Raw genomic sequence first — 144,179 nt, 5'->3', positions numbered from 1 at the left:
ATAGAAATAAAAAAAAAATACCGGTAAGTTTTACGTGCCCTCATCTAGTATATCTCATCTTCAGCTGGTGGAAAAATCGAATGCAATGTGCCCATGTATGAGTTAGAGTGCTACAATGCTTTCGTATTTTTGAAAAAAAAAAATGTCTTAAAAGTTTTTGAAGCATTGTTAATTACTGAGAAGGCTAACAAATCGATCGATTCTTGTGTACTTTAAACAGCTGTGTACAACGATGCATCGTGAGAAATTTGAATTTCAGCAGAAATGTTGTTCATTTCTCGAAATTTTATGTGTTAAACGAATGTACGTTTATAATTTTCCAATTTTTTGCATAATGATTTATCGTTTTGTGTGTTTCTTCAAAGAACAAACATACGTTTATATTAAAAAAATCATTCCAATCAACCGCAACATTGAAACACCCTAACGGTTTATCTGCGTGTGGAATTAACAGACCATGAGAGGGTTTTTTTTTGTTTTACTCGCAATGTGGAATCGAAAAGATAATGACCTTAATTTAACATTTTAGCATTTGCTGGGTTGGAAGAAACGTAGTTTAGTTTAGACGTTTCATGAGCAAACCGAAATTTTGAGCGAAACAGACTTAATAATAAACTAACACGTTGATTTCAAACAACTTTCAGACTAAATTTTCGAAGTTTAGCTGATATTTTCATAAGTTTGTTCAAGTAACTACCGTAAATGGATACCTACCATATATTTCGGTGGATTAATTTGGAAACACATTTTTTTTATGATATTCAAGTTTCATTGAAGTTGGGCGGGGTCTGTGTGCTATTTTTCTAAGACCAAATTTCGAAGAAATTGTCCATTGTTGTAAAAAAATTATTGAGAGAGCATTAATAGGTTGTTTGTTAACCCTCTACTGCATAAACTTGAATCCGTTAAGAAAATAAATTTTTGTGAATGGGAATAACTTTATTGACTTCTTCTAACTAAGCAATTTAACCAAAAAATAAAACAATATATATATTTTTTTCAACACTTTTCATTATTTAAATAGGGTAAGAAATTAGATTTTTTTTAATGGCTTAATGATTCTTTAATGCATTAAAATTGTTTGGAATCTTTACCAGTAAAAAAAAAGTAAAAAAAATACACCAATGGCATAAGTTACGGTGGTGTCTCTAAGAGTCTATTTTTCGAAAATTAGTCAAAATCATGATAAAACACTTGTCTTACCCTTAGCGTTATTCTAACTCCATGTGTCAAAACCATCAATAAAACCCCATGAATGCTCTTTACTCTAGATTTTCCTGATTAAATTCATGTTAAACAATGATTTTTAATGCAAATAAACCATTCTGAACATTTAAACACTCTACAATCAATAACTAAGTCGTCTGAATACTATTTCTGGCCTTGGTGCAATCAGCGATGAGAAGTTTAATTAAATTTTTCATATTTAAAAATGATCACTCTATTTGCGACATTACAACTCTTTTCTCTCAATTTGTATCACTTTGATGTCTTCAACCAAGTTGTAGCCAGGAATTTTTCCTATAAAATTAAGGTTTTGACATATGGAGTTAGAATAACACTAAAGGTAAGACAAGTGTTTTAACAGTTATAATTGGTTATAAGTATAATTTTGTCTTTGAGAAAAAAAAACATTAAGAAGGTTAAAAAACTTAAAAAAACTAAAATGTTTTAGTCCCTCCAATGGATTTTGTGCAAAAATAAGCGATGCTTTATATCATGAGTGGCTAAGATATTCACAAATATTACTTTATTTTTAAGCTAAATAGCGTACAGCAGAAACTGAATTTCTTTATGAAAATATCGCATCATTGATCCGCCTGTGGGCGCTTTATGTACATTGAAGGAAAAAAATGTTTGCATAAATTCAGGGGTCTTTGGGTTTCTTAGCCATATGGCCCGCGGGCCAAATTAATTTTGAATATCAAAGACAAAGTTTTTCTTGTTTCGAAGTACTATTTAAAAGCGCCCATAGGCGGATCCATGCTGCGAAATTTTCATAAAGACATGTAGTTTCTGCTGCCCGCTAGCTTTAAAATAAGGCAATTTTGGTAAAAATGTTGACAACCATGCTTTGAAATTTCAATTCTTTTGCACCCAAAATAATCTGCACGTAGCTGCTACGTAAAAAACTACATTATTTTTATCCAATTGATTTTCACGTAACTTGTACGAATAAAATAAGTAAACGCTTCCCTAATAGAAATTTTGGCTTGGTGAACGTCATGTACAACTTACGTGAATTTTTAACGAGTTCAACGCGATGTGATGATGAAAGCTGCGTGAAATGTGTTTAGTAAAGGAAAGATATTTTAATCCTTCTTATTATTTTTTCGTTTTCAATTACGGTAAATGAAAATGAAAACAATTTAAATTTTATCGTAAATAAAATTTATTTTAACTCGTCACATCGTCACACACATTCACTCTGTCACTAAACTTTATTTGCTTTCCGGGATCTCTTGCTGAAGAGTTTTGTAGCATCCTGTGAAAACTGAAAAATTATTAATAAAAAATAAATTTATTAAAATAATCAATGGTTTACCTTGTAAGGATGATGTGCTTGTTTTCTGTTGCCATATTGGTTCCGGTTATTGCCTGGCTGGGCGGAACCGGGCCAGACGAAATTCCATCCGAAGCCGTTTGACTGCATTCACCACCGCCATGTCCGTAATCTTCCAGACTGGAATCGGCTTCCAATCATGCTACTTCTTTTGTTTAGATTTCTCTCCTAGAAAAAATTAGGATCCAATCGATCCAATTACAATTAAATGTACCTGAATTCGCCAGCCAGCTACGAAAAGCCCACATCCGATTGTCGATACTGCTCGTCCTCCAGGCTCTTTACAACTTACAACTTTACAACTCGCGTACAACTTACGTGAATTTCAAGTGAGTTCAACGCGATGTGATGATGGAAGCTGTGTTAAGTATTGAATCTTTTCTAATAATATTTTTTCGTCTCTACTTTCGGTAATAAAAAATAAATATAAATTTAATTTTATCGCAAACATAATTTATACAAACTACCGTCACTGTTCATACACGTAGACTGTCACTTTATTAAATTGTCATTAGAAAAATCAATTCCGGGACCTCTTGTTATGTGGAATCCTGTGGAAACGGAAAATTTTTTTAAATAAAAATGAAAGTACCTAATTGATGAATAATGCACCTTGTGCGTTATTCCATTGACACTTGAAATATACCTCCAACACCTACGAAATCTTCTTAACTGGAATCGTCTCCTCGATGCCGACGGCTCCTTCTCACGGTCTTTCCTTTTCTACTCCGCGGAGCTTCCAGAAGCTTTCTCCGAAGCTGGAAACAAACACAAATCTCAGCTTAGAATGAATTAATTTCCGACGGGGAAATCAATATACACTTACCTTCACGCTGCCGACGCTCGGATTTGCATTGCTTGTTATAGGGCCCCGCAGGATGACAAGTGTGGTCTACTGGTCGACTTCCGACGACAGTAAAAAAAAAGAAGTAAGCTGACTGACAAAAAGTCCCTTTTCGAATAAGAATTTATTACCAATATCATCCACTTGGAATTTACGTGAAGTTCGTGTGTAAATCATGTGAAAGTAAAATCGCTTTTACCAGGGCATCCTTGATACTCTTTGATTACACAAAACTCACGTAGAATCGATAGGATGCAACAAAATCTAAATTTACGTGAAAAATCCCGTAGAAAAAATTTCAAAATTATTTTGGGTGTACCAATTCCATTTTCTTATAAGAATTTATTACTACACCCATGAAAAAACTGCAAAAAACTGATTCCAATTCATCCACTTAGATTTTACGTGAAATTCATGTGTCAGTTGTATAGAAAAACAGTAGCTACTACAAAGCACACGTAGAATCGATGTGATGCATCAAAAGCTCAATTTACGTGAAAAATCCCGTATATTTAATTTCTTTATTATTTTGGGTGTGCGGCTTAGTGTCGACAATGTTGTCAATTATGAATTTGAAACTATTAGCACCTCTTAGGCCGGAACAAATATGAAATTCTTCTTTTGTCGCCCCAACTCAACTTGATAAATTCTTCGAAAATTCAGTTGAAAGAGCGAAAGTTTAACTGTAGAAAACGAAAATTGTATCTTCTTCTGAATAAGAAATTTTCTCAAATTATCAATATAAAACAGCTCGATTAATTTATTTTGAAGGATGTCGATTGTATGCAAGTTTGTTGCAAATAAGCTTTTGTTCAATTGGTTCCAATTTATTGAAAATTTGGATGATTTTTAACCATCTCCCATTTCGTGATATTCCAACTCCAAGTGAAACAAGAATTTCACATTTTTTCTGCTCTCAAATGGAAAATATTCTGACATTACCAGAAAAAAAACAGAAATGAAAAATATTAAATATTCAATTTAAGGAATTATGTTGATCGCGCAATGGCGTGAGACGGAATATTTTGTTAATAAAAAAAATGGGAACAAGAAATGTTTTTATGAAAATTTTGATTCCCTCCCTCCTTCCTGTGAGAAGTTCAGAAGGGGATCTTATCGAGAAAATGGCACCAAGTTTTTCATTGAATCATTCGAGAACTAACCAGCGAATGGGTTCAAATTTGGCTTGGAAGAATATTTGGGTACCAAAAATACTATTATAATCAGTGTCCGATTTTAATATCGATTCTTACGAATCTTATTTCAGAGATTCACTCAGACACGTTTTTTGCTTACAAAAATAGATGACTAACTTATTTTGTTTGTTTTGACAAGTGTTGCACAAAATAACAAACGTTGCCATAGAAAGTTAATTTATTTTTTATATCTACAGAGTAACCAAATACAATTATTATGTTATTTTATTTTAATTGAATTTCATTCATTTTTTGCATATCCTTTATCTCATCTCAACATTCCTTCTCACCTCTATTCTCAATAGAAACTGTTAGTTTACCGACTTATGTTTTTCTTTTGAACAAAACTTTATTTTTCAAATATCCATTTTCTCAATTATATAATTCTACATTAGAAATAATTGCCGCCGACCGTGGCCTAGAGGATAGCGTTCAAGTCTGCCAAGCCAGAGGTCATGAGATCGAATCCCGGTCACGGCATACATAGTACACTTTCTGTGGGTCGGTGGTTTAAGCATTTATAAGATGCTAGCTATCTTATCCTTGAAAGATGTACGCCTCAGAATTAAGTAAATTAGATCTCTTCAAAGAGACATGAAGTTTCACTGAGATCTTATACATATGTGTGTGTTCGTTTAAAAAAAAAACAATCAGCAGAAGCTGGCCTAAAATCTGCGCTTCCTAAGCCAATCCGTTATTTTCCACCGGAAATTCAAATCAAAACAAACAACCAGCAGCAGCCTTAATAATCTTTGCTTCCTAAGCCAATTCCGTCTTTATCCACTAGAAGGCCAAATCAGAACAAACAATCAGCAGCAGCAGCCTTCTAAATCTGCGCTTCTTGAGCCAATTCTGTCATTGTCTACTAGTAGGCCAAGTCACAACAAATAATCAGCAACAGCTTAAAAGTCTGCGCTTCCTAAATTAATCCGTCTTTTTCCAGGGACCGCATCAGAAATAATTTCGTTCGAAGCAGCAATCTCGAAAATCTGCGCTCCCGGAGCCAATTCGTCTTTCTACCGTAGGCCTAATTGAAGAAAAAAAAAATGTTCGTATCAGCAGCCTTAAAAATCTGCGCTCCCTGTGCCAATCCTTCTTTTTACCGGAGGCCGAATCAGAAACAGATTTTTCATAGCAGCAGCTTTGACAATCTGCGCCTTCTGTCCTTATTCTACCAAACACGCCATTGTCGTGATTCTTGATTCGTGATTTAACCGGATCAAGTAACAAATATAAAGTGCGGTGATTAATCTCTTCATTGATCAGTTGATGTATATGTGGCATTTTGACTGGAAATATACGAACACAATATTCATTTGCTCGATTCGGGACGTTCTGCGCAAAGAGTGGCGTAAACGAATCATGAAAAATCACTCAGAATAAACTTTAATACGACTGACAATAATTCCAAATAAAACAGTTTGATCATGGTAGCTCATGCAAAAGTTTGGTGATTAAAACTCAAGAATAGCAACCAGTCAATATATTGTTTACGTTTGGATATACATTAGTGCGGTGAAAATAGTTTTTTAAGATTAAAAACTGTGATTGAGATTGGAGAAAACACTGGCGGAACGAGCTTACCTGCAGAACCTGATCAAAAGGATCGAGATGACTACAAGATGGTGATTTGCTGAATGCCAAGAATTTTCATCCTAAACCTGTTGTTGGACCGAAGGAGTCGTTAACTTTTGAGGAATTACCATGAATATGGAGGAGCTGCGGCGTGAAAATGGGATGGGATTTTGGGGGCGGTCGGACTGCTCCAAAAACATCACCCACCGGCCGTGGTGGAATTGCGACCGACATAGTCTGAGCTGCAGCTACCCTCAAGAGGAACCTTCAAGGCTTCCAGTTGCTTCTAGCGTTATGAAGCAAAAAAAATAGAATTGGTAATTTTTTCGACGTATTTTTGAAAGTGCTCCTTTCAATATATTTTGTATAGTTTCAGCCTGTCGGAATTTCCACGTTGAAAATATTCCCACGTCGAGGAGCAGCAGACTAGTGCTACTATTACTGACCATTCACCTAAGGCTATGGGAACGAATACGCCAGTATTGTGTGGCAGCCATACTACAATGTACATAAAAACAGAATAGAACGAGTCCAAAAACGATTTCTGAGATACGCCCTAAGGAACCTTGGTTGGCAGGACGAAATGCCGGAATATCGAGCCTTATGTATGCTGGTAGGATTGGATGCACTGGAAAATCGTAGGAAATCAATCGACGTGTTGTTTTTTAAAGATCTTAACACTGGAATTTGTGCCGTGAATGATAGCAACAAACTACTCAAGTAACAAACCAACAACTTTTCAATTGAGGAGATTGGAATATCAGATTCAATCATATTACAAAATCCTGTTTTGTGTTGAAATAGATTTGAATTAAATTCAGTTTATCGGTTTGTAAAATACTTTTCTTTACTTAAATTTGTAAATAATTTTAAATGGTTTTTACAAGCGCTTGTGCGAATTAAATTGTTGGAGTTCCATCGATTGATTTTCGTTGATCTGCAGTGAAAACATCAAAAATAATTCTCAGACTAAGTTAATACTGGAAATACTGGTCGCGTTTAGCGTAACTTTCTGGCTGGACTCGGTTTGGCAAACTCGGAAATCACCAGGGAAAATTGCATGTATGTATATAAAAAGTGCCATCATCAGTCTATATGTGAGTTTTTCAGGTATCCTTCAAATTTTCCTGGAAGTCACTTACAAATGATTCCCGACTACAAGAATCGTCCTTCATTTATTGGAATCAACTGTCTACATCAATTCTAAAAAAAGTACGAAAATGTTAAATTTCGAAGAATTAGATATCATGAGGAACAACATACCGATTCTACTTAGAAAACGATTAATATCTTTTAAAATCCTTCCGCATTTCAAGATTAATCGAAGTCCATTTTCCGCCTATGTATGATAAGCTTCGATCAGGGACCGGAAATACTAATAAACCTTCCGATTTTTTTACCAACTTTTCACACTTTTTTCACAATTCCAAATAGGATTTTTGGTTTTAAAGGAATTTTCGGTCGACAAGGAATTGTAAACAAACATTACACAATAAACAGGGCTACCATGATGAAAAATTGTGATTTCCAAAAAAAGTGAAGCAGAGCTATCTGGTGGCGACATTGCCTAGCTTCTTAGCTAGTTTTGCGAAGAATGAAAATAGAGTGTCCCGTCTGTTTGTCTGTGGCCATAGTGTAATTCACTTGACCGGTCACTTAAGTGAATTCACTTGACCCATCACTTAAAATTCAAATGAAATTACGTATGGCGAGAATTTACTACAGATGTCACTTATTTTTTTAGTGAAAATTATTTTGGGTGTAGACGATGGATTTATCACGTTCAACGTGATAAAAAAAAAGACAATTTATTCAAACTGCTTTGAATAGTGACACTTTTTAACAGAATATCTTTAATTTCTTGGACCATTTTGCCCTGTTCTTTTTACTTAGATGTTGAACGAATATATCTATCAAAATCCCGATTCACCCCATTTTACGGTACTGGAAGTCCCTCCCGATGTGTTCAATTACAGTTCCAACTCTTGTCAACGTCTGTCTGAAAGCGGCGACTGCGAAAAAATACTATTTGCGAAATACCATCACGTAGGGCAAACCTAACTTTGCCAGAATGAAAGCCAAAACGGCCAAAACAATCCATACCACCACGTGCGTTGATACATTTGCATGGGGTCGATGAATCTTAATTTCTTCCGCACCAGGGCAATTTCGTACCCAGGTATCTATATGAAAATAATAAAACGAAACCGAACGGCTTCATCACCGCGTCGTGATGTATGAGATGGTTCCGGCCGGAGATTAGTGTCGTTTACCTCCGGAATTGAGCATGTGCTCTGCTCTGGCCTCTGGCGCTGGCTAATCGGAAAACGCAATCCACAGTCCAGTTGCACAGCGCAAATGAAAGTTACCATCACTTGGGGGGGAAATGTGGTCATACGGTCAGAGTTTTTGTGCGTCCGACGAACGCATCAATGCAGAAAATATGAGAAACTTTCTTTCGGGCAACGCCAACTATCGTTTGGGATTGGTCGGGGGTACATATTCCGATGTTGGACGATTTAATCCATCTTCTTTTCTGTGGGTACTCCATTAGCGGTCTATCAGCAGGTGTGCTAGGCGTGAAAGCTTAATTTGATATTTTCAGATGCGTGAGGCGAACAAGAAATGGTTTCGTCAGATGGTTATTTGATCTAATAAAATTGGTTAAATGTTGCCCGTCATTATACCAATTGGGTTTAAAGTAGAGCTTCAGCTGGGGTGGGCGGACAAAACCGGAACCCGAGTTTTTGGTTGTCTAATTTTATTGTTGCCCAATTGACAATAATCGTGTCATAATTATCATAAATTATGATAAAAAAAAACACGGAAGGATACCGTGCTGAATTCAATTAAAGGTACTAAATTGATGTGCGAATGTGCTTCATAACTTTTACAAAGCTATCGGGCTATCATACAAATTTGGGGAGAGTTTATGGGTCACATTTGTATGCTTTTCTTTAACTTTTTAGGAACTTTTGAAAAAAAAAATTTACAGTAGTAAACTTTTCTACGTTTCTAACAGTAAAGGGTTAACTGCGTTAACGTAGCTTTTGTCTTCCTCAACTGCCCGAAAATGCAAACTAAATGTACCGATTCTCACCCCGTAGAAAAGGATATAGAGAATCGATATGACAAGTAGTGCGCGATAGCTGATGGACTTCACGTGATACAAACAATTGTTGCTAGGAAGTTCAGCACTATTGCTATGCACACGAGGAAATTCCATCCCGTATTACGTGTTGGAATAAACTGTTACTAGTTTCGGCAGGATTTTTAATCGAGCTTCGTCAAAATTAAGCAATTTCCCTGTGCCACGCAGAGCTACTATCCCGAGCGCGAAAATTGCACTTTAAGGAAGCATGATTGCCCACAAACTGTGATCTAGAATTTGATGGCGTTTGCATGACTTATTGAAATTTTATAAAAAAAATCGTTTTCCGTTTTAAAGAACAAGAAAAAACTTTTATCCTTAGCATAAACGCTGAAAGTTGTGGGCAGTGTTCCGAAAATCAATCAAAACAAACACTCAGGATGCGTTTCCTGTTGGAAACATTCTGATTGTATAATGGGATAGCGCCTCTCGCAACTGCTTCGCCTGGCTGGTATGCAATCTCGATCAGCGCTCCTATCAGCTATGCAAACCGAGTCGCATCATTCAGAATCATCGGTTTTGCAAACATCGCATATCGGAGATGAGTGAGATACAAACTGATCCATTCTGAATGTAGCTCACTCAGTATCTGCCTGAATTATATGAAATTCAAAATTATTTTTTGCAGGACGAGAAAAATCAAACAGTTGGGCGGGACACCATAAATTCTCAGTAGTTTTAACGTGACGGACGACAGTTTAATAAAGAACTTGTAAAAATTGAAAAACACGGCGAAAGTTAACATCTTTCCCTCACAAACACAACTACAATTTGATTTTGATCATACTGATGTTAAAAAACGTTATAATAACAAATAAATTTATTAATTTGCTATATATCAAATCAAACAAAATACGCTAATGATCGGCTTCATGTATCACTCACTCACTGCCTGATCCATTCACTCCTGATCGAAGACCAACAAGATTCGCCATATGCATTGCGCATTGGTGAGATTCTAATTTGATGATGGTGCTGCACTGTTTTGACAGCAAGCATCGTGCGAGGTGATCTGTATTTTAGCGATGAATTGAACGATCGATGATCGGGTAGGTCCAGTAGCAATCAATAACGAAACCCGACCGCTGTACGTTCAGGTGGGAAGTGCAATCAGAAACATTCATTGAAAATGAGTGATTTTCGGAACACTGGTTGTGGGCGCTTGAAATTATCCAAGTTCATTTATTTTATAAAGTTAAATAAAGTCATCATACATATACTACGCACGTAGGTTAAAGACCTATGTGAAAATCAATTGCATATATTTTGTTTATTACGAGGTCTTTCAATTTAAGAAACACGTAGTGATTAAAAAAATAATGTAATAATCAGATCTAAGTCTAAATAGAAATCATTTGCAATACATTCAAACAAGTGTTCAAGCTGTTGTAGCTCTGGTAATCAAATATATATTGTAGATATTTTATTTAATAGATAGATAGTAGTTACTAGACCAATTCCAAGTTGAAAAACTTTTGAAAAATAGCTGTTTTATATTTTGAACCACGTATAGTGATAAAACTCAATTTTCGAAAACAATTCTTCATGATAGAGATCAAAGTGTTAGAAATATGACATGCTTTCACATAATGACATTTAATGCTTTATCCACCAAACAATCATCTCCATTAACAATTTTATGTGTATTTACGATGCCCACATATGAAAGATTCATCGAATTCGTTCATTCATTGATGCGCTAACCCATTGACCAAGATAAGTGATTCACTTTGGGACCCCCGATCTCTCGGCGCACTGACCTCGTCATCTGCCCGGCACTAGGTCATAAATTTACACTTTGCATTCATAAATACAAACGAAATTACAACCCAATAAAACTCTCCTGTGAGTGATGCAGCAGTTAGTGTTAGTTTTCACAACTCGGGTCCATCGACCTGAAAACCCAAAGCAGCAAGCAAGCAACAGGTAAAAACAACATTAAGCTACTTAGCCGTATTTTTTACGGTTTCTCGCACTCAAAGTTTTCTATCCGAGATTTGGCAACAGCCAGCCTTACTCACCAGCAAGTCAAACAAAGTACTTGAAATCCTACAGGTAGCCCCGAGAAGCCACTACGTATCACTCGAAAAGGTTTCTCAGGTACAAATCATATCTCCTTTTGAGCATTGTCTGCTGGTTTACGCGTCATTCCCAATGTCATGCTGGTGTTTTTTATTTTTCCGACTTGGGTCAGAGATTTTCTTTTCTATTTTATTACACCCGAATGGTGTAAACAAACCGTTATTGAATGTCGTATATATAAAACACGTGACATTTTCCTTTGGTTTGAGGACAGAGACAATTTTGGCACTTTTATTTTTTGAAAAGCCTTAATGTGTGTTTTTGTTTCAAAGTAGGTAAATGACACTGTTGCAATGATTCACGTTGTATGAATGGGAACTCTTGAGTGTCTTTTATTCTTTCTTAAACGATAGTTCATTTAAAACCGATTTTTTATGTTGCAAACGTTGACTTAACGAGGATTGGTCAGTAATGTTCATGTTTTTCTACTTATTTCTCTTCCATCGAAGTTGTGCCGCCACATGGAAACCTAAACATGTGCCCATACCCCTACATGGATCAAGGTCAAAAGAGCATACGCGCCACAGTCAGTCGTCGTGCGAATGAGAGCAATTTCATGCTCTCAAGAAAATGAGACGCTTGTAAAACTTTCTGCTGTACGGTTACTCGGTACAGTATAAGCTCAATTTCAGGAAATGACAATTTAATTTATTAATAGATATATGTATCCTAAAACATGAATAAAATATCCTTTAAATGATACTTATGTATATTTTACATAATTTTATTATTAAAAATACACAGAACAGATAATCTAAAATGTCGGCTAAGGATGTTTGTAAAAAAATATTAGATCTAAAGAACTAACAACAACCAAGAAATGAAGTTCTGTATGTAATGCGTGCATCAAAAGCTCAAATAAGCTGAGTAAAGGTTGCCAAAAAAACTTAAATACCGTTAACTGAGGCAACGGTTGTACTCCATTCACCCGAAAACCATTGCCCAGAATGAAAAATCCCCAGAATCCCAATCGCCAGAAAGAACCATTCCCCAGAATTTTTTTCCCCAGACGAACCATTCCCCAGAAAAATTTTCGCAGAATGTACCATTTCCAGAAAAAATTCTTGGAAATGGTCCATTCTGGGAAAAAAAATTTCTGGTAAATGGTGCATTCTGGGGAATTTTTTTCTGGGAAATGGTTCATTCTGGGGTTTGATTTCGGGTATTTGTCATTCTGGGAAAAATTCATTCTGGGCAATGGTTTTCGGGTAAATGGGATACAATCGAGGCAACATGCAACACTTTTCAACTTCAATGGCTTCTAAAATCTTAATACTTACAGATAATCATACCTCTTGTATATCAAAAGTTTTAAGGTTGATGGGACACCAAATTGACGTAGTCAGAAAAAATATTTGTTTTACCAGTTATTTTTAAATTTACAAAAACATGCGATTCTCATCCTACTAAGATAAAGGGGTAAGTTGCAACAAACTTTGTAATTAATGAAAAATCAAATGAAAACGTTTGAAAATTTATAGTTTTTGATACATTTGTGATGTCATAACGCATAAAGTACCAATTGCAGTAACTTTTGGTTTTGTTCGAATTAAATTTTACATTTTTTCTGTCAAAAATGTTTTTAAGAAAAAAGTGTTAATCTGCTGCATACATTTAGGGGTAAACAATACTACAAAATATTCTATTATCTTAAATCATGTAAATAAATCTTAGGATGGACGAAATTTTAATGTTAACAAACGCATATTGCAATACAATCATATCCCAGCATATGGAAACGCGATTTATAAGATTTAGTTCTAATTCGCATTTTGTTGCATTCTGCCCCAGACAGCTAACTGAATTATAAAAATATTTATTTAAAAATTTTGAAGATGGTCTGAGAAATATTTTAAACCAACAGTGTTGGTATTGGATAATGAAAGCAATATAAAGTTTGTAGGTGATATAATCAAGCCAATCTGTCATACTAGGTAAAGTTTTATACGGCATCGAAAAAAGTAAAAATTTGTACATCTATTGCTCGATTTTTTAAATTTGTTATGAGAATCAAAAACTTTAAAAAACTCTTTCACGATGTTAAAAAATTTGTTATCATAAATTTGTTATCATTCAATGATAACTTTATTACAGTATACTGAAATAAAAATGGAATGAGTGTTTTGGTATACAAATGTTGCATCTAACCCTGCTTTTGCATGATGCCCCGTTTGACGGTACATTTCAAATATTTTAAAGATTAGAATAAGGTTTTGATGTGGAATTTATGTGACAGAGTCTCCGATTTCCAATGCACTATACAGGACAAAAAATAGTCAGGGTGTCTAGAGAAACTTTTTTCTTTTTGAAGATTTGTGCAAAAAAAAACAAGAGTCAAATTTTCAAGTTTTCTACATTAGTTTTTTATTCAGAACTTAAAATTTTACTGTTTTGAGCGAAAATGTGCACAGATTCCTTCAAATAAAAAAAGTAATATTAAAAATAACTTCAAATTTTTGATAAAAAATGATGTTGATTAAAAAATGATGTTGATTAAAAAAATTCTTGCATAATTGTTAAATTTAGAAGAAATTTCCAAAATAAGCTATAAAAATTATCTTAAATAAACTTTGAATTAACGGGAAACACTGTAGCAAATAACCAAGATCTCAGTAATAAAGGTGTATTCTCTATAATAATTTCTATTGAAGACAGAATGTCGTTTTAAGTCGAGTGAAAAAAGTTATATATTAATCATTCAACCATATATTCCCCCCCCCCCCCCCCCTGACAATTTATTTGAATTTTGATGTGTTTCCATCAAAAAATGCTTTTTTTTTCAATCAATTCAGAATTTCCAGTTTAAATAGTGCTTTAAGCAAATAGCATGTTTTTTAAATCACCGTAGGTTGTCGCAGCTTTAAACCGCACAGACCGCTAAAAAGGGAATCAGATTTTCTCAAACACTCAGTATTGTTTTTTCAATTCTTAATGAATTATTTTCTACCACGTAAAGCCTCGTCATATTTTTGGAACCTATAAACACCGAGTAAGAAAGTCAGTTTTAATGTTTTACCAAGCAGCTACAATATATTGTAGAATGATTAAATAGTAACATTCTTCACTCAACTTAAAATAAAACTACATTCTGTCTTCAATAGAAATGATCATCGAGAATATACACCTTTACTACCCTACTCTTGTTAATTTGCTACAGGGTTTCCATTTTCTTTTAGAGCTATATAATTTTTATTGATAACATTTAATTTTATTCGACATCTAACATTTTTGCCAAAAGTTATGATTAATTTTTTTTTCTGAAATTTTTTGTAATTATTGTTATTTTTTAAAGGAATTTTAACATAGGAAAAATTTATAGCGAAATCTTGAAATTGTTCTCGAGTATTTTGTTCGCAAATCTTCAAAATAATATGCCCCCGGTATAGCAAATTTTCAGAGATGCCATTTTTCTTTTTGAAGGTAAAAACAGACTCCATGCAACGTTTTCATACTTCTTGAACCAAAATTTTTTATTCGTTGAAAAATTCTCAGAAGCTTAGTTTTTTTTACAAATAACTTTTGTTCTACGAAAAACTTTACAAATGAGGGACATTTTTTTACAATTTAAAAAAAACATAAGCATAGGGGCTAAAGAATTTATAATTCAGCATTTCGATTGTAGTTTTCACACACTCCAACCATTATTTCCTCAATTCTGACAACTAACTCAAAGCAATATTTTTATATAACTTTATTTAAATGGTTCCACAAATAACAGATATTTCAACTTGTATGGAATTGTGCAAAGAAACTAGGTTTTGTAACATAGTGGATTCGATGGTAAATGATTCAAAGATGAAATCGGAATAAAATGATTTCTATCAGGTTTAAAGAAACGAGTCCGGCTGGAATTTCATTTTTCAACCATCCCCGATTCCATTATTTTAAAAAAAACCTAGATTCACGTTCATTTTCACGTGAAGTGTAAATGGGCCTTAACTTAGGACTTTTTCAAAAAATCATTTAAATTTTTTAGATTGAAAAATACCTAGATCAAGGATGTCTGAGGCCACCAAATTGAAGATTTTTCGAAAAATAGGTCCATTTGCTGAATTCTCATATTTTTAAACATCTCTTATTTTTAGCTTTTGACAACTGCTAGTAAAACAGTTTTCATTTGTATGGAATGTTAGGTAAACATATTTTAAAACGTTCTGCGCAAAAAGTAAAATTCTGGTTGGTATTGATTATATGCCAATTTTAGTGGACCTCGTCTGAAGGCCTGGTTGGGCACTAGAGGTGTAGATACTTGACAATAAAAACTAAAAAGAGTTCGGTTTTTTAGATACTACACAGAAAAAGAAAACGAAAAACAGTTATAAACAGTTTCAAACGGTTATCACGGACCTAGGATTTTTTTAAACATTTTTTAAAGGAGTTTAACCCATTAGGGTCATTATTCTTCGATGAGAAAAATATTTATCATTATTATTAGTTGTGAATCTTGGAATTCCAAATATCTTAAGTAAATATCTATTTTTAGGTCTGCAAAAAAGCACATCTTGGACGGAAGCTTGAATAGGTTTTCAACATTAGATACATACAGTACCGTTCATAACTGTATAGAAATGGGAAGCTCGCAAACTGCCACTTCGAATTTGAACTTCCAGAACTTATTACTCTGATGATATTTTTTATCCAATTTTCTGCGTAAGATAGCTTTCTTAAATTTGTGTGGCCTGAGATATAGTAAATGTATGTATGTATGTATGATCCATCCAACGACCCCCTGAGCTGGCAGGTATGTTATGCAAAAGAACCAATTTTAATCCATTTGATTAATATTGTTCAATCGCGGGTGCTGGTGGTGTTAGCTCTATTAAAATTCCAGAAACCCATTTCAGAATGGCAACTGCACATTCCGAAGTAACTTTCCTTGTCAATAAGCCCCGCCTTATCATAGCCGCATGACCAAATGGGTCATGTAGTTATGATTAGACTTTCCATCTTTTATTGTTGACCTATCCAGGTACTTCATATATGTAATTGCTTAATTATATAAACTTAGCACCCTAATATGTCCAATAAAAGATGGACGTGTATTTAGTTTATGATTGATTCATTTGTGATTTTTTCATATGTATAATGGATGGAGTATAGCAGAAGCTTCTCCTTAATAAACGCTTATGGAAATATAAATAAGTGCATTACCTGTTGGTTGACCTGAAAGTTAAAAATTTGATTATTATTGCACCCCGGTTGAAAAAAAAATTAAGTTTGATTGAAACTGAACCGTTACGTTAAGATCCTCGTAAAAATTTATGGAACACATTATTTCACATTTAAGATTCACATTTTAATTTAAAAAGATAGTTATTTAAACCGATAACTAATTGTTGAAACATAAATTTTATAATGTTTGATTTTTCTATTGAACTTTTTTTTTATTTAAACACTGTCAAATCAAACCTTGCGATGGTAATAGAATTTGATTTAAAAAATGTAAATTTTGGAAGAGAATTGGGATTCCTCATTAAAAAAAGGACTTTGAAAACATTTTTATGAACAAATAAACTTATTTTCGATTTAAAATCCTACATATGATAATTATTTATCATTTTTATCATCGCCATTTCAAGTCAAAAAAACTCAACCCAATGCATTCTTTATCAGCACAATCAAATTTGTAATCATTTTCTCTTCCGAGACCATGAAACTGGGAACGCACTATAAAAACCCTCACTACCAACCCATCTCTAATCATCTTCATATTCCACTCGTATCAACAATACCCCACACAAAACGCCTAATACCTTGCCCACCAGTGAAATTTTGTACATTCGAATTTTAGAACAACACAGGAGGCCCTGACTTTGCCCTTTCAGCCCATTCCGTTTCCATACACACATGTACGCATGAGCCCCAGGGCGAAGCCCCACTTCTGCGTGCGATGAATCCCAGCCATCTCCACTTCATGTCAGCAAAAATAAAATCACTGCAAAAAACACAATCACTACCCTCCCAAAGAATCCCCGTCACTTTTTAACAATGGGGCTTATTCTGCGAGGCGAGTGACGTGAAACGACTTGGGTTTTCAGAGGCCCTTATTCTGCGCCTCGAGTGACGTGACGATAGTAGAGTCACCCAAGTCACTCTATTCCAGCAGTCAGTTTAGGTGAGAAACGTCACTTCGGATGAACTTTGTGAGTTCTTACCCTATTCTCGTAGTCACCGTGGGTGAGAATCGTCGCATTCGGGTGACGATTTTAGGTGACAATTGTCGGTACCTTTTCAGGTGGCGACGAGATAGAAATTCAATGAAAAATTTATGAAACAGGGAATAATTTGGCTCTAAAAGTTCAACAACATTAAAGTATGATCATTTAAAAAACAATTATCACGAACAAATCTAGATTCGCTAAACTAATTCGGCGATCGATGAGGATTGTCGGTACCTTTTCAGGTGGTGTCGAAAAAAAAATTTAACAGAACATTTAAATAGTTAATTAAATGATAAAGAATGATAGTTTTAAATATGTAAGTTTTTTTATTTATTGAATTTTTTTTGCAAAATGTAAAAACGTGAAAACACGAACACTTTGAAAATAAAATAATAGTAATTAGTCCGTTTACTTTCACTATTATCATTAGGATTTTTCCTCGAAATATTAAATATTTTGACGGAATGTGGAATTCAAGTGAAGGATACAGGTGAGGTTTACCGGTATCAATAAGGGACAAGTCAGAAAATTTAAACAACAATGAATTTCCTGGGAGGTTATAAAGCAAAATAACCCGTCATATAAAAATCAATTGAATTCGCTTCTTTCATTTGGTTCAATGCTTGATTAATAAAAATCATTTTATTTACTTTGATTAGCCTTTTGTGCACTGGTTGATTAAAGCAGCAGCAGCCGTCAATTGTGCGTTTGTTTCCGCAGGTTCCGGATTCAGGTTTTTCCTCTTGAGGGCACAAAAATGCGCGTTTTTTCTTCTATGTTCCTTGCTGTCACCATATAACCCGTTTGTGGTCTTTCACGCACCGGAATTTTCACTAACAACTTCAAAAATCAGGACGGAAAATTCGAATCGCGAGCAAAAACTAATCAAAACATAACAATTTCTACCATTTTGACAGATGTGTTCATTCGGTCGCTCACCTAGAATGAACCTCTGTCACTTTACTCGGATCGACTCCGGGAATAAGGTGACAAATCTCACGGTGACTCCGAGGTGAGGTGACAATCATCACGTCACGCGCGGCGCAGAATAAGGGCCAGAGTCACCGTATTCCAGCAGGCGAATGCCGTGACTTGGATGAATTTAGGTGACTTGAATGAACACGCATGGACTGTCACCGTATTCTCAGAGGCGAATGGCGTGACTCAAGTCGGCGCCAGGTGACTTTTGAAGTCGTAACCTATTGCGCAGGTGACTCGATAGAAAATAAGGTGGAAAGTCAAAGATACATATGCAAATCGATCGGAATTTTTATTAAATTTCTCAGAAAACATGAATAGTCATTTTTCAGTAGATACTTATTAGAAATACTCAAAATATTAACCCATATTCGAAAAAAAAGTTCTTTCCCAAGATGATAGAAGCAGGAAAATTCGCAACACAATTTCCATTGGTACATTCAATTGAAAAAATATCCAAAGATTTATTATTAATCTGTTTTTATTTAACCATTTTCTTTCATCGTCCTATTTTTTCGCCAAATTAAATAAAAAATCGGATCCGACGATAGAGTAAGGTAATTTTCCAGCATTTTGAGCAAATGCTGGCTCTTTCGATTCCAAAAGTTCCCGGAGGAGAAAATTATCTGGAACATTGTAAAAAGATCTGCACAAACTCCGACCACTGGTTTTTTTTCCATCGTTGTCGATTAGATTCCGGGCCAAACACCGATCACTGGTTGTTTCCATCATCCTCGATTAGATTTCGGGTCACCTCCGCTACCATCTCGCAGATCTTTCGTCGCATGTTAGAAATTTACGATTGCTTCAGCAGAATCTGCTGAAGAACAGCCCCCGCAACAGAACCGTGGCCATGCTTGGACATCCTCTATCATCTGTGGATTCTGGATACCCCTCAGCAGTTGTGTTAACTTTCTTCGCTTCGTCTGAGGCCTCATGTAGACGGGTGTTAGTCGTTTTCCGATCCTATGTTCACATCTTTTCCAAATCAAGTCGAGCCGTGGAAACTTTTTTTTGTTTACGTAGTTGTTGACAGTTAGATGTATTCATCTTTTAATATGCAAATGAACACAGTGGCAAAAACCGATGAAATGTAAAGGTAGGTGAAGCTTATATTTATGTTTGAAGTTAATGGTAAGCAAAACAGACAGTAAAAGTTACTCTTTTGTTAATTAGACTGCTTAAACTAATTGCAAACAAAAAATAAAATACTCAGGAAACAAATTAAAATGCGTTTAAACTCAAAATTTAAAAAAAACTGTGCAAAATTTTGAATGAAATTGATCTGATTTGCATAACCTGAGTATGTACGAACGTTGGGCAATAGTCATGTCGGATGAATTTTAGTGAACTGGCAATCCATTAAAATAACTTGATTTTCAGGTACAACATTATTGTTTATGCATATGTTTAGAAGTTAAAAAAATTAGCAACTTTTTATAAAAAAAAGTCATTCAAATAGTATGATCAATTCTTTCAAAAAAAAGGTTTATCGAATTATTTACCTTAATAAAAATTATAAAAATAGACTGCTTGTTATCAAGCTCAGTTTTACATCAAATTCAATAAAACTGCAACTTTTACACGATTTGATTGGTTCAATTTAGTGAAAAAAACCAGTTTCAACTTATTTTGGATCAAAAGTTCAAATTTTTATTCGAATTTAAGCCCTAATTCTAACATAATATATTCAGTACGGGAGAGTGGGGTATCGTGGGCCATGGGGAAACGTGGGCCACTTTTAATATCTCAGATGTGTATTGAGACAAAAATCTCGAAGCAACTGTCATCGTCGCCGCTTTGCGAGAGCATATATTTCTAAATGTTGTTGGCTTCAATACGCATCATATGCTTCTTTTATTTATCAAACTAAAAAAGTTAGAAAATTTTACTTTCATAATTAAAAATACACCCGCCAATTGCATCGTTGGGGAACCTAAAGTTCATAACAAAAATATGCTCATACGCTTATGATCTTAGTTTTGTTTTGATCTTTCACGTGGAAATGGAATTTTTGATGAAACATAAATAAGTCACACAAACGCAACCAATTTGCAAATCATAGTTTGTGGGGAATCGTGGGCCACACATCTTTAACCACCTATATTTTTATGTTTTTATACACATTCTGAACTTAAAATACGTTTTCCCTATCTGTAAAGTTTTCTTATGATAAATGAAGAGTTATGAAAAATATTTTGTCCATCTATATAAGGAATTTTGCCAAAACGTTCGCGAGCCAGGTTTTGGAATCTATTCGATCATACACAGTTCTCTTTTTCATTTCATCATCTGAAATTGCTTTGAAATGACGAAATGAATTATAAAATCACAGTTTTGGGTCAACTCATAAACTTTGGATGTTATTTGGTCAAAGGATGACCCCTTTTCTATCGTCAAATACAAATAAGATATATAAAATTTATAAGACAAACGTAAATATACAATCAAATTTTGGATTTGAAGTTTCAATCCGAATTTGAAATTCTCAAGCTATTTAAATTTTCGATTCTAAATGGAGAATCCGAATAAAGAAAAAAAAAACATTTCGACTTGATTTCGAAACTCATTTAAAAAAAAACACTTTTCAGTATGCATTATATCTAAATCTGAAATTTTGTCACGTACAAAAATACAAATCACACTCTTATTAAAGTCCTACATTGGGTTTGGTTACATAAAAATTGAATGCATTATTTTGAAATTCTTCATGAATGTGACGTCATCCAAGAAATTGAATATCACACTACCTTCTTTGAATGTTCCTTACATGTTTGACAGTTCGCATGGTGAACCCGATGAAACTGGTTCATTGCCTCTGGAACGTCAAAATGAACATCAAGCCACCGAGGCAATGAACTAGTCACCGTGAGTGAGTCGCCTCTCGGAATACCCCGACTAGAGTCACGTGACTACGACTAATGTGACTCCGAGTCACTTCATTCGCGTCGCAGAATAAGGCCCTATATCTCAGGCCACATGGGGGTTTGAACGAACGCTCGTCGCGTATGGCCGCTTTTTTTTTCTTCCGCAGTCGATGTGATGTCATTTATGGTGTTTGATTCGATGGAATACAGATTAAATTCCTATTCAGTAAACCAAGTTGTAGTTATGTGAAATTGGGCCTTATTCTGCGACGCGAATGAAGTGACTCGGAGTCACATTAGTCGTAGTCACGTGACTCTAGTCGGGGTATTCCGAGAGGCGACTCACTCACGGTGACTAGTTCATTGCCTCGGTGGCTTGATGTTCATTTGGACGTTCCAGAGGCAATGAACCAGTTTCATCGGGTTCACCATGCGAACTGTCAAACATGTAAGGAACATTCAAAGAAGGTAGTGTGATATTCAATTTCTTGGATGACGTCACATTCATGAAGAATTTCAAAATAATGCATTCAATTTTTATGTAACCAAACCCAATGTAGGACTTTAATAAGAGTGTGATTTGTATTTTTGTACGTGACAAAATTTCAGATTTAGATATAATGCATACTGAAAAGTGTTTTTTTTTTAAATGAGTTTCGAAATCAAGTCGAAATGTTTTTTTTTTCTTTATTCGGATTCTCCATTTAGAATCGAAAATTTAAATAGCTTGAGAATTTCAAATTCGGATTGAAACTTCAAATCCAAAATTTGATTGTATATTTACGTTTGTCTTATAAATTTTATATATCTTATTTGTATTTGACGATAGAAAAGGGGTCATCCTTTGACCAAATAACATCCAAAGTTTATGAGTTGACCCAAAACTGTGATTTTATAATTCATTTCGTCATTTCAAAGCAATTTCAGATGATGAAATGAAAAAGAGAACTGTGTATGATCGAATAGATTCCAAAACCTGGCTCGCGAACGTTTTGGCAAAATTCCTTATATAGATGGACAAAATATTTTTCATAACTCTTCATTTATCATAAGAAAACTTTACAGATAGGGAAAACGTATTTTAAGTTCAGAATGTGTATAAAAACATAAAAATATAGGTGGTTAAAGATGTGTGGCCCACGATTCCCCACAAACTATGATTTGCAAATTGGTTGCGTTTGTGTGACTTATTTATGTTGCATCAAAAATTCCATTTCCACGTGAAAGATCAAAACAAAACTAAGATCATAAGCGTATGAGCATATTTTTGTTATGAACTTTAGGTTCCCCAACGATGCAATTGGCGGGTGTATTTTTAATTATGAAAGTAAAATTTTCTAACTTTTTTAGTTTGATAAATAAAAGAAGCATATGATGCGTATTGTAGCCAACAACATTTAGAAATATATGCTCTCGCAAAGCGACGACGATGACAGTTGCTTCGAGATTTTTATCTCAATACACATCTGAGATATTAAAAGTGGCCCACGTTTCCCCATGGCCCACGATACCCCACTCTCCCGTACTGAATATATTATGTTAGAATTAGGGCTTAAATTCGAATAAAAATTTGAACTTTTGATCCAAAATAAGTTGAAACTGGTTTTTTTCACTAAATTGAACCAATCAAATCGTGTAAAAGTTGCAGTTTTATTGAATTTGATGTAAAACTGAGCTTGATAACAAGCAGTCTATTTTTATAATTTTTATTAAGGTAAATAATTCGATAAACCTTTTTTTTGAAAGAATTGATCATACTATTTGAATGACTTTTTTTTATAAAAAGTTGCTAATTTTTTGAACTTCTAAACATATGCATAAACAATAATGTTGTACCTGAAAATCAAGTTATTTTAATGGATTGCCAGTTCACTAAAATTCATCCGACATGACTATTGCCCAACGTTCGTACATACTCAGGTTATGCAAATCAGATCAATTTCATTCAAAATTTTGCACAGTTTTTTTTAAATTTTGAGTTTAAACGCATTTTAATTTGTTTCCTGAGTATTTTATTTTTTGTTTGCAATTAGCTTAAGCAGTCTAATTAACAAAAGAGTAACTTTTACTGTCTGTTTTGCTTACCATTAACTTCAAACATAAATATAAGCTTCACCTACCTTTACATTTCATCGGTTTTTGCCACTGTGTTCATTTGCATATTAAAAGATGAATACATCTAACTGTCAACAACTACGTAAACAAAAAAAAGTTTCCACGGCTCGACTTGATTTGGAAAAGATGTGAACATAGGATCGGAAAACGACTAACACCCGTCTACATGAGGCCTCAGACGAAGCGAAGAAAGTTAACACAACTGCTGAGGGGTATCCAGAATCCACAGATGATAGAGGATGTCCAATAGACTAGTTCACTTTTCGGCTTTTTTCGCTGATCACAACGCCACTTACAGGGTTTGATCCTCATTCATTTTCAAGTACTCTGGCCAAATTTGAGCTCATTTGAGTAAGTTTCCAGCGTGCGCTAGGAGTTTTATTGAAAAAAGTCCATTTTTCTGAAAAATTTCCGTAGATGTGTTCTAGCAACCTGTTGTTAATATAAAATGATAATTTTATAGTGCTCGGTGATTGGTATGACAAGCATTCGTATGGACCTGTTTTAGATAATTGACTAAATCAAACCGAGAAAATTTAAAAATTCATAAACTACCAACTTTTACAGAAAATTTACTTACAAGTTGAGAGCTTAAAATCAGTAGTAAATAGAAAAAAAATATTTTCGATATAAACTTTTCATAAAAAGATAGCCTTATTTATAACCTTTGATTTGATGTATAACACTTAATGATCGCAAGAGTGCTAGCAAAGTTATTCAAATATCTATGCAACAAATTTGATTTGATAATATATTTTTCATTCAAGTTTGCTCCACACCAACTTGTGCACAAGAAAGGATATTTTATTCAATCAAGTACCCCATGACGGGGCCAGGAGTTAAAAAAAGCGCGCGCTTTGTTCAAGTTGTAACCAAGTCTTCTTGATGCCACGTTTTGCTGGTTGCATGATGCTAAAACTTGAATGGAGACAACATTATGATTCAAAGAATGTGATGTGAATGTTTGAATATCTTTGCTTGTACTGTTGCGATAATTAAGTGTTATACATCAAATTAAAGGTTATAAATAAGGCTATCTTTTTATGAAAAGTTTATATCGAAAATATTTTTTTTTTCTATTTACTACTGATTTTAAGCTCTTAACTTGTAAGTAAATTTTCTGTAAAAGTTGGTGGTTTATGAATTTTTAATTTTTTTCGGTTTGATTTAGTCAATTATCTAAAACAGGTCCATACGAATGCTTGTCATACCAATCACCGAGCACTATAAAATTATCATTTTATATTAACAACAGCTTGCTAGAACACATCTAAGAAAATTTTCCAGAAAAATGGACTTTTTTCAATAAAACTTCTAGCGCACGCTGGAAACTTACTCAAATGAGCTCAAATTCGGCCAAAGTTCTTGAAAATGAATGAGGATCAAACCCTGTAAGTGGCGTTGTGATCAGCGAAAAAAGCCGAAAAGTGAACTAGTCTAATGTCCAAGCATGGCCACGGTTCTGTTGCGGGGGCTGTTCTTCAGCAGATTCTGCTGAAGCAATCGTAAATTTCTAACATGCGACGAAAGATCTGCGAGATGGTAGCGGAGGTGACCCGAAATCTAATCGAGGATGATGGAAACAACCAGTGATCGGTGTTTGGCCCGGAATCTAATCGACAACGATGGAAAAAAAACCAGTGGTCGGAGTTTGTGCAGATCTTTTTACAATGTTCCAGATAATTTTCTCCTCCGGGAACTTTTGGAATCGAAAGAGCCAGCATTTGCTCAAAATGCTGGAAAATTACCTTACTCTATCGTCGGATCCGATTTTTTATTTAATTTGGCGAAAAAATAGGACGATGAAAGAAAATGGTTAAATAAAAACAGATTAATAATAAATCTTTGGATATTTTTTCAATTGAATGTACCAATGGAAATTGTGTTGCGAATTTTCCTGCTTCTATCATCTTGGGAAAGAACTTTTTTTTCGAATATGGGTTAATATTTTGAGTATTTCTAATAAGTATCTACTGAAAAATGACTATTCATGTTTTCTGAGAAATTTAATAAAAATTCCGATCGATTTGCATATGTATCTTTGACTTTCCACCTTATTTTCTATCGAGTCACCTGCGCAATAGGTTACGACTTCAAAAGTCACCTGGCGCCGACTTGAGTCACGCCATTCGCCTCTGAGAATACGGTGACAGTCCATGCGTGTTCATTCAAGTCACCTAAATTCATCCAAGTCACGGCATTCGCCTGCTGGAATACGGTGACTCTGAAAACCCAAGTCGTTTCACGTCACTCGCCTCGCAGAATAAGGGCCTTATTCTGCGAGGCGAATGAAGTGACTCGGAGTCACATTAGTCGTAGTCACGTGACTACAGTCGGGGTATTCCGAGAGGCGACTCACTCCAGGTGACTAGTTCATTACTCCGGAGCCGAATAGTTCATTTTGACGTTCCAGAGGCGGTGAACCAGTTTCATCTGGTTCACCCTGCAAACTGTCAAACATATAAGGACATTTAAAGAAGGTAGTGTGATATTCAATTTCTTGGATGACGTCACATTCACATACTTTTATTCAACTAGACCAATACGGAATTTCAATTATCTTTGCGATTTGCATTTATTAACTTGTGAAATTTCAGATTTAGATTCAAAATTCATAATCCATACAATTTCTAATTTCAGTATAAATTTTTTGAATTGAGTTTTCAATACTTGAGTCGGAATCCATTCTTTCATTCGGAATCTTAATTTAGAACAAAATACCTAAGAAGCTTCAGAAATTGAATTTCAGAATCTCAAATCTCTCTCTCAGATCTAAAATTTCATTTTATTTTGAAGGTCATTGGCTCAATTAAAATAATTGCGATTAAAGTTTATGTTAATTGAAAATGAAGAACCTGATAAAAAAATATTTTTGATTAAACGTTAAAATGTCCGCTTAGGATTCAGATATGCTTATAGAATCATAATTCAGATTCACTTATTTCAGATTACATAAAGGGGGGGTAGGGTCTAACGGGTAAAAAAAACACCATTTTCATGATTTTTTCTAGAGCTATCGTTCAAACAAATGTATTCAAATTTTTTGCATTATACAAAGCATTGGTAAAAGAACTTTTAGTAATTTTTTCGTAGAAAAAAATTAAAAAATGAGCCGGTGACGGAGCACTTTCGAGGATGCCTTTTAGAAAACAGGATTTGCTGTGGACACTGTATCTCAGCACAGAATCATCTGAAGTCAAAAAATCAGAGCAAAATATTTTTAATTGATATTTTTCTGGACCCCCAACGTTTTTATTTAACTTAAAAAATTTTTTATGAAATTTTTGTGACTGTTTGAAGTAAAAACTACGATTTTTCACGAAAAAATCCGCCATTTTTTATCTGTAAAATCTCCCCAAAGTAAAAAAACAAAAAAAAAACGTTGGGGTCTGGTATTTTATATGTAGAAATTATGTTCCAAATTTGAAAAGAACCGGATAAGTAGTTTTCAAATGACGATGTCCACGGACTTTAAAAATGTGCTTTCGAGAAAAACGCGTTTGAAGTTTCTGCTCTTGCTTTCTTGCAGTATTAGATAGGAGGACAAAAAGGCCTATAATTTCTACAGTTTTGCTTCAATTGACTTGAAAATTTGACACAACATTCTTGAAATGTTTTACAATAAGAAAATAAAAAAATCGATTTTTTGAAAGTGTTAGACCCTATCCCCCCCCCCCCCCCCCTTAAAGACACACAAATCCAGAGGGGAATTATAAGTTATTAAACTCCCAAGCAACCAGAATTCCCTTAAAAAAGTTCCATAGAAGCTTAATCAGCTCTCGTTTGTGTCTGAAGAGAATGCTAATCAGCCCAAAATTTAAGTTCTTAAAGCTTCTTTCAAGTTCGTTTAGGGGGCTGTAGAGAACGCTATTCAGCTTCTAAGAGAATGTCAAGAAACTTCTACGCGCCGAAAAAAAAAATCCAATTGACAGATTGCTCTGACAACCACATGTCAGATTGCTAGGTTGCCGGTCTATCATGGTCTATCTCATTGATTTTAATTATATTGTTTTGATTACTAAAGCTGCTTACACGCCTAGAGAATTGAACCGCTGCTCTCTAGGTTGCAATGAAACTCACCAGCCTCTCGACCAATCGAGCAATAGCTAATTGCCACTGTAATGATTAGTATTTAAACTTAATGTCATTTGAGATGATTGAGTGGGTTGGTCAATAGAAGGTACCTTATTTCGTTCAAAGGACTTTCAGTACACAATATGAATCATAACAAAAATTCGCATCATCAAAAATTTATTCGAATATCTTATTTCACATTTATAAGAAAAATTCGAAAAAATCTTGAATTCCATTTGTAAATATCAGTACAGATACAAACAAAACAAATACCATGACAAGAATTTGACAGACAGTTTTGACATGTCGCTTAGAATTCCCATATAGGTTCTTTAAAACACCTTCAAGTATCTTAATGGTGCGCTTTAGAATGTTACGCGAAAGTTATCGACCTTCTTGAAAAACATTTTTGACATGTCGCTTAGAATTCCCATATAGATTCTTTAAAACACCTTCAAGTATCTTAATGGTGCGCTTTAGAATGTTACGCGAACTTTATCGACCTTCTTGAAAAACATTTTTGACATGTCGCTTAGATTTCCCATATACACAGTAAACGAAAATTACCGAGTTCGGTAATTTTTTTACCGAAATCCTAACATGTGTAAATCGTTAAACTGTTCGGTAATTTTTTCGGTAAAAAATAAACGAACATCGGTAAAACGATTCTTTATTTACCGATGTTCGTTTATTTTTTACCGAAAAAATTACCGAACAGTTTAACGATTTACACATGTTAGGATTTCGGTAAAAAAAATTACCGAACTCGGTAATTTTCGTTTACTGTGTAGGTTCTTTAAAACACCTTCAAGTATCTTAATGGTGCGTTTTGGAATGTAACGCGAACGTTATCGACCTTCTTGAAAGAAGTTCCATTCAAAGCGCTTAGAAGTTCCGTTATCGATAGTTTAACCTTTCAAAGGGCGATGGAAGTTCCTGAGTAACTTTTACGCGACAAGAGTCACCTGAAGTTCCCGTAATACATTTTTTCAGCCAAATGTGAACTTCGGAGTTCGGAGTTAAGTAAACACGCGACTTTTGGTTGCTTGGGCTGTTTTCGAAAAAAAAACGCGTTTCAAAGTTTGCGTTTTATTCTTTTTTCGTATACATTTCGGAATTGAATTGTAATGCAAATCAGTATATCCATCTACAGCGATATTTTAAACATGTAGCCTTGAATGTCAGAAAAACAACTCACCCTTCATTCTATCTAAATATTTTATACATTGAATAAATCACATTATATATAAGAAATAATGAATTATAAATCCTTAAGTAGTGCGATATTTTAGTTATAGTCATAATATGGCGTATTGCTTGAATAAAAAAGACTTTAACTTTTTCGTAAGATTAACATTATTGTTTATATTTGTAAATATTTGATCGACAAAACTATTAAAACGCATTTCTTTGAGAAAAAGAATTGATTTTATCGAATGTTTTAAACTAGATTTATGTATTTTAAAAATTTAAATTCTTTTGAACCGTAAAAATCAATTGAAAACCAAAAACTCATAAGGTTTTAAATCTCAATAGGTTGAAAATTGTATAAGTTGTTATTTTGAACTTAAACCATGGTGCTTTTTCATTTGAAATATATTTGAGAATCAGGTAGCAGTACACTTACTAAAATTAATATGGGATGAATGACAAATGATAAATCTGACGCGCAGCTGACTAAAATTGATCATTGGCTACTAGAAGATTGGATTCCAAATTTCATTCCATTCAAAAATGGATGCGGTACAAATATGTTGCTTGGATAAATTCGGTTTCTTTTTTTATTTGAAAAGTAATGAATTCGATTAAAAATAATTGAACATATAAATAAATACATAGCTGATTTTTTTAAATGTTGGAAAATTTTCAAACTACTAATACATATGCAAAAACAAAAATATCGTACCTGGAAATCAAGTTATTTTCTTGGATTGACAGTTCATCCGAAATGACTTTTGTCCAACAAACGTACAAACTCAGGTGATGCAAATCACATCGATTCCATGCTATAATTTGCACCAGAGTTTTGAAATTTTAAGTGCAAATGCATTTTTACTTGTTTGCTGAGAATTTTATTTTTTGTTTCCATCTAGCTCAAGCACTTTATTCAACAAAAAAAGATATTTTTCTATCTATTTTGGTTCCAATAATTTTAATCGTTGATATATGCTTCACCTCCTTTTATTTTTTATTGGTTGGTGCCGTTGTATTCATTTGCAAGCTGATGGTGTTCATTTGCAAGACGTCAGTTACCAAAAATAAAACCGAGGCTACAAAGAAATTAATTTCTACTGAAAATTGTGCTGCTTAAATTCCTTGAAATGATGCCCTACCAAGTAAAAAACCGGCACACCAGAAGCGAACCTTAGCATCCAATCCTTGGAATCGGATGCAAGCGGAAAAAATTGAGCTTTTCGAGGTGAGTGAAACCACTTGATGATTTTTTTTTGTACTGAAATACTAGACGATTTAAAGTGATAAGAACATTTTTTTTTATATATTTACAGTCTAAATTGCCGAATCTTAATCCATTGAACCGAAGTATGATTCCTGAACCGTGGTCATCGCCCTGGACAGTAGGCGGCGTATTTCCAGTGAATATTTTAGAACAGAAATAGCCAAGGGATATAAAGCATGTGATCAATGAAAACTAAAACAGTTTCGAAAGTTTTTTTTTGTGATTCGATTGTTTTCCCCTATTTTTTTTTGAAAGATTTATTATTGATAGTTATAAAGTTTAAAAAAATTAATAAAATATGTCATCACATTCAACTGGTAAGAACTAAAATAATAAAAATGAAGAAAAAAAACAAACATATAATTTAATAATTTTCTTGGAATTAAGGTTCAGATATAAAATTTGAAATTCGGATTCGAATTTATAATCCGTGTTTAATTTTTATTCTATAATTAAGGATTCAGGTTTTTAAAATACTTTTATGTAAGCCGAGAATTTTCTTCAATTAATGCTTTTTTACAATATAAATTTAGATTCTAGATCAACAATGAAGTATTACTCCAGGACCGAATTAAAAAAAAAACAAATATTGAATTCGAATTTACTATTATCCATAAGCACTTTAAAAAGGTAATTCAAAAGTACGAGAAAAATGTAAGGTGCAAGCTTTGATTATAATTTAACCTAATTTCGAAGAAGATAAACCTTTGTTGTATTTTTTAAACATTTTTCCTCAAAAAATGATTTATTTCAAAGTTAAGTTAAGTAGTTGTTGTTTATTTTGTCGTATTTAAAAATTCTAGTTTTCCAAGTCACCTACGAAATAGGTAACGACTTCAAAAGTCACTTGCCACCGACTTGAGTCACGCCATTCGCCTCTGAGAATACGGTGACAGTAAAAAAAAGTTCATTCAAGTCACCTAAAGTTCATTCAAGTCACAGCATTCGCCTGCTAGAATACGGTGACTCTAAAAAACGAAGTCACTTCACGTCACTCGCCTCGCAGAATAAGCCCCTAAGCCCCATAGTAAATCCCCCAAAATCGGACTTTTTGGACTTGTGAAATTCACACTGCAATTATATTTCATTTAGTTTCTTCCAACAGTGAACTTGTATAGAAAAATCTCTTGATAAGTTATAAACGGTAAGAGTTGACAAAAAAAAAAAAAAAAATAATTGTATAAAATTTTATTTATTTTCCATAGTATAAATTGCTGGATTTTTATTCTCAATATTTTTTTAACGCATAAATTTATACACTACTTTTCTGATTTTTTCAAACGTTATCATGACGGAAAATGTGCAAAAGGATATTACATTATTACATTAAATTAGGTGTTCAGCTCAATAATGAACTGTTCAGAGCCCTATAGTTAACTACATAATAAAAAATTATTTATAAGATTTAAATTTGCTGAGCGCAATCAAGTATCTAATGTAGGAGAACATCCTGTAATGGCAAAAATAGCGGACTGAATTGGAATTGACAGCAACTGATGTTTGAAAACATTCTTCTGTTGCGATACACAAACTCCTTCCGAAATGTTAAAAAATGGCAAAATAATCAAAACTCGTCCATTTTAAAAATCAGATAAGAATTCACGAATGCCACAAAGTGGTAGAGTGTTATGACACTGAACCACCTTGTGGCATTTGTGAATTTTTATCCAACCAAAAAAAAAGAATTCGTAATTTACGAGAAACCAGAACCGGGCAAATTAGGGATTCAGAATAAAAAATCACACAATTTGTCAGCTAGGAAAACTATTTTCGAAAATAAGCATATATCACTTAAAATTTAATATTCTTGTACAATTAAGATGCCCGGAGTTTCCCTTTTCAGACAGACCCAAATTTTAAATGATTTACTATTTTATTTGTTTGAAGGTTTATTACCTCTTAAATTGATTCTTCAAAGGAAGATAATAATTCATCACTTTTAAAAGGGTCGGGATGAATAAGCAATTGAGATTCAAATCCTTTGATTAAAAAAAAATTTACAACACTCCTTTCCATTGAGTAATCAAATTTCAATTTATTTCCAAAAATCCAAATCCATTAAAAGAAATTAAAAACGGAAACATTAATAAAGTGAAATCAAATAAAGATTCCTGATTCAAAGTTTAAATGGAGAAACCAGAAAACAAGTAAGTAATTATTTTTTTTCAAATTAGCCATTATCATAAGAGTTACGAAAAATAGGAGCCCTGAGTAGGAAAACAAAATTCATCACAATTGACGCTGAAAAATTAAATGATAAATAGAAATGTGAAGTACTTTATGAATTTGCTTCCCGAATTCGGAAAAAAACGATTAGAACATTTGCTTATAATCAGGCTATATGTAAAATCATGAAATTAAAAGCTTACAAAACGAGTGTTTAGAAAAAACAATTTTAAAATTTTTAAATCAGTTTTAAGCAAGGTTTAACAAACGAAGTAGTAATATGTGGTAATATTGATCGACACTGAAAAAATATGCGCTAGACACATTCCAGCTCAACGTTGACGACTTATCAAAATCGTCAAAATTGTCAAAATTGTCAAAATTGTCAAAATTGTCAAAATTGTCAAAATTGTCAAAATTGTCAAAATTGTCAAAATTGTCAAAATTGTCAAAATTGTCAAAATTGTAAGAATTGTCAAAATTGTCAAAATTGTCAAAATTGTCCAAATTGTCAAAATTGTCAAAATTGGCAAAATTGTCAAAATTGTCAAAATATTGAAAGTCATCAAAGCTGTCCAAAAAGTTCAGAACCTAAAAGTGTAAAACTGGGAATAAATCTCGTACAACCCCTGTAGTCGAAGTTCAGAAGTGAGAGAGCGAGATAATCCAGCAAAAGTTGCTCACCTTCTTCGGGAACCAGCATGTGCTTTGTTGTGTCCTTCGTCTTCTCACAAACAAGCAGCATGGCGTTTTCCTCCAATGATGTTGGCCTTTTCCCATGATGCTTACACGAACTTTTCCAAGCTCTCCATTTTGAAGCATAGGCAACTCCGAAATTGCGCGCGCTTTATGTTGTGGGTTCAGCGTTTAGTGATTTTTTTTTTGCTTTTTGCCAAATTTGGCTCTTCTCAGTGCGGTTCGTGTGATGCTTGTTGTAAGGCGGCGGGCTTTGTGTCTTTCCATTCAGACAGGTAACTAGTTGTTGGACAACGCTTCCTCGAGCAACATCGTTTTGGTGTTTTGATTTGTGTGGTTTTTTTTGCTCTCGCCACCGGAATAAAAACAGTCCAACCGTTTTGGTCTTTTTTCAACAACCATAATGAGTGATTCGGTCCGGTTGGCGAAGAACCGCGTGGCAGAGCTATAAGTGGGTCTGTGGTGTGTGGCGCCCTCTAGCTTCGATGATTGATTGAGGGCACAGTCAGGTGCTGCTCATTCAGTCGGTGCTGAGTCAGTCAAACGAAATCGTTCTTCGTTCTCGGTGTGGGCTCACGGATTACATAATTGTTTTGTGCTACCGATGCAAAACCAAATTCATTGGATGTAATTAAACCGGCGCGAAGCTCTTCAAAGTTCTGGGTTTGCAAAGTTCTACCAAAGTGAAGTGCTAGTAGAGGTTTGAAATGTTCAGCACGCAGTTATGATGCAGATAGTATGAAGAAAACGGACTGAAGTTTGCTGCCGCCGAGCGTACTCTAAATAAGGCCTTATTGTGGTTCTGCCTTCCATGCGGTAGCGGAAAAAATAGCATACAGAACTTTATCGAGGTGAGTGCACTTTGGCCAGGTGAATCTAGTTCTACTGCTCTTTGAGGTTTACCAAACATACATAAAGGCATATGTTCTCTTGATGGCTGCTGCAGATATACACGGGAATGGATTGCTGTCACGAAAGGTGTTTCGTAACAGTTCCGTTTCCATAGCGCTCTAGAGGAAGCCAACAAATTGGAATTTCAGCCGGAAACCCGGATTCATTCCACCACCGATCGAAAAGAAAACGGCCCATTATTATTATAACGGATCGCCCCACGGTAGCAGCAGCTTAAATTCACGTGTTCCTCTTTCATTCGCTTTGATTCTTTCTGTTGGAAGTTGTGTGGGGGTGTAAGGCGCGATCTATTTTTAGCATCACTAAGCAAGCACTAGTCAGAACACAGAGCTGCTGGAGGAAAAAAAACAACTTAATGTAATCCTAGAAAAGGAAGAAAAACAACCTTTGGGTGGTCGTTGTTGTTATGTAACAGCAACATCACAGAGCAAGTTTGTAGCGCGCAGGGTTGGAAGAGCAAAAGGAAGAAGAACAGGAAGTGGGTATGTAATGAGCAGCGGCATGTTTGAGGGATGCTTCAACTATGTTGACATCGCACTTATGCAAGGGTTGAATGAAGGGTGAAATTATTTTTGTTGCCAATTTATAACCTTCATCATATACTGAAGGTAAACTTATTGTAACTTTTAGCTCTCAAATAAACTAGTAAAATTGTAATGAATTGAATCCAGTTCAATATTTTTTTGTGATAATACAAGGGAACGTCATTTAACGCATTGCATTCTTTGTAAGATTTTGTCTAGCACCTCTAATTGAGGTGATATGGCGTGTGGAAATTAAAAAAATTGATGAGTTCTGAGTAAAATTGATCTTTGATATCATATAAACTAAAAAATGTACATAAAATAGAAAAAAGTTTCACAAATACAACGCATTAAAAAAAATAATTCTACAATTCTTTGAAATTTGAATTGATTAGATTACAACTTTTCTGGCAACGTTCAAGAAAGTCTTTGAATATTTTATATAGAAGATTTAAACTCATTTTACAACTTTTTTGAATTAAACAAAACGATTTAAGATGAGCTTTAAGAGATATAAAATATTCCATATGATTTTTTCAGAATTCAAACTTCTTGGAGAAAGTTGATAATTGAATTAAAACTTTAATTTAAAAAAAAATGGAATGTTCTGTAGTTTTACCGAAATCTGCACTTATCTGTTTAAATTTTTTTTAAATATTTCTAAAATTGTCTGGAAATCAAGAGCCGGTATGAAAAATTAATTGCATATTATATTCAATCGTTCAAAAGTAATTTAAAATTTTCTATTAATTATTCGTACCTCGGAAAAAGAGAAATTTTGTTGCCTTGAGTAATGTTTGAAGAGTCTTTAATAAAACAATAACTGTAGTACAATTTTTAATAATTTTGTTTACCTACCAAAAAAATCCATATTGAAATTTTTAAAAGACACGATAATTTAAATTTCGAGACTTTTCATGTGTATATAAGAAATGTTTATAGCTTAATATTTACACGACATTTTAACTACCCCAGATAACCAGAAGTATTTTATTTTACAGATTATATTGTATACAATGTAATTTAAACTCATTTTCGTAGATCTGCACCTACAATGTGCGGCCCATGCATATTCTTTATCGTATTTGAATACATTGGATGATTTTATTACGACAATACAATCCAAATCAAGAAATTGTGTGCTTATGTACCTATATGGACTCCAAAATAATACGTATATACTGGTTTTGCTGCATTATATACGATATGTTTACACGTATATTTGCACGTATATTTGAGTTGCAAATTCGAAATACCCACCAAATGGTTGTCTAGGACGATGATCAGCCATTATTGACAGATTTGGTGGTGCTATGCATAAAATTACTCGAAATTAAAATTTTTTAAACATGAAATTCGATTTACATTGTCATAAGAACCAGGTGTTAGATCTTAGCAGAAAGAAAATAAGCTCGCAACTTTGCTTGCCACTTGGAGATATATGCTATAAAATCGTGTATAACTGCATTGATTCGTAACAATGTGCATGCAATCGTATACCTATGCAATTTAATTCGCATGTCTGATTTTCGTAAAACGTATTTTCTGGCAATCGTAAAAGAATACAAATAAGTTCAATGAAATCGTTTATGATAATACGACATCGATGATTAGACTCGTATTGAAGGAGGCTTCAAAATGCTGATCTATTTTTAGATCATGGATGACGTGTTCTACGATTTAAAAGATTTTAGTTATAGAAATATACGATTTGCTTTTGGTTTAATGCCTTTGAAGCAAATCCTCAGGAATTTATATATTCCAGATAGCGTCGAGGAACCATTATGAGCTGCAGATCGTATCGTCAGGGGATCAAGTCCAGGTACTAACAATAACTTCATGAACGTTGAAAAAAATCAGCAATAAGCAAATAATAAATTTGTACTTGAATTTGACAGCAAAAAACGAATTTATTTTTATTTTATGAAATTAATTTGCGGTTTTATCGGTGAGAGTTAAAGAGTTGAAATGAAAGACGGATAGAATATCAGAAGAAAATTCTAAGGTGGTGAAAAGAGCGAAGAGCATTTGAAATTGAAGCTTGACCACATACTAAATTCTTTGTCCCATATCAATTAACTGTATTGAAGAAGTAGTACCCAATAGAGAAGGCACTACGTTTTTCAATACAGTTAATTATGGATGGTTCGACCGTCATGTGAATCTAACTTTTGATTCCATTGATAGAACTTTTCAAAAACTTCAGACATGCCAACTGCATATTTCAACAATTATTCTGCATAATTTCAATAAAAAACGTAGCGTAGTTTTTGAGATATTGCAGATATTTCTTCGCGAACTTTGACAGTTTCATGTGCTTGAAAATAACTGCTACCCCTTCCTTTTGCCGTACACACTAAGATTGCAAATTTTACCATCGGGATAATGACTTTCCGAACCACAGGGAAGTTGCTTAAATTGTTCGAAGTTCGTATGGGAATCCTCCCAAATCCCGGGACGCTTCATCTCTCCTGAAATCCGGGACAACATTTTTACAAATGCACAGGAACTCGAACAACCGTCCTGTATCACGGGAATACTTTAGCCACGTTCAGCTGTCAACCGTTTTCTGTCGCGTTTTTCATAGTTTATCCTTTTCTATCATATGCGTGATGTACTGTATAGTTTCTGCTCGTGCGATAAATTAAAAGTTGGCGGGAGTTGCTGAAAGTTTGGCAGGAAGGATATTTTATTGCTATGGATCCACTGACGAATTGGATTAAAACCCGTGTGCATCATCCGGATCAGAACGTGAGTAATTTATAAAGAACTAGCTGATCCCATACGAACTCCGTTTCGCTTACAACTTGGAATATGTCATGAACAGTTTGAATGAAATTCAACCGCCAAGCATTTTCCAGATGTACTTCCGAATTCATTGTTAAGTAATAATTTCAAACATATTGGACGATCACTTTTTATGTCGTCTGCTACTAAATTTGAAATCTAGAATCAATTGACCGTGACAAAAATTCTCGTCAATAAATTTCGATTCAATCATTGCATAACAACGCAATTAATACCAAAAATTTAAACCTCTTTCGGTTGCCTCTTATACAATTTTTGATATCTGAAATCGATAGCCCTTTTCTAAAAACTCCCGTGTGCCAATTTTCAAAGCAATCCATTGCATAGTAACGTGAATATTGCTAAGAACAGTTAAAAATTTTTTAATATGGACGACCCTTTTCGACGATCGCTGGCAAAATATTTGACATCTGAAATCGATTGCTTGTCTCCGAAAACTACCGTGTGCAAATTTTCACCCCAATCCGATGTCAAATAACGACAAAATTGCAAAAATATTGAAAGGTTAATATGGACGACCCCCTTTGCCGGCCCCTTACACCGAATTTATTACCTGAAATCCATTGCTCGTCCCTCAAAACTCTCGTGTACCAATTTTCAACTGAATCCGATATATGATAACGGCAATATCGCATTAATAGTGAATAGTTAATATGGACCACCCCTTTTGCCGACCCCTTCTACAAAATTTGATAACTGGAATCGATTTTCCGTTCCTTAAAATCTCCGTCTGCAAATTTTCATCTCAATACAATGCATAATAACGCCAATATCGTAAAAACATTAAAAAGTTGATATGGATGACCCCTTTGGCCGACCCCTGACCCTGAATTTAATACCTGTAATCGATTGCTCGTTCCTCTAAACACTCATGTGTAAATTTTCATATCAATCCAATGCATAATAACGTCAATATAGTAAAAACACTGAACAGTTCATATGGACGACCCCTTTTGCCGACCCCTGACACGAAATTCAATACCTGGAATCAATTGCTCATCTCTCAAAACCCCTATGTGCAAATTTTTGTCACAATCCGACGAAAACTAACGTCAATATCGCGAAAACAATATTTGTCTTGTATGGACGACCCCCTTTAGAAGGGGTCATCAAAAAATCTGAAAACATTTTTCATCATTCCTGGTCCTAATGAGTATCCATGCCACATTTCAGCTTTCTAGCTCTTAAGATGGCTGAGCCTATAGTGGACAAACAAACAAACAAACAAACAAACCCACAGAAATTGCTTTTTATATATATACTAGCTGATCCCATACGAACTCGTGTGCTAATTTTCATCCCAATCCTATGTCAAATAACGACGATATTGCAAAAATATTGAACGGTTAATATGGACGACCCCTTTTGCCGGCCCCTTATACTGAATTTAATACCCGAAATCCATTGCTCGTCCCTCAAAACTCTCGTGTACCAAATTTCATCTGAATCCTATGTATTAAAACGACAATATCGCATAAACAGCGAATAGCTAATATGGACGACCCCTTTGGTCGACCTTTGTTTTTAATTTGGATAGGTGAAATCAATTTTTTGTCCCTAATAACTCCTATGTGCAAATTTTCATCCCAATCCGATGTATAAAATCGTCAATATCACTAATATATTGAAAATTTGATATGGACGACCCCTTTTGCCGGCCCCTTAAACTGCATTTGATACCTCGAATCGATTGCACGTCACTCAAAACTATCGTGTATCAATTTTCAGCTGAATACGATGTATAATAACGTCAATATCACAAAAACAGCGAACATTTAATATGGACGACCCCTTTGGCTGACCCCTTACATACACCTTGACACCTGAAATCGATTGCTCGTCTTTCAAAACACTCATGCGCAAATTTTCAACACGATCCGACTAAAAGTAACGTCAATATCGCGAAAACAATATTTGTCTTGTATGGACGACCCCCTTCAGAAGGGGTCGTCCGAAAATCTGAAAACATTTTTCATCCTTCCTGGTTCTGATGAGCATCCATGCCAAATTTCAGACCTCTAGCTCTTAAGACGGCTGAGTCTATAGAGGACAAACAAACAAACAAACAAACAAACAAACAAACATACAGAAATTGCTTTTTATATAATACTAGCTGATCCCATACGAACTCCGTTTCGCTTTCTACTTGGAATATGTCATGAACAGTTTGTATGAAAGTCTATAGAGAAGCATTTTCCAGATGCACTTCGGATTCATTGTTATGTGATAATTGCAAAAAAAAATGAGACGATCACTTTTTCTGTTGTCTGCTACTTAATTTGAAATCGGGATCAATTTACCGAGCCAAAAAAACCCCGTGTATAAATTTCGACTCGAACGTTGCATAACAACGCAATTATTGCCAAAAAGTTAAACCCACTTCGGTGGCCTCTTATATAATCTTTGATATCTGAAATTGATTGCCCTTCCCTCAAAACTCTTGTGTGAAAATTTTCAAAGCAGTCCATTGCATAATAACGTCAATATTGCTTAAAATAGAGAAAAATTAATTAATATGGACGACCACTTTCATCGACCCCTGGCAAAACATTTGACATCTGAAATCGATTGTCCATCCCCGAAAACTACCATGTACAAATTTTCATCCCAATCCTATATCAAATAACGAAGATATTGCCAAATTTTTTAAAGGTTAATATGGACGACCCCTTTTGCCGGCCCCTTAAACTAAATTTTGTACATGAAATCCATTACTCGTCCCTCAAAACTCTCGTGTACCAATTTTCATCTGAATCCGATGTATATCAACGATAATATCGCATTAACAGTTAATAGTTAATAAGGACGACCCCTTTGGCCGAACCCTGTTTGTAATTTGGATAAGTGAAATCAGTTGTTTGTCCCTAATAATTCCTATGTGCAAATTTTCATCCCAATCCGATGTGTAAAAACGTCTATATCACTAAGGTATTGAAAAATTGATATGGACGACCCCTTATTGCCGGCCCCTTACACTGAATTTGACACCTTAGATCGATTGCACGTCATTAAAAACTATCGTGTACCAATTTTCATCTCAATACGATGTATAATAACGTCAATATCGCAAAAACAGCAAACATTTAATATGGACGACCCCTTTTGCTGACCCCTTACACAAAATTTGACACCTGAAATCGATTGCTCGTCTTTCAAAACACTCATGTGCAAATTTTTAACACAATCCGACGAAAAGTAACGTCAATATCGCGAAAACAATATTTGTCTTCTATGGACGACCCCCTTCAGAAGGGGTCATCCGAAAATCTGAAAACATTTTTCATCCTTCCTGGTCCTAATGAGCATCCATGCCAAGTTTCAGCTCTCTAGCTCTTAAGACGACTGAGTCTATAGAGGACAAACAAACAAACAAACAAACAAACAAACATACAGAAATTGCTTTTTATATATATAGATATAGATATATATAGATACAATAAAACTTCACACAATACAATAAATCCGGGAAATCTGGCAACCTTATGCTAAATTTGCTTAAAAAATTTAATTATTAAGTCAGTACCCCAGTTCAACTTCATGAGGGCTTCAGAGCCAATGTGGTAGGACATATAGTAGCGTTCGATAGAGAATGAGATCGCGTGAAATCTCGGCTTTGAAAGACTGCAATTTCTCCTCTTGGTTGATGATTTTTCTATCTAACTAACACTTTACAAAATTTGAAGTTTCTACAATGACTGGAAAACAAAAGTAACAGCTATTTCCGTAAAAAGAAAAATTAGAGACTGCATCTCAAAATTCATCAACATCTATTCACACGATGAAAAATGGTGCCGGATTGAAAATGACATGATTACGAGCAATCTATAAATTATTTCTTTTTCCTATTTAGACCAATAATGATGTTACCCAAATAAATAAAAATCGATGCATGAAAAAATCTCTAATTTTCACACCATGACTAGTGTTGTTTTAGAACACTAAAATTATGAATTTGGTATACGATGCAGAATACTTCTAACAGTTTCACAGAAGATAGCGAAGAAACTGAATTTATTCAGATTGTTTTAAAACTGAAAAAATCCAAATCACGTCAATGTGAAATGAAAAACCGCTATATTTTTAATAAGTTTATCGAAACATTTCGCCAATTTTTTCGAACATTTTTTTCAAAAAATTGTGAGAAGGCAGGATACAGTAGAAAATGCCTCTGTTTGTTGATTTTTCATTTGTCTTTAACTTGTCTTCTGAAATGTACATGTTCACATGTTAAACATGAAGGTTAAAGGGCGACAAAAAAATCTGATATTTTGAAACTTAATTTTCCACAAATCGGTAAAATAACTTCATCTTATTGAAAGTTTTGACTACCCAAATAATGTTATGTCTGAAAAAAGATATTAATCCTCATCGTACAAATTTATTGCTGACACGGCGTAGTTTAGGCATCTCGAAAACTAAAACTTTCTTGATTCTAAATAATTCTTTTTTTTATGTATTTTAACTAGGTAGGGTTAGTTTTGAATCATTTATTATGTGGCCATTTTTATGAGGAATTGAAAAAAGGCGTTGGTTTATAGCTTTTTTTTTATTTCTCCTAGAATATGATTTAATTGTTCAACTTCACTTAAACCACAACTTAAAACTTTGCTAACTTATCTTTTATGTAATTTCTTTAAAAATTGACTGAGTCAAATGAAGTTGCATGGCTTCCTAGTGACAATCAATTGGCTGTAATAACCCATGAAAGTGAATCGAATCGAGCCATTATATGTGGTTACCTACCTTTTCACGGTATTGATTAATCTTTGCTTCCAGATCAACTCGGTGACAATAGAGATCAACTATCTGTCATCACAGCAGCTGGCTGATGTAAAATCATGAGGTCTTGCGAAAGATAGCGAAGATAATAAGGGATTGGTTTCGCAAATATGTACAACTGTTTCATTACATATGTTTTGTACGAAAGGGCGCGAGAAAAACAACTTGTAACAATCGGTTGCGGTGAAAGCGTTCAATTCGTTACTTGATTCTGCTGTTGTTTTTTGTCAAATTTGATGGATAGAGAAAAAAACCCAATGGAATGCCAATACGTTAGGGTATCATTTTTTCATGTGCCTTGTGGGTGAGCTTCCTTTTTTTATTGCATTCAACACAATTGGTGTTGATTTGTAGGTATGATATTAGTACTGTAGTTTTGATTTCAGTTCAATGAAATTAGAAAACTCTGTTCCATAAAAAAAAACATTGTACCCAGGGAAAGTTTCCCTGCTTATGTTTTCCATGGTTAGATCAATGTTTTTTAAGGTATTTAATTTTTTTTACAAACTCCAAAACCAAAACTACCGTGAATATTGGAAAACTTTATAACTGAAGATGGGGTTCAAACACGTCAACTAATCTTCTTTTTTTTCGAACATAAAAGATTATCAAAAACAAATCCATTCAATCGGCACCAAAGCTCGCAATATAACTAGGCCTTGCCAGTCTCCGTTTCCTCCTCCCATCACTAACAGCAGCAGCAATTTCGTTCGACCTTCGCAGTTTTCAAATATAAATCGGCCAATCTTTTCCTGCATGCAGTTGTTGCAATTCGAACGAAACGAATGACTCGTGAGGTTGTTGGGGCTTTGTGTTTTTTCTGATTCGGCGTTTTTCTTTTAACGAACATCGACCTCGAAATCAACTGCGATTTTGTACTTCTCAACCGTACCAGGTTCAGCTGAAATTGGTGTCAGAGTTTTTGTTCAATCAGTGTTCAAAATAAACTTAAAATAGCTATCAAACGGTTCGATCTTTATGGATGATTGGAATGAAGGAAAAAGCATTTTAATTAGGCCAGATTCCCTAGCTATGATTTTTCCCATCGAAACGCTTGTCAACAATGGGAGTTATTAAGCAAACACTAGCGACACCATGTCCTCCATAGAAAAGTTTAGATTAGTTAGGGAGCTTTTGGAAAGCTTTTGAAAACGGCCATACATTTATCCTAACTCCGAAACGTCAAAAAATTTACCTGGCAAGGCGGATTGACCTTTGAAAGCTGCATGTTCGATTTCTCACAAATAAACGTTTAAATTTCTTTTATCCCTCAGTGTGAAACAATCACAAAATTGCAGTCTTTCCCATCAATAATGATTAATAATTTAATCCAACAGCAGTTATTCTGCATGCCTTCCACTTTTAATCTTGCCTATCACTTTCGGCCCCGCTCAGTGTCAATGAATTGTATTAAGTACAGCAACTCGCTTTACAGCTTCTGCAAATGGCCTGTAATTGACGGTGCAGCTGATTAGATCAGATGATTTCGGATGATAATACAACCTAGCTTCATCAGAGAAATGGTTGAGGGTTCCATTATGATGAATCAGGTGCTTCCGATGGTAATTTATTCATGGCAACAACAGCAACCATTAAGAGGGTTTTCAAACATCGACCAGCACTCGCAGACCGGAAATTTTCTGACCCGCCATCGTTGTTCGCATTGTGGTTTTATTTTCAACCCGTGATTTTGAGTTTTTTTTAACAGAAAATAAACTTTGGCACACATAAATTCAGTGCTCCAAGAAGATTTTAGCGTAGACAGGTATAATTTATACCGTATAGGATTGTTGTCAGGTAAGAATTCGATCTTTCATTGGACCTAGAACTAAAACTTCTATAAACAGTATGATTTGGAAAATGGATAAACAAATTCATTAAAAATAGAATCTCCAATTAGATGTAAGCATAAAAAAGTAATACAGCTTTTTAACTATTAAAAACACCTAAATTTATGTTATTAATAACTCGCACCTTTGTTGATTTGTTGGTATTGAAACAAAGTTTTGGTGATGTCAAGTTTTAAAATGAAACATCAAAGTCAAAAGTCTCCTATTGTTGGATCCTTTACAAATTTTCCGGGTTGTCCATTGGTTTTCATTTATTCCAGGAAAAATATGTAGTATGGTTCATATTCTTCACAATGAAAGTAATTCCCTTTTTAACTTTGGCTTGGACAGTAAAAACGTGGTTTTTCCTTATTAACATTAGAGTCTCAAAACGCGTCCCACTAATTGCGCTGTCTGATTTACCACTGATTAGGAGGGACATTTCTGAAAACGTTGAAAATTTTATCAGAAAGACTTTTATTGTAAAAAGTGGTATGGTAAGATTCAGGAAGAATAAGAGTACATTGTGTGCATAAGGGTATCTTTATTCTATGCTAGCAAAGCGAATTATTTTCGGCATTTCAGAACTAAAGTAGGCTCTAATTCCAAAGTAAGAGCACTCACCCTATCACACAAACCCAAAAATAATAAATTTTGCTTATAAAATAAATACCTCCAAAACAAATCACAATGAAAGTTTCAAATCAATGATATTTCAAATAAGCCATTGATATTAATTTCAAAATTATGTTTCTTATTCTGAACTAGAAATTTGCTTCAAAATAATTTCCAAGCAGTCTAGTTTCAAAAATTCGAAATAAATATTTCCAAAATACACCTCCTGAAATAAATGTCAGATTAAGTAAAAAATAACCTTTATTAAGGTTGCCAGAATTTTTTCAGCACGTATCCGGGCCGGACAATCCGGGCAATTTTCTAGAAAAAAAACTGGCAAAATCATTTCTAAATCGAAGACCAAAAATCCGGGCAATTTTTGTCAAATCGTATTTAAGGCTTCGAAAAATCCTTTCATGATTTTTTTTTTTGCAAAATATGCTCAAAAAATTTTGTTTGGGTAACCAAATTAAAAAAATTTACAACACAATTTAGTTTTTTTTTATTGATTTGCTAAATAAAGTGAAAAAATCCGGGCATATTTAAATAAAAATCCGGGCAACCGGGCCGGGCCAGACTGTTCCCAAATTTTGTATCAAATATCCGGGCAAACCCGGATAAAACCGGGCAATCTGGCAACCTTAACCATGATTGGTTGTTAGGAAAATTATAATTATTGTTATTTATAATTCATCTCAATTTTAAGAAGAGAAATCACTGTGAATTTGATATTATTTTGCGGCTTTATCGGTGAAGGTTGAAAATGAAAGGCAAATAGAAAATCAGAGAAAAGAAGAAGAAAGAACGGCTTTGAAATTATAGGTTTATGTTTTTAGAACACCGAAAATTCAGAATTAAAAAAAAATAGACAAACTTACCAAAAATATTCCTAAAAATTTAAATAGTATGACTTTAACATTCGGTAAATTTATTTAAAAATTAAAGAAAATTGTACTATAAATTTCGGAAAATTCGTTTGAAAATTAAAATAAAATATGAAGATTAAAAAGACAAGTTTCTTACCATTTAAGAAGGATCTTTTTTTCAATAAACACGTCTCCTGAAGTTTTTTGTCAAATTTAGACTACCACATTTAGTTTTCGTGATATGGTGGTATGTGTCAATCAGAACATTCTGATTTTGTTTATTATACTTCATTCAATTAAGGAATAATATTTTGACGATGATGATACATGATCTTAAAAAGTAAAAAATAACAGTTTTTAAAAATTTGGAAAAATATGAGTGTTTTTAACATTACTGCAGAGAGTTACAAAAATTGATTTCATTTAACAAATTGGTTGAAACCTGCAAAACGATTAGATTTAAGCTTTGAAAAATATTTTAAATTCAATTCGGCTTAAAACTTCTTTGATAATTCGTTAAATAAGGAAAAGCAAAAAATAAAAAAATAGTTATGTTTTTGTTTTAAATTTTCATCAAAAACGTACAGAACCTTATTAAATAATTTTTAACTTATTTTCAAAAGTGATTTCAATGATAAAAGCTAATAAAAATTGCATATTTAGATTCAGGGCACCCAAGTTAATAAAAACACGTTTTAAATTCATTGCACCTCGAAAAATATGGAAATTTTGTGGCCTTAGATAATGTTTCCAAAACCTTTTTAAATGTAGTGTTGAGCTTGAGAAAAACATAGAAAAAATTTAATTGAGGCTGAAATTGGTTTCTTGAAGAATATTTCATATCAGCATAATATTTGTAATGACATAAACGATTTTTTTAAATCGAATTTTTCAGTAATCAAGTAGAGGATATTAGATTTTAAATTTGTTTTGCAGTGGATCATCGTTAGAGGAAAACACCTGTTACATGATGTCCACCTTTTCGGTGAATAAAAGCAGTATTCGATAAAAAAAATCTATATTCTAATGGGCTAAAAACTTTAAAAAGTATGTAGATACAAATGTTCAAAAATGCATTTTCAGTTTTTTTTGTCAAAAGCTGAAAATCAGTCACTGTAGGGGCATAATGGGAACCCCCACTGAGGCAGTATAAGCACCATTAATCGGGGCACGATGAGCATTTTCTGCCGTAGAATCTAGCAGCGAATTCAACTCGATGAAGCCAACTGAAATATAGAGCTACGGCTTGACTTGATTCATCTGACGATTTGGCCTATTCGTAGGGTGTCGGAGAGGCAATCAGAAGACTCGAGTTCGATTCCTGGTCTAGGTGACTTTTTTCATTTACCATTCATGATCGATGCATTTTGCACTAAACGGTGAGTCTTAGATCCATCAAACAAAGCAATAACAAAATAATGAATGTCTATTTGTAGAATACAAACATACATTATGTTTCTGGTGCTTTGTTTGGCGGATAATACTACTATCCGTATAAGGGGGCATCCATTTATTACGTAACGCTCCTAACGAATTGTGACATAGGGGAGGGGGGAGATATGCTCATCGTGACGTAACGATTTTTTTTTCGAAAAATTTAAATTTTATAATAGTTATTTTGATGTGATGCAATTTTTCATGGAAAAGCAAACCAAATTTGTTATCTTCAAAATGATTCTAGCTGGTTTGTATTTTTTCTTTTTCTTTTTCTTCTTCAAACACCAACATGGCTAAAACTCCTGGAAAATTATAATCGTTCGTTTCTCAATTTTTTCTCAATAGTAGATATCTGATACATACAACATGCATTACAGATACTACTACAGCCAGTTTGGAGTTCCTTGCCAAACGCTTTATATGGTTCTATAGAATTCGAATTTGAAGTGATTATGTTCAGTTTGCAAAGTTGAAAACGAAAAAAAAAATACAAAAAAATAGATTGATCTTACCCGATTCTTTCACAGTTTGACGCTTATTCCACAGGTTTTTTTTTAAATATGTCTTTATTCGTACAAATTCATCATTACACTTATATTACATTATTACATTAAATTAGGTGTTCAGTTCAATAATGAACTGTTCATAGCCCTATAGTTTATTAATCACTAAAATTTATTTATTCGACTTAAATTTGCTGAGCACAATCAAGTATTTTTATGTAGAAGAACATCCTGTAGAGTCAAATTTTTTTTTAACTTACAACTAAAAACTATCCTAAAATTAAACTAATTATAGAGAGATCGAATCTATGCGATGGAAGACTGCATCGATTTGCCTCTGAAGTTGGAGATGATTTTGTTGGCCATCTCTTAGATCGATTCAATGCCCGCAATCCGATGAAGATCTTCGGTGCTTTGCCAAGGTGGAAACTGCAAAATCATTTTCAGAACCTTGTCCTGAATCCTCTGGATGGCTTTTTTCCTCGTCGCGCAGCAGCTAGACCAAAACGGAACTGCATACATTATCGCTGGTCGGAACACCTGTTTGTATATGAGCAACTTATTCATTAGGCAAAGTCTGGATTTCCTGTTGAGAGAATAAAGAGATTTAGTATATTTATTACATTTAGATTGAATATCTTCAATGTGATTTTAAAAGCAAGATTCCGATCGAGTGTGAGTCCCAAATACTTCACGTGATCAGACCATTCTAATGAAACCCCATTGAAAGTTATGGAATGATTTTCATTAGGTTTTAAAAAATTTGCTCTTGGCTTATGGCGAAATAAAATAAGTTGAGTTTTGGAAGCGTTAGGATAAATTTTCCACATTTTCAAGTACCGTAAAACGGGGTAACTTTGTTCACCGGGGTAAATTTGACAAACAATAAACTTTCCCGCATTATCATCAATAACTCAGTCTATAGTTTGAATTTTAAAAAAATTGTTTTCTACGTTTGAAAGACTATAAAAGGAGTTTCAAATAGGTAAAATTTGATTTGAATCTGAATTTTTTTTTGTTAGTAAAAAATCAATTTCAAAATCTTAAAATATCTATTTTTTCCAAGGTTCGCAAACAAACAGCTCTCCTGATGATACCAAAAAGCATTTAGAAAGAAACGGGTTGTTTAATGTGAAAGAACAACTTTTGTTCTTTGTATATGAATAGTTATAGTGCTATTTTTATAGTAATTTAATGATAAATTTTTGATATTTAAAAAATTAGGACATTTTCCAAGAGTAAGTCCGTATTGGACAAATGGATAGGAACCTTATCAAATCGTTAACTTTGAAGAAAAAATGAAAATCGAAATAGTGAGAGGGCCTAAGGAAATGTGTGAAGGTAAAATTTCATTTGTATTTTGAAGTTCAAACTATTTAGCAATTATTTTATTTTTTGCTCCTAAATGTAGGCAGCATCATAGTTATTTTTTCGATTATAAATATTTTTAAAATAAAACGTTCAAAATCAAGGTTAAATTGATAAACTAGCATGTGTAAATATTATGAAGGTGTTTTGTATCCTTTATGATCAAGAAAACTCGTTAAAACCGTCAGAATAGTGACTGATCAATGTCACCCCTAAGCATCAAATTCAGAACAGAGACGAAAACGATTCTTAAATCAAATTTAAAGTAGTCTAATAAATTTCTGCATCCATGTTTAACATTCATAGGAGTCCAGTACTAGTTTTAAAAATATAAAACATGCCACATTCCCCTTAACAGAAAAAATAATCGAATAATATTGAAAAAAGTTATCAATATTACCCCGGATTTGGGTAATTCAAAAAGGAATTTAAATTTTGTTGCAATCTACTGCGTACCACCCGTAAATTTCGACCTTTGGCTGAAAGCAAAGTATCATCAGCAAATAATCTTCTACCTTTTCCTTCTGGTACATCAGGAAGGTCAGAAGTAAAAATATTGTATAAAATTGGCCCAAGTATACTACCCTGAGGGACACCAGCTCTAATGGGTGTCCTTTCAGAGCATGAATTTTAATAGCTTACTTGTAAGGTTCGGCTAGCCAAATAATTTTGAATAATTTTGGTAGATATACAGAAAAATCAAATCGAGCTAATTTAGCTACTAAACCTTTGTGCCAACCACGGTCAAAAGCTTTTTCAATATCTAGAAGAGCAATATCAGTTGAATAACCTTCAGATTTGCTAGCGTTAATGTCCATGGCGAAAACCAAATTGTTCATCAGGGAAAATAGAATTCTGATTAATGTGAATCATCATTCTATTCAAAATAACTCTCTCAAATAGTTTACTTAAAGAAGGAAGCAAACTAATTGGTCGATAACTTGAAGGCTCTGAAGCACTTTTTCCAGGTTTCAAAATTGGAGTAACTTTGGCATTTTTCCATTTATTGGGAAAATAGGCCAAGTGAAAACATTTATTGAAGAATTTAACTAAAAAGTTTAAAGTGCTTTCAGGCAACTTTCATTTTTCTAAATTTTTTGAAAATCAATTTAAGTTCATCAATATTTGTCTCACAAGAACTTTCAAACACATTTAGTTTAGAAAGAATATCATAAAATTGGATAAAATTGTATAGGAGCTTACCCATAATTTCTATGCAAATTAGATCAATAATTTTAGGCGTTACAAATTCCAATAAAATCATTTTTAGATTTTTCGTGTTTTGTCTGATTTCTTAAGTTGAAAAAGTTTTTTTTTAAATAAATTCAATAATCTCTTTATGTTAATACTTGGTAATGGAGGAATATCGATCATCATCGTTTCGTGTATTCCTAACTCGATGAAAATCAACCTTCTGTCTAGAAATCTAACCACTTGTTACTTTACATAATGTCTCCGGTTTGTTTCGAATTGGTAACAATCATAATGTCTCGAAAAACTAGAACAACATCACTACACAGCCATTACATTCGTGACAGAAAACAAAAACATGTTCAAGCTCTAAAAAGCTTCTTTGTTTACCTACCTTTGATTGAAGCATTCATCACTGATGATGATGGCTTCTATTATTGTCTCTTAGCCACAGCTCTCATGGCTGAGTCTCGTGGAAAATGCATCAAAAAAACTTCAGTTTTTCTGTTGAAAACCGCGCAGAGTCGTGTTGAAGTCGTTGTTGTTGTACATAACGTATACCGCCTTGCATCACTAAGTCTAGAGCTGGCAGACCAGCATCGGCAGCCACAATTATATGGCATTAAAATCGCGAAAGCACGTGGCCTTCACGCATCCAATCCAATCCATCCTCACCTTTGAGCAAAGAGAGCCATCAGAGCGAACAGCTTAATTGCCAAGCCGAAGCATCAGATAGATAGATTATCTTTGGCCTCCATTCGAGGCACGATATAAAAATATTGTTACACTTTCTACTAAAAAGCATGTTGTTTTGTTTTTTCTCCCCTTCATCTACACAGGTAGTTTGAGCCACCATCGTCGGTTGCAGTTGAAGAGAGATTGAAAAACCAAAACGCCCGAATAGCTGCAGCCGATGACCAGAAGCCACAACCAATGGTGGTGGCCGAGTTTGACGTACAGGTGTCTCTAGTAGTGGGAAACCCATTCCAATACCGGGATAATGTCCGCTTCCAAACCAGTAACGCCACTGGAACACCGGCGAGGGTTCCCGGGCGAAAGCGAAAACACCAGGATTCCGGTGCTGTCGCCGACCCCGTTTCGCCGCTGCCATTCGCTGCGGATGCGCACTAGCCGCAGTTTCCACCATGACTACCAACATTACCGCGAGTGTGACTGTGGTGGTGCTGTTGCTGGTGGCCACCTAATGATGCATCCTTCAGCGAATCTGTCCGGTCCGTCGTCCTCCGGGGTAAAAGTGAAAAATGCCCTTGCCAATGGGCCGAAATCGCTTCACCAGCAGCGCGGCGCCACCATGGAGCCATTCGGATCGACCGACAAGCAAATATCGTCGCCGTCCGCCGGCAAAGATTCTGGCAGTCCTCATCTACCCAATGGAGTAATCGGACATCATTACGGATCCTCGCACAGCAATGACGGTGGCAGTTTCCTGGTGGTGCAGAAACCTTCATCCTCGCAGTCGTCGACCAGGAAAAACAGCCTGCAGAAAAATGAACGGGGAATGGTGAGTGCATTGAATTAAGGTTTTTTTTCGTGTGTGACGAACGATAATTAGGCCAGCTGGTTAGTCGAATTCAAAAGTGCAAAGTGCATCCTTTTTTGACCTAGTTTTTTGATAGTAACTACACTTGGGGTGCATATTCGATTTCTACCACCCACACTTTACGACCATCAACAAGGTGATGTGGTGATTCAGCGCGAGCTTCAACCCTGATCTGTTATTGCGTATGACGTACACGAGATTTACGTCTTTCGTTTGATTGTGAATAGAATTCCATAAACGGAAACACAGTTCCGACACACATTTATATAAGCTTTGGTAAATCAAACCCTTTTATCGGATTCAATTTTCAATTGAAATGATAAGCTTTTTTTCTAAGTTCGACATCAAAAGTGTAATTTCTGTTACTCATTCCGTGTATTTCTGCTATTTTACCGACCAGTGAATATTTTGAACTCTGCTGTGCCAAGTCAAGTCAATAAAAATTAAGAGTTAACTTTACGTTTTGATACGAATGTGAAGTAAGTTTAATGCAAAAGAATGAAGCTCCAGTAACATCGTATTTTGAACCGACGCTCAGACACTTGTACTTGAATTTGAACAGAATCACACATTTTAATATATCTACTGATGTGAATTATAAAAGGGACATTGTGAACAAGTTTTACACCTTTATTAGATTCTCAATTGAATGATTAACGGAATTTCGATGAAGTATAAATTCTAATTGGAAGAATATCCAATGAAAGTAATGAAAATTATTGAAAAGTATTTTTATTCGAGTTAACGATCATTCGGATCAATGCGGTTTCATCTTAAAATCGCTTAAAACTTTCGAAAATTAAAAAAAAATTAATTGGGTGAAACTTTCTGTTGATTAATTTTCGTTGGAACTTGAATTTACGCCTTTCCAAATTTGGGATAATTTTTCTATTCTTGTATAGATAGCGCAGATAGGCTTATCTGAGTTGACCGTGTGTGACAAAATGACCTAATTATTTTCTTCATGTAGGACCGAAGGGCGAAACTTCAAAACCAAAAAAACGGCCGATCAATTTGCAGGCGTAACTGGAGTCGAAAATATCTGAAATTTAGTGAACAAAGTAAAAGTCCTTGATAACCAACGAACAATAAGTTAATATTATGCACATTTCTTGATTTTCTTGAACAAAAAGTGGTCGATTTTTTAAACAGGATTTTATTAGATGTTCCGAAATTTCAAAGGCGTTTTTCTCGTTTCGAACTAACTGCTGGTTCCGCCCCTAGAATTATCAAAATATATCCAATACAAATCGTGACGTCACAACGCTTTTTCTTCTCTTCTATTCAATCAAAACTGAAAGTTTCAGAAAAGTTTCAATATATTACAACCAACAAATCGCTGTTTTGATTTTTTGAATTTTAATATATATTTATTTAAGTGCGATTTAGTTACGTGAGGTCACAATGCGACAGTTTTATGAAACACGGTTCAGCAAAGTGTTGTGACATCACGAAATTTAATGTTCAACTACATGGAATAAATCAAAGTATAAACTTAAAATTTAAAGCTTAATTTACTGAAAAAGCTTAGAACTCAACAAACAACGTGATTTGGTGGTGAAATAGATTCCCAAAATTAAGTGCATTCAATCTAAAAAGACCCATAAAACAAATAAGGTTTGAAACACTGCGCACATCAATTTTATTTGAAATTCATTTGTGCGATCACGTGAATATTATGTAATTTTAAAAAAATCAATACTAGGAAAAAATTGTTCGTAAAAGCGTTTGAATGTGTTTCTTAATCTTTTTAAAATTTAATTGATAAAGAAAGTAAAAATTAATGATAGTTTTAAAAGCCTTCGATCTATTGAAAATTTGTTAATAGACACTAGAGTGCCCAAATCAGCCGACTTATGAAAACCTTGCAAGTTGCAAGCAAAAATTGATCCTAGGCCTAGCACAAAGTCCAAAACTAAATTTGGGAGATCGGAACACGGAAAGAGATGAGCCCGATATTTGTATGGAATTGTGAGAAAATTTTTTTAGAAGAAACATGTAAACCCAGTTTTGCACCATGTTCTTAAGCTTCAATCGGTGAATTTCTTTTCATTATGATGTTTCACGAAGCTTTAGTAGTGGCAAATATTTCATACCAAGGTCCTATTTCGATAAAGGTACGATAGAAAAAGTATTGAGGTTCAAAAATTAGCTTCTGAAGGGTCAGTTAATGAAAATACATGAATGGTCGATAATCGACACTTATAAACCCGTTTTTGAAGCTTAATAACTGTTTTATGATATCTTGATGAATATTGTTAAAATTAACCCTTCGTTTCATAAAGTAACAAATTTGCAACAATTAATGTATGAAAAAAGTGAAAAATATTTAAATATTTAAATTCAATACACTGCCGTCCGAAGCAAGACTGTCCCATTTGACTTTTGGGCCATTTTTACTTTTTTGCTAGAAACACTCTCTTTTAGTGTTAACTTTCGAATAAAAACACAAACAAGTATACTTTGTTCTGAACTTATAAGAAATTTTCATCAAGGTGGTTGTCTCTATGTTGATGTTTCTAGAATTTTCGTGACGCTTAAAAGTAGATACCCTTTTCACCGATTCTAGAGCGTAAACTTGCGGTGATAATTCTCACATTCTCACAGATGGCATTTTTAACATTATCTTGTTATAATTTTATTATATATCTAGATTTTTGACAAAGTTGTGTTGACAAAGTTTTCCTTTGACTTATAACCAATTTCTAAATGTATAATGGAAAAAAAACTTACCGCAGGATATGCAACCTTTTATTAGCGTCAATTTCAATCTTCTCTTTACAAATTTATTAAACTAGTCTTAACCAATCATCATCAGCAAACATCAAAAAGCGAGTTGAGATCCTTTCAAATAAACAAGTTTTTGTTTTGTTCTAAATCCGAATTTTTACAAAGTTATCACTATCAGATATTCAAAGATTTTACTAGGCCGGAACAAATTTCAAATCCTTCTTTTGTCACTCGGAGTTGGAACATCGCGAGGGGGGGATAAACAAAAATTAATTGGAATAAATTGCACGAAAGCTTGTATGAAACAAAATTGCGTACTATATCATTGCAAAAAAACCAAAAAATCGACTTAAATCGAAAAAACAATAAAATCAAGAATATAACAGGTGAAAAAACTTCCATCTTAATATATGTGTTTTTTGGTCTTGCAATCTTTCGGATATACGATTTTTTTTTCTCGAAATTTACAAAAAATACTTTATTTATTTTTCCTTCAGGTTTTTTTGGAAATTTCGAAGGGGGGGGGGGCTGGGGGGCTGACAAAAGAAGAAATTGATATATATATATCCAGCCTTATTGAATTTCAATATCTTCTGTTTTATAATCTATTCCAATTTTAGGAATTCGGATTTTGAATATTTATACAGAATACTCAAATGGATAATTCTATTCCGTTCTTTGCTTCTGTTTAAAATGTTTTTTTATAAGTACAGACTGTACAGAAATGCATATTATCACTAAAAGTTTTTATTATTTCACACCAGATTAATTGAGATTCCGGATTAGATTACATGTTCTGAAAACGATCTGAATTAGAATATTCTTTTATGTATTTATTAGTTTGTATTGTGGAGGTAGTGTTTAGCGCTGGATGACTCACTTTGAAAACTTTTCCCAATGTCGATAAAATTTATAAGACATATTCCCAAAATAACTTCTTTTTAACATTTTTCAACAATTTCATGAAATTTACACTAATAAGCTGATGTAACTCCTTTGCGTAGGAGGAAATTATTGATCGCCCAGAGCTCCTGGCGCCAATTAGCTCATCATTCCCGAAGCTTCGTTTCTCGATTATGTAATGATACAAATAAGTAAATTTCGACTTTTCTCGTAAATGTTTTAATTAAAAAAAAATTTCAATTTCATTTTCAATTCTATTTTGAAATTGTTATAATTTCAAACTATCCTTATGATTGGAATCATCTTTTTATATCTCGCGTGATCTTTCATTACGTCGTATGAAACAAAACGTAAACAAACAGTTTTGTTACGAAAAAATACAAAACCTGACATAAACTACTCACAAGTTCTGTCCATTTAGAATATTTGTTGTCTGGACAACATATTGTATATGTGAAATACAAATTTTAAAGTTGTTTTGATAACTTTTGCAGCAGTTTTCAGTGAATTCTTAAGATGTTTCATGCGACGTAATGAAAGCTCACGGGAGATATATGAAGAGTTGATTTTCTCATGTAGGTATGTGGGCAATTTTGTTCCTGAAATTTAAAAGCTGAATGAATCTTGTACATTTCAACCATCAGGACCTTTTTTTACTCGAAAGAAAACAAACACACAAATTGAACACCATAGCAACTTATACTTTCGCACGCAGAAAAATTTAAGTAGGCTGCAAATGCTTGGTAGAAGATGAAATTTCTATATATTTTTCTACGTATCATTAGAACACGATGAGTAATTTTTGAATGCTAGCTCCATCACTACACTGAAAATAATTTTCACTTAAAATGTAAGTGACGATTGGACTGAATTTTGACCATTCGTCAATTCATGTGAATTTTAAGTGACCGTCAAGTGAATTTCAATTGAGCGGCGAAGTGAATTTCAAGTTGGCAGCAAAGTGAATTTTAAATATATGCTGAGGCCGTTTAAATCATTTAGTAAAGTAAATTTCCTGATGAATTTCGGCATTTCAGATATCAATAAACTCTGTGATTCAAACCAATTATTATTGAAATATAAAAAGGAAAAATAACGGTTTTTTCCAATTAATTTATTGGGTGCTCCGACTTGAAAAACCATCAATTTTTCACTCAAACAGGACATTTTTGTTGCTGTTTTCGGCAAATGGTAATAAATAAATTTAATATTTTTCGAGTATTCACTTGATTTCATGATGCTTACTTTTATTTTTATTGCGCTTAAAAGTTCCCAAAAACTTAACTGAATAGTTTTTAGTGTCTCCAGGACTTGATGATTTGAAAAAGCAGAAATGAAATAAAAATATAATTTAAATTATGGTTATAGTTTATTTATCACAATTTACTTTCTATTACAAACAACTAACATCATTGCAATGCTAAAGATATTTTCATTGAGCTCTGGTATATAATTGTTTTAATACTAAGAAATAACTCTTTTTCTTCGTCTATTAGCACAAACACAACTCGTTTAAGTTTCCCACCCAAACCACAATAAACATATTCCATCCCAACATTGTTGCCATGCGCTATTCGTAGATTCATTTGAATTTTTAGTGATCGGTCAAGTAGGCAGAGAATTAAGTGGACATCCAGTAGAACTCTAGTGCCAGTCACTTAAAAATCAAGTAATGAGGAAGTGAATATTGACTCGCTCACTTTAAATTTAAGTGAGGGGCAAATGAATTGTACATGAGTCACTTGAAAAGAAAAAAATCACTGAATTCTCACTTTTAAGTGAATCTTCAAGTGTATGTAAGTGTGATTCTGGGTTCAGTGTAGGATATAGGCAAGGTGTGCATAAATAGGAGGTGTTACCGTATATCAAATTCCCGATTCAGATATTTTGGCTATTTAGGCTATGCAACTGCGGATCTCATGGAGTTTGTTTACCTACAAACCACAGAAAATCTGAGCAAATAATCTTATGTTTGTAAACAAACTCATTCAGAAGCCTGCTCATTCCTCGCCTACTTACTGTGAAAGTCGGAGAACCTCGTGTTTCAAAAAACCTTGGATATAGGTACCAATCGCGAACTTAGCAGTTAAGACACGATCCTACGGTTGATGGAATTGTGGTGCAGTGTTATATCAGTTTTTCAGTGGAATTTAGACAAACAAAAAAGATGTCAATATTTTGATTTTTTTTTTGTTTTTTTTTTAGATTTTTAACTTTTTTGGTTTATTCATCTCTTAACACAATTCGTAATTCTTATAGATTTGCCTTTGGTTTCAATTTTGAATGCAATTTAAATGCTTCTTCATGCCAATTACGTTTCCTGATGAGTCCTAGAACTCAAAAATTTGTTATCTACATATTTTTTGGGATTTAAAACCAGTCGGTTTAATCATCCCGGCATCGATTATTTTAATAAATATTAAGTAGCTCAGGTATGTTTCAGCATAACTTTTCACCTTGAAGAGGGGGTAGTAAAACATGCGTCATGGCCGATCGAATTTGCTTGTGTTTCAGTTACTGAGAATTTTTTTTTCCTTTAGTATTTAGCTATGGCTAAATGAAATTTCCATTGCTGATAAGCTTGGAAAAGCAGCATTTTAGTCATGAGAAATTTCCACAATGTCGCCCAAGAAACGGTTTGCAATTAACCAGAAAATCATTCCGGTCCCGTTTATCATTTTTTTCCTCCTTATTTCGAAACAATTCTGCTCGTTATTTTTGTCATGTCTTCGTAAGCTGAGAAATGCATGGAAAGCCTCTTCATCCACAAAAACAGCTTTTCTCAGCATTGAATGAGAGTTTGTTGGAAGCCGCTTCTTGGTGGCAAACATGATAGAAAACAAGCTTTCAAGTCACTCACATAAATCCTTATTTTTAGAGTTTCCGCCCCCATTAAATGCCCCCCGTCATCCGCGTGAAATAATGGTGGCTTGCAAAAAGTTTCTCACATAACTTAATCGAAACTTAATTCCAAAGACTGATCAAATGTAACAGTTCAGATTGTCACAATCGAGAGCCATATCGTATATATTTTGTTTTGTTTTGACGGTTGTTATGTGAAGTGGATCAGTTTTGCCCAATTTTCTGGTTTTACTCTCGTTCACTCGCCCGGCCGTTTGCAATTTGCTATATCTTTGTTCGTTTCATCTACGGCTCCAATAGTTTTCGTTTCATAAGCGAAGTTTTAAGGATCATTCGTGTTTTGTGGGATTCTTTTTGGTTTATTTCGCGTAAAATACTAACAGAAAATTTGAAACAAGGAAACATCATTTGGATATAATTTGGAAGACACCTTTCACTCAACATTTTTGTCGAACTGAGTTGCATATTTGCATTTATGCGTGTATGCAGAAAAGCACGTAAACCCCTAAAACACAACCAAAAAAAAGTGCATGTTAAATTTTGGCATAATGCACCAAACTTCCTGCTTGCGTTTTCTGTTAAAGGCGAGCAAAAATCGATAAACGCTGCAAAAAGTCATTCTCTGACAATATTTAGGAATAGATATACCTACCTACATTGTTGTATGTTTAATAGCAGGAGAAAAGTTAGGAGCTGTAGATTAATTTTGATGTAAGCACCTTCAATTTATTGTTCAAATCAAAGCACAAGTATTTTTCCGCTTGTATGTTTTATGGATTTTTCTTTCCATTACAATTTACAAGTATCATCTACCCGCCAATAATTTACATACATATTTTCAAAATAACACGTTGAAATGATGGTTCGATTTTCGATCGGACCACATTAAGCATAGGGCCTGCAAACCACGTGCCATGGATTTTCCCGCCTTGTTAGGTGAGTGATCTACTGATGTATGCAGGTATTTGAAACACCTTCAATTGCCGGTTTCCTCTCAATTGAGCCACCCTCCGGCGCCGAATTCAAAACGAAGTGAACAAAAAAAAAACAAATAATAATCACCAACCGAATGAAAGGCACCTAATAATAGCCAGTGCTGCAATTACAATCAACTGAAATCGTTTAGGTTCCGAGATGGAGAGAGATTTTCTCAGAGAATCGATTACGAATGGTTTGGTCGTTAATAAAGCGCGACGGCTGCCTGATGACGATGATTGTTTAGTGGTTTTTTGAAAGTACTGTTGGTTTACATTTTTTCTTTTATATATTTTACATTACCCCTTTAAAGTTGTTGATCTTCTCAATGGACCTCGGCTGATGGTACCTATTTTCCTTCGCCTGTTTGTTGTTAACATGGTTTCGCTTCGAGATGCAGAAACTTGAATAAATTGCTAATATCGAGTATTTATGTGTACTTACAGTTAGATATAAAAATAAGGGATATAAGTAGGGGTGTCTGTAACAAAATTGTTGATTGGAAGGAAACTTCCAAAATTTTGATAATTGTGCTTGATTACTTTTAACAGAGGATAATTCAAAATGTTTTTCAATTCCAGATTTGAAGAGAAAAACAAAATTAAATCAAGATGAGATATTTTGATTTTCAATTTTTTTCATATCAAAATGAGATATAGCGTCAACAGGGGCAACAGTTCTTTATGCAAAAAAAGTTTTTAGGTTAGTGAGTCATCAAATTGACGTAGTCAGAAAAATTATTGGGTTTTTTTTTCAGTTATATTTAATTCTTAAAAAACATGCGAAAGTGGTAACTTGCAACAAACTTTTTAATTTTAATGAAAAATCCAATGAAAACGTTTGTAATTGTATAATTTTTGATAAATTTTGATGCAATAAAAGCCATTACGCACAAAAACACCAATTGCACTAATTTCTGGTTCTGTTGAAACTAATTTTTACATTTTTCTGAACATAAAGATATTGCATACATTCAGGGGTAAAAAGGATTCTACAGAAAAATCTACTAGCTGCAATCATAAAGTAAATGTTTGGATGAATGTAATTTCAAAGTTGACAAATGCGTGATGCAAAACAATCATATTCATTGCATCTTACCTCAGGCAGGAATTATAAAAATATTGATTTAAAAAAAATGGTGATTGTTCGAAAAAATTTTCTACACCAGCAGCAAGGCCGTGCGAACGGGGGGGGGTTTTAGGGGTTTAACCCCCCCCCCATGGAGATTTTTTCAAAGTAAAATTTTTCAGTTCAAGAAATGAATACTAACGGGAAATTACTTCATCCCAAAAGGTGTTTATAAATAAGTGTTAACAAACATGTCGCAAAATTTTCTCGCCTCCGCACACAGGAGTACGTAGAAGAAAAAGTTGGCCAAAAGTATTTTTTAGTTTTGAAATCAATAAAATAGTTTATTTTGACTTATCAAACGTTTTTAAGATCATTTAAAATATTTTTTACCGTTTCCGTAATTTTTCATTAATTTCTATTAGAAATTTTCTAACATTTATATGACATGATCGATAAGTCCAGGTCAGAAAAGTTGTGAAATTCATAAAAATCTAGATTTTTTTTAATTTGTTTTTGAAAGTTAAATAACATTTGAAAATATTCGAAAAAGAACATTAATTTTACTGAGCTTTAATTTAAAATAAACGAAGCCCTAGGTGACTTTTTTGTGGAAAAAATCCATCAATATTTTTAAACTTCAAACTTAAAAATATCAAAAATGCGCGAGTTTGCGCGAGTTTTTTCTTTTGCACATGATCATTGAAATTATCAATTTTTTAATGATATCAAACATTTTGTCGGGACTTGCTGGGAACATAAACAAAAACACTAATTTGTAAAAAAAAATCAACGTTTAAAACATAAAATAAATAGAAGAATTTTCAAAGCACTGCGTACTGTCTCTATAGTCATCGAATTTGGTCTATTATACTTAAAATTATTATACATCCCTCCATTGAAGTTTTCCATTTCAAATTTTCATTTTTAGTCACTAAAGAAAGTTTTATTCATTGATATGACGTAGTCGCGCTGATTCAACGATTTGTAGAAAAATTCTATCTCATAAAAATACTAAAGTTTCGACAGCTGCAACAGCTTATAAACAAATTAGATGTCAAAAAACTGACCGGTACATGGTGCTAAATTTATTCAAGAATCAAATAAACATAGACATAAAAGTAACCGATGAAATTTAAATTTTGAGTTTTGGCCAGGTTATTGGGTGATATACTCCTGTGTGCTCCGGCGGTTTTTAGTCTTGTATCACTCTAGGCCTAAGACTTTTCATTCTGCAACAGTACATAACATTTACGAATTGAAACTTGTTTTTAACTTTCAATTTCGATTTACTATTTAAAATTTAAACCCTATCTTGTCTTTGAAATTGGTTATTATTAAGAAATGTATCCAAACAAGTTAATGCATTACGTTATTACTAATCATTTTTATAATTATATAACGCTTTTAAACCATAACAAATTTAATGTTGATATGAAATATTCTTCAAGAGATCAACCAATTTCAACATCAACTTGAATTTGTGTTTTTTTTTCTGAATGCTCAACTCGACATTTTAATGTTTTTGATAAATTACACAAGACCACCAAATTCACATTTAAACCAGGTGCAAAAAATTTAAGAGCCAATTTAGTTAAATTATGGTGTCTTGCAACTTTTGAAAATATGTTTAAATTATATAAGAAAATTCCGCATTTTTCTGATAAAACATTGACACATTTCAAACAAATTTAATAAAAAGGTTTTTCTCCCCAAGACCGTAAGTCATTTTGCCTTCTGCGAAAGAAGGCTTATTCTTATGTTTTCCATTTGTTTGCTTTTCCAAATTTTGTAAAATATTAAATATCAAACGAACTTTTAAAGATGTATAAATTTAATTGCACTTGAGTTATTTTTAAACCAAAAATCAAATCGAGTTGCAGATTTCGAAAAGTTCGTTTATTTGAATCTACAATTGAATTCTATAAAAAAAAATAGGTAGACTGAAAGAAATGAAATAAATAAATATTAAAAATTAGACATTAATTTGTTACTAATGGAATCAATTTCTATATTCATAATCTTAAAATATTGTTACTAAAACAACACGACTTTTACGACAAGGCCGATCAATTGAGTTCAAATTTTATTACAATTGAAAAAAAAATTAACCTAGTTATGCTGTATTTTTCCAAAATAAATTTTCCGAATTTAATAGTCAAACTTTTAAGAAAATTTGAACAATTTTTTATAATTTTGTCTTTGTTTTTCTAGTACAAATTTTTGTGTTTCGAAAACATAATCTTCTTGGAAACCCTAAAAATCTAAATTTTCAATAAGAATAACTTTTGTTCTAGCTTTTGTCCATGAAAAGTTCGATAAATGATTCGAAGTAGCAACTTCAAAGCTTAATTTAAATGCGCAAAGTTGACTCAATGACTATTCAAAATCCAGATCGCATAAGCGTTATCACAAAAAAGTTAATGTGGATTCAAGTATTAAGTGATTTTTTTATCTTTTATCTTGTTTATTTAAAATTAAACCATGTTTTAACAGTCAGAAAATCAAAAGAGAATGGATTCTAATGGTCTAATGGAATCATATATAGATTCAGATCATAACAGATAATTTTTATGATTTCAGAAAATTCAACCCTCCAAGACTGCTGACAAGAATTGCCAGCCGTTTTAAAAATTTTAGATGAAGAGATATTTTTTAAAGCAATATTTTGTGTTTTAATTGCGTATTTTCTGTAATTAATTAAAAAAAAAATTTGATTTTTTTATGGGTTTTGATGAAAATGTTGAGTTAACCAGTTCAAATGTTAATATTGAAAGTTAAAATTAAAGAATTAGCGCCACTATAATTGTAGAACGCATAAAATATATATATTTTTTAAATTGATCAAAAAGAAAAATTTCAGAAAAATAATTTTTAAGGGCGGGGATCACCGACCAAATATTTTAACATTTGATGGAAATGAACTGGAAAAAGCTTTACTTTCAGCCCGTGCAAAAATTAACGTTACTGTTTTTTTTTCTTTACTAAACACACCAGGCTTTTTTTTGGTAGTTCAATTTTGAAAACCCCCCCCATGGACGAGTCCTTCGCACGGGCCTGACCAGCAGTGTTGGAATTTCATGATTAAACCAGTAAAAAGTTTGTAGGTGAAATAATTAAGCCAATCCGTCATACTGGGTAAAGTTTTTTACGGCATCGAAAAATGTTAAAATTGGTGGTTTTTTTTAATTTTGAAAGAAAATGAAAAATATTAAAACACCAGCTTAAAATGTAAAAAATATTTTTTTTTGTTTCGATTATAGTCGTTTTACCATCATTCCTATATTATGGCATTCGCGACTTTATCAACGTTGCAGTGGGCGGATCGTCAAGGCCGGATTAAAGGGGGGGCAAAAGGGGCAATTGCCCCGGGCCCCCCGGCTCCGGGGGGCCCCCCGAGGGAAATTTTTTTTTTAACATTACTTTAATTATACTACTACAAATCCATGATAAGAAATCAAAACAAGAAAATCGGAATGAAAACTTGAAATGTAAAAAATTAAGGGCCTCGTGAAACAATATCTAGATTAGTTTTTGTCTTAAAAAAGTTAAGGGGGCCCCTAGAGTAAGCAGTGAAGGAGCTCTTCCACATCAAAATCTTCTGGACAAAACCGTATACGAAAAAAAAATCGAGAAGAATATGAGGCAAAACACCTCAAATTATCATTTTTTATCGAAAAATATCAGTCACGATATTCTGTACAGAACAGGTCAAATAACTTCATTCAAACTTCTTGCACAACAATAATGTTTGTTGTTTCAACAATAACGTTTGTTGTTTTATTTCAGAATTTTACCTGGGCAGTATCCGGGTTAATACCGCGTATTATAATAACTTTTCACCTTTCAATCATTATTATTAAAATTTTCATTGGTTTATAAATTCTAAATCCTTTTCCCTCCCTATTTTTGAAAGTAAACCTTTAAAAAACTGTAGTTGCTTAAATTGGACCAATCGACAGAACAGGGTTTCTTTATTGAATTTCCATCCCAATTTCTGTCTTAGACTCGAAATTTCTATTGGTACATTTTCAACTGATTTAACCAAAATTTTATCACCTACTTAAGTGAATATCCTGAATTAAGCATATCAGTTTCACAATGATCATTCTCAAATTTTCATAAAATCGATCTGATAGTTGAGTTGCTAGTATCATTGAGTGATTTTCTTAATTTAAATATTTCTATGATCTTCTCATCTTTTTCCAGATTCAATTCATTGGGATTTTCAAGTCTTGTGTTGTTTCTTCAGTTACTGAAGTTCAGTTTCATTTTTTTTTGAATTTTGAAAGTTCAGGATCTTTGTTTAAGGTACTAAATTCATTTGGAATCCTTATCTGTTTTTTTTCAATGATAACTGATTGTGTGTTTTAAACATTTGATCTTTATTCTCAATTTTTTTTCAACCGATCCTTTTTGCACTTATACCCCTCTGGTTTTGAGGGCATCGTATGAAACTTTCGTCACATTAAGAATAACAATTTGATAAAAAAAACTTTATCTGATGAGAATCATATTCAAAAACAACTTATGAAAATATTTTTTTTGTGTATCAAGGACATAGAATTGAAATTCACATCTAGTGCAATTTCTGCTTTTGCTCTGATTGTAACTTTGTATCTCTTTTTTTTTTAAATTTAATTCATATTTCGTTTCTCAAAACTTGATTTGAAATTATGATTTAGTTTTAAGACACTGAATTTTGGTTCTGAATATAACGTGATTTTAAGTTTTGAATTCTCAAACTCTTATATCTGTATCTCTCTGGAATGTGGATTTAATTATTTTGTTTATTTTTTTAAATTTTGTTCTCTATGTTTCAAATCTTCATGATACTTCCTAATTGTCACTAGGTAAATTTTTCTCTAATAAGCACAAACCAAACGATCAATGATGATATGAAAATCATTAAAAATATCTATCCGGTTATTTTTTTCAAATTAGAGAATTTTAGTTAGTGATGAAGGTTTAAAAAAATGAGAATATAAATTTTGCATTTTGCAGCTTAAATCAGATTTTTCATTTCTAAGAAACTTCTAAACTCTTCCGCAGTGTTTGCACGTGATTAATCAACAATTTTTATTTGAAGATACCAGAAACTATTTTCTACGCAGACGACATGGCTATTTGAAGATAGCATACTGAACTCATCTCCAGTTTTTTTACAAGTTCAAAAGGTTTTGTATTTTCTGGGAAAGCATTTGAAAAAATAATCCAATTATAGGGGCCCCCCGAGAAAAATTGCCCCGGGCCCCCCGATGGCTTAATCCGGCCCTGCGGATCGTTATTGAAAAACTTATTTGGTACAACTGTGTTCGATGTTTACTCTTGGGATCGAACTCGTGGACATTGGCTCAGGAGACAACAGACTTGCCAACTGAGCAAAATTATTATTCAAAATTCAGATTCAGCTCACGAATGAGTTTAGTTTTTAAAATATCAATATGACGATTTCGTGAAGAAATTCAAATAGCAGGAGATCGTAGACTTATATCTTTAAGATTGTTAGGAGAAACAATTTTGAAATTTAAAAATTTTGAATCACAGCTAATTTGTGTACACAATTCAGCTTAAAATCACAAATTCTTTGAATTTTTTGGAAAGTTTTTAAATGAAAAAAAAATTGATTTTTATTTTCCAAAAATTATCTACAAAATGTTATTTATGAAATCGATTTTCAATGAAAATTAATAGATGATAAAGAAACATTCACTTAAAAGGCTACAAGAAATGCTACATTTTTTTGGTGTATTGAGTAACATTTTAATATTGCAATTTTTTTCAATTTCGAACTAAAATCTAATATTGGATCGAGATTTTCAATTGTCATCGATGGAAAAAAGCATTCAATTTGCTCAAGAGATTGGTAGATTTAGGTTACTTGATATAAGCATAAAATAGATTTTTTTTTCAAATAAATTTTTGGAGTTTTAAAAAAAATATTTTGCCTTAATCAAATAACCCAAATCTCAAAGATTTTTCAGCAAATTCAAAGATTTCAACCATCGATGAATGTAAGTTCCGTATTTTGTTACTGAAAGTTTCATTACACAAATTAAACTTACCACTTTAAAAAAAATTAAGATTTTTTTTAAAGTTACTATTTATTATTTAATATGAAAAACTATTATTGTAGAGGATCTTAAAAATGAATAATCAAACATATAGTACGAAAAAAATGTTTTTTTCAGTTCATGCTTATTTTTTTAAATCATTCATTTGAAACGGCTCAAGCCAATAGGTTTAAGCAACCAAAATTGAATTTGTTTTTCCACTGCTTAAGGGGGGGGGGGGGGGGGGGGTGGGTGGGGTTAGGGTCTAACACTTTCAAAAAATCGATTTTTTTATTTTTTTTATTTTCTTATTGTAAAACATTTCAAGAATGTTGTGTCAAATTTTCAAGTCAATTGAAGCAAAACTGTAGAAATTATAGGCCTTTATCTCCTCCTATCTAATACTGCAAGAAAGCAAGAGCAGAAACTTCAAACGCGTTTTTCTCGAAAGCACATTTTTAAAGTCCGTGGACATCGTCATTTGAAAACTACTTATCCGATTCCGCGCTTGGTGGCCTGGCAACTGGATCTCAAACGTTGAACTTCATCGCCGGTGTCATCAAAAGGCGCTAGAAATCGAGATTCGAGAACGTAAGTGGAGATGGATTGGGCACACGCTGCGAAGAGATGAAAACGAGATTTGCAGAGAGGCGCTTGACTGGAATCCAGATGGGCATCGAAGAAGAGGCAGGCCCAAAAGCTCGTGGCGGCGAAGTCTAGCCGCTGAAATCCGCACAGTTGACGAGAACCTTGGCTGGCAGCAAGTGAAAACGCTGGCTCCGGATCGCCAGCAGTGGAGATCTTTTATCTCAGCCCTATGCGCCGGTCAATCGGCGCTGGACCCTTAGGTAGGTAGGTAGGTATCCGATTCTTTTCAAATTTGGAACATATTTTCTACATATAAAATACCAGACTCCAACGTTTTTCTTTTTTGTTTTTTTTTTACTTTGGGGAGATTTTACAGGTGAAAAACGGCGGATTTTTTCGTGAAAAATCGTAGTTTTTACTTCAAACAGCCACAAAAATTTCATAAAATTTTTATTAAGTTAAATCAAAACGTTGGGGTCCAGAAAAACATCTATTAAAAATATTTTGCTCTGATTTTTTGACTTCAGATGATTCTGTGCTGAGATACAGTGTCCACCGCAAATCCTGTTTTCTAAAAGGCATCCTCGAAAGTGCTCCATCACCGGCTCATTTTTCAATATTTTTCTACGAAAAAAATACTAAATGTTCTTTTAACAATGCTTTGTATTATGCAAAAAATTTGAATACATTTGATTGAACGATAGCCCTAGAAAAATATCGTGAAAATGGTGTTTTTTTATACCCATTAGACCCTACCCCCCCTCCCCCCTTAATCTAAAAGTTATTAACAGATGGAGAAGTCTACAGAATAACATCGATAGCTTTTAAAAAATAGATAGAGTTCTGAAAAATAAGTTAAAGTTCTGGGATTGATTGTGCAAAAATATCATAGAAATAAATCAGTCACTTTTATAATTCAGTTACCAGTCTGGGCTAAAATGCATCAAAATTCAAATCAATTTGATTAATTATGAAAATTCAAATCAAACGTTCACCTTATTAACCTCATTTCCATATGCTGAAATGTGATTGTTTTGCATTACGCGTTTGTTAATTCCAAAATTTCATAATTTCAACTAGTAGAATTTTTCGTAGTATTTTTTACCCCTAAATGTATGCAGAACCCTTATGCTTTTTCTTTAAAAACATTTTTCACAGAAAAGTTGTTAAATTTAATTCGAAAAAAAAACAAAAAATTATGCAAATGGTGCTTTCTGCGTTATGACATCACAAATATATCAAAAACTAGAAATTTACAAACGTTTTCATTTGATTAAAACCAAATTTTTTGCGACTTACCCCTTTTTCTTAGTAGGGTGAAAATCGCATGTTTTTTTTTGTAAATTATAAAGTAACTGGTCACACCAATAATTTTTCTGACTACGTCAGTTTGATGTCCCATCAATCTTAAAACTTTTAAAGTTCAAGTGGTATGATTATCTGTAAACCAAGGTGTGTGTATATATAGGAGGTGTAACGATATGTAAAACTCCCGGTTCAGCCATTTGGATTTGGCTACTGTGGAGTACGTGGAGTTTGTTTACCAACAAAGCCCTCAGCTCGAACAAATTTACCGATGTTTACAAACAAACTGAACCTGAACCTCACCGCGCTCTCCTCGCCCATCCTGTATACACATCTCAGGTGGCGATGGAAATCCCGTGCTAAGTGTTAGTAAAAGTTTTTTTTTGTAAACATCGTAACCATGCCAATTCATGACGTCAGTTGCATTTTCAAACAAACAACCATCATTGCTGTACCAGTGAAAACTAGAGAAAAAAATCATTGCCAACTGCTGTTTACGATTCTCGCCTAGGATACATAAACATCCTGGTAAGTGACGTAGGCTTTGATTACTTTTTTACTTTTTGAATAACGAGTTCTGTAATAGTGTGCGTGTTTGTTCATCACCTTCTTTGTACCACATTGCTCCTCGCCTACTTACTGACAAAGTCGGAGAACCTTGTGATCTAATAACCTTGCTGTGAACATTAAGTTTTTAGAAGCCATTCAAGTTGAAAATTGTTGCTTGATGCCCTAGTTGACGGTACATAGCATTGCTTTATTTACAATTAGTAGTTTACGCGAGTACAAATTTTGAATAGTTTTTCGAGGATTCGAATGATTTATGACCTTGTGAAGAAAAAATCGAAGTGGGCTATCAGTTTTTCAAAATGCCTACAAATTGCTTTTATTTCTAAATTTCTATTTAAATAAAATAATAAACTCATCCATAAAAATTAATGGTTATCTAAATATGAAAACAAAAGAATAAACAATTTCTTTACACTTTTGACCGGCTTTCTAAGCCATGTAGGTACGTTAAAATATTACATTGAAGTGAAGAATACTCTACAAAAAAATTAACGCTGCACTTCTATATCAAGCTCAAAAGTCAAAAAAGTTTTGCAGGCAAAAACAACTGAGAGTTCAAGTAATTCAATTATGTTAATTTTTTAGGAATAGATTTAGTAGTTCGTTAGATAAAAGGTCCAAGATCTAGCGTTCCCACCTTTTCCTCAGGATGGACTTTTGTGTAACTAAAAACACGTCAGGTCTTTGAGTGTCAAGTGAAACATACAAATTTGCTATATCTAGTTCTATTTGCCACTGGTAGTGTTCGAGATATTATGCTGGTTGTTTCACCAACACTTTTCAGTTTAAAGAAAACCAACCTAAAAACGACCATGTTTGTCAACCGGCTGTACGATTTTTGTACCGAGAGTTTTTGAGGTTAATTGTCCCGTCTCATCTGTACATGCTCAGCAAGTTTTTATAAGAAATGTAAAAAACAACTGTATTGAATATAATCATCTGCTTTTTTATTTGTTAGTTATGTTATGGCAGATTATAAATAAAATTAATGTAAAGTGATTGTTATTTTGGAGTAAAACGCCAACAATCGGGTTTGAGAGTGTTAACAGCTGATTTCTGCTAACTAACTACTGATGCTGTTAATTCGTTTTGTAAACTTTCCGTCGGCAAATACTGTTTTTAAACGGTCCACTTATAGTTAAGATGAATTATTCCCGTTTTTTACATAACGACCCACTTTTCTGCTTAGCCCATTTCTGATACTTCAGAAAAAAATGGTCAATGGAGAAACTTTTTTAACAAGAAACAAGGTCTTGTAAAACATCTACTACAGAAAATCCATTTACGGGAAAAGTAAACGCATTCATAGATAACCATGTGTAGATACTTTTCGGGTGCTACAGTTCAACTTCAAACTGAGATCATTGGAGTTATATTCATTTGCTAGTCTGAAGAATTGCACTGAAAAGAAATTCGATCTCGAAATAGGTATCGGGCATCCCTAGCTATCGGAAACACAAACACCTGTCGTTAAATCGACCGTAGCTTAGAAGACACCAACTAGCTATCCAAATATCTATAGGGCTCTTCTCTCACCATGCCGATACAAAAGCTAAAATACCTAAAAACGAAGATAAACACCCACGCCAGACATCCATCCTTCCACCTAAATAGTAGGTAGCTACATGGCATGGAGGAATATGATTTAGATACTCGGCAGCCAACAACACACGGGTGCATTGGTCAGCATAATTTTGCAGCCCTCCTCCCTCGAACGGATTCATCGCGCCTCGATGTGGTTAATCATTTCCAATTTCGCAAGCCCAACGTCCACACATCCGAGGGCCACTCTGTGACCAGCTGGCTTTCCACCGGTCCGGACGTGAATTTTTCCTCGTTTTCGCACGTACCGAAGTCCGAATTATTAGCTTTTCGCGCGGCGCAACCCCAAAAGTACCACTGAATCGGTCATTGTTTGTTGTTGAAGCGTTTTGTGTTTTCGCGTATAGTTTTTTGCTTTTTAAAATTATACGGAAATACTCCGGAATCGGCGACCGTTTAATCACCGCCCAAGTAGCCTGAAGTCGGTAAAGGTCGTTAGCGCGCGGAATTAAGCGATCGAAAGTTTACTGTTTGATATTGTTTGGACGCCTTGGGCCTGAGAACTTTGTGCCCCATCGAGCGTATCTTCGTGTGACCCGGACTCTAACTAACTAGAAGACGAACGCCGCGAGACGGCTGAACCGTTCGCAAATCTGCGACATCTCGGCAGTTGTTGGAAAAGTCTTGCCGAAGCATGTGCTACCGTCAGCAGCCTCCGTGGCCTCGGGAAGCTTCCCAGCAGGGCTGGTAGCGCCATTAGTGCCAAGTGCGTAGAGACGACGGAATTTCAACATTTTTTTTTTATACAACCGATAAGTGCACTATTTCCGTTAAGTGGCAATACTCCGTTGATTTGAGTTGAGTGATATATACACGTTTACCAATCAAACGACTAGCAAACGAAATAAACTGAAACACAAAATCGATTTTATCCTTTTCGAGGCGGGGTGCTAACACATATTATTGAGCACACTTGGCCACTGTATGTGATCGCTGAGTCTAAAGCAGTGAAGAAGAAAACATTCCAATCGATTGGAACCTGTCAGAAGCTAATCAAGATACACACAAAAAAATATCAAACGCGTTGGTGGCAAATCGAGCGGCAGAGGTTGGCGCAATAAAGAGTGAATTACAGTCTAATCCAAAACCACAAACTAACCACTTGCTCCATACAATCATCTAATTCCACTCATTTAACCCAATAGACGCTTTTCGGGAAGGTGTTTGCATTAGTTATACATATAGAAAGGAAACCACATTTGCAAAAGTGATAGTAACAAGTGCAATCAGTGAAAGTTAAAAAAACGCAAACCCTTTTTAAAAGCCAAGAAAAAAAAATTAAACAGAACAAACCTCTCCCACTTTCGAACGCAAAACATAGGAACAGTTTAAACAACCAAACTTCCTATTCGCAGTCGAAAGTCCTTTGCTGTCCCAACGTATTAACAACATCTTCGTTACTCGTACGACTTCTGCTTCCGGAAGTTTTTCTGTAACTGAGTAATTCAGCTCTGCGCGTATTGGTTGACCAGCCGCTTGAGGACCCAGTATTACCAGTACTTAGGGGGTTCAAGGGGTTTCCAACCAGGAAGTTTTTGGTCCCAGGACTATGGAGAAAATCGATCAAAATGAAGGTATGTAAACGGTTGTTTGGGAAAATGGGTTAAGAATAACGTAACTGCAAGCACTCACCCTAGGATTTATCGATCTTAAATCGATCTTTGGAAGAACTCAAATTTTAATTTTTTCTTTAGCCTTGAAAAAAAAGGTTAACAGTTTTAGATTTATTGAATTTTGTTTCCGATTTTTTGAGTTTTGTTCTAGGTGAGTATTAGATCCAATTTTGAGTACCGAGTCAATACCGAACATTAATATCTGTTTGATAGTAAGGAGTGTATTCAAAAAAAATGCAAAACTTTGTTTAGTGAATAACTTTTGATTGCATGCATGTAAATTGATGAAATTGAAAGTTACCTGATAATGTAATGTTTACATGTGCAAATTTTTGTGACGTTCTGTCAAGTGGGTTTTTGAGATAGCGTCCAATGAAGAAATTTTTCGACTTTAATTTTTGGACAATTTATTTTTGGCGCCATTTATAATGCATACTTTAAATCACCTTTTTTTTCAAATCAAGGCTATTTTTGATTACTTTTTCTATTTCCCGAAGCTTCGAAAATGAATAACTCCACATTTTGAATTTGATCCAAGTTAAAACAAATTTAGCCAATTGTCCTCCTTCGGGACAAAAACAACATATTTGACTTTTTATCACTCCACCACCGTTTTTGCGTAATGACACGATTCCAGATCCAACTTAAACAGAGTATAAACTTTGTTCCTATTGGAGAACTTTTCAGAGAAAACGGACGCATTTGGAGGCAGTCTTCTTTGTATTTTTAGCCACTCATCGTGTCAATCGTTATGAAAGACCCAGTAACTTGCAGTTTGCGTTAGCCTTATCAAGTACTAGACATTAAATTTTTCATTTTTTTCCTTGTTTATCTCTGGGAATTACAGTCGAGAATTGGTTACAAAAAGTTTCTGGTTGGAATCCTGCCCGGTGACTACTAAAGATTGCGTTTTGCTGTCCATTACAAAATTGTTAAAAATATTTCCCCACAAGAAGTCCAAATGTTTTGCGCACGATTTGACCACCGTATTTTGTTTTGTTTTTTTTTACCGGTGTGCTGCTTTAATACCTTGTAGAAATGAAATCAGGCCTATTTTTAAGTCAGCTAGACGAACCAGTCAGAAAAAATGACTTTATTTTATCACTTCCTCTATTCATATTTCTGGATTGAGCTTGAAAAAACCTCTGATATTCCCTTCAGTTTATGGAATTTATCATCATCACTTTTATTCAAATTTTAGCTTACTATCCTCTAAAACTTTTTAAACAATTTAACATGTCATTTTTTTCATTGAAACTCCCAATGAACATTTTCTTCATTTTTCTCGATTCTGCCCGAAAATTTTGTCAATGATTTTCAAACCACTTGACAGAAAAAGAATGAAATCGCCTGTGGGACAATAATGAACCTTATTTTCAATCCGGTCCAATTTTTGATCGCGTTCATCGATTTTGATGAAATTCGGCCAGTTACTAAATCACACATTTTTAAATCTTTTGGCCATATTTCAAGTATTTTCAATACAAATTGTCAAAAATACAGCAAATTTTGTGAAGCAATAAAAAAATTCCCTTTTTCACGATAATAACTGTATCTTTTTTCTCGTCATAGTACAGTCTTCAAATTTTGTGGAGTTTTAGCTGGGAAGAAAACCTAAATAGATTTTGTGAAAATTTCATGCAAAAATATCAACCCAGACAGAAATGTCAGCTGGTCGAAGTTGGGAGCGAATCGCTGCTTTACAAACACTTCTGCTGATGAAATGCAGAAGCACTTGGAAGGAAATCATTGACTTCACGTGAAAGTTTAATTTTTCTACTTTGTGTGTTTTCTTCCTATGAGTTTTTTTTATTTGAATTATTGTCATTTTGTGATATTGTTCGGATTTTTTTTAAAAAAGGGCGTATTCAATAAGTTTTTTCAAAAGTAGATCGTACGAAAAAACGATCTGGAATTTAAAGCGGTTAATTTAAAAAAATACAACAAGAATAATGGATAAACCTAAAAAGTTCCATAAAACTCTAATTTTGTTTGGTTTTGTAATTCCTCTTATTCTATTCGCCATCGCTATTTTAACCAGACTTGGAACACGGGTCGCCAGACTTTTGATCCTTCGTCCAGATATTGGTCGAACACAGATTTTGCACTGATTTTAGCTCAGAGTGCACAGATTTTACAGACTTTCAAAATCCAAACCAACCAACAAGTCAAACACGCTAGCCATTAGACTGAACGACGGCCCCTTTTCGTAGTTCAAATTTCATTGAAAATTTGAACATTTTTTTATCCCATAATTATAAACAGTATCACCAGGCTTTTTTAGGCGGTATAGAGTATCAAACTCTAGGCCAAGCTGTCAAAATCATGCATACCATGCTTTTTCGAATAAATATAAGCGCTAGTGGCACAAAACGTTAACATAAAAAAAACCAAAAAAAATGATTTTAATCGATTTTTTAATTCTTTGAATGTTTTAAAGCATCAAACATTTGTCTCAAACAATGTAATGACAGAGACTGGGCTTGACATCAGTTCAAAGTTAGCCCGACACATGGTATCGTGTTTTTAGTTAAACATTTAATTGTACCTGGGCCTCTGAAAATTTTGCTAGCAACTATTTATGTTATTAAAGTTGTCCTAGTTTACGATTTTTTCAAATTTCTTTTACTTCTACCCCAGAAGTGTAAGGTGTCCTGGTTTTGAGAGATACCTTCCTGATTTTTTGAATTGTCCTGAATTGTTCTGATTTCTGAATAATGGTCGGTTAGAAAGTGCCACCCAACTTTCAAAAAAATAGGCGATTCCTACGATAAAATCGGCCTAAACAGGTACATTTTTCCAACAGGGCATTTGCATCGAAAAAATGGTAGGTTCGCCACCTACCGCCGGTATTGTGAACCTGCAAAATTTAACATTAAAAATTAGCCAGAAAATAGTCGAATTTTTATTCCAAGTGTCCTGTCAGCGTGATAAGTGTTTGAAGCGTGTTTTATTTTCGTATTAACTGCAGGAAAGGCAATTTATTTTTTGCCTTTATTGCATAAATTAAGGCGTCTACAGTACCATTATTACGTCTTCATATTAATGCAATTTAAGCAAAATAAGTGGTGTTCTGAAAAATCCAGATTTTTTTTTTCAAAGTGTCCTGATTTTTGACAAAACCACCTGGCATCCCTGCTCTACCCTTCTAATCGTGTTATCAAATTTTAAGTTTTTTAATTAATGAAATCTGCAGTTTTACTGATCTAAAGTAGGAAACATGGAATTTGAGGCAAATTAAGCCCGGAATAAATTTTAAAATTCTTCTTCCTCTCATTCGATCTTTCTGGCAAACCAGAAGGGAGGCATGAATAAAAGTATTTCATCAGAAATTTTACTAATAAAGTATTAGTAGAATTTCAAGCTTAAAAATTTCAAAATCAAATTGTGCAAAATGAGAAATTTAATAAACAATCATACTTTTAAAATTCACTAAAATATCTCGATTTTTTTTCTTTAAACTTTGTGCTATGGAGACGTTTCTACTGAGAGTGATAAAAGAAGAATTTCACATTTGTTCCGGCCAATTCCGAGAAAAAAAAATGTTTCTCCTGAAGGAACATAACTTTCTTCTCCATGAAAAATATTCTGTAGATGGTCCTTAATTTTTGTTCTGTTGAAATCGGAATTCTGTATATCAATTCAAATTCTAAATCTTAATTCAAATTTGAATCAGATTTCTTTATAATTCTTTTAAGTTAGTAGAAAACCCAATTGCGATATTTAAATAAGGGACTTTGAATTTTCAATATCTTATTTTACCGGCTGCAATTCCGAAAATAATTAATTATAAATTTAAAATTTTAATCTAAACTCCCAATTATGAATCAAAATTATGAAGCTGAACATTAGACCGCTGCAAAAAATGACTTTTTGCTCTCATATGTTTTTTCGATGCCTTTTGGGTCACCAAGCATCAGTATAAAATTTGAGATGATTTGATTGATTCCTGAGTTAGCGCAATGCGTTTCAATTTTGTATGGAAGATGAAATTTTTGCACATTAAATTATCCATAAAATTCAAATGAGCTTGAAATAAAGTCGGTCTTTCATTTTTGGTTTTGACTATTCTTAAGCTTCATTTTTTGCTAACATGACAAGCAGCTAAGAATTTCATGGAAAAAGTTATAACCATATCAAAATTTAAAAATTTGAATCCATTGAAAAGTATTTAAAATTGCGGATTTTGCTTGCTCGAGCTATTAATGATAGCATGAAATATTTTTGCAAAGGTTATATAAATTAATAAATTCCCCGGCAATGCAAAACAGTTTTTTGAGATTTTCTATTTCCATCCTACGGTTACACAGCTTGCAAATAAGCAGAAAAAAACGCAAAAATTTAAAAAAAAATATTTTGAAAAATATTTTTTTATAACATCGAATAACTTTTCTGGGGTATAAGTTAGGTTTTTGCTTTGTTCACATGAATAGTACTGCAAGAATCAAGGAATATTTTTCATCCAAAGTGAAATTTTTTGGAACTCTCAGTACATCTCTGGCGATTTTTGAATGAAAAATTTTGTTTTCCCATACAAATTTCCATACAAAATTAAAACTCGTTGCGCTAATTCAGGACTGAATGGATCGCTTCCAAAATTTTTATTGCTATTTCTGGCAGCAAAAACAACCAAAAAAAGTTATGGGAGGCGTAAAAATTTAAGAATTTGAAATTTCCATACAAAGCTGCAGCGGTCTACTGAACATTGTATTGTTTTTTTACATTTTCGGAATGATTGTGAAGAATTTGTGCCCATGATTGTGCCCAAGGTCGAAAAAAAATTTCGGGACAAATTTCAATCATTCTTCTGAAGATTAAACTAAGTAATTGAATGTAGAGGAATCTTTTTTTTGCGACAAATTGTCTCTTCTTGTTGCCCCCATATTTATAATTATACAACGAGAAAATAGTTATGAATTATATATTAGCTTCAACTTCTGAGCTTCATTTTAATTTGAATTTCAATGAAATGAAACATGAAAATAAAATCTAATAATTGAATAAGGTTGCATTGCCTTTATTTTACATTATCTTTTTTATTCGCTCAGATAGAAGAAAGCAAGAACATTGCCGTAAATTAAATATGTGATTTACAATAACATTTCAAGAAATTTCTAACATGTTTTATGGATCAACAGATCATTGGCCTTCCAAAAAGTACCTAATAGGAACTTTGGCCTTTCAGTATTTATTACCAATAAAGATGTAATTAGAAATGAATATTCTAACTTCGAATTCGGGTCTATTCATTCTTGATCTCAACTCACATTTCGTTTCAAAATTTATAAACTTCAAGCTCTCGTATCTCAAGAAAAATACAAATTAGAAGTTATGTGTTTCAAATCTGAAATATTAAGACTGAAAACAAATTTCATTTAACTGTCAATTAAATGTTACCAATTATCAAATAAAATTGAATTACATCTTAGATAAACTATTATCTTATGTTCTCTTTATTGTTTTTTCCACTCCTAAGGAAACATACACGAATTATTAGTTATAGATCAGGTATTAAAATATTCACATGAAATTATATTTTTATATTTTATATAAGAGTACAATTCTTACTCTTACAAATAATAAATAGGAATAGAGTTCAACGCTAATAGAATGTCAGCTTCATGAGGGTATGCAGGAAAACAAAAATCAAATTAAAATATTTTCAGATGATAAAATCTTAGATTGTTTACTGTTGTACAGTTCCATAAAGTTTTGCTAGCTGCTTAGGCTGGCCCAGTTCTATGCAACTCCAAATACTCTACCAAATTAACTGTATATTTGGATTTTCAGATATTTCCACATTCATCATTGGAAACTTCATCATTTACCTTTTCATTTTTTCTTTTGTTAATGTGAGATTCTTTTAATTGTTTTTTATTGTTCTAGATTTTTCTAATTGTTAAAAACAAGTACATTTCTACTTTTGAGCCCCAGATTCCCAATTGAAAGCGGGGCGTTTACCTAACTAAGCTGCACGACGGAAATATATCGAACTAATTGCCTCGAATTTTTGGCAATAATTAACTGCCATGTTTGTGTTTCCTGGTCATTTTTACGTTTAACCAATCGCATTGTTGTAATCGTTTAATCTGATAATAAATATAAATTAATATCAATTATTTATCACAAATTTTACAACAGCTATCATGATTATGTCAATACTTAAGAAATCTTAGTTGAGCAATCGAATGAATTGTGGAGTTAATTTTAATATTAAGATTATAAATCCGTTATTAAAACATTTGAACAAAAGTGTTTTTAATCCCTGTTTTTTGTAATAAATTTTAAAGCTCTTTCCTTCGATTTGAAAATTTAATATTGAATTATCAGAGCTGAATCAATTCAAAGCTAAGAGAACCATCGATTATGTGTGATACGACTCAATCTATCCCGGAAGCTGCTTGTAGTCGGCTTTGACGTAGGTTTCGTCGTCTATTACCACGCAGTCAAACTTCATCAGCATCGTCGTGTACAGCCTCCGGGATCGCGCTTTGGCCGTCGTATTTTGTTTATCATCGCGATTTGGAGTCACTACCTTCTTGTAAGTCGATAGTCCGGCTCGTTTTTTGGCTCGATGCACGGTTGTAGACGATACACTTAGCTTATTTGCGGCATCTCGGAGAGAGAGGTTAGGATTTCGCTTGAAACTACCGGCAACTCTCTTTGTCGTCTCAGCGGCTTCCGGTTTTCGATTTCCCCCCGATTCAGACTTCCTGGCTGTCGACAAACGTTCCCCAAACACTTTAATTACATTTGTAACGGTTGATTTGGCCACTTTTAGCGATTTTGACAGCTTTGCGTGCGAGTAGCTCGGATTTTCGCGATGCGCGAGCAAAATTTTGATATGCTGCTCTTATTGCTTGGACGGCATTTTGACAACTGAAGAGTGAATTCCAAAATCAAAATAGGAGCAACATTCTACACACCCACACACACCTTCAAAATGAGGAGTGTTCAAGTTTTTTAAATGCAAAATTGAAAGAAATACGTCAAGTTGATATTGACCAAATTTTGACCGTATCACCCTTTATGTATATATTTAATAATGTTTTAATTTCATACTCCATCTTCTAAAACGTTTTTTCAACAACAAAATTTACAAATAACTAAAGACGTTTCTCCTTTCTCATTTCCACAGTCTTTGAATCTGATCAGCGCTGGACATAGTGCCAGTTGCAGTAGCAGCGCTCAACGATCACCCCGTAGACCCCACACTCCCAGTGAGTCTGCCGGCCAGCTGTGCCCCCACAAGAGCGCTCTCAGCCCGAAAACGCCCCCGGTTTCACCGGAATCACCGGTCACCAGCTACTTGGATGACGATCTGGACTCGCTGCACAGCTACAGCAGTTCGGTGGCTAGCGGAATGTCGTGCGATCATCCATACGTGGCCCGCAACGGAACCACCTTTAGTGGACGTAAGATGAAATACGTAGTACACTGCTCGAGTCATGCCGGACAAACAGGCGATAGCTACTTGACACCGACTCAGCGAGCTCAGCGTCAGATTCGACGACTGAAGGAGCTGCTGAGCCAATGTCGCGTAGATCTCGAGCAACGTGATAGTGAAATTTTAAGACTTACCAAAGAGGTTGTGGAGCTGCGGCTCTTCAAGGCATCGCTCAGTTCCCCGGAGGAACGATCGAACTCCAGCGATGCCGTAACGGTGCGAGAAAACACTACCAACGATGCGAATACACCAAGTTCGCAAGGTGTATCGCCAATTGTCGATCAAACGGATGACGGTATCGTGAAGGCTAGCCCTCGGCACCATCTCCACAACCATGGCATCCACCAGGTGCAGTTCATGGACAAGATGTCCACGTCGGAAATGCAAAGCTCGTTTGCCGATTCGGGTCACTTCGAGGACATCACTACCTCGTCGATCCACTCTAAGGACTCGTACGTACACACGCAGGATCGTGCTTGCGGCAGTGACGACGACATCGATGCCGAGCGAAAACGTTTGGTGGAAATGTACGAAACCCGTATCGAGGAACTGATCAAGCAGCATCAATCGGACGAACAGGAAATCCGCATGTCCAACAACGACCGCATCGAGGCGCTGCTTCAGAAACTGGCCGAGTCCAATAGCAGATACTGTGATTTGGTCCCTGACCACGAGATGGTATGTACCCAATGCACAAAAGGTAGTAATCACACTAAATTGTTGAAATCCCTCTTCCAGGCCAAGGAACGTATCCGAGAGTTGGAGAAACAGCTCGAGGAACTCCACGCCCAGCTCCAGGAACAGGAAGGCAAAGCGAACAAGATGTATCTGCACATGTACACCAAGGGTCAGGAAGTGGAGCGGCAGCAGCAAGCGGATCGGGTCATGGACTTGGCACGTCAATCGCCCAGTCGAGTTTCGGTTCCGGTGTTGATGCAGCAGCTGCAGGTTACCCAGGAGGAATTGGAGAACATACGGGTAGGTGTTTCGGTTTTCATTCAGCCGTTTTGTGGGAGCAGACGTTAGTGAATGTGTACAAAATCAACAACTTGTCGAACTATGAGGAGTTTGGGAAACAGTCCTGTACCTTTAGTCTGAATTTCAAACTATTTTTTCTGTGTGTGCTACTTGTAGCATAGTTGATACTCTATCCATGTAAGATACCTTCGCTAGTGACATTCTCAAAAAAAACTCTAAAGGAAAAGCTGATTTTAATTCGAGTCACTGTACAGAAAAAATAACCCCAACTACCTAATCTTTAAATGTTAATTAGTAAATACTGGTGTGGCAGCTAAATGAGTCTTGTAGAATTTCGAAAACCGATTATACAAATTTCGTAAATTGGCCCAAAATACTGACCTAACTCGCTCAATCGGACTTGATTTAGGGGTTCCTCAAAGCGTACAAAGTTGGGATTTTTTATGCTCACTGAGAATCAAGATTTGAAATTTAATGCAAAATGACTTAAAAATGCATAAGATGTTGAAATCTCATAATATCTCGAAAAAAAAAATTTGGTCAAAAGACTACTTTCTGGGACGTCTAAAATTTCAAAAATCGCTTTAGGGGACCGAATAAAATCGGAAAAGTCGAAATTTTAATTTTGATGCCAAATGAATTAAAATGAAAAATACGTCGAGATCTGGTAATCATCTCGAAAACAATTTCTCGGTCAGAAATTGTATTTGGGAACATTTATCGGAATACCCGCGGTTTTTTTTGGATTGTTTGAGTCCCAGGAAGTCCATTTATGGGAATTTTTTTCGTGATAACACCAGATTTTGACGTTTTTTTTCATTTTTAAGTCATTTGCCAACAACATTTGTGTATCGAATTTAGAATACGGCGAATGCGCCTTTAAATAACTTGCAATCAAAATGTAGGCCTTCAAACGTGCTTCTTCACCCAACTAAAAACTCAGTGTGTTTACATTTGGCGCATTCTCTCTATTCCAAATTTACTACTGATTTCTATTTAGATTTTCCCGATTTCCTTCGGCTGCCCTCTGGCGATTTTTTAGGGTAAAAAAATCGAAACTTGGAGCTCATCAAGCACCCCTAAATCACGTCAAATCGAGGTAAAACTTGGGTAAGGTCTGTTTTTTGGGCCAACATTCCCATTGGGGCTTATTCTGCGACTCGAGTGACGTGACTTACAAAATTTCACTCGTACGTCCTCACTCCAGAAAATGCTTCTGGGAAAAAATATGAGTATCGATGAGATCTGAAGCCCAATAGCAGCTCATCCGAACAAAAATTGCGAGGCTAAAGAAGCTAGCCAGCAAAACGATATTAAATTTCGTAAGCCCCAATGTATATGGTCCGTTTTCAAAATTCGATCGTGATTTTTTTTCTAATACTTCCGTTGCCACTCAAAAAAATACGATGCTTTCAGAGGGCATTCTTATCAATAGTTTGGATTTTGGGGGCCTTTTCAAAAGATCAGGGAAGCGGTGAGGTCATATTAAAATTCTTTTCTTCGTTGGTGTATTTAAAAAAAAAATTTGCAACAAATTTACCGGAACACAACTATTAACACCGTCGGAAAGTTTAAAGCCTGTTGATTTGTATTAAACTTTCAACGAGATTCAAATTCTGACCCAAATATCTAGCTTCTTTTAAAGACTTGGAATGAGATTCCTTTGAAAATTAAAACGTTTTCTAATATTTCAAATTTTACTGTTTTCATAGTTTTTACGGAATTCAGTAGTACCCTTTGAGGCAATCGGATTGTTTCCAAGGATTATTGATTGTTCCAGAAATTGTATCTTGAATTATTATTGGAGTTTGAAGTTATATTACCTAATATTTACAAATAGGTATCCCAAGCAACTAGAATTCCCTTAAAAAGGGTGCATAGAAGCTTAATTAGCTCTCGTATCTGTCTGAAGAGAATGCTAGTAATCCCAAAATTTAAAATCTTAAAGCTACTTTGCAGTTCGATTAAGTGGCTGAAGAGAATGCTATTCAGCCTCTAAGAGAATGTCAAAAAATTTCTACGCACTGAAAAAAAATCCGGTTGACAGATTGCGCTGACAACCTGATGAACGATTGCTAGGTTGCCGGTCTATCATTGTCTATCTTATCGATTTTAATTTTAATTATATAGTTTTGATTTCAAAAGCTGCTTCCGCTTAGAGAATTGAACCGCTGCTCTCTAGATAGCAATGAAACTCACAAGCCTCTTCACCAATACAGCAATAGTTCATTGCCACTGTAATATTGTCATAATTAGCATTTAAACTTGATTATTGAATGGGTTGGTCGATAATAAATAATAACCAAAGTTTTCACTATCAGAAATTTATTCGAATATCTTAACATTGATAAGGAAAATCCGAAAAATTCTTATCACATGTTACATATTTCAACCTTCGACGAGTTTTCCTTTTTGCGTTGAATTCCGTTGTAAATATCAGTACTGATACAAAAAAAAAATACCATGACAAAAAAGATTAACAGACATTTTTAACACGTCGCTTAGAATTCCCAAATAGGTTTAGCGAACGTTTTCGACCTTCTTGAAAGAAGTTGCAATAAAAGCGCTTGGAAGTTCCGTTATCGATATTTTAACCTTTCAATAGGCGATGAAAGATCCTGACTAACTTTTACGTGACAAGAAGCTCCCGTATAACATTTTTTTGGCCAAAGGAGTTCCATCTTTAAGTAAAAACGCGACTTTTGGTTGCTTGGGATATAATAAATTTTGTCTTAGCTCAGGGCGGTGGCGATGGGTGGAAAATAAAGTGTCCATTCCTGGCCATTTTAACGTTCCTGGGAATCGGAAAATCTGGCGATCCAAAAAAAAAAAATGATGGAAAAATAATTGATTGACGTGCGTTTATTTGGGAAGATACCGTGCGCCAAGCGATTAAACGTCTTTGTTTCGATATTTCCAAAATATTCATAACATTAAAGATTTCTTTCAAAAGGTCTGTTAATCTTCAGAATTTCAGCACTTTAGTTTCTCTAGCAGCATCGTAGGACAATATGGAATAAGCCATATTCAATAAGGTTGCCAGATCGCCAGGGTTTGATCCGGGTTTGTCCGGATATTTAATACAAAATTTGACAAAAGTACGGTTCGACACGGTTGATTTCATTGAAAAAAAACTGTATTTTGCGCGGATTTCTACACTTAAATGCCAAAACAAACAAAATAAACAAATCGTGTTGTAAAAGGTATTATTTATGCGTTCAAAACGATTTTTTTTGTGCAAGTTTCACCAAAGGTTTTTTTAAACTCTACTGCATACGAAAAATTATCTTTAATATGGTATTTTTAATTTTTTTTCTTAGTAGTATGTCGAATCCGCCGGTGAACTCGTTATCGTTTACGCTTTAAACTACTTAGAATCAAGCATCCGTTCTTTTTAATGGTCGCGAATCAACTGACGCACTCAGCAGTGCTCTTGTTCGTGCTCTCCGAAATATTCTTGCTCATTCTCATTGCACGATTTAATTTGAAACTCAATTATATGTTTTTTTGTGACTTATTTTATCTGTGATATTTTAATCAACAGTTTTCGTTTATTTTAATACATTCCTTTATTTCATCTATTCTCTACATAGTAGGGGAGATGGGGGCATAATGGCCACCTTAAGGAAAACGGTTATTTAACCATAGAAAATAGCTATAATATGGAGGTTACATTATTGTTTCGTGTTCAGACACTTGAAAAGCCTATTCCCTAACGGGCTGAAACGTGAAAAACTAGATGAAAACGTTAAAAAATGCATTTTAAAAAATTTTGCAAAAAGCTGAAAACCAGCCACTGTGGAGGCATAATGAGAACCCCCCCTGAGGCAGTATGAGCACCATTAATCAGAGCAAGATGTGCGTTTTTGCCGGGGAATCTAGCAGCGAATTCAATTCGATGAAGTCAGGTAAGTCGTAGATTCATCAAACAAAGCAATAACAAAATAATCTAGGTCTGTTTGTAGAATACAAACAACTCACGCACGCTCATACATTAAGTGCTTTGTTCGGAGGATGATGCTACTAGCCGTATAATGTAACAATAAAAAAATCGATCATGAATTGTGAATGGAAAAAAATCACCTCGAACAGAAATCTAACTCTAGTCTTTTGATTACCTCTCCGACACCTTACCAATAGGCTAAATTGTCGGATGAAAACTAGTCAAGGTGTGGCGCTATAAATCAATTTTAATTCGCTGCTAGATTCTACGGCAGAAAATGCTCATAATGCCTCGATAATATGGTGCTCTATATGCCCCTAGTCAACAAATTTAAGTAAAAACGTGTTTTAAAATTGATAAAAGTGAAAAATCAAAAAATTTTTGATGGTAAAAATTGAGAAACAATGTGTACATCATGTTGCAGTGCGTACATTATAGATCAAGGTTATTTTAAGATCATAAGAGCTTATTTCGTGGTGCTCAAAAATTATAATATTTTCGTAACTTGAGAACCAAGCTAGTTTTTTTTAAATATCTCTGTAAAGATGATAAGGAGATTCCTTTTTTTGTGAAAAATTAATACTATGGGAAGTACGAAACAAATCCTCATGAAAATTTATTTAAGAAAATACACACTTTCGTAGAAAAGCGTAGTTCTCATTATGCCTCGGGTGCTCGTTATGCCCTCATCTCCCCTAGTTCTGTAAAACATTCCAAACTATTTGAATGCCCAGAAAATTCAATTAACAAAAAATGGCAACGTCGCTAGAACTGTTCTCGCATAAGGAAAGCTCAGTAGGCCCATGGGTTGCTACGTTTTTGCTCGTTTGAAGTGTGCGTAAAAACACGCTCTCAAACCACTGGGCTCGCTATACATGGGAATTCTCTTTCTGAGTTTCTCATGTATAGTTAGCTAGTGCAGAGCAAAGGCGGGAGCAATTCATGGGAGCTTTTCATCAACATGCCCTCTAGCCTAAAATTTCAACACCTATCAAGCTTTCTCCTATTGGCGCACTAATGCCTGTCTATCCACCTTTCTTTCAAATTTCTATAAAATAAATTCTCTCTAGTTTTCATTCCGCCGCACATGCCATTAAAATTATAGTCAATTAACAATTATAAAGCAATAGCAATTCCCGGGATTTCCAGCGTTTTCCGGAATTAGGTGATTTCCAAAATTTTATGATTCCCCGGGAAATCCCGAAATTGGACACTCTAGTGTAAAACTTTCAAACTTATGAATTCAAAATCTGATTATAAGTTGAAGGTCGAATAAAAATCGAAAGAAAATCGATAAAAATTTTATTTACAAAAGCTTTAAACAGCTTCCTAGTGAAAATCGTAACAAAATCAGTTTTTTAACATTTTAAAAATATGTAAATTGATGTAAACTTTACATTACTTTTATAAAGATTTTTCATTTCTATTGTAGCTGTCATAGTTCTAACAGATGATAGAATCAAAGAACGGTTTCTTTACCACTTTTTAATTTTCTTTTAAGATTTTAACGCTCTTCTACATACGAGCTCAGTAGGTATTGTATGAATTATTGTACCATTGACTCTATACAGTAGAGAGTTTAAAAATTAGAAAAAAAAAAAACAAAAACATGCATTTCATCACTCCTAGCATCAATTTTCAGATGTACTGAATGCTTTTTTTTCTCAATTCATCATAGCTTAGCATTGCCCAGATAATTAATAGAAACTGTGAAAAAAGTCCGGTCAGGTTTAGTTGCTTGGATATGGTGTCGAAATGCTTTGATTTGTTTAAATGAGCATAAAACTCACATTTTACTCACATTTTTATGCAAAATTTAATAAACAAAAATCAAATGAAGTGATTTTATTTATTTTTTTTATTGGATGTCCAATAAATTTTCCGTTCGAGTTTCTCCGGAATACGATTTGAAAGATGCTGAGGTGCTTCGATGTAAAAAATGTTTGAAATACTTCCTCTCTTTCTTCTTGAATTTTTGCTTAAAAATACCTGCCTGAATATTGCTCAGCGTATATTTGAAAAAAATTTAAATCAAACTCCAATCTTACCAGGTTATTTGAAAAAAAAAAATGCCGGCTTTTATACGTGCCACGAAAATCCTGAAATGCTTAATAGATAATAGCTATAGCTGTACTATGTACAGCTGTAACTTTAAAAGTAAGTTTGTCCAAATCATTACGACAATAACGGGTTAAAAACAATTGACCACTGTAGATTATTGTCTTAGAAAATTACATACCGGTGCATAAAAAGGTTTCAAAAACAATAAATTTGGTCGAGATCGATTGGAAATAAGAAGAGATCATTACGTTTGGAAAGTTCTCGTGACAAAATGATTAGTTAAGCCGGATAGTTTGAAATTTTTGAAAACTTAAGGTGGCTCCAGAGAGTTGATTTGATATTCAAATAAGTCCGGAACAAATTTCAAATCCTTCTTTTGTCACTCGGAGTTGGAACAGCACGAGGGGGATAATAAGAAATAATGCAAAAAACTAATAAATTGGAATAAATCGCACGAAAGCTTGTATGCAACAAAATTGCATACTACATCATTGCACAAAACTTATAAAGCATGGATCACTACAAATCTGGTCGCATTAAAACGGGTCTATCTCGGAGCTATGTCATCGAAATAAAAATGTTTTGTACTTGAAATGTAGGGTTTTTATTGCACTTTAAAGGAAAAATAGTAAAAAAATTATTCCGATGTTGTTTTGATGAATTTTCGAACTTTTGGTTGAATATCACTCATTTTAGTTTGAACACCCTATTCGCTGTCCTCGGCGGCCATTTTGTTCCACAATCTCTTCATCTCTGTTGCTTCCCGAGTCGTCCTACCATTCTTCTTCATCTTCTGCTTGACAATTGCCCAAAACTTTTCGATAGGGCGGAATTGAGGGCAGTTGGGTGGGTTGATGTCCTTTTCGACAAAATCCAACCGTTGGCCCAATACCACTGTAGAACCTCCTAGCTGTAGTGGCAGCTTGCCAAATCTAGCGAAAACTTAACTAGTCCTTTGTGAGATCTAATGTACGAAAAAAAAAGTTTTTCAGGCATTCCTCCTTGTAAATTTCGGAGTCCATGGTCTTGTTTTTCACAAAAACCGGAATTTTTCGTCCGCAGCTGCAAAAACCTTGCCAGATCAAACACTTTCTTGCACACTTAACAGCAAAAACGAATTTGAAGTTGCCGGGGACATCACCATGACCAGTGCAGTGCACCACTGCAGTGGCTTTACATAATTTTTGGCCAGAAAGCTGCCCAAAATCCATCTTCACGTACGTTTCGTCATCCATGAGGATGCATCCGTCGAACTTCGTTGGAATCTTCTTGTATAACTTGCGGGCACGTCCTTTGGCTACTAAATCCTGCTTCAATGTCCGGTTTGGTTGCTTACTGGTCCGATAGGATCGTATTCCTTCGCGTAGACGAATTCTGCTGACGGTGCACCGGTCGGCGTTGAATTTCTTGGCAATGTCATAGTCCGACTACCCTGTGTTTTGCTTGATCGTTCTCAACACCTTCAAATGCAGTTTCTGATTCTTAGGTCCACTATAGCGCTTGGTATGAACCTGCCGATCTATAGTACGCATCTCACGGAAACGTTTGAGAACGCTACACACGGTTGATTTGACAATTTTTAACGATTTCGCAATTTTTGAACCCGACCACGTCGGGTTTTTGACGTGGGTGTTCAAAATTTATTTTCATCTCGCGGCTTCCATCACGTGTAACTTTTTTGAAACAAAACGAATCGTAATGAAATTTTCAGCACTGCTAGAAGAAACATTCCTCTACAAAGTGCTGTCAAAACATTCCAGATCCGACAACTAGGAGCACTATGGTAAAATAAATAGTGCGTCCAGATTTGTAGTGATCCATGCTTTAAATCGAGATTCGATAAAACCAAGAATACTAAAGATGATAAAACTCTCATCTTCCTCATTTTGTTTTTTGCTCTTGTAATCCTTCGGATATTTAAAAAATTTTCGAAAATTTCCATAACATACTGAAAATTTTATTTAACCCCCTTTAACCTAATTTATTTAATCCACTCTTCGCGTTATCAAAGATTTCCCAACAAATAACAAAGCCAGAATTCAATTGGTAACTGCTGCATTAGGATTTCTAATCAGATAACCTCAAATAAATTGGATCTTTAAATTTATTGTTTTTTGTAGCAAGGTTCAAAATAGGATTGCAATCATAAGATTTTTTTCGGACACTGGAATTTTATCATTTCAATAAATTATTTATTTATTAAAAATAGAGCTTGAAGCTGTAGCTTAGGATCGATAGAAAGTATCCTAAGAATCAGGTTCGGCAATGCCAATACAGGAACCAAAATTAATTACGATATCAAATGACTGATAATTCTAGCTAAAAGGGATTGAAATATTCAAGACCTTTAAAACAGGTTTAGAAACACAGAAATATGAAGAGAACTCGTATGAATTGAATAGTAAGGTTTAAAAACAACGAAAACTTATTGTTGTGTTCGTTTGAAGCCATTTAATGAAATCTTATAAGGTAAGTTGCCCTACTTTGGACCCTTTAAGCGGTGGTTTTCAAATAATCATGTTTTTCTTATAAATGGACGAGAGATTTATATCTTTCAGGAAATTTATGTGTAGTTCATGATCTTATTTGCAAGTTTTAATGAGAAATTTCAACATAGGTATCGCCTTTATTGCAAATTTAAATTTGCAAAGAAATGGATGATAAAAATTTCCATCTTTGAACCTACTGTTCCTATTTTGGTACTGAACTGGTACCTTTAAATAATTGTACCTAAAACTAAAATTTCTATCAAAAGTATGATTTCTCTAAAATAAATATTCAAATTCATTAAAAATTAAAAATGTAATCTTCAATCAAATATTATCATAAAAAAATTGCAGCTTTTTAACGATTAAGGACACTTCAATTTCTGTTGTGAATATCTCAAACACTTTCACTTCTCGTCAGCTATATCAGCAGAACAATGTCTAATACTTTTTTGTGTTTACATACTTGCAGTTTATTTGCGTTAAGCTGACAAAAAATGTTAACTGTTCAATACTGGTTTAGAATTATGTCCCGATTAAAAATTCACACCTTCGTTGATTTTTTGGTGTTGAAACAAAGTTTTTGTGGCGTCAGGTCTAAAATGGAACATCAAAGTCAAAGATCTCCTTTATTTGGACCCATAACATATTTTCTGGGTTTTCCATTTATTTTCATTTATTTTAGGGAAAAAAGGGATTATGGTAGGGTTGCCATCCGTCCCGCAAAAGCGGGACATGTCCCGCTTTTTTGTTGAATGTCCCGCTGTCCCGCTGTCCCGCTTTTTCCTCAAAATGTCCCGCTTTTTTTTGGAAAACTTTTACAAAGTTAACTGACTGACACCGGATAAAACAAAACTTTAGTCTCAATCTGAATTCTATGATAAACAGAAAATCATTCAAATCAACTTTTTTCTCAAAATAAGCAGCATTTATAACTTATATAAGACAATACAGAGTAAATCTAAAACTTTTAGCATTACAGTAAGGTTCTGATTCAGTTAAGTGTTCTTGCAGCACGTAAGCCAATGTATGAAAAAATAATAATGTTAAAGTTGCCTCCAGATACTTATAAATTATAGAATTATAGAGATAAACTTTTGAACAAATTATCAAACAAACTAATTTTTATAACAAATACACAATGGTTTTTAACGGGGTATCAAATCCGCCGTTCACGTGTACGTCTTGAAATATTTTCTCTCAAATAACGCAAGTACCGAAAAACGGTTCATACGGCAGAAACACTGTAAATATTTAAATGTAATGTGAAAAAAATTGTGCAAAATCAATCTGCGTTAAAAAAAAACTTTAGTGTTCTTTCTATGAACAACTTCGGCTGATGGTAATCGTATAAGTATGGTTACAAAATTAAGCTTTTTTTTTAATTTTTCTTAAAAGTCCCGCTTTTTTCCGCTGTGTCCCGCTTTTTTTCGTGAAATGTCCCGCTTTTTTCTGAAAGTATCTGGCAAGCCTAGATTATGGTTCATATTCTACACAGTGAAAGTAATTTTCCTTTAGATTTTGGCTTGGACAGAAAAAACATGATTTTTTCTTATTGACTATAACTTCTCAAATCGCGCTGATTTAATACTGATGAGAATGTACATTTAAAAAAACGTTGAAAATTTACCAGAAAAAACATGTTATGGCAAAAAGTGGTATTGTAGGATTCAGGAGGAATAAGAGTTGATTGTGTGCATAGGAGTATTTTTATCTTATGCTAGCAAAATGAATTATTTACTATTTTCGGTATTTTAGGACTAAATTAGGCTCTAGATCCAAAGTAGGAGCACTCAACCTATTTAAAAAAGAAACTAAATTTAAACAAAACCCTGATTTAAAACCTTCTCTTTGATTATAAGAAACAAAGCCCATTTTTATTCGTTTTTGTTCAAGGCCTGCTTCAGAACTTGTGATGTGATTATGTTATTCAAGTTCGACCGTTCAAAATCCCGGATTTTGATTCTAAACTTCGAAACACAAAATATTTCAAACTCGGAATCTAATGTTTATAATTGAATATCTCAAATCTGGGAACACATATTAAATGATTCAATTTCGAGTCTCGCTTCATATTTTAAAAAAAATCAATCTTGATTCAAGAATGTCCCATGACAATAAAAAAACATCTTAAATTTCCATTTCTATCTGAATTTAACAGTTTGAAGGCCGATACAAAAATAAGCTTTAGGAACAAATTTATACACCTAGACCTGATAACGGTGACTCAGGTTAAATGAACCTTTTGTCTTGTTGAAAAGTATCTTCAAAATTTACAAAAAAAAATTAACAAATAAATTTACAATTAAATTAATTCTTTTGATTCCTAAGATATACCAATCCGCAATAAGTTAGACACGAAGTTCAACATTCTGAACCAGGGTTATCCAAATTCGTCAATACCATCAGCTTATCATCATCCCATTTTGACTTAAATTTCTAAACAAGGCTGATGTAGCCTAGGAGTTGAGACAGATCGAACAGGTTGTCAGATCACATCAAAGTTCATTGACATAAGTAATTATGAGAATTTCAAAAACAATAATACACCTTTTTTTCTAAACTTCTTAAAAGAGCGAATGGATAAGATTGATGTCTTGTGTGTAAAAAATGCACACGAACTACTTTGACATATTGCTCTATGATTCAGACGTTACTTTTACACATTTTGATGGTTTTTTATTAATTTTACTCGTTGTTAAATAAAGTTTTTTTTAGTATTGTAAATTTGATTATTCAACCCGAGTTATAGTTAAATTGTGCGTTAAAAAATAGAAGTGAAATAACCGATTGGATTTCTTTATGTTTTTTTTTAAATTGGGAAAAATCTGAGACCCTCCGGCGCAAATTGTACTATAGTTTAAAAATAAAAATGTCTCACAGTACAAGTGTGCACCAAAATTTGTATATGTCTACATCTGTTTACCTACTTAAATATTTAACAAAAAAAAAGTGTGGAAATCAACTATTCAACCAAAGTTATGATGGTAAATCGGTTGATAAGTCCTAAAGGAACTAATAGGTAGCTAAAAATTGAATAATAGGGAAGATTATTTATTCCATGAAGTGAGGGGAATGTGAGAGGTTTTTTTGTATGTATGTATGTTGGTAATCCACCATGGGTGCACGGATTCACCGCAGTTTCTGCCAAAGTATGGGTTCACGTGCATTCCTTAGATTATTAGGTTCGACAAATCTCCAATGCAGCGCGTACACCATACCCGGACCCCATGGCTTCGTGTGAACTGTTATGGAGTGAATGTGTTGTGTTGATGTAGGTATATTTTGGAAGAACGAATCAATCAGGTGGGCTAGTTTACTTACAGGTATTCCGGCATCCGGGCCAGCTGGCAACTGATTGAACATTCCAATTATATAGTCAGTTATATAATGAAACACATCTTACCTGTCGGCCCGCTTATGGGATTCGAACACAAAAGTTTTTCTTGCCGATACCGGGAATCGAACCCAGTACGCCTGGCGTACCAATACCAGACTCGCGCCAGCCTATCCACTAGACCACATCGGCGCTTAGGAATGTGAGAGGTTTTTTTCAAGCTTAATCCGGAAATATGAATAGAGGAAGTGATAAAAAGTCAAATTTTTCTGACCGGTTCATCTAGTTAGCTATTAAATAGGCTTGACTTCATTTCTTAAAGGTAGGAAAGCTGTTCACCGGTAGAATAAACAAAATACGGTGGTCAAATCGTGCGCAAAATGTTTGGACTATTGGTGGGGAGATATTTTGAAAAATCTCGTAATAGACAGCAAAACGAACTCTTTAGCGGTCATCTGGCAAGTTTCCAACCAGAAACTTTTCTTTGACAAACCTCGCCTGTATTTCCCGGAGATAAACAAGAAGAAAAAATTGAAAAATTGAATGTCTTGTAGTTAAGGAGGCTAACTACTCTGTTTATGTTGGATCTGGAATCGTGCTATTACGCAAAAACGGTGGTAGAGTGATAAAAAGTCAAATATGATGCTTTTGTGCCGAAGGACAATCGGCTAAATTTATTATAACTTCGACAAAATTCAAAATTTTGAGTTATTTTGAATCTTAAGCTTCAAGAAACAGCAAACGTAATCAAAAATAGCCTTGATTTGAAAAAAAGCTTGTTCATAGTATCCATTAGAGATGGTGCGTGACGAGCAAAAAATTAAAGTTGAAAAGTTTCTTCATTGGACATTATCTCAAAAATCATTTGACAGAACTTCACAAAAATTTGCACATGAAAACATTGCGTACCGGGTAACTTAGCTGAAAATTTCATCAATTTACATCCATGCATTCAAAAGTTATTCACAAAACAAAGTGTTGCATTTTTTTCGAATACACTCTTTACTTAATAATTTCATTAAATGCATATATTTTTTTAATACATACAATTTTCTGTAAAACACGATATTGAACGACTTTTTAAGACATTGAAATACGCAATCACTCTAACAGTTTCCAACAGTTTTCAAAAACAGACTCTGAACACGTGTTTATGGAAAAACTTTCTAGGTTATAACAAACTTCGTTCCTTTAGGCAAATTTCGCGTCCCAGCTCGCCATTCTAACAACTCTTATCTCCCTAATAAAACGTCATTTTGTCTCCCCAATAACTTTTTCCCCTTCACCCCTCCAACGATCAATCGCCAATCAACTGCTGTTTCATTTTTCGTTTTCCAAATGCCTTCTCCCCCGCAGGATGTTAACTATCAGGCAGAGAGCAGCTCCTCGCAGGTTTTACTGAGCGCCAAGGAAGCTATCTCGCTGTGGCTTTTGGGCGCCCGGAAGGTTTGTAGTTTGCTAGTCGATTTTTTTTTGATTTTTTCTGTTATCACTTACGAAAGCTTACTTTGAATTTACAGTTCAGTTTAATTTTTATGATTGTGCTTTGGATATTCAGGTAGACTTCGTAAACTGACTTTAAAAGCTACGTAAGAGTGCTCAAAAGGTAGAACACATAATTCAGTCAACCAATACGGTCGTTACAGACTGAATGTGTTTAGAAAACCGTTTATACAATTGACACTCATACGTAGACTCAAGTATACCTTCATATTCAATGCACACATGATCAGAGCTTAAGTTTAGTTTAGTCTAGCAAATAGGAAATATTGTTGTTGACTTGCGCTGAATGCATGTTTTTACCAGCTCAATCCAACCGAGCGAGCGACTAAGGATTAAATATTTTTATTCCTGATGCATGACGTTATGCGATATTTTGACTCTCAATCAACGTCGAAATATGTAGGTTTCTCTATCAGCTTTCCTATCCCATTTCCGATTTCCTAGCACTCTTTCGAATCTTTCTTACGCACTTTTCCGCTTCGTATCGAACCTTCATTTTCCCATTAATTTCGATTGCTCTCAAACATTTCTTCTCTTTCAGACGATGTACAAACGGTTGTCAGATGCCCAGCAAACGAAGAATAAGGTAGACCCAGAAGTGACGCTGCAATTCCTGAAGAGCGCCATCTACTATTTCCTAACGGACAAGGAAAATTCCCAGGGTCACCTGAATGCAATCGAGAGTATTCTAGGCTTCTCGGAGACCGAACGGTCCAACATTGACAAGGCGCGAGCTTACAAGTGAAACCATCGAAAAACAAAAATAAAAATGGCAAAACTAACTAACTGATCGAAAAAAATGCATAAGTGCAACTGTTTACGTAGATAAGATTTTAAATGTTCACGCCAATTCTCTTCAACAATTATTACCGCAAAAGATTACATCAAAATATATTAGGCAAACGAATAGAATGGAAGCAAACAATTGAACACACAGTAAACCAAGCAACGGGAAAAATGTGATTATTCGCAGACTATTTTGTTACTTTATGTCACTTTATTATATTTTAAATGGTTCCTTTTTAATATTTATTTAGCACATTACCAAATAAAAAAAAATAGTAGCTTACTGAATAAAGAAGCATTTTAACCCTATTCCTAACCTAGAAATGTATTCGCCCCAACTTCTATCGCACCTTCTTGGTTTCTGGTCCTTTCTCTTTATTTTCGATGCAATCTCTCAGTGAATCTTAGGCAAGTATTGTTAGGGTAAAACAATTTCTGGAGGTAAAAAAACATGAAGCTTTTTTAGATATTTACAAAACTGAGCGACCGGTAAAGACACAAATTTTGCAGAAATTTTCATATTTAGCAAAATTCCCTTCAACTGTTTTCCGAAAACGGGGAGAAATAAAGCAATTCGTCCAGTCAAAGTACATTGCTTCCGAAGCAAAACATAGCCGCATGTAGATCGTTTTCATAGCTCTAAAATCAATGGATGCGCTTTTAGCTATCATAAACCAAAATAGCTAGAAACGTTTTTAAGTTACAAACTGTTAACAGGTATTGAACATTGATTTTTCATCATTTTTTTTCCGCAGAAGTTTATCTGAAAAAGTTTTACAACGACTTGTTTGAATCATTAACCAAAACAAAAACAGCTACACAGAACGTAGAAAGTATAAATATATTCCTCACTTATAGATTTACACGATTTACCACACCATTCGATGTATTCAAAGATTAACCTAAATTTGGAGTGAAATGATAACATGAAAACCCACACCAAATATTAACAAAAGTCGAGGTTTGTTCCTATTCCCAAGCAAAATCTGAACTTAAATTAGAAAAAAATCAAAACATTGCCGAAAGCTTAAAGTTTACTAAAGAAGAAAAAACGAGATTGGTAACCGAAGGAACTGATTAGAATGATAGAGCTGTGTGAACTATGAGGCCCGGAACAAAAAAGCTGGAAACATTCGCGCGTTTACAAAACCGTTGTTGTCTACTTGCATATTGAAGAAATTTTATTCAAGTGTTACGTACACACACACACACAAACACACACATGACCCTCTACTCTAAATGAAAGGACAAAAGGATACACCATAATCTAGGCAAATCAAACAGTTAATTAATAAATATGAAAGAGATAGAATATGTGTTTCCTTAATATTAATTTATATCCGAAATCCGAAAAAAAATTATTATTAATCCATTCCGAAGACTTTCTCTAAATTTGATGAAGGACTGTTTAATGAGACCAATCAGAAAGATTAATCGAACTTGCATGTGGTGTGAAAATCACAATCCAGTTTAACAGCTCTATATATTCACTGATAGTAGGAGAAAACTGTGCAAGACGCACCAGCGGGGTTTGATGGCCCATGCCATTATTTTTCAAAAATATGCAAACTTATGGCTAAGTATGATGTTTTTCTACATTTTTGTTGCGGTCTCTCTATCATTTCTTAGGTGAAAATTTCATTAAAACGACTTAAATTCTTAGAAACAGAAGAATAAAGTGAATCTACGTGAAACTTGTAATTTTTCATGATTAACATTTAAGGTTTAATGGCAAACCAGACTACACATACTAATAAAATTTCAGCTTTTCGTTTTTTTCCAATCCTTTGCCCCTTCGGCTGACTGTAAATATTTTTTTATATTTCATTTAATTTTTACAAATTTTATTTAAAAACAATCATATCAAAATTGGGGCAGAATGCGCTCCAGACCACGTGTTTTACGCTCAAAATAAGAATGTTGTTAACTTTTGAGATGAACCGAATATAAAAGCGAAAGTCATTCTTTTTATTTCCTGACTCCCAAATTACGATAAGAATGCCTAATTACATCAAATTTCGTCCTTTTTCAAGATTCGAAGGTGCACTGATATTAAATATCAAATTTTGATTCGCAAAAATCCTCTGACGCCATATTTGCTGCGATATCAACCAAGAAATGGAATTTCGTTGCCTACTTGAAGGCGTTTTATCTAAAGGATATAAAAAAGTGTATTTCGAAATGCGAAATTTTCGATACGTTTGACAGTTGAGTAAATAACAATAACAAATGAGTTTTAGTTATGCATTCTACCTCACGGTGTGTTCTTTTTCTGGTTGAGTTTTAAACAAAAATATCATCAAAAACCAGTTTTTATCGTTATTTTTCTTTCTAGTAAGATATAATATAAATCCCTGAATCGTCGTAAACGTTCAATTAGGTTCTTACATGACTTTTAGCCCTGTAAATAGTGTTAATGATTAACTAGTGCGTTCTACACAGTTTTCCCCTATGTGAAACAGTTTTGCTAAATGTGTAAAACGATTTACCAGTGTGGAAAAAGGACGCTGTCAGACAAAACTGGAGGCGCTAGAAGCATTAAAAGCCAATTAATTTAAAATTAAAATATGATTTTTATGCTAAATTTTATCAATAAATAATATTTTTATCCAGGCCCGGATTAAGCCATCGGGGGGCCCCGGGCAATTTTTCTCGGGGGGCCCCTATGATTCGATTTTTTTTCCAAATGCTATCCCTGAGAATACAAAACATTTTAAACGTGTCAAAGAACTGGAGATGAGTTCAGTATATGTTGTCTGCGTAGAAGATAGTTTCTGGTAACCTTCTAAAAAAACTGTTGGTTAATCACGTGCCAACGCGCGGAAGAGTTTAGAAATTTCTCAAAAATAAAAGCTTCGATTTGAGCGAAAAACGCTTCATTTAACCTGATATGTTTAATACACCAACTGAAATTCTATGATTAAAAATAAAAAACATGACCGTATTTTAAATGATTTTCATTTAATCATTGATCGTCTGATTTGTGTTTCATTGAGAAATATCTACCCAATGACAATTGGGAAGTATCAAGAAGGTTTGAAACATAGAATACAAAATTCAAAAAAATAAATACAATAATAAAATTTAAATTCCATAAAGATACATACATAAGAGTTTAAGAATTCAAAACTTAAAATCAGATTATATTTAGAAACACCATTCAGTGTCTCAAATCTAAATCATAATTTCAAATCAATGAAAAAATCAAATAAATAAGGAATCCAAGTGAGTTTAGTTTCTAATCAAAGATCTTAAATTCCCAAACTTCAGAGAAACCATTAAACTGAACTTCTTTAACTGAAGAAACAACACAAGACTTGAAAATCTCAGTATATTGAATCTGGACAAAAATATAATTTAAAACATAAAAATATTCATGTTAAGAGAATCACTCAATGATATTAGCAACCCAATCATGAGATCGTATAAATGATTATTGAGGCGCTTGGGATCAAAGGGATGCGCGTGCCTTTATGATAGTTTCGAGAAAGCGCTCTTTAAAGTTGTGAAGGTGCTCGATTTTTCATATATTTTTCGAATTTGAGCAGTTTTATTTCAATCGAAAATGTACAGAAAAAATTATAAAAAAATCGAGTTTTACACCAGATGTACATTAAAACATAAAGAATCGTTAGGTATACTTAACTCAAAATTGATGATTTTAGACTGGCACCCCTCTAATTCTGAGGGCCTCAATTTGAAAATGATTATGATGATATGCTGAAATCAGAATATTTTCTTCAGTACATAATAAAATTTTAGTTCAATCAGTTGAAAATGTTTCAATACGAATTTCAAGTCTAAGACAGATATTGGGTTGGAAATTCAATAAAAAACTTTGTACTGTCGATTGGTCTAATTTAAGCCACTACAGTTTTTTTTAAAGATTTTATTTTCAAAAACAGAGAGGGAAAGGGGTTTAGAATTTTTAAATCGACGAAAATTTCAATAATAATCTTTGAAAAGTGAAAAGTTATTAAAATACCCGGTATGAACCCGGATACTGCCCGGGTAAAATTCTCAAATTTTTATTTTAAAGTATCTCTGTTATCTCTTAGCACTGTGAGTCAGTTTTGGCTAAATTAGCTGATATTTTAGTGCAGTAACCATTACTTGGAAAGTTAACGTAATAATAAACATTATTATTGTGAAAGACGTTTGTATGTAATAAAAATGAGGAGATGTTTTTCTTAATTTCACCTGTTCTGTACAGAATATTCTGAATGACACGTTTCGATTAAAAAAAAAAGAAAGTTTAGCTATTTTTTTTCCTCATATATTTTTTAGAAATCGGTTTACATTATTTTTGTCCAGATTTAGGGTAGAAAATTTTGAAAATCATTACCAAGACTTTGATATTCTCAGCCTGCAAAATGCGGGAGAACTCCTTCACTGCTTACTCTAGGGGGCCCCCTTAACTTATGTAAGAGAAAAACTATTCTAGACATTATTTCACGAGGTCCCCTTTGGTTGTTATATTTCAAGTTTTCATTCCGATTTTCTAGTTTTGATTTCTTTTCATAGATTTGTAGAAATTGAAGTACATAGTACACCGAAAAAACTATTCACATGACCGCTACGTGAAAATGTACATGGATTTTTGCCACCCTGAAAATCATGTGGAATCTACGTGAATTTCAGGTAGCAAACAGAGCCCGCGTAGCGAGCAGAATTCACGTTATTTTCATGTGAGTTCCACTTGAAGCGTACGTAGAAATAATTCGTTCTGTTACATGAAATTCACGTAGATTTCATATTGATATGAACGTAGCGGGTGTTTTATTTCGCCTTTTAAATAAAAAAAATGTTTTAATTTTGCAGGGAGTTTTATTATGTCGAATTAATTTTATAACACGAAGCACATACTTCTTATTTCTACTTTAACACTTTAACTACACATTTACACTTCACATAATCACTAAAACATCGTCGATGAAATGACATTTTGAGGATGAGCCGCGTTGCTGGCCGTCCTAGCTACCCCGATTCCGAATCCTGTATAAATAGTAAAAGATTAAAACAACAAAGACACAATGAAATAATTTCTATGGACTTACGAAAAATCAGCGTTTGCATGCCCCAGAATTTGTCTATCTTCCAGCTCCAGCACCAACTGTTGGATCCGGCGACATATTGAAAACTGTTTTCATCCACATAGATGCTACGTGAATATTCTTTTCTGAGTTACGTGCATATCACATAGAATGCAAAAAACCCCTTTGTACTTGGCGGATCACTGGATTTTCACGTAAATCAAATGTATCTTAGTTTTGACAACAAAGGGCTATGTGATTTTCACGTACGGATCAAATGAATTTGTATTAGCTTTTAAGTGATTCACGTAAATCATAGAAAAATTCACGTAATGAGTGCCTACGTGAAAATCCAGGTGAATTTAAAGTTTCCTTTTCGGCTGAGTGTATGATTAAAGCAATGTTACACACAAAAAAAAGCATAGTAAAAATACTAAATCCGTGGTTTAAACGAACAACAGGCGACTATATTTTTGAGTCAAATATGTTTTGTTGTTTATAATACCTTACGCATAGCTATTTTACCATGTGCTCAATTTGGCTGCGCATAGTAAATTCGACTGCGTTTTAGTAAAATTGTCAATGAAATGATGCATTCTTTTACTTCGTCCCTAGTGAAATTAATATGTTTCATGATGAAACTATATATGTGTTATGATAAAGATTAGGAGGAGCGAGGAGCTTGATTTAAATAGTAAAATTACTATGTATGTTTGTTTGTTTATTTGCATGCATGCATTATGACATTATTTGAAACATGAAAATTCACACTTCTGACACACGTCGGTCAATGTTAGTGTGTTCTCCCGATGCTCTGGAATGATTTTCAAAGTTATGTAACTATAAAGCAGCTCAACATTAGTTTTTTTTACAAACGGGTTTGATGATTAATGATCCTGAATTAGTGTAAACAACAAGAATGTTTACCATAGTAAAATTATCATACGCACTTATGTTTTTGAGTCAAATATGTTGAAACAAGTTGAGCACCACTGACTTTCAGTGTGTGCTGCACGGCTAACTATAACCCAAAACACAAACACTCAAAACCCAAAACTTGTAGCATTATCACAATTTACTTACATAAAATTTCACTAATAGGACATATTCAAAACCTAGGCTAGCTTACATTATTTTATCCTACTTACGGGCCCGTATTTCCTACATTAGTGTACAAATTGACAAACAAGACGAACAACATCCATATCACAGTTGGTTCAGCACAGGAATATCACAGCTGAATATCACAGAATTTCTGGCAACCCTGCCTGGTTGCACTGCTCCTCGGGCACGCACCACTGCCCGGAGCACCTCCGCTGTCTGCTTCCGGCTTGGCCAAAAGAATGCAACAACGGCCCTGTAGAAAACAAACATTGTTTCTTCTATTCTCAAAGGTTTCCTTTCCTATTTTATCACTCACCCTGTTGGAGCCGTTTGCAATGATAAACCGGTTCTACCAGCACCGTCTGCATCTTTCGGCTCTGTTTGGCTTGACGTGTTCATCTTCGGGGCTGGATGTTGTAGCGTGATGTTCAGCAAACCGTTGCCTGGGTGTTAAGATAATGGATGTTTATCCGATCTGCTTTTAACCAAATTGTTTTCGCTCACCTTCCGCCGATGCGGACCTACCCGGTCCTTTAAAGGTTACGGCTTCGGTATGCAACGACTTACGCCACACCAACAGAAACGGTGAATTGTTTTGCTGTGCAATGTTGTTTTGTTTTTTCTTTGTTCACGTGCACATGTGTTTTCGTTTGACAGGTTACACTCTTAATTCTAAACAGTTAATTTTGGCTCGAATTAATACAATTACTGCACGCTCATTACTTAATAATCACAAATACTTAATTATAACACTACAATGTTTTGTTCTCAAAAGTACGATGTGCGTAGTATTTTGTTGATATGAATTGGTGCCACAATGTCAAAATTACTATGCGGACGGTAGTTGTGATAGAAATTATGATGAAATTATCATGACCATAGTATTTTCGACAACAAACATTGAGAGTTATCGAAAATTACCAGGTACATAGTAAATTCAATATTGTTTCATGCGCACTTTCACAAAATCGATGTTAAACTTTTCGTGGTTGAAAATACTACTGCGCTGAAATGGTAAAATTATCATGACAGCGTCTTTGGGATGACCACTCAATTTTTTTCCGTGTAGAACTTTTTTTCCCTCGGGGGGCTCCCCTGAGGGGGGGCCTGGGGCAATTGCCCCTTTTGCCCCCCCCCCCCCTTAATCTGGCCATGTTTTTATCTCAATGGTTTTAACAATAAAAAATGTGTAGAACATGCCTTTAAAATCTTCAGAAACCAAGTACCATTGAAGATTTCAGGCAATCGAATCTGTTTTTCGAATCAAACTTTCCGATGGACTAAAAGACGTATGCGCCAAACAAAAAATGCATTAGTTCGTAAATACATCTTCATTGATTAAAACTTAATTAACGTCGATTTCTTACGCCAGCATGTTCTGCGTCCATTTTTACGTCGACTTAGAAATTTCCAGATGAACTGGACCAGCATTCATAAATTGAGAATTGAAAATGTTATGCAGAATTTTAACATCGATTTTCTCAAAACATGTCCAGTGGCTCATACGACCTAATCAAATAAAAAGTATTCACTTATCCCAGATCATCAAATACTTTTACCAACTTTCTATTATCCGAATGCTAAATGCAGTTAAATTGTATTGGATGACGGAAAGAATATTGAAAAAATGTGTTAACATCAAGTCTGTTTAAAGTTACTTCAGGTAGGGTTTAGAATCAATATTTTTTGGTATTTTGTAAATAATCTCTTTTTTCTTCATTTTTAGCCGCCGTTTCCCTTCTTAACTTGTTATTTCGAGTTTAAAGATTGTTTCAATGTAGAGTATGTCGTGAAAAGTCAGCTAGTTTTTAAGAAATTTGCAATTGAAAAAATTGCACAGCATCTCGACATCATAGTTATAAATAGAAAATTAACAAAAAGTTACTGTATACATCTGTTATTGTCGAAATCGTATCACTTTTACAATTATTGGATACCGCCAACTGGGGCAACATGCGACAATTTTCAACTTCAATGGCTTCTAAAAAACTTATGTTCACAGTTAGTCCTACCCCTTATGCATCAAAAGTTTTAAGGATGATATGACATCATATTGGAGTAGTTAGAAAAGTTATTGGTTTCTGTAGTTATTTTTAATTTTCTAAAAACATGCGATTTTCACCCTCCTTAGAAAATGAGGTAACTTGCAACAAACTTTGTTTTTATTGAAAATTCTTATGAACACGTATGAAAATTTATAGTTTTTAATATATTTGCGTTGCTTTAAAGACCGTTACGCATGAAAACACCAATTGCAGTAATATTTTGGTCTGTAAAAACTAATTTTCACATTTTTTTTCTGAAAATAATGATTCTGCATACATTTAGGGGTAAAATAAAACTACGAAAAATTTTACAAGCTGAAATCATAAAAATAAATGTTTGGATGAATGAAATTTGAATGTTTACAAACGCGTGATGCAAAACATTCATATTCCAGCACATGGAAACGACATTTACAAGGTGTTTGTTTGATTTGCATTTTGTTGCATTCTACCCCAGACACCTTACTGAATTATAAAAATATTTATTAAAAATTGAGTGATTGTTCGAAAAATATTTTTTACACCAACAGTATTGGTATAGCATTAGGGAACCAGTTAAAAGTTTGTAGGAAATATTATCAAGCCAGTCCGTCATAGTGGGTATAGTTTTTTACGTTAAAATTTGTACATTTATTGCTAGATTTTTCAAATTTAAAATGAAAATAAAAAAAACATTAAAAAACTAGCTCAACATGCGAGAAAATATATCATCATCATTATGTAATCATTAAAAGATAACATTATTACAAAACATTAAATTAAAAATTGATTCAGTGTGGTGTTATATAAATGTTGCATGATGCCCCGTTTGACGGTAAATTACAAGTAAACTTAACATTCTGCAATAAAAGTTTTAGAAAAATTGTGAACAGTATTGACACGTATTGGTTTAAAAGTTATCGTCTACACTTATCCCCCGTCTGCACTTACTCCGGAGTACCTTATTAGGATTTTTTCAAAAAACGTTCGTGAGTCAGGTTTTTGAAACAATTCGATCATGCGCAACTCTCTTTTTGATTTTCTCTCCTGAAATTGTTTGAACTAAACTAATTGAATTATGCGAAATAACAGTTTTGGGTCAACTCATAAACGTTGCATGTCATTTGGTCATTTTGGAGTTGGTGGCCCACTAGTCCCCACAAATAAAAAAAAAACCTTTTTTTTTAAACAGTCAGTTCGAGGAATTTAACTTATTAAAAATAAATTTTATTTTTAAATCAAACGTTAGAAATGTAGAAAATGATAACATTTTTTTCTTTTTATATAATAAAGAATTTATGAAGTTAAAAAAGAAGCGCCCCATGATACTCCACTTTCCCTCACATATTGAATTTTGTAAAGGGCTTCTTAAGCAAATGAAAACGCAAGTAGGTTTTAAGAATCACAAAGTGAACTTAAATTGCAATTTAATCAACGATTAATGTCACATGATATATACAGGGTTATCCGCCTATTAATAGGCTATCTAAATAATTGCATGATCATGAATATTTTGGATCAACCTAATTGATACTTTAAAATAGTTATCTTCTACTTTTTCCGTCGTAAATCGGTGAAACTAAAACGTAAGTCTTATGAAACTCATAAATTAGAAAACCAGAGAATTTCTGATTAAAAAATTAGGTATCTCGTTTTTTCTCAAAAAAAAATCCCAAAAATCACAATTATTCGGTGTTTGAGGGGAAGAAATTCATTAATCCAGTTTATGCCTTCAAAACTTTCAAAGACGCACCTCAAAGATTGAATTTTGTGTTTGATGTTTGAACTTTATGTTAAACGTGTATTGAATGAAATATGAAAATTTCGAACTGAAAAGACTCACTTTAAGTGCATTGAGCTACGTTATTCTAGAAAAAAAAAGTAACGCCTGAATTTATGTAAAGTACCAGTTATCAATTCTTGATTATTTATGGTAATTTTATAAAGCCCCTCGATCTCTACACACTGCCAGCATGATAGTCTAGGCTGCCAATTTTTAAATATTCCTTACTTTTGAAAGATTTAAATGAATAAGATTTTTTTTTGTTTCAATTGATAATGACAAATTTAAAAAAATCCATTGCAAGTTCTGTAACAATTTTCTTAGACTGAATTCTAAGTTTTAATAATGAAGCTTAGATAATTCAATTTTGAATTTTGAATTACAATTTAAAATCATAATTCTGAGTCCGACTTATTTTTACTAAGAACTTCGTATATTTGAATTTTGAAACCAAATTTTAAATATTATTATTTTTTAATGAATTTTAGAAATGTTTTTACTATGCACGATTCCTAATTAGAGTTTTTTTTCTGAACTCAGTTTTGTTTTTATTTGAGACTAAATAATCTGTATTCTGTATTGTTATTTTTTTTGTCTTCAGCCTAATTCGGATTTCTGAGTAATAAAAACCTAAACATATCCGATCCATGCTTCATGTTGTGTTGTGCTGATTACTGATCAAATAAAATAAATAAATAAATCTCTATCTGGATTTTGATTCTTCATTCTAATTTTGATCATTTCATTCAAAATCTGAGTTCAGAAAACTTTATCAGTCAAAATTTCAAATGTAAGTGCTTGCTGGGAGGATTCGCCTCTGTTAAGGTTTGAATCTGCATTATTATTTTGAATTTGAAAAAGAAATTTCAAGTTATTAACCTCAATTCTTCAGCTTCCGCAGCACTGTTTGCTGCTCAGTTGGGTGCTGTCAGTTTGTTGAAGTGACGTTTAATCTCTCCAGAACTGCCAGCCACCTCTTTCCAAAACATCGCGAGCAATGTTTGTATTTGTGTTGGTCCACCGCTGACTGGAACTGTGCGGAAGAGTGATACCGAAGCAAAAGGGGGCCATTTGACTCGGTTTGATTTGAACCTCCTCGTCACATAAACAGCGGACGTGAAAGCGTGCAGAAGGTAAACTGGTGTACTGCGGTGTTTGAATTCGCGTTCCGAAGTCGGTTCTTTCTTCCCGTCGTCATCGTTCCCGCACGGGTTTGTCCGCGGCAGTGTTCCAATTGGATTTCAGTTCTCGTTGTTCGTGAGGGAACCTTTCCCCCCGGTTACCTGTTCCGTGGAGTGTGTTCCGAAGTAGATGACATTTTCTAGCCTTCCAGTTGATGTGATGTGATTATGGACGGGAAATTGGAAAATAGGACAAAATATCCGTAGCTCGCGTTCCTTGTGTCTCCTGACCAATCACAGTAGTGCATTGGTAACGAACCGAGTGGGTGGAAGTTAATACAGGTGCATACAGGTAAAGAACCTCTTTCATCAAGTCTCGTTCGGGTTTAGGTTTCTTGTTCTCACCGTTGTTGGGTTTGTTGCGGGGGAATTTGAGGAAGTGGTGGTCACTGGTGGGTTGGTAATCTGAGGTGAGGTGGGCCTCGTTTGTTTGTGTGCGTGTGTGTGGGGGTTTGTGGGCTAGAGCGGGAGCCAAAAGGGTGGCCCCAGAAGAAGAGATTGTATTTGATTCTGTTTTGTGATGATGTGGTATAAGCAGCTTTTTTTTTTGTTTTACAACATCAATCTGAAAAATGCTTTCAATTCAATTATCGCTCCAATGAAACCACTTGATGGATGATCATGATGATTGCGATGATGCTGGTGTGGGATACACAAGTGGATTAGCCGTCTCTGAACTTTGCATCTTTTGAAAACCAATTCCAGCCGAAATTATCGTGCTTGTGCAAAGTGAAATCTAATTCCGGTTTTCCGGGGATCTTCGCTGCTACGTGTACACATCGCGAAGAAAGAGCTCAAAGAAGGCGATCAAAGTGGACACGCGGAGAAACGCGAGAAAGAGTTATTTTGGAAATACAACGTGGAATAGGAGTAATATTTGTTGGCTTTCGTTACGATGCAGTGATCATTGTCAATTGACCGGAACGGAAAACTTTTTCAATTAGAACCAAAAACATCTTTTCCGTAAAACCTTAATCCACAGGACTAAACATAGAAGTTCCAATACAAATAAATTCAACACTTTGGTCCACGTCACGCTTGACCAGATTATCACCTTTGATGATGCTACCCGGCTAGACTAGTTTGCGACGATTTTTTCTTTGGTCGATTAGCATTGTTAGTGTCAATCACTGCTGCAACGATTTTGCGCTGCCAAATTCCACGTTATCAGTTTCGGTAAGTGACAGTTTTGGCTTCTTTCCCCTTTTCCTTGTAGGTGTATTTTTTAGGTGCTCCACTAATTTGATGAGCAGATAATGGTCCCTCATTATGGACGCCTATGATGGACATTGATAATGGACCGGTCATTTGGATGAGACACGTCAGTTTGAAGTTTTGTTTCTATAATAGGTTTGAAATTGAAATTCTGAATACTAAAACTGAATTATGAAACTTTCATTATTTATCCGAGCTTTTTTTATTACCTGAAGTCTTCTGAAAACTTTTCAATCTTGGATATTTTTTGTTTGTATTGTAAATTTTAGAGAGATATCAAAGACCTTAGATTTCATGAAAATCGACAAAAAAAAATTTCGAGTTGTGCCCATTTTATGTTGATTTTGTACGGGAGCCTCCCTTTTATAAAAAGTAAGATTCTCGAAACTATTATACAAACCATTTTAACCCGAAAAATACTCGGATACCAAATTACACTTCATTCCCACTTTGTACGTGATGGTGTTACAAAGAAAACGTCTCCATTTTTATATATAAGAAGATGGGTACAAATATTTGCGTTTTGAAAACATCACAGTAAACCGGATGGAACGGTCTAGTGACTAGGCCAATTTTCGAATACGACTCGGCACTATAGTCATCATCGTTATGAGTGAGGAAGATGAACGGATACTCTGGTGCGGGAATATTTCCGAACAAGTTACGGAAGAAATTCTACTGGAACTATTCGTACAGGTATTTAACATTCTACAAATTAAAGTTTGTTTTTAAAGATTGTTCATGACAATCTTTCGTGCAAAACGTTAAAAGGAGATTTTCTTAATCGTTGCCAATTGTTTTGAAGAGTAAAAAGTCGTGAGGAGAAAGGTTAAACATATCCTCCAGGTGTTATACATAGAATATTTACAAACACCTAGTTAATGTACTTTTTCCTCAGGCCGGTCCAGTAGAAATGATTGCAATTCCCCGGGATAGTCAAAACAACAACCGCCAACGGTCTTACGCGTTCATTACATTCGTCCACAGAAGTTCGGTTGAATATGCCATTAATATCTACGAAGGGACGAAACTTTTTCACCGTTCTCTAACATTGCGCAAGAAATGCAAAAGTGGAACAAAGGTGCACAACCAGAGCACAATGTCAAATATCAACAGTAGAGTTCCACGACAACACCAAAATACGTTTAATCCCGACCAGAATCAGGAGAGTCGATCCGAAAGATATAGGCAGACTATGTTTAATCAATTCGTTTCAAGTTTACATGGAATGGTAACATCGCAACAGGGTCAACTGCAGAACAAAGTCAATCGATTACAGCAACAGCGGTTTAAGCCCTATTCCAGGAACAACGACAGGGACAATATGTCCTCGATAGATCGAAAGCAACCGAATCAAGGAAGTGATGAGGGAAACAAACAACGAAGAAAACCCCGAAAATTGAAAATCGCACCGGAAAAACCGGGAAAAAATTGAAAATCGCACCGGGAAAACCGGAAATTTAGACCCAAAACCGAGAAAATTAATAAAAGGAAACCGAAATTCAGTTTTGATTCGAATGATCAGATTGAAAATTGAGAATCACTATTTAAATTTCTAAGTCAGAATTCAACAGTTCAAAAAAATGTGTAAGCAGAATATCATAACTTCCGATCTATCTTAAATTACCTCTAAAACTGCCTCAAAAAATGAGATGAGAAATTCAGAAACTCTCTTAAACTTTGTTCAGGTATCGCACATCATTACAATCACTAAACAAAAACTATCAATCATTAAAAAGAAAGCTTGACCACATGCTAAATTCTTTGTCCCGCATCAATTAACTGTATTGAAGAAGAGTACCCAATAGAGAAGGCACTACATTTTTCGATACAGTTAATTATGGATGGTTCGACCGCCATGTGATAATTAACTGTATCGAAAAATGTAGTGCCTTCTCTATTGGGTACTCTTCTTCAATATAGTTAATTGATGCGGGACAAAGAATTTAGCATGTGGTCAAGCTTCTATTTTCAAATGCTCTTCGCTCTTTTCACCACCTTAGAATTTTCTTCTGATCTTCTATCCGTCTTTCATTAAAAAGAAAATTAATTTAACTCTTGAATTGAACACTATCGCTTAAAAATTATGATCATCTTCACGCACGGCACGGTGTTTGTTGTAGTTTATTAATAATAAATTTGACATCGCTGAACATTTGCTGAGTTTAAAGTTAAAAGTTAATCGTATACTATCAAACGCAATGATTGAAAAAAAAAAACCATCATGGGATCCAGATCTATTTTTTTTTTTCAAATTGTGTCTTCAAAATTAACTTAACTAACATTATTTATTTTTTCTGCTAGCTCTACTTTTTGAGATTCAAGGATTCGCTTAAGAAACTATTAAGCAACATTTTAGAACATTTCTTAGACACTCAAATCGAAGGTTTCGAATCAATGATCAACTTTTTTTTAAACCGCGAGTAGTTGAAACTTCTGAGAAAACTGAGGCGTCCTTTAAGTTCATTCATTACAGTTTTGTTGGATATGAGGATTTCAGGATATTTTGAAATGTATTTTACATCAAAATGAATCAAATATTTTGTTCGAAGCACAACTCAAAAAAAAAATTGCAGTCTTCAACAAAGTTGTAAATGGAATTCGAAACTTTGATACCAAAAGCTCATAAAGGTTTTTCAATGATGTCACAAAAAGTTACATTTTTCTATTGTTTTTTTTTTTTTTAATTTAAGGATTTGTTTAACCGTTGGTTCTTTGAAACTAGAATAGCTAGGTAATATCTTAATGCTCTATCAAAAAGAGAACAAAAAAAATAGATTCAAAATCCGTTTTTGTTTGTTTAGAGGGTTGTCAGTTTACAAATTATCAATGATTAAGTTAACTTAAACTTAGTAATTTTTATATTTCAAAACCCAATATCACTAGAACTAAATTTGACAGAATCTGACAAATGATTTGAATTCATGATGGTAAAATCAATTTTTGAAACAAAAGCTTAACAGATTTGAAAACATGTTTTTTATTGTAATCTGCATTTTATAACTTAGCTTATAGTTTCTAAAAAAATTATGTACACTGTTGAATCTATTTGATTTTCAAAACTTTATTTGTTCACTTTTCAACATGGTTTTTCCATAAATCCTTAAAGTTAGTCTTAGCCTAGCGAGCTCAGCTTAGCATATGTTTGCAGAAATTTAAAAGATTTGTTTTCCTGATACAGGGGTTGTTTCCAAGCAAACATTACAAAATAGGTTATATATAACTCTATCATTAATCGGAACAGTTTATTTTCATAATTTTAACCCAAGAAACTGACTCAAAATAAAAAAAAAGTTGAACAATTAATTGCTACTTTTTTCACTGAGATCAAATCACCATTTTTTTTGAATATCAAAGCTAACACTCGACTGAATTAATAATGAAAAAGTTGAGAATTTTTTTTATGGAAATATTTTTTCTTGACATGTAACTATGACATTTCATACCAAAAAATAGATCTGCTTTTCAATCATTTTAAATGTTTAAATAATGTACAAAATCAGTTGTTTTTTAAATTATAAATCTCGCGTGAGCATTCATTACGTGTCGTATGAAACAAAATGTAAACAAGCAGTTTTACTACATAAAAATACTAAAACTGACATAAACTAGTCGCAACTTTCTACCATTTAGAATATTTGCAGTCTGGACAACATAATCTATATGTGAGATATACATTTTAAAATTGTTTTAATAACTATTGCAGGGGTTTTCTGTGAATTCACTTGAGAAATATAGTTTGCAATGTTTTTCAATACTGAATCATGCTGCGAATATTAAAAAAAAAATCGAAACCATATGTGCATGAGGTCGTAAGCAGTAGAGGATTCAGAAATGTTTTCATGAAAAAAATTTATGGTCACTACAAAAAATAACATTGTTTCTATTTAAATTTCTTTCAAAATTTGCAATTTCAATTTGTATATTAACATTTTATTTTGAAATTTATAGGTTCTGAATTTCTAATTTTTTTAATAGTATAGATAGTTTAACTCGAGTGTCAATCAATTTAAACTGCAGAATTATAAATACCAATTCTACTAATCTATGACAATCAAAATTTAATGTTTATTATTTTTATTGATTTACGAAACTACTGATTTTATATTAAAAGATTTAGATATCATAATTTTGAATGCCTTTACCAATTTTTTTTTAATATTCATTTTGAATCTGAAATTCCTCAGTTAAAAAAACCAGTGGGTGAATCTGAATGGATTATTCGTAGGGGAGAGTGGGGTATCATGGGCCACTTTTTTTCTTTGTTTCATAACTTCTTTATAATAAAAGATAAAAAGAAAAAAAAATAAATGGAAAGGTTTTCTTTATTATGAAGGTATTATTAGGCTTTTTTTTATTTTTTTTTAAATACATTGGAACACCAAATCCAAATTGACTAGATAACGTGCTAAGTTTATGAGTTGACTCAAAACTGAAATTTCATAATTTATTAAGTTATTTCCAAGCAATTACAGATGAGGAAATTAAAAAGAGCATTGTGTATGATCAAATAGTTCCTAATTTCTGGCTCGCGAACGTTTCGGCAAAACTCCATAGGATTTATGTTGCAATAGAGCCGCATTATAAAAGATGGATAAAACATTTTTCATAACTCTTCATTTGGCAGAAGAAAACTTTACAGATAGTAATAACGTATTTTGAGTTCTGAATGTGTTTAAAAACACCAAAATATAGGTGGCCCAAGATACCCCATAAAATGTGGCCCACGATTCCCCACAAGCAATGATTTGCAAATTAGAAATGATGATGATGATGATGGCCCTCCACTATCCCCCGTACATGGGAAATTGGGCTGGATTATCTTAATAGATATTTTTTATAAATTGTCTCATGTAGTTTTTGATCAATTGATTCGTTGAATCTTACTGGATTTGTTCCCATGTACGTCCATCATTGCCTTTTTTTTATTTATTGCTTTTTTTTGCTGTTTCTTTTGCTGCTACAAATTTTTCAACTTAAGAACAGGGACCATCTGGGAAAAGGGACATTTTTGGGTGTAGCCCCACACACACATGAGTCCATTTTCAGGGTTTTACCGCGCCCCAGATCGCGTTGCTTTAGAGATTTGTCATGTGCGGCCCAGAGACGTTTGTTCAGTTGAGTTCATCATCATCATGTAATTTAATTACTAGCTCATTTTAACACGTACTATATCCTAATATTGTTTTTCACGAACGCCAAACATTTATTTTTAAAATTTGTCAAGTTTTCTTCTCGCTTGATGTCCATAGGTAAAGTGTTATACATTTTTATTCCTTTGTAATATAATGAATTCTGTGTGGATGCTAATAAAAATGAAGCTGCTCTTATCTCACTGGCAAAACGAGTTCCATAGCGATGCAGGTCAGTTCCTCTGATTATTCTTTCCTGAAGGTATTCTGGTGCTATTCCTTTTACAATTTTAAATATCAGGATCATGGTATGATACGTCACTCGCTGCTTAACTGAGAGCCATTGTAATGTACTCAGCATAATTTGAATAGGGGTTCTTCGGTCACATCTTAGAATCAGTCTCATCATTTTATTCTGAAGCCTCTGTAGACGAGCCATTTGTTGATCATTTGCAAAGCATATTATTGAGGGGCAGAAATCAAAATGTGGTGATATTATTGCCTTGTACAAGTAAATAAGACTCCATTGAGTCAAATCATTACGCAACCGACATAAAATTCCAAATTTTTGTGCTATTTTCTTAACAGCATAGTCGATATGGTTTTTGAAATTCAATTTTTCATCAATTATAACACCAAGATACTTAATTTCGTGAACTATTTCAAGACGCACACCATCGATACTAACATTAACTATATCACAGTTTGCAGGCTTGTTGGAGACAATCAAACATTTAGTTTTCGAGCAATTCAGTTTCAACATTTTAAAATTCAGCCATTTACTTAAGTTTTCTAGATCACAGTTCAGTTGTACAACAGCAGCATCAGCATTGTCATTAGCAATAAATATTTCAGTATCGTCAGCAAACAAATTTATATCACAGTGGTTCAGGATTCGTTTCATGTCATTAATGTATAAAATAAAAAGCAAGGGTCCAAGCACACTTCCTTGTGGTACACCGACCTTGGTTTCTTTGGTATTGGATATCACAGTGGCATACTTCGTTCGTTGATAACGGCATTCTAAATACGATTGGAACCAATTCAGAGTTGTGCCCTCTATACCGTATTTCCATAGAGTTTTTATAAGATTTCTGCGTAAAATTGTTTCAAATGCGCGTTTCAAATCTAGAAATACTGCGATTATCTTTTGCCTTTTCTCCAACATTCCTTTCCATTTTGCCAACACCAAGTTTAAAGCTGCCTCACAAGAGTGATTCTTACGATAGCCACTCTGTTCTGGGATAAGCAGTTTATACGTGTCAATATAATTTATTAATTGTTCCTTAACTGCTAACTCCAATACTTTCTCGTACAGAGGAAGCATATTAATTGGACGAAATTTTTCTGCTTTCGATGTACCATTGACTTTTTCTATTGGGACAACCAAAGATTCTTTCCAAGAGCGGGGAACAATTCCAGTCCGCAGTGACTCATTTATTATGGTTAAAATATTTTCACCGATAGCATCAAATGCATCTTTTAAAACTCTGCAACTAACCTCATCCGCACCAGAAGATGATCCCATTGTCCATATAATTTTCTTAAGTTTTTCAAGCGTGATGGGCGAGAAACGAGTTAATTTGCTTTGGGTGTAAACTCCTCTAAGTTGTATTGGTTCGGGCTCTGCTTTAATAGAGTTGCTAATTTCTTCAATGCTTTGGATGAAATAATCATTGAATTTATTTGCGATTTTGGTTTCGTCTAGTTCAACTTTTCCGTCGAATTCAATTAGACTTGGATTAGGTGCATTTGGACTTAAAAGCCTTCTGAGAGTTTTCCACAACTCCTTACTATTATCTCTGTTTTCTTCAATTGTACGCTGAATCCACTCTTGTTTTTTTCTCCGTAAGCAACAGGAGTATTCATTTCTGTACGTTTTATATACCAACCATGTAAAATCAGAGTTACATTGTAGAAATTTTGTATATGCTTTATCTCTTTTTCTTTTCATTTCAACAAGTCTGAAATCATACCACTTATTTGATTGTTTGGCATTTATAAATTTACAAACCACTAGGTTATTAACACATCTTTTGACAATTAGTATAAGATTATTTGCTTTGTCATGTAGATCATTGGATAGCTGATCTAAATTTGTTTCTTGCTTGTGTTTTCTCAATAAAGTGAGTAGATTTTCTCGAGAATAGTTTTTCCAACACTTTACCCGGACAAAAGTATCTTCAACATTATTAACAGCAACATGTATACATAGAGTTTCATGGTCAGATATTTTAAAATCATTGACGGCACAAACACTGATATCACAGTTCGAAAATACCAAGTCAATTATTGTTTGGCTAGTACGTGTTATGCGAGTGTAGTCTTTGACATGTTGATTTAAGTTGTACGAGGACATCACATTCTTTAAGTTTGCAGAATCAACTGAATTAGACCAATTGATATTGAAGTCTCCAACAATTAAGTTGAACTTAGACAAATCTACGAAATCATCAAGCCAGTTTTCTTCTAAAACCTTCAGAAAATTTGCATCGCTTTCGTTTGGCGAATGGTAAAGAATACCGTATCGTCCGACAGTTAGTCCATTGTAAATTTCTATTCCAAGGAACCAATTTTTATCTCTCTTGGTCGCGTTTGTGTGACTTATTGATGTTTCATCAAAAATCCTTTTCTACGTGAAAGGACATGACAAACCTAAGATAATAAGCGTATGAGCATATTTTTGTTATGTACTTTAGGTCTTTAGGATGCAATTTAGCAAGTGCTTGTTTAATTATGTAAGTACATGTTTCTATGTTAGTTAAATAAAAATACATATGCTGCGTACATAAGTCAACAACATATAGAAACATATATACATGCTTACGCAAAGCGACGACGATGCCAGTTGGATTGGGATTTTTATCTCAACACACAGCTGAGATATTTAGTGTGGCCCACGTTATCCCACTCTCCCCTATGTATTTCATTTTTCTAAATATCAAACTTTGATTAGTTGATTGAGGATTATTTAATCCTCAAAACTGTTATCAAGAAAGAGTTATCAAGTGTATGTAACTTGTTGCCCATATATATTTTTTTAAACTTTTGAAGTCAGAATTCAAGTTGCAAAAACAATGTTTAGTGAACGGTATCTGATAAGATATTTATTGCAACGATCTTAACAAATAACCATATGTTAACAACTATGCCAAATGACTGAAAATGTCTGACCCAATGGTTTGTGGAATGTACTTTTGCAGGCAAAAAATAGTATGTATCGAAAATTATCGCTTCACGATACTGTTTTCAGTATCTAAAAGTAAACTTTTGTCACGATGGATTCAGAACACTTTTCAACTTCAATAACTTCTAAAAACTTAATGTTTACAGATAATGTGTACAGAAGATGTCTAAAATACAGTATATGAGCCGTTATATAAGGGACCTTTAACTCTAATCCGCTCTTGAGTGTCAATACTATATTCTGGTTTCTCCAAATCCAAAAAAATCTTTTAAGAAACCTATAGAATTCATAAAATCCTTAATAGACGCTTCCTGAAAGTCCAGAAAAAATAATTCCTCTATAAAATCTTTAGTGTCAATATGAAACTCCACCAAATTGCTACATCTCTCTAGTTTCTCAACCGATTATTCGTAATTTAAAGTTTGAGAACCTCGGTATATAACTCAAATATTTCTCGGACAATATTCAACTATAACTATTCATTTTTAAGTTATTCAAAATATGAAGAAAAAATCCGATAAAAAAAATGCTTCGGAAAAAACCAAATGCCCGAAAAAACTTTCACTTAGTGCCTATGAAATATGTGGTCAGTCAAAAGCTATATGTTGCGCACAAAGCTTTATTTCTTAAAATTCTTCTAAGATGTGGTGTAAAACCCGTAATTTTCAACCAATGAACCTTCAAAATTGTTTCATTCCCAGTAGAAAAATTTTTGAAAAATAAATTGGAAAGTCGACGCAATTCGACACAATTTTGAATCCTCAGATTCTGGAAATACTAAGCACTGGATATTTGACGAATTTCCAATGGCAGATTTTCTAAGATCTAAATTCAACTTTGTACTGGATTTTGAGTAGAGGAAAAGTTCATGTAACGCCCCATGTGGCCAATACGCGCCTCCCTTGTTTTGAAGAATCTGAAACATTTAAAGCCTGCAAAATATTACCAATTTGTTTTAAATGCTGTGATTGGTCATGGCAAGTATGAATTTTTCCTTAAAATGCCCCTGTGTCGTGATAATTTCACAATTTTGGTTTTTCTTCATTTCGATCTAAATATTCAAACACTTTCAATAAGGTTTCACCAAGCAGAGAAAAACGAATAAGACGATATGTTCTGACACATCGATAGTGGGAATCTAAACTATGATTTTATGCTAAAAAATCATACTGAACTCGCTAAGGTATGCTTTTTATGGGTAGGGGAAAGGTTTCATAAATGGGCCTATCGGGTTAAATGCGCCTACGGTCGTTTGGCGAAATAGCTGACAAGACAACATATCTTATCAATGCATTTTGAGAGTGATACGCTTTGAACATGAGGCAAGAAAGAATTTTATGAATAAACCAACTCAAAAAAAAATTAAATATTCATATATGGTTTTGATACCTTTTGATGTAATATTTTGACTTTTAAAAATTATGCGTAAAGAAGCTCAAAACAAAAATTTGGGTGGTTTTTGTATCTTATTCAAATGAACCTTAGAAGTAAAACAAATTTAAGCTTTTCTGATGGTTTCATAATGATGGGAAAGTGGAAAAAGATAGTGTTTTTGTATGCCCCCATCATGTTTGTAAAATGCCTTTACCCTTAAATAACAGGTTAAAATAGAATAAATATATGATTTATCATTATTTATCATTAAACTTCAAATCTAAGCTCTAATCAACATCTTAAGAGCGAATTGAAGATCTCAATACATATTTGATCAAATTTATCTTAGGAATGAAATTCCTTCATATTTTGGCAACCCTAAATTTTGATTATTCCTTAAAGCTATGAAAGACTTAGATTTTTAAAAAACTTCAGCTTTGTCGTATGAAAGTTATCAGTTTCTAGCATTTCCAATGAAATTATACGGAAATATTGCCAAAAAAACAAAAATTTTGCCTAAAACATAAATAGGCGCGTTTAGCCCGCACGGTTTGAGGTTCGGCAATTTTGACAACAGTTATAATAAAATTGATTTCTCTAAAACGGAAGGAGATTTCAACACAAAAATTACTCCAATGTATAGAAAGCAGATGTCTGCTCATGTGTATATAGTTTTTGTACACATACACTATGTTATATTTGATTTAATCAGTATTCAGCTTAATAGGCGCATATAGCCCGCTCCTCCCCTATGTTCTATATTACACCCAATGCGCTCGTTATAACCAGATCCCTGCAACGTTATACGATTTGTCTATGTATCGTGTGACCAACATCTTTTAAATATGTGCTCGTGAATCTCGTTTTTAAGCTTTTTTTTTCCTCAGATTTAAGCTTTTTTTGCCTTGAGAGCATAGCAGACGAAAGTTTAAATCTGAGGAAAAAGCTTAAATCTGTCAAAACGAGGGGAAAAAAAAAGGGGAAATCTGAGAGATGTGCTCCACACGGTTTGAATAACATTGCCGGGAAGTGGTTATAACGTGCCAATCGTAGTAGGCAGTAGGCTGGAAATAGCATTAATTTTTCAAAAAGGCCAATTTTAATTGAAAATGAACAAAAAGTCAAAAACCATATTTTGAGCGTTAATTCAGTCCAAAAAATCTACTTTTAATTTTTTTTTATTTTGATTAGTCCATTTTGATTTTTTTTCAGTCAAAGTGTCTGTAAGAATTGGTGAGTTTTCGGTCTTCGGCTGCTTTCGGGTGTGTTCGGCTGCTAGGCGCGTATTGAATACACAGCGGCGCGTGTTTGCAACACAGTTATGTTCTGTGGCATTGAATATAGTTTTTAAACCTCATGTTTTTAAGCAACTATAGCAATTTGAGTAATAAAAAATCATAGGCATTTGTAGAAAACACTTTTTTTCAACGATTTCACCCATTTTTAACCAAATTTGTACGTAGAATACATAGAAAATCAGCGATTCGCTTAAGTGGCGCATAATAGGGCATGTTCCCCTATATTAACCTAAGGCAATTTCATACCGGTTCAATGTGTCAAATTGACACTCCAAGAAGAACTCTAACGGGTAAAAAATAGAGACGGATTAGGGTTAGTGTGAAAAAAAATCCTAAAATTTGAAAACTTCACCTAACATAGTTAAAAATTTGGCATTTGGCATTGTCAACTTCATATTGATCCTTTAGCTCCAAGGGGTTTATATGTATCAATATCAGACTTAACACTTTAATTATTTGTACAATGTATGTAAGGGGTACCTGCATTAAATTTTCAGATAACACGCTGCAGGAGCTGCTGTCTATGAATCGTGTAGTATCATTAATAGTTTTCTTCATTCATTCGATGATAGTAAATTCTTTCATTGTTCAAAACCCGAGTTTTATAGTAGTTGAAAGCTATCGTTATAATTGCACCTACGACAAGTTTATTTTCTTATTTAGGTCAATTGCGCATTTCCGCCATATCCAAGATTGTAAAAGTACGGGTAATAGCCCCACCTATTAATGATAACTTAAAACGATAGAACGAATAATTGTTGAAAGTTGAAATACTATCAGTATTCCAATTATATGCGTCGTTTGAAAATGTTCCAAAAGAAATGCCGTTGCCATTTGCAATATCAAAACACTGTTTGCAGAATGTCTTTGGACTTATCAATTTTATCGTTTTGCTGTTACATTGTATACATCGAGTTTGGTTATCCATTATGGAATGAGTTTTCAATTAATTTGATTAATAGTATTAATTGACTAAAGTGCTTTCCAGATCTCGTTCATCCCAAGTTGGTGTTTGTACAAACCAAATATATCCTGTTTTCGTGTTGAATTATGTAGGTATATGGTTGAATTAATTGTTTTCTAGCTTTAAAATCTACAAACTTAAAAAATACAAGCGGCCTTATACATCATACACGAGTTTGCAAACAGTAACACGTACATAGAAACCGGAAATGAGAAACATTTCTTTCAATGATATTTATAGTTGCTTGTACATTAAATACTTTTTGATTGATGTTAACACTATTCATTAACTCGTTTTACTATTTGCAGATAACACCCGCATTCATTCTTCGTCACAATCATGACATTTCATGGTAATTTTAACTGTAATGAGTAATTGCCTATTCAATAGATAGCAGCGTTCTTCAGAACCTCATTTTTTTTCCTTTTGACGTTCCTACCGCTTTTAATTATATAGTTAAACTTATTCGTAGTCGGATGGTAAAAATTAATAATTTAACGAGTAGCTTGAACTAATAGTGACAACTCGTAGGTTAAATATGTATGGTTGGAATATTGTTGGAATAATTCAAATTGATGGCTCAGGGTGGCCAGCGAACCGGTAAAAAAAATCGGAAATCCAAAATAGAACCAGGAAAACCGGGAAAACACTTGTAATTTCTAATCAAAATCGGGAAACTTTTCAATGGTCGTTTTTACCGTACATACCTTTTGAACTTTAGAAGTCATTCCTTTATCATTATTATTTTTTCTCAGAAGCATTACACCACATAAGCGTTTTTCAAAGTGACTACTTATTCGGAAAAAGCAAACAAAAATCGGGATTTAAACTCCATTTGATCCATTGGGATTAATATAAGGAGTAGCTGGAATTTGTTTTTCATTGGGATAATTGAGTTCAGCGCATACATTTCGGTTTAGTGAATAGTAAAAAGATCTTCATGGTGATCATATCTCATGCCTCATGTCTCATGTCTCAGGTCTCATGTCTCAGGTATCATATCGGATGTCTCATGTTTCAGGTCTCATGTCTCAAGTTTCATATCGCATGTCTCAACTCTCAGGTGACAGGTCTCATGTTTCATATCGCATGTCTCATGACTCATATCTCAAGTCTCTTGTCTCAGGTCTCAGGTCTCATGTCTCATATCGCATGTCTCATGTCTCATATCTTATATCTAATGTCTCAAGTCTCAGGTCACAGATCAGATTCTAAGTGTTTTCCATTGAATTCTCTCAAATACCGCGTAAATTCTGAAAACCGTCTAGAAAAAGTCGCGTAAAAAAACGCGCAAAAACGCGTAAAAGCCTTACTGTATTGTTCGAATTGTGTAAATTTTTTGTTAATTTTGTATGGGAATCTCCTTTTTTAATTTGGAGATGCTTAAAACTATTATAGAAACTATTTCCGGTCTTGAAAACGGCTGCACATAAAGTTTCACGTTGATTGATTCTGTAGTTCCAGAAAACTGTTCGAGGTGTATCATATGTTTATAATTTTGTTTGGGTCTTTTATAAAAAAAATAATAATATCAAATATTATTAAAAAATGTCTACCTTAAAGACTGATACTAGAAGATCCAAATCGAACTCCATATTCAATTTAAATCCCACAAAAAGAAATTTAAAATTTATTTCAGAATAAATCAAATTAATTTTTTGGTTTAAATTATAGTTTTTTTTAAATAATATTCAAGTGATCGTACAAATAAATGTTGAATTAAAATGATGTTCGTAGTGTTGCAAACCTTATCTGCTCGTATTGGCCTTGGATTCAATGCACTTAGTTTTTGCGAATAAATGGATCTATCTCATCACCAAATAACATTATTTATTAAGTTGCTAGGCGAATTAATGAATTGAGTATAAATTTCAAGGTTATACTTTAATTTATATCATGTAGCTCAAAATTAAATTTCGTGACGTCACAACGCTTTGCAAAACTGTGTTTTAAAAAAAAGGCGCTTTGTGACGTCACGAAACTAAATCGCTCTAATATTAATTGCAAAATTGCAAAAACAGCGATTTGTTTGTTGTAACAAATTGATACTTTTCTGAAATTTTCATAATGTTTGGTCGCATAGAAGAGCAGAAAAGTACAATTTTGCAAAAAAAAAACAGAAAAGTGGGAAAAGTGGCACGTTGTGACGTCATGACTAAGGTTGCCAGATTGCCCGGTTTTATCCGGGTTTGCCCGGATATTTAAAACTAAATTTAAGAACAGTCCGGCCCGGCCCGGTTGCCAGGATTTCATTAAAAAATGCCCGCATTTTGTCCGGATTTTTTCACTTTATTTGGCAAATTAAACAAAAAAAAAAACAACAAACACCTCCAAAACGAAATTTTTTGAGAAAATTTTATAAAAATAAGGTTTTTTAGAAGCCTCAAACACGGTTCAAAATCAGTCGATGAGTTTTGTTGAAAAACATTTTTTTTTCATTTTTTTATCTTGATTTTTGTTGAAGAATTTTTGAGTTTTGACAAAATTTGACCGGATATTGCCCGGATTTATGGTCGTCAATTTGAAATCGAATGCCCGGATTTTGCCAGGTTTTTATATAAAAATTGCCCGGTTTGTCCTGCCCGGATACGTGCTGAAAAAATTCTGGCAATCTTAGTCATGACTTCTATTGCTTATATTTTTATAACGATTCGTTCAATAAAAATACGTTTGATTCCGAAAGTAGGGTTTTGAAACTTGGAAGTATTTTTTTTTTCAATGTGCGCAATAAACTGTAAAAATGACATGCAAATTACCAAAAGTACAAAAAAAGGCTAGAATAGAAATAAAATTTCAGAAACCTTAGAAGAAAAGATTCAACAGAATCTGTTTTCAGAATTTCGGAGGGAATATTAAAATAAGATTATCAATCATTAGCAATTAACATCATACTTGAGCTGAGCATCGACATTTTAATTAAAAACTCGAATTACGAATCCAAATTTAAAATTAGGTTTTGATTAATTGTTCAGATATTCAATCAGAAGTCAAAAGCTAAAATCCTGTAGTAAAATTCAGTATAGCAGCGGAAAAATTTAAAAAAAAAAATTGGAATTGAAGTTGAAATTTGAAAGTATCACATAGCATCATATAGCAAAACCATATTCTATCAAATCTAACTTATAAAAATACAAAAGTTTCCTTTACAAAAAATAAGTCAAAGACTGAAAAGTATGGGACATACTTTATTTTCTGTAGAATTCCAAACAAATATTACCGTAATCTGAATAACTTTTGAATTTCAAAATTGAATTATAAAAAAATGGAGTATCTAAAACAACTTTGATGTTCAATTTTGAAAAAAATACATTTTAACGTATTTTTATGAGTATTTAAAACCAGAAAAATAATGAAATCTCAATCGGAAAAACCGGGATTTCTAAAATGGAAACTCACTGGCCATTTGGCTGGATGTGTTGATTGAATTAATTTTTTTTATGAAATCTTGATATTTTTACAATTTCTATGTTTCATATGTGAAATATTTGTGTGCAATCGCTGTCAAAAAGTTTAAAAGTGTTAGGCTTAATAGCGGCACGTTATTCAAACATACGGCAAAATTGTGCGAATACATGTTGAATTATGTAAATGTTTACAATTTTTCTTCCGATGCTTTACAATCCCAATTAAAATCGGTGCTACGGATCTGTTTCTTTTTACAAGACACTTTCCCGAGAAAGCTTGCATTGTATCTCCTTAATTTGAACTAATGATTATTTGTGAGACATTTGTAGACTTGATCTTCTTAAAAGTGTCACTCTGAACTGGGTGCTTCCCATTGGAAACAAATTGCCCCTCTTACATCGGCAAATTTAGTAGCGCCAATCATTTACTTTCCCAGCGTTGCATCCAACTAAATGAGACTTGTAAAGAAGTCTCACTTTCACTAAAGCAAACGTCATTTTCTCGGACTGCAACTATAGGATTGGGGGAAAACGGGCCTCGAAAAACTCGGCTTAACCAAACATGAATCTAATTTCGAACGAAATCCATTTACCATCGGACAGTTTTATTACGGTTAAATTTAGCATAACTGAAACCGCGCTTGTTTGTCGGTGGCTCGTCTTGGAAGATTCAACCATCCATTGCTGCGGGTACGATTGGCTCTCGGGAGAAACTTCGTCCAAGCCAGGCCCACCCTCAAACGATATTGGCTGAGAAGTGGCCTTAAACTTATACTTATCGTTCCACTTTGAAAGAGTGGAGCGAAAAAAAGATCACAGAAAACCAAACGCACAAATAACAATGCACAATGATGCACACCCAACAATTCTCACGCGGGTAAAACTTGAACTTCATACTGCATTTTCCGGCATCATTAAGGGGAAATTCGGTTCGGATGTTCGGTAGAGTTCGCTTCCCAATTCATTTTCATTTATGAATTTATTTGCTAGAGGAGCGATTTACAATTGTTTGATGTTCTATTTTAATTGTAAATTATGTTGAGGAGTAATCGGTAGTTTGACGTTTCACGTTGAACCTTTTTTCAATAAATTTGATTCCGTGTAATGATAATTGAAATTGAAACCACACTAAAAATAGGGTAATTCTCTTGACAGTAGGTTTTATTCCGCAATGACTGTTCGTACTATGCTTTCTCCTACAACTCTTTGACTGAATGTTATTTTTTCTCACTTTCTGAACTTGTCGCGGTCTGTCATTTTCAGACTGATTTGGTTCGGTTCTGTTCCGATATTGTGTGTACTCTCTTGTCGCTCCCCGGAATTATGTACATAATTTAGGTTTCGGAGATGGCGCACCGATAATAATTATGGCCGCCTCCATAATGAAGAAAAAAATAGCAGCGGCTGCTGCAATTCTATTGTGTCAAACCATCCATAAGCGGATCCGGCGCTTGAACTCTCGCAGCCCTGTAGTATCTGTCGAATATGACAGGTCGGTTTTGGTTGGCCCCTGTTTTATAGGTGGCTCATAAAAGTATTGACTTTCCCCCGAATGATTTGTTTGGTTGCTTTTTTGCATTTGGCTATTACCATCAATCTATGGGATTTGCCATCCATGATGGAAATTGAATCAAAATCCCAATGGACCATTATCGGAAAGTAGATTTGTTGCGTGATTGTTAGTTGAGTGATTTCAAATGAAATCGTTGCAAATAATGAATGCACTCACGAAAGCTCTCGGGATATTGTTGTTTTAAAAATTAATAATCTGTAACAAATTCGAAAATGATTCGATATCATTCAACTTAGGCTAGGCATAACGAATGAAACATTATGTTGATATTTTCTTAGTTATCTGTGCCATTTAACATTGTTAAGCAACCGTAAATTCGTGTTCGCGTACAAATACTTTAAAAGATACTTGATCCTTATGAATGTTTTATCGAAATTTGAATTTTTTTTAGAAATAGAACAGATGAAAATTTATGTTGAAAAACATGCGAAAAAATTAGTCTTCGCCCCCTAGTTGGGTTCGAATCGAACCAGCATCTTGCGCCTCTTTAGGGCCCATGTATTTTTTTTCTCTGTGATGGTCCTTGGGCCCATTTGGGTCCTTCCTCCACCCCATACGCTTCTTTTGAAGTGGGAGGGACATTTATCCTTAGGATAATTATATTTTACATGTATTTGCTATTTCTGTACGACTTTTTCATCTTACTCCCGCGTATGTCCATAACCGTACATTTCTCTAACTGAATCTTCGTCAGATTTCCATCACTTTAATCGTATGATCCTTGTCAGGATTAGTCATATTTTCAAACAGTCTGTTTTATGTACTGTACAGCCATTTTCTTGAAAGCGTTTATGTTCACACCCCAGCCCACATGCCCAGCCCATGTAGCCCAATGAGGTACACTTTTACTAAGGTGGTGCAAGAAAATGCACCCTATTGCACGTCCGAGAGAAAAAAAAGAAAAATTAATATAAACAAACGCTGCATCGCGACGCTTCGTTGACAGGAAGCTTCATTTATCCTAGGCAAAATGCGTCGCGAAAATTGTCTGTAGTGACGTCACTTTTGTCGTGGTAACTATGTTTGAGAAGAAAAAACTTCACTTCTACCTTTGTAACGTTTCTTTCTCATCACCTCTCTTTCCATCACATTGATCTACATAGGCTACATGCAACGTGGTGGAAGGAGAGCTGATGAGAAAAAACGTAACCACCTGGCAAAAAATACCTCCGAAGGAAGAAGAATATTTTTTTCGCATGTTTATCATCATTTATTTTCATCTGTGCTAAGTCTTTCAAAAAAGATTCAAATTACAATAAAAGATTCATTTTAACACCTAATTTTCGATGACTGAATGTTTTAGTCAATAAACCTCACAGGGTTAAAATTTAAAGTGAAAAGATTATTCTCTATGTTCATCGCTCTAAGACAGGGGTGGGCAAGATTTTTAACATACGGGCCAAATTTCAGTACTAAGACTTGCTTGCGGGCCACACAAAAAAAAATTCTTTAGTATTAAATGCAATCGAATTTCAGTTCTTCTTTATTTGATCAAAACAGAAATTTAAAAGATTTTAATACACTTTTAACGAGCTTATAGGCAAGATTCTACCTTCCAATTCAGACTCAATACATTGGTTCTGAATTAAATTTCCTCAACAATGCTTCACACACATAGCGTTTTTTTTAGAGATTTTAAACTTTCTGAGCTTATTCATTCCATAAGGATCAAATAGTTTGGTTACTACAGTGAAAATAAGGTCAGTTTCATGCTTTTTACAATTTAAAAATCAAATCATGGTAAAAATTTGTTTATAAAACTAAAAAAAACAACTCTGTGTAACGGGATTGTTCAAAACAAAATGACCTCCATAAGCTTTTCGCATTTTAGATGAGACTTTCTTACGTTCTTCAATTGTTACGAAAAAATTAAATATTAAGAAAGAGTTCTTCCGTGTTTCATTCTTGTGCTGTTCTTTGTGAAAATTTCTAAATTTTCTCGTACCCAATCTAAAACTTTAAAATGTTAATGATCTTTCTTTTAAAATTTCCCATTCGATCAAATTTAAATTCGAAAAGTGGGAAATCCTTTCATAAAAGAATTTTTTAACATACTTTTAAATTCGAATGAAAAATTAAAATTTTCGAAAAATATATGAAAAACGATCGAACACAAAAATTTAAAAGCGAATTACAAATTTTTTTTTAATTTATTTTTTTTTTATTATAGAGACTGTCAGCCTCGGGCTGGTTCGTCTCTTTCAATTATTACAAAATTTGTTCAAGTTGAAATTTAGATGAATTCTACCTAATGGAATAATTTAATTGCAGAAATTTTGTCACTTATAAGGCCGCTAATTTTATATTCGCTAAATTATTTTCTCTTCTAATTTTGTTAACTTACAGATAAAAAAGCTCCATAATCTGAGGGAAACTTTATCAGTCATCTTGCTTGCAAAATTGTCTTTGGTGGAGCTTGTTTATCCTTTAGCTCCCCACAAATTTGGAGAGAAAACGAATTTCACAACAAAAACAGAGCACATTGATTAGCGATCAGCGTTTTAATGCCCAAAACCGTCTTTTATTTTATATATCAATGAACATAAATAAAGAATATATTATTTCTATTTAATTAACCAAATGTTACCTTTTTCTGTTAAAGATTAGTATGCATAAACTGCAGAGTTTTTAAATCAATTTTAGCAAGCTGAATAATTTTCATTGGTAAACAAAGTTTCGAAAATAGAGTTCGAATTTCAAATAGTAAAAATTTTGTACCAATATAACTCTGATAATGGTGTGATTTCAATATAATGTGCTAATTTGACAAACTAGATTTCAATTATTCGGTTTTCCTATTTGTTTTTTTTTTTTCAATCGAAGCTGACAACAGAAATTAGAACTCCGGACTGCAAAGTAAAAAAAATTATGTTTTGTGAAAATCTTGTAAGTGATTTTGATAAACGGCGAATTTTCAGCTTTAAGTAAACATCAATAAGATTTTACTTTCTCATTATCATTTAAGTGTGTACTGAGTTATTCGAGTTCTCTCGTAATTTATGAGCATATCTCCCTGACGCCTTCCAAACTCCTCAAAATTATTCTAGTTTCCGCTTTAAAACTCCCAAAGCTCCCAGAAAAGTGGAGGTCACTTTCAAAACCACTGGTATTAAGTAACTAAATAACAAATATTTATTGCGTACCTAATACGTGATTGCAAAGTGCAATCAATATGTAAAATTTTGTAAAAATTGAAGAATATAAAAATGTTTCCATTTGCTTGGTATTGTCAGTTTTTGGCTTTCTTACAGAAAGGCATAGCGAACGGTCAGTTGGGGCTATCATTAATTGAGGGTCCAAGACCCCACTTTATATATACCAATCGACTCAGCTCGACGAGTTACGATGATGTCCGTGAATTTGTATGTTCCATTAAATCGTTTTTACCACATTAACTCCAATTCCAGGTATCACGATTTTTTTTAAATGATGTAGAAGAAAAGCTTCGCGGGCCACAAAAAGACAGACGCGGGCCATGATTTGGCCACCCATGCTCTAAGACTTTATATACTTTTTTACTAAAAATGAACTCAAAGCACTTTCTCTGTAAAAAACTTTTTTTTTACAAAATTAATTTATGACACAAACGACATATCAGGGTGGTTTTTCTCGGTTCCTATAAATGGAAGAGGAACTGTCCCAAGCAACCAAAAGTATGGATATCACTTAAGGAACGAACTCATAAGTTCCCATATAGAGCTGTACAAAAGTTCCGTGAAACTTTTTTGCTGTTTAAATTGCTACCTCGATCCATTGAACTTTATCCGTTGTCAAATTCAGCCAATACTCAAAAAAGCTTTAAAAGTCTTTTTGTATAGCTCAATTGTTCGTAAAAAATCTCTCTTGCACTCTTTTGTACACTTGAAAGGCTTTATTTTACTTGTATCGAAAAGCACGTGTATAAAAAAAACACATCATTACTTGGAAAACGATAATGTGAAGTACACATTTAGTACCGTTAGAACTTTATAACAACTTCAAAGTGGAGATAATGTTGAAATTAAGAACTGACAAGCCGTTTTGAAGAAAAACAATAATATCAACAAAAATTTAAGTCTTGTATACAAACTTCAATGCAATGTTAACCTCGTTTTTTTTTTATTGATTTTGTAGAAAGTTTTGATGAGACTGAATAAATGCATAGTTAAACTTTAAAAGAACATGTTGGCACTAAGTTTCTTAATTTCCACAAAACACCGCAAAGAGGAGAAATTACAATACTTATATGCAAGGTTGTGGCTCCCTTCTACTCCAACTTTCATGTAGTGTTTCCAACTAGAAATTCTTGAAAAGTTTGGGTACAAGTTAGGAGATTCGAATCTCGACCTGCCGGTTGAGAGGCGTGCACGATACCACAGAACAATGCTTGGTGCATTTGAATGAGAGCTTCAAAATTCCGATAAATGAAGTTTTCAAAGCAGGCAAATTGGGGCAGAAAAAACTTCTGTTTTTTTTGTTGGGAAGAGACCACTGCGATCAGTTGTTAGAGCTTTATCAGAATAAGATAATAATTTCTCGTTGAGATGTATTGGAGAAGTAGTTTAGCTCTCTTAATCGGGCATATAGAACAGCAAGTATGTAGCACGATTTTCAAGCGGTGAGCTCAGGTTCCAGGGTAGCAAAAACATGTGTTCTTTAATATGAGTTAATTATACATAGACTTGATTTAATTAGATATGTCCCGAATAAAGCCCAAAAACCGTTAAGACGAATATTCGGCTCACCGAATAATTGGGCTAATTTTTTTTAATTCGTACAGTAACAAACTTGTTAAATTTTCTAACTGATGTTGTACAATTTATAAAATATCAAAAAGTGATATTGAAAAAGCCTCAAAATTATCAAAAATTTATGGTTTCAATAAAACATCTTAGTTGTATCCGTGTATCTTTCAATGTAGATAGCTTGATATTTTAATTATCTTTTATTCCAGATTTTCTTGATATAAACAGGCTTTCCCATAAAGCCCCTAAAGCAATCGAGAAAAGTCAAATCTGACCGAGATTCCAAAAAATTTAAAACTTTCGGGATATTACGGGGTTCATTAAGATTATTTGCTAAAACAAATAAAAAACCAAAAAAAGTAAATTTTGCGTTCAAATCCGATTAGAGTAAATTTAAATATGAACATCAATTCTTGTTTGATCCTTAGATGCGATTTCAACACTGCTGCTGTGGAATTCTGTTCAGATTTGCTCTTCTTAACAAATTTTTCAAAAAAATCGTTCAAAGTTGCCTGTGCCGTATGCTCAAGGGTAAAGATCATCGTTCTTTTTAACAACTATTTTTAAGACATCTTGCTAACTTCCACCATTCATATCGAATAAGCAATTTGAAATAGCTTGGAACCTGTTTTGAAATGTTTTGTCCCAGATTCTACTGGAACCCAATCTCTTCGGTGATAAACGTCCTAGAAGCGACAAGTTATCTGATGTCCTTTCAGCTACTGGTGACATTTTGAATGTCGAAGAAACCCCTACTTGAAGAAGATCTGATGTTTTATACATCTGGTTGAAAAAATCGACTCAAAAACATGAGGGGCATTAAAATGGAAAAATATATGAAAAATTAAATAATCACTTTTGTATTTTTAGCGACAATTAGCCGGTTAGGATAGGGTTGCCATCCGTCCCGCAAAAGCGGGACATGTCCCGCTTTTTTGTTGAATGTCCCGCCGTCCCGCTTTTCACTCAAAATATCCCGCTTTTTTTGGAATACTTTTACAAAGTTCACTGACTTAAACTGTAAAAAATCAAACTTAAGCCTCAATTTAAATTCGTTGGCTTAGCACAAAACAATTTTGATTACGTCTTTTTCCTCAAAATAACCAACACAATACACAATTTTTTTTCGAATTTTTAATTTTTCTCAAAATAAGCATCTATTTTTCACAGTTTGCATGAGATTATTCTGAATAACTCTAAAGTAACAGTAAAATTTTGGTATGAAGAAAATATTGATTAAGTTTCAATTGTCCAAAGTGTGCAATGATAGAAGTTGTCTTGATTTTTTTTTTAATTTAAAAATAAATTTGAAAAATATGTGTTATCACACAAAGGTTTTTTACGCGATATCAAATCCGCCGTTTAAATAAAGGACTTGAAATATTTCTCTCAAATAACGTGTTCATTTGGGAGGACCGTGAAAAATGTATTGTGCAGGGTGGCCACCCAACCGGGAAAAACGGGAAAAGCGGGAAAAAGACGGGATTTGAAATCCAACGGGAAAAAGCGGGAAAAAGCCGGGAATTTTTTCAAACAGTCGGGAATTTTAGGCTCAGTGAAAATCTGTTCAATGAAGTTTATTCGAAATAGGTCGAAACAAATGGGAATGGATTTACAGTTGATCACCAGTCGCTTTCCAATTGACTTCGACACGATTTCTATCAGGTCAAAACGAATCCTCCTGCCGAACTGGAACTGTTTCGATTAGTTTGAACTTGCTTCATTGAACAACAAAAAGATGTTCCCGAACAGCCAGATTGCTAATCGAATAGAAATGAGAAGAACAAAAATAAGCTATTTGATTGTACTCGGTATTGCTCTCTATTTTTTGAATAAAATTTTCAATTTACTACAGAATTGTAGCGAGTTCGTATTGGGATTTGACGAAACGTTGAATAAAATTTTGCAGAAGCAACAAATGGATATTAGTGTGCGCTTCTGGAACACAAACCTAGTTGAAGCAACGTATATTGGTTCTACATTCTTATCGTTGACGCGCTCGAATGACCTTTTGAGTGGCGTGAAACACAAAAATAAATCTCCTACCTCCTGGAAGCGTACAAATTGGATTCTCAACTAAATCGGCAATTAAGAAAGAGTCTGGTCATGTTTCCGACAAGGATATCCTTGTATTCAGAAATGGCTGTAGTTCGTTTTACTGTGGATTTTTGAAAAAAATGGCAATACGATCTCCCTTGACTTATCCCATCCAATCCCGATGTGATTGCACACTATCCAGATATTGCCAAAAAACGTTTAGACCTGTGTCTAGAAGTACTTGTTGAAAAGCAACACTTAAGTAGAGCTTGTGCTGATAAAATTAAGGACGAGTTCGGACAATTGTGTGTAATACCTGCAATAAAAGCATCATTTCGGGATATCGAAACACAACGATTGGACATTTTTTGGATGGAACTTATGGGCGAATCGAAAAAGGAGTTCTTCAATTTTACGACCTTATTGCAGAAAATTCTAATTTTGTCTGATGGCAACGCGACGATGGAAAGAGGCTTTTCAGGGGGTCAGGGGGAGTTACAGCTATAACGGTAACGAAATCGTTAATCCAGGATGCATGGTCTCAATTCTCAATTCTTATTCGAGATATGTCGAGTCCGTAAAAGCAAAAAAATGGAGGAAAATCTGAAAAAATCTATAGCGAAACGGGAGCGAGAGGCAGAAAAGGAGAGTAAGGAACTGGAAGCGAACAAATTGAAGGTGTTTTTCGACGCTCAAAGAAAGGCAAGCTTGATGGACGAAACATTAAAATACTTAAAATATACGACAAACAAATAAAATTGAAAAATGATAATCAACATTAAAAGAAAGCTTAATCGGTTTATGTTTATATGGTTTCAAAAATGATTATTCGGAATTTTGTTTGGTTTTCTGTTGTATAAAACCGGGAATTTCGTGAGACCATGCGGGAAAAAAACGGGAAAGATGCGGGAAATTAAAAATTGATTTTGAGTGGCCACCCTGATTGTGTTGTGTACTTTCTATGAATAAATTTGTCTAATGGTATAGTATTCGTTTAAGCTTGGCAATACAATTAAGCTTTTTTTTTAAAGAGTTTCTTAAATGTCCCGCTTTTTTGACGTAAAATGTCCCACTTTTTTCTGTAAGTATCTGGCAAGCCTAGGTTAGGGTCATATAAACCCGGATTACTATTTTGGCTGCATCTTCAAAACTACTGAACCGATTTCCATAAATTATACCATTTTGAAATTTTCTATATATTCACTATCTATTTGGGCGGAATCAAAATCATTTGATTTTTTTATGGCGATTGAAAATTGAGCCGAAAGACAAAATTGGGCAAAAAAAAGATGCCGTTTTTTGAACAAAGATCGTGACCATCTCGCTTTGAATTTTTTTTATACGCGGATTGATTTTGCTCAGTTTTTCTAACACGGAAATCATACCGCGTAAAAAAACCTTAGTATAATGATTTTTTTTATGACTGTTAAATTAGGGCTGATTTAAAAATTCATTCTAGGTAATAAAGTTTTTGGTTTCTTATGCCATATGTCATGATTGGAAATATAAGGAAGAAATTAAAATCATTGATTTTCTCCTTGAAAACCATTGTTTTTTTTACTGAATAATGAGCTTATATTTATAAAACTGGGCCGATATATTATTAAATCTATAAAAACATAAAAACCAATGGAAACTGAATAAATTTTATTTTTTTGTAATATTTTTATCACATTAAGAACCGCGAAAAACATACAACGAGAGATTCCAAAATTCGCTTAGCCGTATTTCAACTGAAAATTGATTAAATGTGCAGATATCTAATTCTTGAGATAATTGAAGTGTTTCTTGATCTTCATAAAAAATAAAGTTATAAAATCATTGAAAAAAAATTGATATAAACTTTTCAAGTTACCAGCTGTAGTCTGCAGACATTTGGACGATTTCAAAATGATATACTGCCGTTCTAAGCAAAATTGTCCCATGTAAAAAAAAACGAGCAAACGAAAAAAACGCGATAGGAAATTTCATATTTCCTATTTTTCTCTCAAACTAAAAGTTCACCGACAGTTGTTTGGTAGTGAATAGTTCAAGTTAATCATTACATTTCCTACAACAAACAAAAAAAAAATTAGAGCCAAAAATGCTTCGTGTGACACTTTTGCGTAGAATCATAATGCTTACCGATGCTAGTTCTACAAAAAACTGTCACACGGCTACACTTTTTCTATCATTTTACAAGCTCGTATAGCTTCTATTTCACCTAAAAAAATCAAGTTGAACCGTAATTTGAGGAATACGTTCCCCCTTGTTTATAAAAATGTATAGTAGAGTATCAATCTTGTAAGTAGTGCTAACCGAAAAGTGTTGGTGAAAATTAATCTTAGTAAATCATTAAGGCTATTCGCTCCTCTCTCACCCTCTATTTAAGAATTGTTTTCGGTGAATAACATTATATTCGACAGTTTAAACTCATCTTAGGAAACTTTTTTTGATGAAGTATGCATTTTTCATAGAATTTTCTCTAGTGTGACATTCTTGCGTAGAAATTTCAACATATTGACAACCACCTTGATGGAAATTTCGTATAAGTTCAGAACAAAGTATACTTGTCAGTGTTTTTATTCGAAAGTTAACACTAAAAGAGATCGTTTCCATCAAAAAAAGTGAAAATGACCCAAAAGTCACATGGGACAGTTTTGCTTCAAACGGCAGTATAGTTTATGAAAATCGGTACAGTAGTTTTTATTTTATAACCAAAACAATAATCCGGGTCTAAATTTTTTGCTGGGTGATTCTGGTAACCCTATTCAAAAATCTAAAAATGAGAAATTGTAGAACTTCTCATTTGAGGAAAAGTCAGAAAATTTCGTGTATCTAGCCTTATCCGTTCCTGAGATATCGCGTCGAGAAAGTATAGTTTTGGTCATATAGACCCTAACCGCAAAGAAAGGTTAAAAACTCAACAGAATATTCGACCAAATATTCAGCCGAATATTCGTTTGGCCGAATAGTTGAAAAGACCAATATTAGGAGCCCAGGCTCTTAGCTGTTTGATATACGCTGTTTTGATATACGTTCCACATACATTAGAATGATCGTATGAAAGTTGAAAAACAGCATTTACCTTTCAAAGTGGAGGCAATATACATAGGTACATACTTAAATTTCAATTCTTTTAAAAAGCAACGAAAACTACACGAATTAGACGTTTTCCGACACCTTATTTGTACCTATCGGAAGTATGCAAGAGAGCTCGGGATTCTGCTCTCAAAGCCTTCACATCGTTACTAGTTACAATATTTTCTAGTTCTCTCATTAATCAATATTACACAATTTCCATCAGATTTTTAGCAATCTGAATGCACTGCTGGTTGCAGAGAGATCATGGCGTTGATTTTCTCAATCATTTCAAAATTTACAAACATGGCGGACTTTCTATCATATCCGATTTAAACTGACTTCAGACGATATTTTATACGATGTTTTCACTATGCAGTTGGAATTGCGATTCGTAACAGCATTGTAAACGACTTAAGTTATCATTCCTAATACGATTTCATGTTTGCTGAGAACATCTATAATTTGAATCACTTTTGAGGACTTGAGAACTTCAAGCCATATGAAGGAGGGAAAAAATTTTTTTTTTCGATATTTTGTCCTGCTTATAAAAGTGCTTTTGAAGCTGGTCAGAAGTTGTTTAGCAATTTATGCGAACTTTTTGTCAACTTAAAAGTCCGTTTACCTACTTCAAAACTGTGCTGAATAGAAGTCGTATTGCAATACACGATTGAGCTGGAAGAACCTGATAGATAAATATAATCCGAATCTTTGGTTTTTCGGGAAAAACCTGGAAACTATTACTAAATAGTTAGTGAATGAACAATACTATTTTGGTACCACAACGTCAGGTTGGTACCTGAAGATCAGTTTGGTACCAAGCTTCAGTTAGGAAATGCTAATCCCTGCGATTTCTTTAGTAAAGCCAGAAAAAAGCTCTCGCTTATAGTTGTTTTTGATTCTTTTTATTGATTTTGAGTATTTTAGACTTATTTAAGAAACATTCATATTCTTTCTAAAATATTAAAATCCACAAACCATTGTTCAAAACTTGTAGCATAGAATCCTGATTAGAAAATTGGCAGAGGATCAGCATTTGTGAGATGCTAGCCATCATATTTTCGAAAAATGTGCGCTTAGTGTAAGCAATTATATAAAAAACATGAAATTTCTCTGAGACCGTATGTGTGTGTTCGTTTTTTTACACGAATGATACGTACTGTGTTTCCGAAAACCGTGTTAAATAAATCGCGCTTGTTGTCAAAACATGTATGGGAGAGTGGGGAATCATGGGCCACTTTTTTTCGTTGTTCCATAACTTCTTTATTATAAAAGATAAAATGAAAATAACAAAATGGTATGGTTTTCTACATTTTCAATGTATCATAAGGTTTTTTTTAAGTTTTAATAAGTTATTTTCCCCAAACTCTGACTGTTTGAGAAAAAGCAATATTTTTTGGATATTGAAAAATGGTGGGGAATCGTGGGCCACCAAATTCAAATTGACCAAATAACATGCAAAGTTTGTGAGTTGACCCAAAACTGTGATTTCCTAATTCATTTTGTTATTTTAAAGCAATTTCAGATGATGAAATAAGAAAGAGAGCTGTGTATGATCGCATAGATTCCAAAACCTGGCTCGCGAGCGTTTTGGTAAAATTTCTTATATAGGATGGACAAAATATTTTTCATAACTCTTCATTTGGCATAAGAAAACTTTACAGATAGGTAAAACGGGTTCTGAATGTGTATAAATTCTGTATAAGTTCTGAATGTCTATAAAAATATAAAAATATAAGTGATTCAAGATGTGTGGCCCACGATTCCCCACAAGCTATGATATGCAAATTGATTGCGTTTGTGCGACTTATTGATGTTTCATCAAAAATTCCTTTTCTACGTGAAAGATCATGACAAAACTAAGATCATAAGCGTATGAGCATATTTTTGTTATGCACTTTAGGTTCCCCATCGATGAAATTATCGGGTGTTTTTTTAATTATGTAAGTAAATTTTTCTAACTTTTTTTAGCTTGATAAATAAAAGAAGCATGTGATGCGTATTTCAGTCAACAACATATAGGAATATTTGCTCACGCAAAGCGACGACGATGACAGTTGGTTTGAGATTTTTATCTCAGCACACATCTGAGATATTAAAAGTGGCCCACGTTTCCCAATGGCCCACGATACCCCACTCTCCCCTACCAATTTCAAAATATATTCCAAATTTTGAAGTTGGGACCGACATCGGCTCTCTGGTCGCTTGGAATAAATAAATAAGTCTTTCTATTCGGCATAAAAATAGTTCGATTATCGTAATTTCATTAAATAGTTATTCATATCGAAGGTATTTTGTCAGAGTTCAATTTTCTTGCCCATGTAAAAAATGTCAATTTGCTTAAATAAGTGTTTACATTTGATTTTTGTGCTCATTTCTTCAAACCCGTATTGCAATAGTTATTGTTAATAATATGTTAACTTATTATTTCTGATCAAAAACATTCCTATTATTGTTCATTATTATTTATCATAATTTTCTTAATTAACCGAACAAGTATATCACAAATCCTCCGAACATTAACCAGGGTCATTTACATCCCAGATGTACTGGCGGGGCAGCAAAAAAGTTTGACCAATCCATAAAGCTAATAACGTAAGTAAGGCAAACCAGAAACTTTGAAGCATTCACCCACATCCCATTCCATCCCATCCCCCGGAGATCCACACGAACTAATCGGCCACGGTCCATTGATTGGTCCATGAGTCGTTCATTCAACAACGCCAGCATACGTATGGATCAGCAGCTGGCCAATTTTTCGCTCAATTTCGATTCATTCAGGCAGCACATCGAGCGAACTCTTCTTGCTACGCCTGCGAGGAGAAATCGCTGAGTCTGGAGCGAATGGGTTCACTTCTGCTGGGGGATTATATTTCTTTTCTTTTCCGGTTTTGCTACTACTAGGACTTAATCGTGCTATCGGTTGCAGCTGCGAAGAATGCTGTCTGTTAATCTCAGGTAATTCCTGCTACACACTTATTTGCGCAATTTTCATTAATCGGAAGTCTATACGGGTGATATAAATCAAGCACAGCTGTTGCGTTTCGAAATTATAGTAACTGTTGTCCGATAAATTGTAGTATAGGTTGGAAGCTGAAACTCCCTAAATACACTCTATAAGGCTGTATTAAGAAATATTTATTTATTTCAAAAAACTCTTTGGGAAGCTCGAAACTTATCGAAAACGATAGCTTGGTTTCTCTATGAATCAACATTTTCATTTCTGCACGGACCACAAGAGAGTGCTAACAAGTAAATAGAGGAAGCACCTAGTTTGCTTGAACCATGAAAAGACTACAAAAGAAGTTGGAAAACCATTAAACGAAAAAGATAAATTGTTTGCACTTGGGGCTGTCTCACCTTATACTGGGCAAAACACGGTGTTTTTTTGTTAGAAATTAAACTGTTTCGATTAAAAATGTTTACAGTTCAGATTGTATTGAGTTTTTTTTTCATTGAAAGTCAGCGATCATGTTTAGAATTTCAGAAATTAGTAAATATTTTTCCTTATTTAACGTTCGGTTTCACTGTACGCTTCGAAACTGGAAACACAATCAACGTAACCTTCACATCTGAAGCAAAGCAACTCGTCTTCCGACTCCGGTATACCTAAGTAATGGGGGGTTCCACCATAAACGAAACGGTTAATTTACCTTTTCCTCTGCTGACGCTAAAGACGGCTGCAATTGATGTCTGCTCTGTGAACTAGTAGTGTTTGTTTGAGTGTAAGAGTGCCATACAACGGTGAAGCCGCATTTGCTGCCATTTGAGACCTCAACCTTTAAGAAGACGGCCGAGAGGGTCGTGTTAGGTTGATGGTAAGTAGGTACACGAGAGGTCGCACGGAAGCCATGCCAACGTGGTCCGGCGACCCATTAAGTGATTTAATGATAGCAATGAGCTACAGAAGGCTTTGATGTGCTAAGCCTCGTGCCCATTCATTTGCAATTGGTCTCTTGAAAGTAGATATTCTAACTTTTTGGACATCTCCATACCAATCAACCTATTTTAACCTTATATGTATGTTCCCCATTTTCAAGAGTATGGCCAATAGCAAAAGTCATCCCTGACTGGTAGTGAAGTAACCTATCTAACCGATAACGTTTGGTAGAGCCGTGAAATGCGGTTTGCAGCCAGTTTACCCAAGTTCATCAATTCAGTCCTCTTAACTGGTCTGGTGATCCGTACGTACATGCCATCAAGCCTACTCTCTACACATTTCATCCAATTCCAACCGAAAGTGGTAACCGCAACTTGTGTAGCAGCAAAACCTGGCCCGGCGAGACGTGCAGCAATTTGCGACGTAACGAACCGGTCGTTATCACTTGAAATTGCTGTACGCCAGATTGGAATAAAGGTTGAGAAGAACACAACCGTCGAGGACAGACGAACCAGCTGGATGCATATGTGATATGGTGATATCCATCCGACAGCTCCAGACTTCCGACGATCTACGCGCCAGTGTATGTAAGTTACACATACATAGACATACATCTTGGGTGCATATTTCGCGGGCAATGATACGAAATGGTGATAGACCATTTTCGTCCCGGAATTACTTCACATCAAAACAGTACAATCAAAACAGAAAAAAATATCTAATACCAACAACACAGGCTGGATGCTCGGACGCAAGAAAACTCTCCAAAGATGGCATGGCTGGCTTAGCTGGCTTGGCTACCCATCATATGCTTTTATGCTGCTGCCCTCTCTGCTGATGAGAAAAATGATTGTGGTGCTGATAGAGCGATTGTTTACCATTGGATTAAGGTTGTTTTGAATCATCATCTTTCGGGGTAATCATCAGGTTTCTCGTTCCCCTTCGCAATTACCCATACTTTGTTGCTGCTCCACACTCTGGGGATTTAGTTGAATTAGGTACTGTTACCATTTCGTTGGATGTTTCGCAGAAACTGCTTACTTCTTATTACTTTCAAAACAATTTTTTAAAGAGAGAATAACAAACACATAATTTTCACTTGTCTGGGTTACTTACTATAGGTGCACGGATTCATTTAAAATTGTATAAAACATTAGCTGACCCGATGTGCTTTGCTACACTTTCCAAATTTAAATGAAACTTTTAACCAATTATTTAGATTTTGATAACTTTTCATTAAAATTTGATCATACCACATCAACCGCTTCAAAATCAGAGCTGCAACTGGAGTTTTGAATCGCATTACAAAGATTTTTTTTTAAGCTTGAGCTCTAAATTTGTTTTTTCAAGATCTTAAATTTTTACTCTGTTTTTATAAGCTCCATTGATTCTTTAATCATGAAAAACGTATGTTTTACTGGTATGGATTTCTCACCGTTTCCCCTTTTCAATGTGGGAAAAGCTTACATACTATAATTTTTTTGTGGTGGTCCCACAGGCCCTTTTGGGTCCTTCCTCCAACCCATACGCTTCTTTAGAAGTGGGAGGGACATTTTATCCTATGGATTATTTACTCCATTTCTGTACGACTTAATCGTTATACTCTCGCGTATGTCCATCATCGTACTATATTATGTCTGATTCTTCGTCCGATTCCCATCACTTTCATATGATCCTTTTAAGGATTGGTCATTGATTCAAAAAGTCTGTTTTATGAATCCAATTATCAGTTTCTTGAAAGATTTAATGTTCAAATTATCTTTGATGCTCGTAGGTAGATTGTTGAACAATTTCAATCCGTTGTAGAAAACAGAACGTTTGGTTTTTTTTGTACTAGGCAATCTGAAATCTTGTGCTCTTCTTGTATTATAGGAACTCCATTTGTCTGACATATTTTCGAGATATTCTTCAAAAAAATGTAAATAAAAACTCTCCTTCTTTCTGACTATGCTCTGAAAAAAGGGAGAGTCTCAAAATATTCTTACGCAAACACCTCTCAAAATATTGGTACACCCAAAATTCAACCTTTACTCTAATCATGAGTAATCAATATCACAGCGTAATTGGCATAAGAAAAGAACGAGAGCGGCGATGATCCGATTCGAATCCGCCGAAATTAACCTCGCAGCGCAACCGCATTGCGTATGACTGGAAGAAACAAAATTAAAACGTTTTCACGCTCCTCTTTATCCCATCACAAGACGAAGGAGAACGGAAATAAATACCACCCAACAGCAGGCAGCCAGCGAACATTTCCTCATTTGAATCCACGTGCAAGCAACCACCGGCCAAGCTGCGCGGCTCTAGCAGCTATGCGTGTGTTAGTGAAGCAGGGAGTAGAAAAGCAAATGTCAGTTTCTCGTTTACAATTCTACTACTATACTACTATACAACTATGGCCTTTCCCGTTTATTTCCAAAGACAAAGCACTACCTTGAAAGGAGGCCAAACGCCAGAAAGCTACCGCTGTGCGTTTGGCCCGGGGAACTGAAATGAAGGGAGAAAATTCATCAAAATGATCACACAAATTGTGCAGCCAATGATTGAATTTGTGGTAAATTGTGGCAATTTGTTAGAGAATATTAGAAGGTTTAAGTTCAAATGAGAGAAACCAGTGCTCAGAATGAGTGAAAATGTGCTAATTGTTGCAATTTGTGAAGCAGTTGTGGAATTTCGATCATTACCACTCCAAATGCAAAAAATTCTCTCTTGATTTTAATCCCTTGGTTTGGCCAACCGCCAAGAAGCAACCGCTGTGCATTTGTGAGTTCGATTCTCACTTCCCGATGGCACTTTGTTTTTTTTTAAGTTCTTGCTTCTGGGATGAAATATCCGATAGGATGAAAATCCCGTTAAATGTTTCTTGGGTCTTTCAAATACTGTAGCTGAATTCAAGGAAATCTTCGACTACTTTGAAATCATAGTTTCATTGAGCTAAGAGGTTCTTCAAACCTTTGATTATTATATTTATCGTGTTTTGTAGGAAAAATTTCTACTGGCGCACACTTGATCTAATCGTCTAATCTGTATTTTAGGTGGCTACATCTTTCTTCTTCAGATTATGCTACTTTTCGGTCCAATACTTCTCTTTTAAAGAAACTGAGGCCAATTTAGTGGATACCGCTGTTTCGAAATTTCCAAAACTTGATTATTTTTGAGCCAAAACGCTTTAAGTTCCTGAATTTCTACTGGCAAATTCAGACAACAACGAAGTAAAACCATCATGAGATTGAACTTAAAGTATAATCGGTTAGTTAGTATAGACCATAGGTTGCGAAGGGTATATACAAGATTACTCTTTTTAGGCTTTTAAAAACAGCGAAAACCAAAGTTTTCGTTTTGAAAATTGTTTTTTTTTTCTACAGAAGCAGAATTTCAGCAAATCATTATATTTTATACAAAACAACCAACAAACACAAACTTTAATATTCTTGGGACCGTGCCACGAGCAGACATGGAATTGGATTCAAACGCTGGAATTTGTTTGAAATAGGATATTTCATAAGTTTTGTCGTTTATCAAAAATCATCTATCCCACAGCCACAGTACCGGCTCTACAGCTTACGAGCTCTGGAACTAACAAAAAATGTTGTTTGATGTTAGGTTTGAATGACTATCACTAGGCAACACTTTCAGCTTATCGGAGAAATTTTTTTGAAAATTTCAGCGATCTAGACTGAGTTTTTCGATAATTCAAAATTAAAAATGCTGGTATGAGTCTTGACTTCCCTGATGACCCTTAACCGATCATGTGCTTCACTCCAAAGCTTAATTTGAACTTTTTGGACATTTTTGACAGTGTTTGCATACTTTTCCACCACTCACACACAGTAATTCTTTGAATAATCAACGGGTTTTCAGCTATCAATATGATAGTGATGGATTTTGAATTAAACTGTGCAATTTAATTTTTTTCTTTTTCTCTTGCATCAGAAATATCTTAAAAACGCCGTAATTAGAAATTTTGAGGTCGGGTAGTTCTTTTCACAGGCAGCAAAATTCAAAATTTTGAATGTCAGATTACTAGTGAACGAACTATTAGCAAAAGAAAGTGTCCCATTTCTAAAAGAACTAAGCTTTATGGGTGTAGGTACTCGATATATGCCACGTATGGGAGCCCCCCGTTCCCGCTGCTGGAAAGAAGTAGGGGTCCCATTTCATCGTAACCAAATACTCTCTTATCAATATTGGTTTCACTGATTAATAAGTTCTTTAGCTATACAACATTTGAAGGGATCACCCTTCTCCCTTTCCTAGATAAATTTGGAGACCCCTTACTTACCCCCTGACCTGGTGTGCTTTGCTACACCTTAAAAATTGAATGAAATTCTCAGAAATTATAAACATTTTAATTGTTCTTTGGGTTTTTTTTTAATTATTTAGGGCCTTTTTTGGCAGTCTGGTCCTTGGGCATTATTTGAAATCGAATCTAAAATCAAATTACAACATAATTCAAAAGCAAACGCAATAGAATGAGAGATGCAGGTGAAGTTCCCAATTGCAATGCAAAGATTACTTAAACTTAGGGAGGGGAGGGGAGGGGAGCCAAGCCATAACAGAAACATTCCACGTACCGCAGTACACTCCCATGCCAAATTCGGTTTCATTTGTATGATCAGTTCTCGAGTTATGAAGATTTGTTACTATCGCTAGAAAGACCCCTTGCCCTCTTCCAGTGGAAAAGAGGAGTCCCAAAATATTATAGTAACCTTCCCCAGCCTCAGAAGCATCCTTCTGCCAAATTTCATGTAAATCGGTTCAGTAGATAGTAGTAGAAGCATCCATCTGTAAAACTTCATGTATGTAAATCGGTTCACTAGTTTTCGCGTCTATAGGAAACAGACAAACAGACAGGCAGAAATTCATTTTTATATATATGGATACATATGTGTGTATATTTAGTGTGGCAATGGATGTATGGAAAATTTTTTTGGTTGAAATTTAAAAAGAAACTGACCATATACATTTTGTAGCTTCTGCCAAAAAACTGACCAGTGCAAACTTTCAGCTCATTTCAGCTCAATCGGACTTGATTTAGAGGTGCCTCAAAGCGCCCAAAGTTTCGTTTTTTTTACTTTACCAAAGGAAATTTTAAAAAAATCGAAATTTTTATTAAAATACCAGTTACTGGAAAATGCATAAAACGTCGAAATCGGGTGTTATTTCAAAATGTTTTAAATTTATTTCCCCCTTCGGGATTTTTAGATTAATCGAGGGGGGGGGGGGGGGGGTACCCAGCTAACATGAAATCGTAATAGAAATGATAATCCAAATCGATTAGTAACACATTTTCAATAACCATCGTACACACGTTGGTATTGAGTGATTTTCTGTCATTCATTTACGACAAGCTTTGCCCAAAAACAGTTCAATCGGATAGCAGTTTCGTCAATTCGTAAATATGTCTCCAAAAAGTTGAGAATATGCTAATTCGACATTTACGATTTGAGTGAACTGATTTACGATGAATGGGTCTGACTCTATCCGGTCTCTTCTTTTGACCGGTTCGTAAAAATAACATTTCACCTATAGAGCTATAGCGTGGATCATACCAACTGACGAGTTGGCTTCGTGGTAGGATATCGGACAGCGAACTCGGAGGACTGGAGTTCGAATCTTCGGTCGGGGAATTTTTTTTTCGTTTATTTTGCTTTTTGTGGGAAAATCGAATCGTTGGAATCTTGTCATTGTAGATATATCGCCTCCACTTTTGTAGCTATATGCTATTTTGGTAAGTTTAATACAATCTTTTCATCTGGTATATTTGTTTGAATAGTTCGGTTGTTCCTGCGTTATACCTTCATAAATGTTTGCTGGGTATAATAAAGAAAAATTTGATATTGGTTCCGGCCTAATTTTTCATGAGCTTTTAAATGGGAATTTTTACCTTTTTCATAAATTTTCAACTTCATGGTGTTAGAGGGTAGCCTTATACCGTATTTGTTTTCACCACCCGAAAGTGTTGCACCTTCCAAGCTGAAAACGAGCATGAATCGAGTTTTGCACTCATCTTTGTTGGTGTGCGTGAAATCGGCAGTGTCAACAGAAAACATCAAGCTGTCAAAAATCCATTACAGCTGGTATTTGTTTTCGTTTGACTTCAAAAATTAAAATGAGATTTACTTTAGTTGATCATTATCTTTTAAATAATATGAAAATTTTAGCATGAATTTATATATTATGTTGAATCGTGAAGATTTCAGATTTATTTTGCTTGGTAGATTCGCCTCTGGCTCTGATGATAACTGAAATACCGGCTGATTCTGGGCGGTCTATGTTTGCTGCTGCTAGACTGCAGTTACCCAGCTTGAAGGTTCCGGTATTTTGAACGGTTATTCCTCGCAAATCTCACCTTCGTTCGAGTACCTATTTCCGTTTTCAGATTACAAAAGAAAAATTCTTGGAAGTCAAATTGGCGAACTCGGATCGCGGAAGTCGGGGGAGAAAATTTTGCTAACAGACCGAAACGAACGAAATTCAAGCTCCCAATGCGGGTGTAGTCTCGAACTACCGTTTTTGAAGGGCAACGGGTGGGAATCCGGGACTTGGCGCAACCGAGCATCGTCACCCTAAGGCACAGCTCGAAGCTAGCTTGTAGCAGAGTAGCTTCGATGCAGCTGAACGCTTCTTGCTGTGGAAACCAACTTATAGGACCGTCCCGATCAAGAAAACTTTTCGGTTTGGGCGATTCCATCAGATCTTTGGGTTGGCCTTTTTGCACTCGGATTTGCTGCTCTTTTTCGGCATCGCCTGGAACCGATTGCAGCAAGCCTTCTGGGCACATTTCTTCTTGGGAGCGTTGTTTGCTTTGGAACGTGCCATCCAGGTGAAATTCTCCGCCTCTGTTGGAAACGGCAATGGTATCGAATCCGGAAACAAACAGCTCGAACCCAATTTTTGCGGTATAGAAATAAACCAACCAGCTGATATTTGTTTACATCGGGAAGCACGTGCTGTCAAAATTCATGATAGTATTGGTGAGAGCGCAAGCAACACCGAACATTTTCAGAGTGTTCCACCGTCCACTTTATGGTGCACTACCAGTGGACTACTCATCGTGAAAACGAGCATGAAAAC

General features: G+C 34.1%; 2 protein-coding genes across 3 annotated transcripts; both read left to right on the top strand.

Moving 5' to 3' along the window:
* The first annotated feature begins 33,222 nt into the window (after positions 1 to 33,222).
* Positions 33,223 to 95,441, top strand: LOC129759249 (protein quick-to-court-like). 2 transcript variants are annotated; one of them, XM_055756652.1, is made up of 6 exons: positions 33,223 to 33,777; positions 50,598 to 51,280; positions 78,727 to 79,713; positions 79,774 to 80,013; positions 93,197 to 93,286; positions 93,885 to 95,441. In XM_055756652.1, the coding sequence occupies exons 2-6, from the start codon at positions 50,759 to 50,761 to the stop codon at positions 94,086 to 94,088; spliced, it is 2,043 nt and encodes a 680-aa protein (XP_055612627.1). In that variant the 5' UTR covers positions 33,223 to 33,777; positions 50,598 to 50,758; the 3' UTR covers positions 94,089 to 95,441. The 2 variants fall into 2 exon arrangements, with proteins under 2 accessions (XP_055612627.1, XP_055612628.1); XM_055756653.1 differs by lacking the exon at positions 93,197 to 93,286.
* An 11,941-nt stretch (positions 95,442 to 107,382) lies between these two features.
* LOC129759243 (RNA-binding protein 7-like) lies at positions 107,383 to 107,830 on the top strand (the record flags this gene model as incomplete). The annotated part of the gene is made up of 1 exon (XM_055756646.1): positions 107,383 to 107,830. A coding segment is annotated over exon 1 (448 nt), but the record flags the coding sequence as incomplete, so codon positions are not given.
* Positions 107,831 to 144,179: the final 36,349 nt, after the last annotated feature.

This window comes from Uranotaenia lowii, unplaced genomic scaffold (genome assembly GCF_029784155.1).
Source record: "Uranotaenia lowii strain MFRU-FL unplaced genomic scaffold, ASM2978415v1 HiC_scaffold_13, whole genome shotgun sequence".
Taxonomy (NCBI): Eukaryota; Metazoa; Arthropoda; class Insecta; order Diptera; family Culicidae; genus Uranotaenia; species Uranotaenia lowii.
This window is presented reverse-complemented; position numbering and strand designations above follow the sequence as displayed.

Coding starts and splice junctions, on each gene's coding strand:
- LOC129759249 (XM_055756652.1), top strand. CDS start 50,759: ATGTCCGCTTCCAAACCAGTAACGCCACTGGAACACCGGCGAGGGTTC. Junction 51,281..78,726: donor AGAAAAATGAACGGGGAATG/GTGAGTGCATTG, acceptor TCATTTCCACAG/TCTTTGAATCTGATCAGCGC. Junction 93,287..93,884: donor GGCTTTTGGGCGCCCGGAAG/GTTTGTAGTTTG, acceptor CTTCTCTTTCAG/ACGATGTACAAACGGTTGTC.